General features: G+C 47.1%; 2 protein-coding genes across 3 annotated transcripts; both read left to right on the forward strand.

The window, feature by feature from the left end:
* Positions 1-11043: 11043 nt before the first annotated feature.
* On the forward strand, positions 11044-36796 carry LDLRAP1 (low density lipoprotein receptor adaptor protein 1). Its single transcript, XM_075603738.1, has 9 exons — positions 11044-11582; positions 21032-21174; positions 22796-22908; positions 27900-28014; positions 29059-29131; positions 31424-31516; positions 31799-31923; positions 32443-32477; positions 33881-36796. The coding sequence occupies exons 1-9, from the start codon at positions 11498-11500 to the stop codon at positions 34020-34022; spliced, it is 924 nt and encodes a 307-aa protein (XP_075459853.1). The 5' UTR covers positions 11044-11497; the 3' UTR covers positions 34023-36796.
* A 5682-nt stretch (positions 36797-42478) lies between these two features.
* On the forward strand, positions 42479-103759 carry MAN1C1 (mannosidase alpha class 1C member 1). Of its 2 annotated transcripts, XM_075603740.1 has the most exons (14): positions 42479-43150; positions 43522-43750; positions 51929-52600; positions 57713-57809; positions 61363-61478; positions 74689-74769; positions 76893-76987; positions 80702-80825; positions 84656-84749; positions 87233-87348; positions 91127-91346; positions 92978-93150; positions 98860-98975; positions 102431-103759. In XM_075603740.1, the coding sequence occupies exons 3-14, from the start codon at positions 52064-52066 to the stop codon at positions 102564-102566; spliced, it is 1905 nt and encodes a 634-aa protein (XP_075459855.1). In that variant the 5' UTR covers positions 42479-43150; positions 43522-43750; positions 51929-52063; the 3' UTR covers positions 102567-103759. The 2 variants fall into 2 exon arrangements, with proteins under 2 accessions (XP_075459855.1, XP_075459856.1); XM_075603741.1 differs by lacking the exon at positions 43522-43750 and having other exon boundaries at positions 42480-43150.
* The last annotated feature ends 25777 nt before the right edge of the window (positions 103760-129536 follow it).

Here is a 129536-nt window from a genome sequence, read left to right on the forward strand (position 1 = left end):
CATCATTATTCCCCCTCATCACATCAGGCTGTCCCCCCATCATTATTCCCCCCTCATCACATCAGGCTGTCCCCCCATCATTATTCCCCCTCATCACATCAGGCTGTCCCCCCATCATTATTCCCCCTCATCACATCAGGCTGTCCCCCCATCATTATTCCCCCTCATCACATCAGGCTGTCCCCCCATCATTATTCCCCCTCATCACATCAGGCTGTCCCCCCATCATTATTACCCCCTCATCACATCAGGCTGTCCCCCCATCATTATTCCCCCTCATCACATCAGGCTGTCCCCCCATCATTATTCCCCCTCATCACATCAGGCTGTCCCCCATCACATCAGGCTGTCCCCCCATCATTATTCCCCCTCATCACATCAGGCTGTCCCCCCATCATTATTCCCCCTCATCACATCAGGCTGTCCCCCATCATTATTCCCCCCTCATCACATCAGGCTTGTCCCCCCATCATTATTCCCCCTCATCACATCAGGCTGTCCCCCCATCATTATTCCCCCTCATCACATCAGGCTGCCCCCCATCATTATTCCCCCTCATCGCATCAGGCTGTCCCCCCATCATTATTCCCCCTCATCACATCAGGCTGTCCCCCCATCATTATTCCCCCTCATCGCATCAGGCTGTCCCCCCATCATTATTCCCCCTCATCACATCAGGCTGTCCCCCCATCATCATCAGGCTGTCCCCCCCCATCACATCAGGCTGCCCCCCCATCATTATTCCCCCTCATCTCATCAGGCTGCCCCCCCATCATTATTCCCCCTCATCACATCAGGCTGTCCCCCCATCATTATTCCCCCTCATCACATCAGGCTGTCCCCCAATCATTATTCCCCCTCATCACATCAGGCTGTCCCCCCATCATTATTCCCCCTCATCACATCAGGCTGCCCCCCCATCATTATTCCCCCTCATCACATCAGGCTGTCACCCCCATCATTATTCCCCCTCATCACATCAGGCTGTCCCCCCCATCATTATTCCCCCTCATCACATCAGGCTGCCCCCCATCATTATTCCCCCTCATCGCATCAGGCTGTCCCCCCATCATTATTCCCCCTCATCGCAACAGGCTGCCCCCCAATCATTATTCCCCCTCATCACATCAGGCTGCCCCCCCCATCATTATTCCCCCTCATCACATCAGGCTGTCCCCCCATCATTATTCCCCCTCATCACATCAGGCTGTCCCCCCATCATTATTCCCCCTCATCGCATCAGGCTGTCCCCCCATCATTATTCCCCCTCATCACATCAGGCTGTCCCCCCATCATTATTCCCCCTCATCACATCAGGCTGCCCCCCTCCCCCCCCCAGGGCCGCCAACAGAAATCATGGGGCCCGGGACAAATGAAAGGAGCAGGCCCCCCCCCCCCCCCCACAACCCATAGCGTACCCACCCCACCCCCGAACCCATAGCGCACCTACCACGAAAAAATATATTTTAGAGCGCGCAACTTTTACTTAACTGTTTTCTTATTGTGATACAGAAAAAACATTACAATGCAACCTGTTTATTTTTATATTTTCAACAAAAAACATGTGACTGCCTGTCTGGGTGGGGTGAGTGGGTGGATGACTGGGTGGGTGAATGACAGTTGGGTGAATGACGGTTTGAATGACAGTGGGTGGGTGGATGACAGTGGGTGGGTTGGACAGTGAATGACAGTGGGTGGGTGAATGACAGTGGGTGGGTGAATGGCAGTGGGTGGGTGAATGGCAGTGGGTGGGTGGGTGAATGACGATGGGTGGGTGGGTGAATGACAGTGGGTGGGTGAATGACAGTGGGTGGGTGGGTGAATGGCAGGTGGGTGGGTGGGTGAATGACGGTGGGTGGGTGAATGACAGTTTAATGATAGTGTCTGGGTGGGAGACAGTGACTGGGTGGGAGGGTGACAGTGACTGGGTGGGAGACAGTGACTGGGTGGGAGGGTGACAGTGACTGGGTGGGAGGGTGACAGTGACTGGGTGGGAGGGAGACAGTGACTGGGTGGGAGGGTGACAGTGACTGGGTGGGGAGGGAGACAGTGACTGGGTGGGAGGGTGACAGTGACTGGGTGGGAGGGAGACAGTGACTGGGTGGGAGGGGTGACAGTGACTGGGTGGGAGGGAGACAGTGACTGGGTGGGGAGGGAGACAGTGACTGGGTGGGAGGGAGACAGTGACTGGTGGGAAGGAGACAGTGACTGACAGTGACTGGGTGGGGAGGGTGACAGTGACTGGGTGGGAGGGTGACAGTGACTGGGTGGGAGGGAGACAGTGACTGGGTGGGAGGGGTGACAGTGACTGGGTGGGAGACAGTGACTGGGTGGGGAGGGTGACAGTGACTGGGTGGGAGACAGTGACTGGGTGGGAGGGTGACAGTGACTGGGTGGGAGGGTGACAGTGACTGGGTGGGAGGGTGACAGTGACTGGGTGGGAGGGAGACAGTGACTGGGTGGGAGGGGTGACAGTGACTGGGTGGAGGGAGACAGTGACTGGGTGGGAGGGGTGACAGTGACTGGGTGGGAGGAGACAGTGACTGGGTGGGGAGGGTGACAGTGACTGGGTGGGAGGGAGACAGTGACTGGGTGGGAGGGAGACAGTGACTGGGTGGGAGGGAGACAGTCACTGGGTGGGAGGGAGACAGTGACTGACAGTGACTGGGTGGGAGGGTGACAGTGACTGGGTGGGAGGGTGACAGTGACTGGGTGGGAGGGAGACAGTGACTGGGTGGGAGGGTGACAGAGACTGGGTGGGAGGGAGACAGTGACTGGGTGGGAGGGAGACAGTGACTGGGTGAGTGACAGTGACTGGGTGGGAGGGAGACAGTGACTGGGTGGGAGGGTGACAGTGACTGACAGTGACTGGTGGGAGGATGACAGTGACTGGGTGGGAGGGTGACAGTGACTGGGTGGGAGGGTGACAGTGACTGACAGTGACTGGGTGGGAGGGTGACAGTGACTGACAGTGACTGGGTGGGAGGGTGACAGTGAGTGACAGTGACTGGGTGGGAGGGTGACAGTGACTGACAGTGACTGGGTGGGAGGGGTGACAGTGAGTGACAGTGACTGGGTGGGAGGGTGACAGTGACTGACAGTGACTGGGTGGGAGGGTGACAGTGACTGACAGTGACTGGGTGGGAGGGGTGACAGTGAGTGACAGTGACTGGGTGGGAGGGTGACAGTGACTGACAGTGACTGGGTGGGAGGGTGACAGTGAGTGACAGTGACTGGGTGGGAGGGTGACAGTGACTGACAGTGACTGGGTGGGGAGGGTGACAGTGACTGACAGTGACTGGGTGGGAGGGTGACAGTGACTGGGTGGGAGGGTGGACAGTGACTGGGTGGGAGGGTGACAGTGACTGACAGTGACTGGGTGGGAGGGTGACAGTGAGTGACAGTGACTGGGTGGGAGGGTGACAGTGACTGACAGTGACTGGGTGGGAGGGTGACAGTGACTGACAGTGACTGGGTGGGAGGGTGACAGTGACTGGGGTGGGAGGGTGACAGTGACTGGGTGGGAGGGTGACAGTGACTGACAGTGACTGGGTGGGAGGGTGACAGTGAGTGACAGTGACTGGGTGGGAGGGTGACAGTGACTGGGTGGGAGGGTGACAGTGACTGACAGTGACTGGGGTGGGAGGGTGACAGTGACTGACAGTGACTGGGTGGGAGAGGGTGACAGTGAGTGACAGTGACTGGGTGGGAGGGTGACAGTGAGTGACAGTGACTGGGTGGGAGGGTGACAGTGACTGGGTGGGAGGGTGACAGTGACCGGCCGCAGCAAGAAGAGCAGGACTTGCCCAAAGAGCCGCAAGTGGCTCGCGAGCCGCGGTTTCACGACCTCTGGGCTAGGGCATCTATAGAAATAACGGAGAGAAGGAGGCAACCTCGGCGGGTTACCTCGTTGCAGATGGGAAATGGTTCAGAATCAGTGGCGGATTTCCCCTTCGGCACGGGTCTAAGGGCTGTTCTATGGAGGGCGCGCTTTGCTGCGCCAATGCGAACGCGCGGCAGTTATAGTTGGCTGAGGTTAGTCAGCCTTCCTATAATAGGACTGCGCGCGCACAGGCAGTGAGCGGGGGAACCGGCCGACAGGGGGGAAGACTGGGAAATAAAGATTTTGCGCCGCTACCGCCACTGTAATGTCTGTGTGTGTGTGTGTGTGTGTGTGTGTGTACAATGTTAATAAATAATTTATTCTTACCAACGGTTTTATTTATTATAAACGTATTTATAACACACAATCTAGACACACACACACAAACACACTGTGTCGCTCACAGCATACACGCAAAAAGGCACGCGTACGCGCACGGCCGCACACACTATATTACGGGCAATAGGCGGGTCTGTCCACCCCCCCTATACATTTGTCGCGCTCTCGGGCCTATCTGTCCTGTTGGGGACGGCACTTACATGTGGCGACCGCCTCCATGCTGCCGCCCTCCTTCCGAAATGCAGCGTCAAGTACCGCCGCGGACGTCACCAACGTGACGCAGTGACGCAGTGTTACCATAGCCACGCGGCGCCGTGTGACGTCCCGTTGGTGACGCGGAGATTCGGAAGGAGGAAGGCAGCAGCGAGGAGGTCGCCACGTGTAAGTGCCGAGGGGCGGCGGAGCGTGAAATCAGAATGGATCGTGTTTATTTTAACCCTTGCTACCTGAGATTAATGTACAACGTTAATACCACTAGAGATAGGCGAATTATTATTTTTTCGCGGATTTGGAGCCGCGTCGGATCGGCCTGTTCCTTTTTGTCTGCGGATTTCTGCAAATCTGTCTCAAAAAGGGCGATTCGTCTTTTCTAGATTTTTTTTTTATCACCGACAATCCAAACCGCGGATTCAGCTGCGCTATGTATCGCGGCTACGAGGGCAATGTGCTCATCCCCACAACAATGAAACTGATTGCCGAGGGAGAGAGCGGGGGCCTCCGAGAGAGAGCGGGGGCCTCTGAGAGAGAGCGGGGGCCTCTGAGAGAGAGCGGGGGCCTCCGAGAGAGCGGGGGCCTCCGAGAGAGAGCAAGGGCCTCTGAGAGAGAGCGGGGGCCTCCGAGAGAGAGCAAGGGCCTCTGAGAGAGAGCGGGGGCCTCCGAGAGAGAGCGGGGGCCTCTGAGAGCGGGGGGCCTCCGAGAGAGAGCGGGGGCCTCTGAGAGAGAGCGGGGGCCTCCGAGAGAGAGCAAGGGCCTCTGAGAGAGAGCGGGGGCCTCCCGAGAGAGAGCGGGGGGCCTCCGAGAGAGAGCGGGGGCCTCTGGGAGAGAGCGGCTCTCCTCCATCGACAACGCACCCTCACGTGTTGTCGGCGGGAGGAGGGCCGGCCAGGAATGTGAAATGCCCAGGCCACATTTCACTTTCAACCAGCCTCCGGCCATCACAGGCTTCAGGGGTAGTTAATCCCACATTGTCACTGCCCATTACTGCAAAGAACCCTTTGCTGCTGTGTGATATCTCCTGTCCTCCAAACTAAAGGACAGGACTCCCCAGCTCCCTCCTCCCCTGTCGGGTGGAATTTGGATAGGAGAATGGAGAGGAGGGAGCACAAGGACCCCCCCCCCCCCCCTGAAGGCACGGGGCTTCAGGCAACCGCCTTGCCATAAGGCCGGGCCTGTGATTGCTTAGCAATAAATAAAACTCACTCTCATAACCCTGACCAAGTTACGTAAACAAAATGTGTTTGCTTGAGATGGGAAGGCCGTTGTATTTTCAGGGTTTTTCAATGATTATTTACACTTTAGTAATAGTTTTGTTTTTTTCTTCTCAAGAGCCCACGGAGTACACGCTGTACACACTTCCACATTACGACTGTGACTAGTGCTGAGGTGCAAGTCCTTACCAACTCTCCATGGTTAGGCCACCAAAACCTCACCAAGGAAAAGATCACAGTCTCTTACACTGTACTCCCTTTCTTCCTCTCTCCTCCTCTTCCCTCTGCCCCTCCTCTCTCTTTGTGCTGCCCTCTCCCCGGGGTCACCCTGGGACCCAGTGACAGCCGCCCCCGCAGTGCTCACACATAATGCAGGAGGGGATCAGGCCTTGGAGAGAGTCACGCAACTCAACTTTGAGGGGTCCGCGTGATACTGTGCCCCCCTGAGGTCTTCCCCACGCCCCCGCGGGGCCACTCCCAATCTGTTCACTGGAATTGAAGTTGGTGCATTGTTAACTGTGCATTACACTACTCACTATATTCAATATTAGGCATTAACAGCTATTATCCAATGGTCCACATGTGATTTTTTTATTGACACGCCCACATTGCCATGGCTTTTCTATGATCACACAAAGATGAGCTCTATTTTTCAGTCGAATTTACAATTTCCTATTTTGCAGCATTAACACTTGACTTTAACCCTTCGAGTGTTAAAGGAGCCACAGCACCAGAGTACCACAGCCGCCCCGGGACATCACAATCCCGCCACTGTTTCTCGATGCGGTCCCCTGATCAAGTGAACGGAATCCAAGGCGTCTTCTCTCTGAGCAGACGGCCCTTGGACTGCCTGACTCCAGGATGAGGGGGCCATGTCAAAGAGTTAAACCTTCAGAAAACACCAGCCAAAGAAATTGTGCCCCAATGTTTAATCAATGGTGCAGGGGCCGGACTCGTAACCCCCCCCCCCCCCACGTTCCTACAGTTATAGATACTACAGTGCTGCAGTATCGAGACCTTCCCCACAGAGAGCAGAGACCTCCCCACAGAGAGCAGAGACCTCCCCACAGAAAGCAGAGACCTCCCCACAGAGAACAGAGACCTCCCCACAGAGAACAGAGACGTCCCAACAGAGAGCAGAGACCTCCCCACAGAGAACAGACATCCCTACAGAGAGCAGAGACCTCCCCACAGAGAGCAGAGACCTCCCCACAGAGAACAGAGACCTTCCTACAGAGAGCAGAGACCTCCCCACAGAGAACAGAGGCCTCCCCACAAAGAACAGAAACCTCCCCACAAAGAACAGAAACCTCCCCACAGAGAGCAAGAGACCTCCCCACAGAGAGCAGCAGAGACCTCCCTACTGAGAACAGAAACCTCCCCACAGAGAACAGAGACCTCCCCACAGAGAGCAGAGATGTCCCCACAGAGAACAGGGACGTCCCCACAGAGAACAGAGACCTCCCCACAGAGAGCAGAGACCTCCCCACAGAGAGCAGAGACCTCCCCACAGAGAGCAGAGACCTCCCCACAGAGAGCAGGAGCTCCCCACAGAGAACAGAGACCTCCCCACAGAGAACAGAGACCTCCCCACAGAGAACAGAGACGTCCCCACAGAGAACAGAGACGTCCCCACAGAGAACAGAGACGTCCCCACAGAGAACAGAGACGTCCCCACAGAGAGCAGAGACCTCCCCACAGAGAGCAGAGACCTCCCACAGAGAGCAGAGACCTCCCCACAGAGAACAGAGACGTCACCACAGAGAACAGAGACCTCCCGCAGAGAGCAGAGACCACCCCGCAGAAAGCAGAGACCACCCCGCAGAGAACAGAGACATCCCAGCAGAGAGCACAGACCTCCCCACAGAGAGCAGAGACATCCCCACAGAGAGCAGAGACCTCCCCACAAAGAACAGAGACCTCCCCACAGAGAGCAGAGACATCCACACAGAGAGCAGAGACATCCACACAGAGAACAGAGACATCCCACAGAGAGCAGAGACCTCCCCACAGGGAGCAGAGACCTCCCCACAGAGAGCAGAGACATTCCACAGAGAGCAGAGACCTCCCCACAAAGAACAGAGACCTCCCCACAGAGAGCAGAGACATCCCCACAGAGAGCAGAGACATCCCCACAGAGAGCAGAGACATCCCCACAGAGAGCAGAGACCTCCTCACAGAGAGCAGAGACCTCCCCACAGAGAGCAGAGACCTCCTCACAGAGAGCATAGACGTCCCCACAGAGAGCAGAGACCTCCCCACAGAGAGCAGAGACCTCCCCACAGAGAGCAGAGACCTCCCCACAGAGAACAGAGACCTCCCCACAGAGAACAGAGACCTCCCCACAGAGAGCACATTGTATATGTACTGTATAGGTGTATCAGTGTGTTATTGTATATGTACTGTGTAGGTGTATCAGTGTGTTATTGTATATGTGTATCAGTGTGTTATTGTATATGTACTGTGTAGGTGTATCAGTGTGTTAGTGTATATGTGTATCAGTGTGTTATTGTATATGTACTGTGTAGGTGTATCAGTGCGTTAGTGTATATGTACTGTGTAGGTGTATCAGTGTGCTAGTGTATATGTACTGTGTAGGTGTATCAGTGTGTTAGTGTATATGTACTGTGTAGGTGTATCAGTGTGTTAGTGTATATGTACTGTGTAGGTGTATCAGTGTGCTAGTGTATACGTACTGTGTAGGTGTATCAGTGTGTTGGTGTATATGTACTGTGTAGGTGTATCAGTGTGTTAGTGTATATGTACAGTGTAGGTGTATCAGTGTGTTAGTGTATACGTACTGTGTAGGTGTATCAGTGTGTTCGTGTATATGTACTGTGTAGGTGTATCAGTGTGTTCGTGTATATGTACTGTGTAGGTGTATCAGTGTGTTAGTGTATATGTACTGTGTAGGTGTATCAGTGTATATGTACTGTGTAGGTGTATCAGTGTGTTAGTGTATATGTACTGTGTAGGTGTATCAGTGTATATGTACTGTGTAGGTGTGTCAGTGTGTTAGTGTATATGTACTGTGTAGGTGTATCAGTGTGTTAGTGTATATGTACTGTGTAGGTGTATCAGTGTATATGTATTGTGTAGGTGTATCAGTGTGTTAGTGTACGTAGCCCCCTTTCCCTATGACTAAGGGATACTACGTGTGCTGCTGTGCCTGTTTGCTCACAGGAGGTCGGTGCCTCCGCCACTGGGAGCCTGGGGTGAGCTCTTTCTCCTTATCAGCACAGCGCCTCCACCTATGAGGGATCCCAGCGTTAGCGGGATAACCCCTCCCAGGAACCAATCACAGTAATGAAGGATACACACACAAGGTATATAACTAATCTTTACTGTACACACACTAACATATAATGAACACATATAATAACAGTACCCCTGTACCCACAGTGTGCACTCAATGTCCAAACACTTGGTGATTCCCCCCCCCCCCAAGTACTGAGGGTGCGGTGGCACCAATAACCCTGGTGTCATTCCCAGCCAGTCCCACCCAAGTGTGAGGTAGCGCTACCCCCGTGTGAACCGTTGGTGCACGCGTATACCTGCCTGGGCGCTCCTGCACCCAGGTACCGCTAGTGGAATAAGGATCAGTCAGGTTCCACGCAGCGGGGCCTCCGACACCAGTCCCCTCACTCCTCAGGGTCCTGATCCTCCTCACGAGGTGCGAGATCCAGCTGGAGGGCCTCACACAATGTCTCTATTCCCTGTGACCTGGTCCCGGGCCGCAGGGCACCGCGTGGCCGTCCGGTCACCGGTGCAGAAATACACTAAAGGGGAAAGCGTCCCTATCTGGGGCCTTCCCTGCAACACTCAACTGGCTGTGACTCAGTGCCTAAGGGGGGGACAAACCTAGGCCTAGTCCAGGGGCACTGCTCCCTGGACACTACCTGCTCTCTTTCCGCCCTCCGTCGGACAGCCTCGCGGGGTGTTTGCGCGACAGGCTATCTCCTTCGTCCTGCCTGCGCGACCCCTATTGGTTGGGCTAGTCCCATGTGATATATCCTACCGCTACAGGATTCTGGGACATGTAGTCCCGCGGTCACATGTGCGGAGCTGCCCAAGATGGCCGCCGCACTACCAAAGCACAAGATGGCTGCCCCCGCACTCCCGATCCAGCGCGGAGCTCCGGCGGCACAAAACGCGTCAGGTGAGCGTCTGGCGATGTGAGCGTCTGGTGATGTCCTTTCAATAAAAAGCTACCTTTTTACCAAACTTTTTTGGATCCAGCCACCGTCATTCTTTCTCTCTTCTCCAACAAGCTGTGCACTGTGTGCTTCCCCCTCCTGGGATCTTCCCCCCCTGTGGTTAGAGCATCAGGTGCTGGGATTAGAGTTTAGCAGCTTTAAATGGCAGGTGGCACTATTAACCCCTTCACTTCCATTAACCCATTGCTCTGCAATGCGTTACAGGCCCCTCTGGCAGCAAAAGGGTTAAAGTCTATACTAACAAAATATTTGCCCTGTCTGACTCCCCTGCTTAGCCTCAGGAGCAAATTTGGGACAAACAGCAACACCAGATTTATTAAATACGATTTAAAAAAAACCCATTGTTTTTCCATGCCAGAAAACAACCTTTGGTTAACAATTTAACAATCTAATTGGATTCCTTGAATTAATCTAACCATGCTGGAAGCAAAGATTTGTCTCTTCTTTCATTGTTTTATATATAAATATATATATATATATATATATATATATATATTTACTTGTGAGCACATTCACATAATAGACAGGACTGCAACCCTGTTTTTCGCAATTATTACCTAGCCTAGCAGTGCGCAAAGCGGGGGGCGTGAGATTTTCTGGGTGGGCGGGGCGGTGTTTACAGGCGCCGCGCTCTTCCCCAAGGCATTTAAATGATCAAATCTTGTATAGACCTTATCCTTCGGAAATAAAAAATACAATATAATAAATATTTGAAAAGTGTGTGTATATATATATGTATGTATGTCTTTATTTATATAGCGCCATTAATGTACATAGCGCTTCACAGTAGTAATACACACGTCAATAATATAAATAACAAATAATACAAATAACAGATCATGGGAATAAGTGCTTCAGATATATATATATATATATATATATATATATATATATATATATATATATATATATATATATATATATATATATATATATATATATATATATATATATATATATATATATATATATATATATATAATACTTATAGGTGTAAGGAATAAATCACCCAAATAAACCCTGGCCCTGCCCATGCAGTTAGTAGGTTTGTTGTCCCTTTAATAATAAGGTTGGGATGCAGCTTTGGGGTAGGGGAGTGTCCCAGCAGGGGGAAGAAATGGTCATATTTACATAAATATCACCTCCCTCCCCACAGACGTGATCATTCATCGCCCTCTCTGCCAGTGGGGAGGAGGGAGAGGGGAAAGTTATTAGCAGGACTTGCTGGGAACTTGTTGCAGTGTGAGGGCTGCTTGCAGGGCACAGTGAGGGGGCTGCTTGCAGGGCACAGTGAGGGGGCTGCTTGCAGGGCACAGTGAGGGGGCTGCTTGCAGGGCACAGTGAGGGGGCTGCTTGCAGGGCACAGTGAGGGGGCTGCTTGCAGGGCACAGTGAGGGGGCTGCTTGCAGGGCACAGTGAGGGGGCTGCTTGCAGGGCACAGTGAGGGGGCTGCTTGCAGGGCACAGAGGGGGCTGCTTGCAGGGCACAGTGAGGGCTGCTTGCAGGGCACAGTGAGGGCTGCTTGCAGGGCACAGAGGGGGCTGCTTGCAGGGCACAGTGAGGGCTGCTTGCAGGGCACAGAGGGGGCTGCTTGCAGGGCACAGAGGGGGCTGCTCAGGGGGGGTTAGGGGATGGATGCGTTAAAGTCCGCAGGGAGGGCGATCATCAGGAGCCCCAGCATAGCCAAGCAGTCCTGGGGAGGAGGCCGGCACAAGAGTAAGTGTGTCCTACAAACTGTGCGTGTGTTGTGTGGGTGTACACAAACCTTGGGGTGTGTGTGTGTGTGTAGGGTAGGTAAGGAGTGGGACCACTGTCCTTCCTTCTTCCTTTTTTTTTTTTTTTTTTTTTTTTTTTTTATGGTGTGTGTGTTCCTGTAGTCTGTTGTTAAGGGGGTATTGTAGCCCCACCCTGCTTATAAAGTCTCTTGGTGGTCTTTCTCTTGTTGGGTCCTTCCCTTAGTATGTGGCTCACTTCTGCCATAGTGTGTGTTTGTGTGTTCAAGAACCACCAATGGGCCAGGGGATATCCCTGCTTCAGCACAGGTGGATATCAAAGATTGAGCCACCTGTGCTGAAGCAGTGATATCGCCAATACTTGGCCTAGAATTAACCCCTGGTTAGCTTGTATTTTGTGTACCCCACACTATTCTGAAGAGGCATGTTGCTGTATCCTGCAGCAGCGGAATACTTGAATATTGTCCTGTGTAACATGCACACTGTCTGATATTGTGTGTTACACATTGTCACTTAGTGTCAGTCCTGGAAAAATCACAGTATACACTCATTGGTTAACGTTATGCATAAATATGCCTCGGTTGCTTGTTTTTAATGATGGTCCCCAGTATAATGTGCTTTTCTGTCCATTAATGCCACCTCTTTTTACTGACCGCCCTGTGACATCGGTCTGTCCTTCCTAATAGCCGTGTCCTGTTTAACCCATTGCTTACGGGAATGAAGTGTAGGTGACTGAAACCATATTTTCTTGCACAAGTGTATTTCAAACACTTAAACTTTTTTTTTAATGTCACCCTGGTAATCAAATGCTTTGTTTTTAACGTGTGTTTGCATACAGTACATGCATAAATCTAAACAAAATGTTTCACAGGAAACTAGCATTAAATGTGACTGTGTGGAGTGTTTCATCTTTCTAAAGATACATATATCTTTTTTATTTTTTATTTTTAAATAAATTGGTATCTTTTGACTTATTTTTTTGTAAATTTCTTTAAGAAACACATTCATTTTGTGTGTGTGTGTGTGTATTGACACACTGCATATTGTGACTAGAACATGATGGGGACTGAGCTTGTAATAGGAACTAGGATAGGGGAATATTACCTTATTTTTTATTTAAAGCTCAACTACTTGTTGCACAGCAGCAGTGGGACAACTGCAGTTCTCAAGGGCCACCAACAGGTCCTGGTTTTAAGGGATATCCCTGTTTCAGCACCTGGACACCCCCCCCCCCCTCGCTAAATTGCTTTGATTTGTCATAGTCTGCAAATGTTTTAAAGCCACAGTCCTGGGGGAAATGTACTTCATAAAGGTGGGGGGGGGGGGGGGGGGGGAGGGGCAACCTACGTGGTTAGTTGCTCTGTCCGGGGGCGGCCAACTCCCAGTCGTCAAGGGCTACAAACAGGTCGGGTTTTCAGGATATCCCTGCTTCAGCACGGATAGCTGTCTGTTTGAGCCACCTGTGCTGAAGCAGGGATATCCTTAACCTGACCTGTTGGTTACCCTTGAGGACTGGAGATGGACACCCATGCTCTCTAATCAGAGCTGAAAATATCCCTGTTCAGTTCCGGGGGGCCCCTTGGTTGCAAAACAAAGACGCCTGCGTGTGTGGTTTCTTTGTTTTTAATATACCACTCACTGTTGGTAACGCTGTCGGTGTGCTCAGAGGAAGAAGCCTTGTGCAACCCGGGGACACTGCCGTGTCTGTTACAGATAAGCGCTGCACCGACTCGTTCTGCGGCCAGCCACATTCTTTCCCCCCATCTCCGGGCCTGCTGCTGGGCGTCTGTGACGTGGGGTGGCAGGAAGCCGCATGTCGGCACAGTGTCTGCACACGCAGTGAGGTGGAGGTGTGCACAGGCAGAGGGCCCTACTTATTTACAGCTCTCATCCTATTCACCATCACATGTGCGGTGACACGGGTCTCTCTGGCCAAAGCATGTGCCTTGCATGTGCCTTGCATGTGCCTTGCATGTGCCTTGCATGTGCCTTGCATGTCCTAAATATGTTGAACTGGAAAGATTCCTTTGCTTTCTGACATCAGCCCACACGTTCTGTTCTGTAGTTGCATGTTTTGTTTCTCAATATAACACAGTGGTTAATTGTGTGGATTACAAAGGCTGGCCTCTATACAGTCTGTAATGCCAGGAATTTCAGGCATGCATATGTTTAGTAGCGGTTTAATTTCATGGTGTAGTTATACAAGATTTTTTAGTCTCCCAATATCTTTTTAATGTCCCCAAACAGTGAGAGATGGTATATACTGCATGGGTGGGCAACTCCAAGTCTTAAGGGCCACTAACAGGTCAGGTTTTCAGGATATCCCTGCTTCAGCGCAGGTGGTGCAGTCTTTTACTGAGCCACCTGTGCTGAAGCAGGGATATCCTGAAGACCTGACCTGTTGGTGACCCTTGAGGACGTGTGTGGCGCCTCAGACATAGTGTTATGTGCGCCTGTGCTTGCCGAGATCCGTGGCCTGCAGGTTTTGGTGCCTGTGATGTCACGTGACCGGTTCGCCCTCATTGGCTGAACCGCGCACATCAGCGGGCTGTCGCGCGACAAAGACAAACAAGTCGGGCTGAGTCCCTGCTGGTGCTGGGCGCCGGGTGTCCTGCATGTGCGCGCAGGGGGGGGACATTGCGGGTAGTTGAGCGCGCGGGAAAGTATATCCTGGTTTGTTTTTTTTGTTATCTGAGCGTGGGCCCCCACACACACCGTGAGTGGGGACTTGCGTATGTATCCGCCGCAAGCGCCGTGCGCTAGCAGGGACCCAGCCTTGGTCTCGCCATGCATCAGCCGTGAGCATTGTTCTGCATTTCTCGCAAGGGGCGTCGCTCGCGCCATCGGAACCAGTATGGACGCCACCTTATTATACGTGCTGTATGTACTTTTTTTTTGTTCTCCACCCCCCCCCCAAGCAGATTGTCCCTACCCTGAAGAGCTTACGATCTAATTTTATGGCTTGCCCAATATTACAAGGAAACGGGTTCCAAATGACATGCTCCTACCACTAGCCTTTTATTTATTTTGTGTCCCCATGTTCGATTAATCGCCCCTAAATAATCCCGCATGAAGGGGGTCTCATTATATTTCTTTTTCTTTAAAGCCACAATCCTCATCTGCAACTGCCCCCTTTCCCTTCCCCCCCCCTTTCCCTTCCCCCCCCCTTTCCCTTTTCCCCCCCCTTTTCCCCCCCCTTTTCCCTTCCCCCCCCCCTTTTCCCTTCCCCCCCCCCCTTTTCCCTTTCCCCCCCCCTTTTCCCTTTCCCCCCCCCTTTTCCCTTTCCCCCCCCCCTTTTCCCTTTCCCCCCCCCCTTTTTCCCTTTCCCCCCCCCCCCTTTTTCCCTTTCTCCCCCCCCCCTTTTTCCCTTTCTCCCCCCTTTTTCCCTTTCTCCCCCCCCCCTTTTTCCCTTTCTCCCCCCCTTTTCCCTTTCTCCCCCCCTTTTCCCTTTCTCCCCCCCTTTTCCCTTTCTCCCCCCCTTTTCCCTTTCTCCCCCCCTTTTCCCTTTCTCCCCCCCTTTTCCCTTTCTCCCCCCCTTTTCCCTTTCTCCCCCCCTTTTCCCTTTCTCCCCCCCTTTTCCCTTTCTCCCCCCCTTTTCCCTTTCTCCCCCCCTTTTCCCTTTCTCCCCCCCTTTTCCCTTTCTCCCCCCCTTTTCCCTTTCTCCCCCCCTTTTCCCTTTCTCCCCCCCTTTTCCCTTTCTCCCCCCCTTTTCCCTTTCTCCCCCCCTTTTCCCTTTCTCCCCCCCTTTTCCCTTTCTCCCCCCCTTTTCCCTTTCTCCCCCCCTTTTCCCTTCCCCCTTCCCCCCCCCCCTTTTCCCTTCCCCCTTCCCCCCCTTCCCCTCCTTACCTTGGCTCTGGCATTCTGACGCCAGAAGCAGTCTGAGCCAAGGTAAGTGAAGTTACAGAGGCCTTGGCCGCTCCCCTGGCATTTAATTTAAATGCTTTCAGGAAGCGCGGGGGTCCTCTGTAAACCCCTGCGCTCCCCGCAGAGAATCTCGAACACCCCTGGTTTAAGGGGTCACATCTGGATGATGCCCCCTCTTCTTTATTTATTTTGTTGCCTAAATCTGACACTTTTTTTATAAGTGTGTTCACTTTTGGTTCTTGGCTTAGGAGAGCCAGGACTGACCTGGAAGCCAGGCGGCAACTCTAGGGGTTTGGCAGGGTGCCCCCTCCACTGGGCACCTGCTCCTCTGGCTGGCTGGCTGCCTGTGCGGTGCTCCCCCCCCCCACACCCCCCCTTTCCCATAATCTTTCCATGGCCCTATAACTGGGTTTCCTGGGGGGGCCTCGGATGAATGTCTGACACTACTCTAGATTGTCGGTGTTAAACAAAATTTGCACAGGCAAAGCCTGCCTCTATATTGGCTCCATCATGGGATGGGGGTGGGTGACACTTGATTGGCAAAAGCATTCTGACGCGCAGAGAACTATTTTCGCATATTTGCCAAAGCTTTGCTATTGGCTTGTGTGTCCTGCTTCCCACCTATAAAGGGGGGGGGGGGGGGAGGTTTTCCGGTGACACCCTGTTTCCTGAGACTTGCCTCCCATAGGTGCTGGCGGTAGCATCCCCCCCCAGCACGGTGAGCAATATGGCAGCTTCAATCTCTCTGTATATGAGCCAATAGGAAGGCGTTATGTCGCAGCTTCCGATTGGCCAGTGTGTGGTATTTATATCTCCGTGAGGTACCGGCGGCAGCTCCAGTGGTGTCTCTGATGCAGGGGGTTCTAGGAGCTCAAATGAATGCAGTTTAGATCCAAACAGCTGCCCCCCTCCCTCTTCCCCCCCCCCCCCCCTTTCTATCCACTTGGAGAAGTCTTCAACTTGTTTTTTATTTTTTAAACCTGCATTCGGTGTCTAAAAATAAATAAAAATAACTGTATCTGGTTGTTGCGATGTTTAGAGGCTTTAAGTCTGACTTTATTTATTTTTATTCTGAAAGGCCATTACATTACATTGCCAAGTTCTTGTTGGATGTTAACTGGTATTGCAACTATTTTTCACTTTTCCTCCGTAATAATGTATTTTGTAAATGTTTATTTTTAACACTTGTATTGCTTACTGGATGGAGTCTCCTACATACAGGATCCACCCAGGTAAGAGATCAGCCACATTTCCTATTTAATTCTGTATTTTCATACAAATATTTACGCATGCCCCCATAGTGTTTCCAGAACCTTTAACATGTACAGAACGAGGCATTTTCTCCATGGTTTGGACAGTCTAAATTACTTAACTCCAACTTTGATTGCAGGGCAGAGACGCCTATTTTTATAGGTTGAAAGGAACTGACAACGCTTTTAAACAATTTGGACTGGCATGAATATATTAAATAAAAATATAAACAACGTCTCAGTGGTAAATGCTCTGGTGGGTTTTTACTGTCTTTATCTCCTGTCTTTTGGTGATAACCGTTTTCAAAGAAGCCGTTTACCTGCAGTAGTGCGGAGTGACAAAGTAATTATGTTACGGTTTGATTAATGATGGCAGCGCACGTAGCTAATGTGTATCGTGAATTCAATCAGAAGTGAAATGATCTGGCTGTACCATTATTCTGCTCCAGGTACCCCCATTCCTGAGAGAGGGAGATATACATATCTCAAAGGCGCATAAAAGGTCCCTATAATTGAGGTCGGACAATTCAGTCGCATGAGATATCTGCATTGTAAACTCTCCGAGGCATTTGGCGGTGAAATGAACGTTCTAAAACCTTCATTTAAAAACACCTGACGTGATGGGTAAGGTCGGTCTCCTTTCCCTGCGTTGGGAAGCCCCTGCCCAGCATATTGAATGGGAATGTCCAGTTATTATTGCAGCAGTGATGGTGTGTGCTTTGTGTTGAGCTTGCCTAGCATTGAGATTGAACCAGAACTGCTCTTGGATATAAGTGCAGGAGGAGGGAGTTTGATCTGTTGAAGCTCAGTCAGGAGGACTTAAAATGATTAGGTGGCATTGGGATGAATTTGCATACATGCATAACAGGCTGACTTAAACACACACCTGACTGCTGCTGCACTTGCTCAGACTGACACTTTACTGAGTTTACCCCAAATTTTCGGGAGTCTCCCAGTTATTCTGAGGCCTCTGGACATTTTAAGGCCGATCTGATTCCGCAGCTTACCATGGATTTTTGCCCTGGGTCTCAATCTGTCCAAGCCAGAAACTCAAGAGCCCTATGCAAAAATCCTCCCCTGCATCAATACACTCCTGCTGCCCCTGACCACTTGTTAATGTTAACACGCTGTGTTTTTATTGTTTTTGTCCCTTTAACGAAGTCTCTTGGGAAAGTGATTTCTATTTTTGTCTTTGCCTTTTCCTGTTCTTAAGGCAGGTCATGGTTTCAACATGAACTAGATGTTACTGTGTGGAGGAGGAATCGCAGTCTACTAGCATTTAAAGCCACATTTACATGCTGTTAAGGAATATTTGGCTTTAAAAATGACCTTAATTTAAAAAAATAAAAATGTATTGAACAATCTAAACACGGATCCCTTGCTGAAGAATAAAAAAAACTGTCTTCTGATACCAAAAATGCACTTTTTTATAATAAAATAACAATTTTTTTTTTCTCCCATGGCAGCAGTCCTTCACATACTGTAAACTCAGGATTCTCAGCCTGACTCGTGTAAGATTGTAAGCTGCCTGGGGCAGGGACTGCCTTGCCTCATCTGATTTTGTATGTTCGTTGCACTTATTGAATGGAATCCCTGTAATGTATTGTTCCTCAGTGTACATGTGGTGGTGCAATGGATGTAAACATATCTGCTGCTTGAGCCAATTCCTAGTTTTCGGTCTTTTAAAAAAAAAAACAAATTAAAAAAAACCCCTTCTGTAGCTACATGACTATTACCCAGAATGCACTGGGGTTTGGTTATCAATACAGCGGGTTGCTATGGTAACCTGTAATTCCATTAAACTTTACCGTCACGCCCACATAGCACTTCAATAAGTCCTTTTTTTTTGGCAATTATTGGTGCGTAATTAAATCTCCAGTTATTGACACACACATTAGCGATGCTCAATTTAGGTTCTTCTGTATGCTGTGACGTGTCTTCCCTGTGCTGGAGAAGATTTGTATCCCACTCATTGGAATGTAGCTGATCTCCTCTTCTCCAGGGAGAGGGGAGACTGCGTCTCAGAGGTACCTATTCGATATACTGGGAAGCTGGCTTCCATGTGCTGGCACAGAGCACATCCTTGCTTAAATGAGTGGGACTCCCCGGCTGCCGCCCTGGGAAGCGGTATCTCCGCATGTTGAAGGGTCTCGGCCTTTTTTTCTCCCATCTATCTGGGCACATGGCGTCCCCTTGCAGGGCACGGTGCTATGGCCGATGTCCTGAGCATTGGAAATGAATGTGAGTAACACTAGCCTGGTCCGGGTTGGAAAGGGACATGGCCCAATTGGAACTGGCTGAGTTTTTACACTGAAGACGGCGCACACGGCTAAGTGCTATTGTTTCAATGGGGGGGAGGGGAGACCTTGACTTCAGTGAACGGTGATCACATCTCTCCCTGGATCAATACTGGAGCGCATGCTCTGTCAGCATTTCACCTTGTACCTTTCTAAATATATCCAATCCTTTGCATGCAAAATCACACGGTCATTGAGACTACAGGAAAAGTGCTTTTTAATTGTGCAGCCTTCGGGGAGGGGGGGGGAGAAGAAAGTCCCCTTCCAGGCTCATAAATACTTTCTTGTGGATGTGGGGGAAGGGGGGGGGGGGTTGGGTTCTTGTTAAAAAAAAAAAGCTGTTGTGATCCAGTCTTCAATGTAGATATTGTATCTACCAGAAATCTCTAAAGATAGGAAGTGCCACATTTTTCCTGGCTTTATTATAAAGAACCCTTCCATTGCGGACAGTGACATCGCCTTTTGTCTAATCCCAAAGGATGCAGCGTATGGCCATTGGTGTTAACAATATGTATGGTCAAGTCTCTGGCAGGCCTGGTTCTTCCACACGGGCAAACCAGGCCTCAACACACTAAGACCTCCATGTGAATAAGGTCTCCAGACTGAACCTCTCCCCCCCAGTCCTACATGTAATGCAACTCTCCACTAAAACTCCATGGGTACCGTGAGGGAACTCTAGAAAATATATATACATGTGCCTGTATTTAAGAGCATCAGTAATATGCAGTAAAGTACAACCCTGAATCAGAAGTATTTAGTTGCAAGTCTGACAATATAATCAAATGTGCCCCCCCCCCCCCTCGTTTTCCACACTTTTTTGTATATGTATAACTGTAATGTGAAAATCTACAATAAAATGTATTTTTTTTTTTTTTTCCTTTTCTTCTGTGTACCATACAAAGGACATGCTTGTAAGTAGCTCATATCCACGCTTTGTCCTGGTTTCTCCCCCTCCCCAAGGGAACAATCTGAATTTGCATAGCGCCCTGCAAGTCGGGCCTTCCATCCCAACTTCTCAGAGATGGAGAATGAAATGTTTATTTGGTTGGGGGGGTGGGGGGGGGGAGAGAGCGAGGTCGGCGTGGGTATGTGAACTTTGAAGTTGACATTGGAGCTAAAATATAATTAGATTTTTCTGCCAACGCTCAAAGCGATCTGTAGTTTTAATGGCAAACCCAAATGATCTCGTGCTTTGACAAGCGGGGTGGCTGTTCCAGAACTAACTGTTGCAAAGTCCCTTCCAGATAGCAGCATAAAAATACCCATCTATATGGGGGGAAAAAGGTGTGAACTGGTAATATATCTTGTCTACTCACTGCTTGGAATTGATGGACCTAGAAATTAATTAGGTAATGAATCCTAAAGTTGCCGTTTTGGGGGGGAAAAAAATATATAAATTTATTATACGCTGCAAGTATTTTCTCATAGTACAGAACTGATTCATTAAAATAAAAAATAAATAAAAAATAAAACCTGTAGGATATTGCTAGAACTACAGCTTTAATTGTAGCCACTGACTCATGCCGGATGCAAATCTCTTCTCCACTCCAGCTTCTTCTTTATAATCTGACCGCGCCACAGTCCATGCGCCCATCAAGGTCTTAGTTTCTATGTGCTAGTTGTAGTTTCTGTGTTGCTGCTGAACCCTCAAGACACCCCCCCCGCCCCCTCTAACAGGTTGGGTTTTAAGCTCATTCAACGTCTGACCCACCTGTGCTGAAGCTGGGATATCCATAAAACCTGACCTGTTGCGGTGTCTTGAGGACTCTAGATGAGCACCCCTCTGTTCTAGGGGCCCAGCCTGAATTTTGTACGAACTTGATAAACAGTGACTGTTTCATGACCCTAAATATAATGACCTTACTACCGGTATCCTTGGGAGATATTAAAGATGCTGGGAGTCCTGTTGGCATTGGTGTAAGGACTGGATCTGAAATACCTTTACAGGGCAGATTTATTTAAAGGAAATAACACTTTGTGAACTCTTTTGTCTTTTTTTAATATATATATTTTTGTATTAGAACTGCCAGAGAATTGGACGGACACCAGGGAAACGCTGTTGGAAGGAATGCTATTTCATTTGAAATATTTGGGCATGACCTTGGTGGAACAGCCGAAGGGAGAGGACTTATCTGCAGCTGCTGTGAAGAGGATTGTGGCAACAGTGAGTCTGTTATGGTTTTGTGGGTTCATTTAATAAATAACATTGGCGCTGACGGGTGAGAACCTGCATTCTTATACCCTTGCAACACTCGGGACTCTCCTCCGTAGTGTTGAATGGTATCTTTTTGGCATTTATCGCTGTCAACCTCGCATAAATCACCTGATCTCTTACCCCACTGTGTACACTCACAAATACAATGATGCATACAGATGTACTCATTGATATGCACACAATATACATTAATACTCTGAGGGTCACCCACAGATTTGCACATGTACAGTTAACCAAATAACGCACACCCACATGCCGATATTTAAATGTAAAAAAAACAAAAAAAAACCACAATTTACAAACTTTTCCCTATTCAGAGACACCTAAAATTCAACCACTAATTTTTCCCAAGACCTGAAAGCCGCCACATCTCTGCTGCTTGTTTTGGGGAAGCCAATGACACGATTAGTCATTACAAAAGGGTTGCTCTGGCGGCTACTTTGAACCCAGCCCCCCCCCCCCCCTGCTACGTAGGTGTAGTGTGACCTTTTTAATCGGGCTTGATTGGATGGTTGTGTTGATACTACTTTAGTACTGCTTACTCGGTGCCAATTGCTGGCAGTTGCTGTAAATACACTTCACTCCAAACCAGTGTAGGTCCTGCCAGCCCAACTTCAGGTTACTCTCCTATAGTCCATGTATAATCCTATTCTGATGCTGTATCCCAACATGTCAAACTGACTTGATTTTAACCCCTTTTGGTGCCTGAGCGGTTTGGGATGCATTTCTCTGCAGTGTTGTGTTTCCTGTCCCCTTGGCGGCGGTGGGGTCAGTTGCATGCATAGTTATCGCCTGGGGGCGCGGTCTGGAGCTGGGTGTCCTGTCACAATACAGACACAGCATTGCGATTACAAGGTCCTTCTCTGCATTCCGTTCCACACGGACACGTTGTAACGCTGACGCCCGTTAGGAATGTGGGTGCAGAAAGTGCCACAGCGTGGCCACTGGTTTCTATGCATGATTTGGGGTCGCTGTCCCAACGATGACCAAAGTTAAGTAATGTGTTTTTTAAAGGTGCCGTCCCCTACCAGGCAGATTATACCAACCACTCCTTTTAATTCTTAAACCAATCATTTTTACAGATCATTAAAACTGTTCTCTATAGAAACCAGACACTTCTTGTTACCAGGAAGTGGGTGTTACTTTAGGCACAGTCGTAAATCTACTGTGAGCAAAACACATTCAAACCACACACCCGCTCTTACACACACAATGGAGACTGAAAACAGACAAAATGGAAACAGAACACCGACTTCAATCCTTCTCCAGAGACCCCCCCAACCCCCCACAGTCTATTTCAGTAATATATTCATTTCAACAGTATACTGATTTCAGCAGTATTACTTCATCAACTTCTACCTACTTTAAGAATAAGAGTGCAATAACATGTACCTAAATAAAAGCTATCGATGACCGGTAGCGGTAATGGCGAACTTAACCTTTTAATTAAGAGTAGCCAAATATCCTTACCGTCACAAGTATATTGATCTGAAATGGTGTAAATCTATGCATTTAGCTGCATTGCAAACTGATTTTAACCTGCTTATTTATTCTAATCCCTTAAATAAAGGCCAAAGCCGGTGGAAAGAAACTGCAGAAAGTTCTTCTGAAAGTGTCCCCCAGAGGAATCATTCTGTATGACAGCGGAAGCAATGACCTGATCGAGAACGTTTCCATCTACAGGTACGCGGATTGTGGCGAATACTTTCAGAAGGAATTGATCATTAAAGGTCACATTGTTGATTTTTATCTTGCCCAATTCCATTTGATGTAGATTACCACACTTTTTTTTTTTTTATATCTTCATTGCCGTTCTTTATTACAAATATTAATTAAAAAGGCCATGAACAAATAGTCAAGCACACTAAAAATAAAGTGCATTTAGTTCAGGCACCTGATGAAGGTGCCAGTTTGCACTGATCTGTTAGATGCTACCATGACTTTGTCATTAAATTAGCTTGTGTTGCCTATTGATTTCTCTTTATTTTTGGTGTCTTTGACTCCATGAAAAATATCTCTGCTCCTTGATTGGATTATTTATTTATTTTTTGTTTTTTGGGTTCTTCGCACCCATCCTTGATATTTATGTTAGTTTTAGACCCCTTGCAGGGGCATCCCAAGTGGCTGGACCTGATCCTCTTTCCTCCATTTAAAAAATCCCAAATCCTGCAGTACTCTCATTCACCAATCGACAAAGCTGTTATCCATGCAAACATCCGTGGTTCTGTCCTGATGCGTTCAGAAAATATTCCTCAAGTCTAAAACTAGATTTAAAAAAAAAAAAAAAAAATTGGGGCCTTAGCAGCTATATTTAATTCAGGCTTTAAGATCCCTTTTTAGGGAATAAAATAAGTAGTGAAGAGGTGAAAACAGACAGATGACAATAACACAACTTTAAACAAATAACATCCCTTCTAGAAGTGAGGAACAACCATGTAAGCAGAGTTTGTGCAAGAAGAGAATGCCGTTGTGTCTGGCTGTAGTTTGATTTGCAATTGAATATTCCAGGGATTCAAAACTTTATTTCTTGCAACAACCGTTTCTATTTTCTTCAGGTCCAAATATTTGTAATCCCGTCTGTTAAAGATGAAGCATTGTCTAATGGTGGCAGCGTAACTAGTTTTTGTAGGGTTGTGGTGTGTGGTTTTTTTTTTTTTTTTTTTTTTAACCCATGGTGAATTGTGTAATAAGTGATTATAATGGAGATGCAAGATCATTAACGTCTTGTTGCGTCTGTCTCTTCCCCACTGTTTCAAAGATCCTTATGGCGACAAAATTGATTTGTACTACTTTAACATCTTGTGGTCTCCTGTGCATTGTCCGTGTCGGCACTGTGTGTACAGCAGGGTGGGACTCATGACCGTTTTTTGTTTTGGTGCTGATCTAACACCCATTTCCTCAGGCAACCAAAGGCTACCCTTGCACATTTTTGAAGTAATTTTGGATGTCTTCAGCAGTCTGACTTCTCTGAAGTTTGGCTTCTGAGCTACAGGAAATACACCACGTTCTCCAGGGTCTAATCTTGCATCTGAATTGTTGGAACTGGGAACTGTTCAATGAGAGCTTGGACGCAAGTCTCTGGCGTGTTGGGCACCTGTCCCATTTTCTTGTATGCCTTGGTAAAGATGTCGACTATTGTCTGAGGAATTTTTTGCCTAGAAACCGTACAATATTGTTAGCACACTGAAGTTGGGGTGGTCTTGGTTCTTGATCTGAGTCAGTTGAATTTTTAAATGGCTTGCATCTCTTTGGTAGAGCAGCTTCTTGACGACTGGAAGATGGTTGGGTATTGTAAGTAATCCTAGATGAGCGTGTTGAGGCAATGAGCCAGCCTTGCTTGACTGCCGCCTTGATCTAAAGTGGTCTGATGGACCATTACTGAGAATCACCACTCCTATTGTCATGGAGCAGCCATGGGGACCAATTTTTGTGGGATCCATACTTGAAAAGGGATCTTCATCTGTGTGTCTGGGTTGGTTAAAGGCTTTCGTGACGTCAGAATGCTATGTGGAAGGGCCCGTTTTGATTAGCCCGTTTGATTAGGTACTTGAGCAGATTAGTCCAGCAGTTGTCTCCTACCATAGGTCACATGCGGACATCTTTGTGATCCCAAGAGCAAACCTGGTACCCAGGCTTTGGACATGGCTGTGTTTCTGAAGGCCGTGCTCTGCATGTTTGGTGAAGAGAAGGACTGAGTTGATCTTTCCCACTTATTCCTTACAGATGGTTCTGCTCCAGAAGTTGGTCCCTCCCAACTCTGGCGTTGAGGAGAATAATCACTTCTCTTCCTCCTTTTTGCTTATAACAGGAACTATAATACAAGTGCATCAAACCTACAAGTGATCATAGGCCTGGAGAGCGTAGTCCAAATGACAGACTGTGAGTGGCAGCCGGTGACAGGAGTAAGTGCAGTGGAAGGCAGTGTCTGTCCTTAATGGTGGGTAAGGGCCTCTGTTGGGATAAGTGATCAAGTCCAGGCTATTGGAATGCTTAATTCAAAAGGTGTATTTTCAGGTTTAACTTGCCGTTGGGGAGAGGGGGTGTTTGGTGTGTAGAGTGGGGGGAGATTTAGGAGACACACAACAGTGTGAGCTGAGGCAGTTTTGATGCATTGCACCAGTTCTCAGTGTGCATATGAATAGTGTTTAGTTCACGTTGATACTAAGACTGTGTCATTAACTCTGCAAAAGCTTTCGCACAGAACCAGGATAACGTTACAAGGAGGTAGAACTGGTAAACACTACTGTTGACTGTCTGACCATTTGTAATGATTCTGATAACCCAGATCTCTAGGGGTTAATCCATAAAGGCAATGTTGTTGAAGGCAAAGTAGATTTTGATCCGGTATTTGAAGCCGTGGTAAAACACAGGGTAACGGCCACATTAATCAAAAGAAGACCATGACTTGTGAGCACATTCATGTCTCAGACATGCCCACAAACCTGCCTTTCCCCATTATCTCGGCATACAATGCTTTCAACTGCAGCCAGGGATTCTGGGTAGTGACATGCAAATTAGTACTTCATTTATTTCCTGTATTTATTTATTTATTTTTCTTTTTATATGGATCCCTAGAGCTTCTACTTGCTGGCTTTTTTTTATTTTATTTTTTCCCCAGCGTAGTTGGCAGCACATGCCCAGCAAACTGTGCTCACAGGTCTGCGTCCTTCACATGTCTCCAGTTTGTTTTTTTGTTTTTTTGTGTATGTGTACTAAAATTCATGCAAGACTTGCTATTCATTACAATGTCATTTTAGTCCTATTCATTTATATCAACCGCACCCCTAATCTACAACCATGTTCAATAGTTCACGCCTAATACACTTTCCAAACGTTTGCTTTTCCAAATAGTCTGACTTGCATAGTGTCTTCCTACCGATGGGAATAAAACACCCTCTTGACCTGGATTTACCCCGCAGTCTCCTCCCACCTCTGTACCAGCCGGGACTTTAACATTCCTGTGTTCTATTGCAGTGTCGGCACAAATTGGGGGTTAACAGAACTCACCATGAATGTTACTAGGGTCGGCCAATTTAGTTGCTTGCTAAAGATCTCTTGGCTATTAACCATCACTACACCATTAGAAAGTATAATACAGCATCATGTAACGTGTTACAAATCTAGAGCTCTATAGATGTACACTGTCCTACTCGAACATGCTACAACAAACTACTACTTTTAGTCGCGATGTGACCCTCCTGAGTAAGGAGATGTAGGGCATTGATTGCATTGCATCCTGAAAATAAACATTCCAAATGATTTATTCTTCTAGACGCTGTTACAAGCTTCAGGCAAATGCAGACATGAGGTTAAAAATGGAGAACAGATGTGGGCTATGCTGTTCTGACACACCCTCTCAAACTGGATTCGTATAGTTCTTTCCTAGCTACTAAATTAACCTATTCATGGACTATTGGGCCGTAAAAAGATTAGAAAGTTGAAATCTGCGTATTCTAAGAAATAGAATAAAATCCTGAGTGTGCAGCCGATATTATCTAACCCGTGGATACATGATGTTTACATGTTCCAACTTGTGTTCTGCTGTGTCTCAATCCATGAAATGTTTACCCTAAATGTGCTTGCTCTCACACTCCACAATCCGTTTTGCAAACTAACATTGCAGAGTAGTCTGGGGAACCATGGATTCTAGCAGACAGGATGGATTTTGAATGACATTGAATGGTCCATAGGAGACTGAATCCGAGTCATCATGTGTTTCAATTTAGAAACCACCCCAGCAGAAGGGGTATTTGAATGAATGGGCTCAGATTGGCACAATTGTGAAAAGCAAAACCCAATAATTGAACAAACGCCAAAGGAATGAACATTTTTTTTTTTTTGGAGAAAAGGGATAATATACAGTATTTGAATTATGTTGAGACCACAAGTTATATGTAAAAAAATATAATAATAATAGCATGTTCTTGTATAACGCTGCTAGTTGTACGCAGCACTTTACAGAGACATTTTGCAGGCACAGGTCCCTGCCCCGTGGAGCTCACAATCTATTCTTTGGCGCCTGAGGCACAGGGAGATAAAGTGACTTGCCCAAGGTCACAAGGAGCTGACACCGGGAATTGAACCAGGCTCCCCCGCGTCAAACTCTGTGCCAGTCAGTGTCTTTACTCACTGAGCCACTCCTTAATATGTACCTTTATTTTTAATGGTGTGGTACATGTAAGGTTAATGATTCCCAGAAAGATAGGTGCTGCTGCTCTTGCACTGTCCAATCGGATACAAAATCCCCAGGAACCCTATCCCCCAGCTGACGAAGTCTGGGAGACCCCTAAAATGTTGGTTAGACTCTGGCGGTTGGCTAACTCTTATGGCAGTCTGTGTTCATAACGACTCCCTTTCATGTGTTTCTACCCAAAGAAGCAATGTGAACTTGCCAAACTGCACCTCTTTATTACAGTATTTACTGGTATATAACTTGAAGATGTAGTATTTGTATCTTTAAAGAAATGGTGGTTTTGGTCCCGAAACAAGTCCCCTGGTGGCTCCCAGAATGTCTGTGCAGTTTCCAAACATGCTGCATCAAACCTTTTCCTGGTCTGCGCCATTTCTAATTACTTTAAAATCGCTGCTTTATTAAAATATGTATAATGCGACTTGTGTTTTATTTTTTTCTCTCCCCTGTGTATACACAAACCTTTTCCTTTTTGTGCCTGCAGGATATCCTATTGCACAGCTGACAAGCTGCATGATAAGGTGTTTGCATACATTGCTCAAAGCCAGCAGAATGAGCACCTGGAATGCCATGCGTTTCTCTGTGCAAAACGGAAAGTGGTTAGTAACGCGCCTACGTCTGTGAATAAGTGGAAGCGATTATCTGTGTAAGACGCTCGGGGGGTTCACAATATTTTACTTGTGACAGGTGTAGTAATTCTGCTCCTCGCTATATTAACGTGACCATTTTTATTGTGTCCAATCCCCTTACAGCCAAATGGCAAATCTGAGCAAGCTGTTACGGCTGTAAAATTTAATGTTGACCATTCTGTAGCCTACAGGTATACATTAAAATCCTGGTGTATAGTGGGGTATCTGGCCAGGCTTGGAGTTAAGTGCTGGTATACCCAGGCTTAATATTTGTATACAATGGGGAACACATTGTAGCAGAATAGGCAATGGATGGGTATCAATATACTTCTAAACAAATGTGTTGCCTTCCTTGTCCCTTCCTTGTCCCTTCCTTGTCCCTTCCTTGTCCCTTCCTTGTCCCTTCCTTGTCCCTTCCTTGTCCCTTCCTTGTCCCTTCCTTGTCCCTTCCTTGTCCCTTCCTTGTCCCTTCCTTGTCCCTTCCTTGTCCCTTCCTTGTCCCTTCCTTGTCCCTTCCTTGTCCCTTCCTTGTCCCTTCCTTGTCCCTTCCTTGTCCCTTCCTTGTCCCTTCCTTGTCCCTTCCTTGTCCCTTCCTTGTCCCTTCCTTGTCCCTTCCTTGTCCCTTCCTTGTCCTCTATACACAAAAAAAAAACACACATGGCATTATTAATCAAAGAGAAATGGATGGGGACCCCTGTGTGCCACAGCCCCAGGGAGAAAATCTCAGTGGGTGTGTCCTGTGCTGCCTGGAGGCATTTGAAGGCTGTGTTTGGCGTCTCCTCTCTCAGCCTGGCACAGATCTGCGCTCTCCATACAGCACATGATGCTGAGCAGGTCCATGTTTAAGAGGTGTGGGAGAGGCTGTGTAGCCATAGAGGTATGGAGGAGATGAGCAGTCTGCAGAGCTGTGATGCTGCGAGGCTTTAAACCCTTCAGGGGTTACCCAGCTCAAAAAGGTTGCCTTGTGTCTGTCGCATGTGTGTAATCGTTCTTTATCTTCATTTCTATCTTCAGGCTCAGGCAGTTACATTAACCGTGGCTCAAGCATTCAAGGTAGCATTTGAGTTTTGGCAAGTGTCCAAAGATGGTACGTACTCCTCAGTTGGGAAAACGCTTCAAACTAGTGACTTGTCGGTGCTTGTGTGCTAAGAAATTGTTTTGGTTTTTACATTACACACCTGCATTTCTATGACCTTGGAGTAAGTCTTGGAATGGGTCTCACTGCCTTTTCGAGTCATTGCTTTTTATTCTAGGATCATACGATTTGTGATGGAAACATGTTTTGGTCTTGGTTACGTGCGCTTTCTGTAGCTGAAATTGTGTGTTTTACTTGCAATCGGTGGCTTAAAGTAGTGGTACTGGGCCTGCCTTATTATGGTTGATTTTAACCATTTGCTGCTGGAAGTTCGTTCACCCGAGTGGCAATTGATTTTGACAATTGACTTCTGGTATTTGTATTGGGGAAGCTCCCCTTCCCCAATAACTAAACTGGAGTGTCCAATAGTGGTGAAGCCAATCTGTATCTAGGGAGTGGGGGTTCCGGGACATCTGTAAATGATTTGTAATTGGAAATCTGGTGGGGCAGAGAGGGAACCTGTGTGGTCGCTGGGAGTTGGGATCATACAACAATGGGGAAGGGAAGGGGATGGACACCCTCGCATCAGCCTATAATAAAGTGAAATCAACAACGGTGCAATAAGGGGAGAGAACAGGATAATAACTACAGAACAAAGACCCTCAGGGCAGCACTCGTCGTATGTGATAATGTAATGATGATAAACTTAAAATTACAATGCTTTAATTAGGTTAGTTAAAATAAGTGTCAAAATCGTTGAAATAAATGAACAACTGACAGTGGTAACACAACACACAAAACAGACAAAAATACACAATACTCAAACTGAATTATAATTAGCCGAGGGGAGGAAGGGATACATATAAAGCAGCAGTTACACTTGAATACTCCGGGTAGGGTAATTATAAACACACCGTGCCCCTATCAAATATACCAAGCCCTCGTCAGAGCTTGCGCAGTAAAGTAACGCTGATGTAAGTTACCTGCTGAATTCTGAGCAGGCAGCTAACGACACCACATAAAGTACAGAGTGTCTATTGCATATAGACATTGTATCCCTTCATGCATACATCGGCACTTAGCAGTGCCTCTCACCCTCTGCCCGGCATGTGAACGTCATCACGTGATGACGTCAGTCCTGTAGCCGCCTCCCACCTGACGCACGTTTCGCTGGGGCGCTTTTTCAAAGGTGGGCTAATTATATGTGGTTGCTCACTTTGTTTCTGCTACCTGCTATCGTACTTGCTATAGTGGCACATTTGAATTAGGGGGCCATAACTCGATACGGACGAGATCCGTGCCCCAGAGCTGAATATTACACTTTGTAAGCTCTTGTGCACTTGGCTATCGACAGCCAAGATAACAACTTATTTCTGTGTTTTGCCAAGACATTTATTGTTTTCTGCGTGTTGTGAGGCTTTAATAAACGTGTTTTAGTGGCACATTTGAACTAGGGGGCTATAACTGGATACGGACTAGATCCGTGCCCCAGAGCTAAGTACCACACTTTGTGAGCTCCTGTGCACACTGTCCATTAACACTTGGATTACCATTCTACCTACCTATAGTTAGGCTTGTTTTACCCTTTATTTAGGGATCCTCCACGACCAGAGTCATTTCAACATTTTAGCCTATTGTGGCTGTGCTAAAACATCATTAGTGAGCTCTCACTCTAATGCTGTATATTTTGCATATCATTTTTGGCATATACCTTTGCATGGTCAGTCCACCGTCACCTGTATCTATTTTACAGGCTTTTTAACCCTGTCATTGCTGAACCAGGGGGGTTACTATCCAGTCACTGATCATCACTGCTAATCAGCAGATAGGTAGGATCTCTACCTTCCCCCTAGATTTCAGTTTCAGTATTGTGTATTTTTGTCTGTTTTGTGTGTTGTTTTACCACTGTCAGTTGTTCATTTATTTCAACGATTTTGACACTTATTTTAACTAACCTAATTAAAGCATTGTAATTTTAAGTTTATCATTACATTATCACATACGAGTGCTGCCCTGAGGGTCTTTGTTCTCTAGTTATTATTGAATTGGGATCATACAACGTTGGTACCTACTGTGAAGAGAATGAGAATGTGTGTAGACTTGTGTACCATTTTGTGGTGGACAAGTGACTTTTCCCCTCTCTACTGGTGGTATTTTTCTGTGTGCACTGAATTTCTACTCTACAATGCATGCAGCCGTATGGAAATTGGCTTGAAAGGGTGAGGAATGAGTGACATGAGCATGGAGTAGAATCACTGAGCAATTACTGTACCCGTGACATGCTTGACATTTTTATTATTATAGGTAAAGAAAAGCGAGAGACATCTGGCTCTGATGGAGAAGCGGCTAGTAGTTCTCAATCCGAAGGCTCAACAAGTCTTGTCAGCCTGAAAGGCGGTGAGTCCAGAAATTGTGTCCACTAGCTGGCCACTCTCTGCTGGGAGACGGTTTCATGTACCTACTATCCTTTTAGTGAACTTTGAAATGCAGTAGAAACTATTGGCTGAAATCCAACTCCATGTGGCACTGGATGTATATGCTTCTGTTTATAACTTCTGTATATTGCAAGTAAGACGTCATGGTTTGTTCCAGAAGCCATCAACCGTAATGATGGCGCTTCTTGTAGTGGAAATGAAGCAATGTCACACTTATTCGGCTTTTGTTTCTGGTATCTTGTAGCTACAGGTAACCTATTGGATGTCGATGAAGGCAACGTACATAAAGCTTTGGTAAACACCAATGATACTCCGTTGGAAGACCTATTTAGACAAAATAACTCCACTGAGAACAACAACCTAGTGTGGGTAAGTTGAACTGACCACTATAGATAGAACAGTATTACATATGTATTTTATTCTAGTTTTGTAATGGATATTGCAAGAATATTTTTGATATTCTAAATCCGAATACTACCAAATTATATTTATATCACCACACACCACACACCCACACGTTGTAGAATATTTTGAAGTATACCAAAACATTTCAATGTTCTAGTAGCTACATTAGTCTGAGTTCTTAATAGAAGATTAGCCTCCCAAGCTTTCCAAACCTCATAGGTCTCATCTTCACCTGTCCTATAGCAGCAAATTATGTTCAGATTGGGGTGGTGCTGGATTCTGCAGGGAGTATTCAAGTAAGCATAGAGGAATAACTTTAGGTTATCTAACTGGAGTTGGGTGGTTTGGTGAAGAGATGTGTAGGAGTACAGCAAATTGTCTTGAACCTAATGTATTTAGTTGGCTTAGTGTCTGATATTTGATATGGGGCTTAGTGTCTGATATTTGATATGGGACAATCAATGTTTTCTTTCCTTTAATTAGGAACTGGACGATGGGCTTGACGAAGCATTTTCCAGGTAAGCTTAAATAGACCTTTTTAAGTGAATCCTCAAATCTGCATGTTTACTTTTTTTATATGTACGTGACTTACACTTTAAAATAAATAAAACCTGGCACGTGGTGTTTCTGATGGTTTGCAATGTACGATCGTGCATGTCTGTGGTATTCAGGAAGAATAAGCTATGTATTAAAAATACCACATCTTTGCAGGCGCGAGACCAATGTGTAGTATAGGGCAGAGGTGGTAAACGCAATCCTTTTTCAGGATATCCCAGGTGGCTCAATAAGAGCATTGGTCGAAGACAGCCTCTGAGCCACCTGTGCTGAAACAGGGATATCCTGAACCTGACATGTTTGAAGGGGCTTGAGGACTGCAGTTGAGAACTATTGCTATAGGGCATATTTACATATCTACCTTTTTACCTGTGCTCCATGTGGGGAGACGGGATACCTGAGTAATCTAAAACAGACCTAAAATGTATTTGAATAACATGCCCTTTATATTAAATGTAATGGGTGTTAAGGTAAATGTGCTCACTACCGCAGTCTCACCCAGAGTTTGAGATCCTAATGGGGCAGCTATATCATGAGGCACTCAAGGGGTTAATTGACTTAAATTTCATTTTGCTGGTTGGCTTCTGACTTTTGCATGTGGATTTTTTTTAATGCGAAAAGGACTTGCAGAAAGATGCAAATCAGTGCAGTTTATTAAAGGAAATTGAAGATAAATCATTAGATTTCTAAGGTGCCTATTTAGGTAATTATAAGGCCATTATAAAGTTTAGTATTGGCTGACCCGGTAAAAACGTGTGTTCAGTTTTACCGGTCAATGCCATGAATACTTGCTGTAAATGTTTTATTTTTCTATTTGGATTTGAGACTAATGTTCCACATTTTGAAGCCTTTCACAAAGTGTGTGGACTCTTAAGATTGTGGCTTTTTGTGCTTTGTTACGGGAGTATTAAAAGGACTTGGTTGTAATGTATCTCAAAAGTAACCCTTGTTTCTGTATCAAATGACCTGTTCTTTGTGGGGGATCTTCAGCTGCAATAAAAAATACGTATATACAATCATAAATATAATTAAAAAATAAATAAATCTGAAAGTTCCTACAGGGCTTACCATGTACTCTGAGCTGTGCATAGAACTTTGGCTTAAATCCACAAAAGGGGTGCCAGGCGTCGGTATGCCTCCCAGTCACATTCCTAGGGGCTGCTAAAGCTTGCCACCCTTTTGTGGCTCTGGGCTGACGAGTCCCTAACATCCTTACAATCTCCTCCAAGGTGCGGGATAGGGCAAATTATCCAAGTCACAAGGAGCTGATGCTTTTCCAAAGCTGCTTCTGCCGGGATATGACGAGATCTCCATGCGTGATGCGCACAAACCAGTGTGTTCACACGTCTGCTTTTGTCTGTTTCAGGCTTGCAGAGTCCAGGACGAACCCCCAGGTTCTGGACATCGGTCTAACTGCAAATGATCTGCAGACTGACGAATGCCTCTCCCCTTCCAACTGGGACAAAATGGATCTGACTCCTGCAGAAGATGAGCTGTTTATGTTTTGACTGTGTACATCTTTACCAAAAAAAAATTTTTCCCCATGCATTCACCAGAACAAAGGACTATTGGTATCCAAAACAATCAGTGAAAAGTAATAATTTAACGTGTTAGACAAACGCTATAACATCATACCCATTTTTTATTTTTTTTTCTATATCCTGAAACCACTGACATTACATCTTTCAGATGACCAGTGTTTAACTTTTTGACATTTCACTATCAGCCGGTTTAACTTGCATCATTTTGCCAATGCGAAGGTGCAGCACCGTAACTTTTTTTTTTTTTATTCGGGGAAAACAAAATTCCGTTATCTCTTTGTCGTACTGAAATGGATAAAATCATGTAGCGGTAATAACAAAGCATTGCAGGCCCTCCATGGACAAAATGTCTTTACTGCAAAAAAAAACCGAAATAAATAAGCTAATGACCAAAAACACTTCAGGGAATCTGAGTCACATCGGTGCCCGGGTCTCAAACTGTTTCAACCAGTCATATTCCGATGCTGCAGTTGAGTCCTCTGACGACACCGCATTCATGTGGATGGACATGAACTATCGCACTTCACTGAACACCCCCCCCAAGTTCTAGAGTCGGCAACCAAGCTCCGTTGCAGTACGATGCTGGCTCCTGCTGGGGTTGGTTGCTGGATCTGTTTGGGTTCACTTGGCTGTGGACCTGCCCAATACCTGCACTTATTACTGTATGAGGTTTTATATACGGGAACAGGACCTCTGTGGGACGTTTATATCATATACGGTGGAGGGTTTGCATCACTTTCACTGACCATTTAATTCTCTTTGTGATGACACTATGGTAGCACCAAGTGTGGAAGAGAACCGGTTTCTTGCACTTCAACTCTTAGTGTTTGGGGTTTTATTTTCCCTTCTGTTTGGTTTACACTTTCACTTCTCAAACTCCTCCCTTAGCTTTTTTTGTTTGTGTGTAAAACCAGTGTTCATAGTGTTTCGTTTCTAGGGGCCTGTATAGTATTATAGGAGGTTTAATTAATTATTCCTGCGACCTGTTTAAAACCTTTGCCTCGAGCATGGGTGGGACACTCCCGTCAAGGGCCACCGACAGGTTGGATTGTAAGGCTATCCCAGCTTCAGCACAGGTGGCTCAATCAGAGGCTCTGACTGAGCCTCAGACACCTGTGCTGAAGCGGGGATATCCTTAACCCGTCCTGTTGGTGGCCCTTGAGGACTGGGGTTGCCCACCCCTGGCATACAGCATTACATAGGTTTCTTTTGTCAGTCTGTTTGCACCTGTTCACTGAAATGAACCTTGCATTATGACGTTGTCCTTTTGGTTCGTGTTGCATTGCTGAAACCAAATGGCATGTCCCGAGTGTGGGAATAGTCTCCTTTTGTTATATTAACAAGAATGCAATCACTAAATAAGAAAATGCTTAACGTGTTGTGTAAACTGCAATTACCTTTAACGTATTAAACCTGGGTGGTATTTTATGGTATAAAAAGCAGCATTATTATTTTTTATCACCATCATTGATTGCACGTTCTTGGTGAATAACTTTAGGGTGGAAAACTTGGGTCAGAAGTGCAACAGATGAGCAAATATATTTATATACCGATATATTTTTAAAATCTGCTTTCAAGATGTATTCCTTTTTGTACCGACTCTGTATAATGACACGTGATATTTTCACTGAATATCTATATTAAATGCAAGACAATCATTTCACTAATCAAAGCCCACCTGCATATGTTTCCCGTACATATATTCTGCAAACTGTATGTATTAAATAGTGGCCTAAAGATGTACAGTCGTGGTTTTTACTCCATGTTAATCCCCTTTTTGTTGAACATAACCTGTATTGAAATATATAGATCCATTGTAAGAATTCTGCATATTCATGTTATACAGTATTTTAACTAGCAACGTTGGTTACGTTTAGAAATATCCATTGGTCAACGCATGGTAGAGCTGGACACTTTGTTTGAGGCAAATAGAAAATGCAAATGGTGTTTACAGATTGGCTAGTTGGCAGGAATTTGGGACTTATTAACCTTCGCTGCAGCAAGGTTAAGAAGCCGCGTTGCATTTTGCAGTGTCCAATGGGACTAAATCGTGTAGAGCAGAAAAACAAGGTAGTGAGCTGATCCGTTCTTGCTGACTTGCAAACTCTTCTTCCTGGGCGTATTTAGCACAATATATAGAAAGCGCACTGGCCTTATTCGGGGAGCTGTGATGCTACACGTATAAAATGGAGATGGTCGTTTGACGTAATTTAAAGGCGGGTTAGATCTGTTCCAAAATACGGGCCCAATGCGTTTAAAATTAAAATGTATTGCTGCGTTGGTGCAGCTACTCGCGTTAATGTAACTCATTAGATTCTTGATCCTTACAGTTTTCAGCTGTTTTCCTGCAACCCAAGTACTAAAGCAATATGTTGCAGGAAGAGGTGAGCTGTGAGGGATCCCCCCCTGGCACCCCGACTTCTGCAGCTACAGCACGAACCTGCTTTTTCACTAATCTAAATGAATGTTGCATGGCTCATACCGTGTTCATATACACTTCTTTTTTTTTTTTTTTAAACTGGCTTGATATCTTTAAAAGGTGTAGCTTTTCTTTAGCACTGGTTTAAAGGGCAGACGGCATATTTTGCAATGAATATAAACCCTCCCTTGGCAACTGATTTATCAATTGCTGGGAAGAAATGTAGGATGTGTAAACAGTTCACACACACACCAGTGTCAGCTACTGTGAAGATGCTATTGACCATGTATGAAAACCTGAATTAAAATCTAGGTTTGAAATACCTTGTTTCCAGTGTTGTAGTTTCCTTCAACTGCGGCGTTTGACAACCATACAAATTAGTTTATTTAAAAAAATGTGTGTGTGTTAAATAGACGATACCGTTCTGTGGCTAACGAAATGCTTTTATTTGTGCGAGCTTTCGAGATACACTGATCTGTTCTTCCGGCGATGTTACAATGAATGAAGCAAGCAAAAGGTATACTTATGTAGCCCCCTGTAAACAGCTCAGGCTATACCTATCTTCCTTCTACTGCGGTAAGTCCTGTTAAGATCAGGCGCCAGTAATCATCATGGGTTTTCCCCCTTCATAGCCCTATCCTGAGTGGTAGACGCAGGCCTGGACTCTGCTGCAGGCGTGAGCAAGAGGGGAGGTTCCGCTGACACCAGGAGGGGAGGGGCTAGCTCTATATTTAGCAGCCAACTCCGGTGAGTGAGGAGTTGTTCTTCGTCCTTGATGTGTGCCGTGTTCCTCTGTTATTAATGGTCCTTCAATAGAGAGAGTAGCTTATGAAGAGTTCGAGTGAGCAGTGCTATCCAAAGTCTAGAGCTGCTGAGTATTATGCCGTGAGCCACGAATCCTGCGGAACGGTCCGAGGAGTATCAGGAGGCTACGGGCTCCCCGGTGCAGAGTGCCGGTTGAGAGCGAGAGGAACCAAACCGATCAGCGTCTATAAGTAGAGCTAATAGAATTTTATAGACTGGTGGACCAATGCCCTCACCCCGCTGCCAGGGGTGATAGGGAGAGAATTCAAGACCCACCTCAGGGGTGGGCCTCGGGTATTGCAGCCCTAGCTCAGACCATCCTGTCGGCAGAGTGACTTGGAGAGGAGGAGGAGGTCGTGGGAGTTGAGCAGGTTGTACTTGGCCCTGGCGATTGTATTGCGGTTGCTGGAAGCCATATCGTTGCTCTGTCAAATAAAGAGACTGTTCTGCACCCGTAAAGACTGTGTGTGATTTGGAGAGTATAACCCTGGGACCTGAGGGGTTCTTCTATACCGGTCCTATCCCCTTACCCTTGGAGTATAGAAGATGGAGGCGCTGCACCACTAAGATCTCATGGAGGCTATCACCCCAGAAGCCTGGTCCTGGCTCCCCCACAACATCACGGGAAGCTCAGGCCCTCCTGTTCCTCACAGGTACGCACCACACCGCATGTAACCAGCCCCCATGAACCCCTCACACTCCTGTAGAGACGGGGGGGGGGGGGGGGGGAGAAACAGGGTTACACTTAACATTCCAAGAGACACTGTTTTTATCTGTGCTGGTCCTTCCACCGTGTGTGGATGTGTTTTATGGCTAGAGGTGTCAAAAGGTTCAGGAACCATTTAACACCTCTAGCCATAAATCGCATCCACACACGGTGGAGGGACAAGCACAGATAACAGTCCAAGAGACACTGTTGTTAAGTATACCTTTTGCTTGCGTCATTCATTGTAACATCGCCGGAAGAAGAGATCAGTGTATCTCGAAAGCTCGCACAAATAAAAGCATTTTGTTAGCCACAGAACGGTATCTATTTTTTTTTTTTAATATATATATATTATTTTTTTTTATTTTATTTTTTAAACACCACACTTGGTCTGAAGGGAAAGAGACCTTGTTGGTGGTTCACTGGTTGTTGCACACTTGGAATGATATCAACAGGAGCACTCTTTGTTTTGGTAAAATCGGGAAAGTCCTTGATTGCAAGAAGCTGGCTGTGAAAACCAGACCAACAGTGGAAGTTGGATGCCTGGAAAGTGGCATACTGCAATAGGTTTACAAGGAGCTACAGTTAACTTCTGTTTTTAACATGACACTCCTGTCTTCCATCTAGGCAAGTGTCAATGACCTTTCTTACTAAGCATTGAGAGCTTGGAAACGGCACAGGGTAACCATTACACAATCCAAAGAGGAGGCAGAATCGGTCTGTTTGGGTGGCGGGGGGGGCTGGCAACGTGCGCAGAAGTAAGGTTAAAATGGCATCTCGACACACCGCCTGCAAAACAGCCAAGACCGCGCTAAGGTGCTTACAACTACTCTTAGGAAACCTAACGCAAAGCCAGAGGATCGCAAGTCCGACTTTATATAGAGGTGAATTGCACAATTAAACCGGGCTGCAGATAACTGGTTAAAATAAAATAGTTTTCTGACTGGTAGAACTGATCTACATTTCCCCCAGAATAAAGCTGGAGTATTGCACTACTGGTTACTGCTGTGTCTTCTATTGTGTTTATGTATTGAGGGTTGTCTGCAAATCTAACACTGAGCTGCGTTTGTGCTCAATGAGCCGATGCTGTTCCTGAACGTAGGTTGTCCGCTGATCTATGCGGTTTTACAATTTCCACACCATTGCAAACTTGTTTCTATATTTCATATCTCCTCTTCACACAGTAAATCATACTACACATTGTGCATAATGACTTACTGTATAACTGCCATACCTCAAACCCTGTGAGGTTTGGAAGCTTGTATGCCATAAACCATCATTGCTCCAATAGGGGGTTTGGTACTGCCTACTCCCCCACACCCCTCCCCCCACACATTTCAAACGTAAAATATTAGATCTTAATCGAAAGCCTAATAAAGATAACTTTGGTCAATCATGACACTTTTTCAACAAATTATTCAACATCAATATGTGACAGTGTGAACCTTTTAGATTCAGTACTTGGTGGCGCCCCCTTGTGCAGCAATAATTTCAACTGCGTGTTTCCTGTAACTGCGGGTCAGTCGCTCACATGGATTATGAGGCATTTTAGCCCATTTTGCCTTACAGAACTGCTCCAACTCGGTGGCATTTGAGGGCTTCCGTGAATGGACATCACGCTTCGGGTCCTGCCACAATGTTTCAATGGGGTTTAGGTCCAGACTTTGACTAGGCCGTTCTAAAATGCGTAATTTCTTCTGCGGCCGTTCTTTTGTCGATCTGCTTGTATGTTTAGGATCATTGTCGATGACTCACTTTTGCTTAAGCTCACGAACGGATGGCCTGATATTCTCCTCTAGAATCATCTGATACAATGCAGAATTCATGGTTCTGTTAATGATGGCAAGCTGTCCAGGTCCTGAGGCAGCAAAACAGCCCCAAACCATCACACTCGCCATGCTTGACGGTTAGGATGAGGTTCTTCTGTTCGAACGCAAGTGTTTGGCGAAAACCAAACCACGTTTCTCATTGAGGCCAAAAAGTTGTTTTTGACTCGTCTGGCCAGAGAACATTGTTTCAGAAGTCTTGTGGGTCATCTATGTGCTCTGGCGAACTTAAGGGCAGCAATGTTCTTTTTAGAGAGCAGTGGTTTCCTCCTGGCTATCCTTCCATGAACACCATTCTTGTTGAGTCTTTTTTCTGATGGTTGAGTCATGAACACTCACATTGGCTAAGGTGAGGGTAGCCTGCAGATCCTTGGATTTTACTCTGGAGTTCTTTGTGACTTCCTGGATGACTTGCCATTTGTTGGAGGCATTTTGGCATAATGACTGCTTCTGGGTTGAGTGACTGTGGTTTTGAACTTTCGCCATTTGTCTGGCAGTGGAGTGGTGGGGCGCCAAATGCCCAGTGCAATCCTAAATACAGGCCATCATTTGGCTGTGCCTAATAACCCTATAACTGCTGTGTCAGCACTGGCTGGATCCGGTGTGTGGTACACACATGAGCATCTTCAAGAAATCCCACCAGACTATGCATTTGGTCCCTGTGAAGCATAGTACAGAAAAACACACACGACCCCTGCAAGCTCAGAACCCAAACACACCACACCATATATATTTGTGTCTGACTGAGTGCTACTGGGATGGGGACCTCATGTATACAACCAAAGTACATATAAATGCTGCATTATTTATGCCAGGGGTCCAGTATTGAACCGGACTGTCCTGTATTTAGACACTGTCCAGTAAGAAATGAGAGGTAGTACAGGACATGTACGTGTCTGGTATTACCTCTCTGGACATAGTGACCTCACCAGCTTAAGGGGGCCGCGGGATTTCCCTGAGCGGGGAGAGGGCTGGGCAGCTTCATCCATCCTGATTGGCTGCATTACCCAGCAGCAGCCAATCATGAGGAAGTGTCAGGAGCCAGGAGCCAAGGAGAGGAGGAAACAGCGTAGAGTAGTGAGAGGGGCGTGTGTGTGTTTGTGTCTCAATTGCATTGCACCTTTCACCACTGTGTCCAGTATTTTTTGAGAAGCCACCTGCCAACCCTACGTCTGATCTATTTTTGTCCCTTCTGCCCTTAGTTTGGTTATCCATACAATAATAACTGATATATGTACTGACATTTACCACATCCAATATCTTTCAACATATACTTCATTGCAAATATTGTAGGAAAGGCCGAGGTGAATTACTCCAAAAAAATATGGAACCAAGTTAGGTGGTTTTTATTTACAGTTTTCTGTTCCCTTACAAACATTTCTCACACAAACACTGTAACAAATTACATTCAAAATACTAGTTGGACAGGGTGTGGATTAACTACATAACAATTATACAAAGGAACTGGTGCTAACAAAAGTGACATCAGAAGCACAAAGAATGAATAGTTCAGCGGATACATTGTATCCGGGCCAATTCGGCATTTTGTGGAGTCAGAGGCATTTCTATAGTTATATACCCTTTATGGGATGTATGTGTCAGAAATGTTGGCGATATATTTATGCAGATGTTGTGCTGTTGTGTAAAGCCCCTTAGCTTGCGATTTAAGGATCATCAAAAGCGGGAATTAAGGAAGGTTTATCAAAATCTACGTCGCTTTTTCTCTCATCCGTGTAAAAATAACTCATGAATAAGCACAGCCGGGATATTTTTATTTGAAGGTGTCTTTTTTTTTTTTTTTTTTAATGCATTATTTTAAGTCTTCAACAGAAACTGGCATATAAATAAAATATACATGTGTATACAGCAGATTAACGTGTACATGTTACACAATATATTGATAGAATGAACACATGTGACGTGACTGCTGCACAGTGCAGAAAGACGATTTAACCCTCCTTGGATGGACATTATAATTAAGCGTGACAAAGGGGCCAGGAGGCCTTGAAACGTTGCTCTATTGCGCACATATAACAGTGTGTGCCGGATAACGTGTCCTCCCCCCGTGTGTGCTGATTTTTGCTGTATTGCCGCTTTTTTGATACATTAAAGAAGAAACTTGGTGAGACCAAAAAGCAAAACCTAAGTCCTAAGTATTATTTTGGAGTACTGATCCAGTTTGTTTTTTGTATAGTTGTATGCATCTTGCGGTGTGGATGCGGGATCATAGCACCTCTGGCTGTGTAAGGCTGCGGCTGCACGCGCGCCTGGCGGCGCTTGCAGAGACTACAGCTGCGATCGGCGGTCTGTAGGGGAGCTCGGGGGGGGACGCGGCCATGACGAGGCATATCTGCCCTGCCATTGGCTGCGCGCCGATCACGTGATCGCGTAGCGGCACGGGAAGACAAAGTTCTTGTCTTCCCTGCCAGCGTACGCGTCACAGCGCTTTGCGCGCCCAGACGCACACAGCCACTGGGGGCTGCCCCATAGACGGCTGCGGTGTGTGGCGCGCAGGCCGTAACGCGCACCGCCGTGACCACCGGGGACTCAGCCTTAGACAGGGTGAGTGCTAGTTCATTCTATTATTATTTTTTTAAACATATAATATACATGTTGCTAACAAATAATAGTATGTAAATATCACCTCTAGCAAACCATGAGATTAACATGTATTGCATAACACAGCTCATCCATTGGCTTCCAAAAAACTCCCCAACTCAGCATCTTCAGGCTGCACACAGTTAATGACATGGAACGGACAGCACCAGAGTAACATTAGCATGAGCCTATCACGTTGGCTTTTCCATAAGCCACCCAAGCCTGCTTAAAGCCAACCAATCACAGCCTGCCTTACAGCAAACCTGGAAACCAGGCTTACATTGCCTTTTAAATTGTGGTACCTTTGTGCTGTGCCTGGTACAGAAGAAGCACAGCGACCCAATCTAACGCGTCCTTCAGCTGCGATCCACCAACATGTAACCCCAAATCTCATTTTGGCGACTGTATTCAACATGTTTGAAGTTTTCCATATTCATTGCATGTATAATGCAAAATAAGCCTTTTCACATAGATGCACAAAGCCTGCTGTACAGAGCGAGAGCCAAAAAAACGAATCTTTTCTCCCCCCCCCCCCCCCCCCCCCGATCTTAACGCCGTATTGTGTCACTTGGACTGAAACCTGGATGTAGACAATTATGCTTGACCAGGTTACATCGTCTCTGGGATTTAACAGCAGATCATTAGAAGGAGGTGTGAAGAATTACTCCGGAGAGGAACGGGTGATTCGGATCGGAAAGCAGCGGGCACCGTAATAATAGATGCGAAAGGAATAGGACTCGAGGTAAGCGTGTGAGGTACTGAGGCTCTTTTGCCTGCATGTGCGGTTTGGGGAAAATGAATGGTGTAGATTAGAAAATAACCGTGTTCTCTCTCCTGTTAGAAATCTAGCACCGGGGATCTTTAAACTGGAGATGCTTCTGGCGTCTGCTCTCTATGGCACTAAAAATAAGTCCATTGGATTTCTCATTGTTTTAGCATGAAGTGCATACAAGATAGGAGTTGCCATCCAATGAAAGCACTCACCAGTGCAACCCCTTTTCTCTGCCATTCTTAACAGTTTATAGGTTTGATGAATTACCATATTTTATAACTATGCCGCGTTGGCTGTGTATGAGTATACTATCTCTAAACTATACTATTCTACGTTCACAGATTGCTTTCAGTCTCTTCTAAGGCTCTGAACCACAAAGCTTGCAATCTAGTTTGCGTAAATGAGAAACACAGATCTTGATGCCTTTTCGGTACCATGGAGAGGGTTGACAAGGAGCTGGCACACGGGGATTTCGAACCAGCTTTGCCCACTACAAAGGCAGTCACCTCACCGCATGTATTCCTTCACGGCTACCGAAAATAGGATATTCAACGTACCGTTCTAATTCAGGTTGGAAAAAGATAGCATTTTTGTGTTGACCCTTTTGCTAAATGCAAATACTTATACTATATTTCTATTGATCTAGAAGCACAATATTTGCTATTTGTCTCACAAGGGAAACAAAATCCTTCCTGGCTCCAGTGAATCACCGTCAGATATCTTCCTGGATCAATATTCTGTCTGTGTTTTCCCTGGATCAATATTCTACCTGTTTTATCCTGACCATTTAGATCTCTCTCTGGATCAATATTCCGCCTAGGTTTTATCCTGATCTCTCCCTACATTAAATATGTGCCTGTTTTTAGTTTTCTTTGAATCATTTCCCTATATACCTTTCTTTTTCTTTATATAAAAAAAAATTAATACCCAATCCCTTCTAGTAATATATCTGCCTCCCAGTCCCCAAGTATAGTGCATTCCACATGGTCAGTGCCCCTACTGTAAAGAACCCATTTCCAATTAAATCTTCTTTCCTCTAATCTCAACGGAGAACCCTACGTTAATTGTGCAGCCAATGGGGTGAAAGGTCCCCTCCCGCATTCCTCCTGTTGACCTGGAACGTGTAGTTGTCAGTCTCTACAACAGTCTTAAATTTGCAATCTTTTCCCATAAGCCCTCCTATCTCCATCAGTTCGCTGGTTCTTCTCTGCAATACTTCCCAATCCCGTGAAGTATATTTTTCATAGTACGGTTCCCCAAATTCTACTCCATATTTAAGGTGCAGTGTTACAGATCATTAGAAGGGTGCCAGCCCCCTCTGCTCTCACGCTCTGTGCATGAGCTCACCTGTGCATTTTTACCAAATGTGCAATACATAAAAACATTACGTGGGAACTCGGGAGAAACGTTGCTTAAATTCCACCATTAGTTATTCAGGTGGAGTTTAAAGCCATTCTTTACACGTGTGCCATTGGGCAGCGGTATCTCAACGGTAATATCGCTGCCTTTCAAGCAGGTGAACATGCTCTAAATCCCAGTGCCAGCTCTGTTTGTGACCTTGGCAAGGCCGCGACTATAGTTCGCAAATAAAAGGATGTTCTTCAATGAGGAAGGCCATAGAACGCGCGACTTACCGGTCGCGCTACAGCCCGGGCAGACAAAATAATTCGATTTTGCAGCGTGACGGCTGGGTCACATGAGCGGTTCAGCCAATGAGGGCGAACCGCTCGCGTGATGTCAAGCCTACCCTATACTTACTAATGTAAAAACTTAGTTTCCGTGGGAGTGCTGTTGGGGTCTCTCAAGACCTCGGGTTGCTGTTTGGAAGAGCGCAAGTTCAAACCTCCAGCTCGAATCGGCACCAAGCCTCATTCTAGGGTGTCTCTGGCGAACCCTCGGAGCACAAAGCGTAGTTAGTTTACACGCTAACTCCGGAGAGAACTTTACATCGAACCTAGTACTCTATCTCAGTCTATTAGGGGGGGAGCTGCTGACCAATCACAGTGCAGATGCTACGTGCTGTCCAATCACAGAGCGGGGCCCACCTGTGATGGACCAATCTGGGCCGGTGGGTTGACTGTATGTCTAGGGCAGCACACGGGTGGGCTTAAGGTGAGCGGGAATTTCAAACCAGCCAGTGGGAACAGCGCCTACGGGGCTCGTACCCAACCACAGTTCCCACAGGCGGCCGGAGATCTCCCGCAGGGATAGACATCCCAGTGTCTGGGATGAACAAAGGCTCCGCTCTCTGAGCCAACCTCTCTCCCAGACCTGAGTGTCGCCCATCTCCACTATCACCTTGTCCCCAAGCACTCCGCCCACCCCCACTCCCCTCCCCCCACCCCCACTCCCCTCCCCCACTCCACTCCCCCCCCCTTGTGTAGCACAAACCCAGATTCCTTTGTGTGCAGGCTGGAGAAGTGAATGACCCGCCTGGTACACAAAGGAGACACAGACGCACATGTATCACATTTTGCATTTAATAAAGTGTGACATGCACATGATTACAGTACAGTTTGGTCATTTTAACCAGGATAAAATGGAAATCCTGTGTATCCGTCTAGACGGATAGGGGGCAATGGCTGGGCTTATTAACCTTTGATATGCCAGCCACATTTGGATGAATCCATACAGTTTTGGACACACTGCAATTGCAGAGCAGTAATAATAATGGGGTATATGTATCAAGGCAATTTTAGCGCGAAACCGATGCATTTACACCTTGCCCCCTATGTATCAAAGAAGTCTGCCCCATATGCCCCAGTTTGCACCTTTGGGAGAGTCAGTAGGAGGAGTTGGGGGGAGTTACATGGTGCACAGATTATAATGAGATGTATCACATTCTGCCCCATATGCCCCAGTTTGCACCTTGGGGAGAGTCAGTAGGAGGAGTTGGGAGGAGTTACATGGTGCACAGATTATAATGAGATGTATCACATTCTGCGTCTCTGCCCCAGCTTGCACCTTGGGGAGAGTCAGTAGGAGGAGTTGGGGGGAGTTACATGGTGCACAGATTATAATGAGATGTATCACATTCTGTGTCTCTGTCCCAGTTTGCACCTTGGGGAGAGTCAGTAGGAGGAGTTGGGAGGAGTTACATGGTGCACAGATTATAATGAGATGTATCACATTCTGCGTCTCTGCCCCAGCTTGCACCTTGGGGAGAGTCAGTAGGAGGAGTTGGGGGGAGTTACATGGCGCACAGATTATAATGAGATGTATCACATTCTGCGTCTCTGTCCCAGTTTGCACCTTGGGGAGAGTCAGTAGGAGGAGTTGGGGAAGAGTTACATGGTGCACAGATTATAATGAGATGTGTCACATTCTGCGTCTCTGCCCCAGTTTGCCCCTTGGGGAGAGTCAGTAGGAGGAGTTGGGGAGGAGTTACATGGTGCACAGATTATAATGAGATGTATCACATTCTGCGTCTCTGCCCCAGCTTGCCCCTTGGGGAGAGTCAGTAGGAGGAGTTGGGGAGGAGTTACATGATGCACAGATTATAATGAGATGTATCACATTCTGCGTCTGCCTCAGCTTGCACCTTGGGGAGAGTCAGTAGGAGGAGTTGGGGGGAGTTACATGGTGCACAGATTATAATGGGATGTATCACATTCTGCGTCCCTGCCCCAGCTTGCACCTTGGGGAGAGTCAGTAGGAGGAGTTGGGGGGAGTTACATGGTGCACAGATTATAATGAGATGTATCACATTCTGCGTCTGCCTCAGCTTGCACCTTGGGGAGAGTCAGTAGGAGGAGGTGGGAGGAGTTACATGGTGCACAGATTATAATGAGATGTATCACATTCTGCGTCTGCCTCAACTTGCACCTTGGGGAGAGTCAGTAGGAGGAGTTGGGGGGAGTTACATGGTGCACAGATTATAATGGGATGTATCACATTCTGCGTCCCTGCCCCAGCTTGCACCTTGGGGAGAGTCAGTAGGAGGAGTTGGAGGGAGTTACATGGTGGACAGATTATAATGGGATGTATCACATTCTGTGTCTCTGTCCTAGTTTGCGCCTTGGGGAGAGTCGGTAGGAGGAGTTGGGAAGGAGTTACATGGTGCACAGATTATAATGAGATGTATCACATTCTGCGTCTGCCTCAGTTTGCACCTTGGGGAGAGTCAGTAGGAGGAGGTGGGAGGAGTTACATGGTGCACAGATTATAATGAGATGTATCACATTCTGCGTCCCTGCCCCAGCTTGCACCTTGGGGAGAGTCAGTAGGAGGAGTTGGGAGGAGTTAGATGGCGCACAGATTATAATGAGATGTATCACATACTGCGTCTCTGCCCCAGCTTGCACCTTGGGGAGAGTCAGTAGGAGGAGTTGGGAGGAGTTACATGGTGCACAGATTATAATGAGATGTATTACATTCTGCCCCATATGCCCCAGTTTGCACCTTGGGGGGAGTCGGTAGGAGGAGTTGGGGAGGAGTTACATGGTGCACAGATTATAATGAGATGTATCATATTCTGCGTCTTTGCCCCAGCTTGCACCTTGGGGAGAGTCAGTAGGAGGAGTTGGGGGGGGGGGGGGAGTTACATGGTGCACAGATTATAATGAGATGTATCACATTCTGCCCCATATGCCCCAGTTTGCACCTTGGGGAGAGTCAGTAGGAGGAGTTGGGGGGGAGTTACATGGTGCACAGATTATAATGAGATGTATCACATTCTGCGTCCCTGCCCCAACTTGCACCTTGGGGAGAGTCAGTAGAAGGAGTTGGGAGGAGTTAGATGGCGCACAGATTATAATGAGATGTATCACATTCTGCGTCCCTGCCCCAACTTGCACCTTGGGGAGAGTCAGTAGGAGGAGTTAGATGGCGCACAGATTATAATGAGATGTATCACATTCTGCGTCTCTGCCCCAGCTTGCACCTTGGGGAGAGTCACTAGGAGGAGTTGAAAGGAGTTACATGGTGCACAGATTATAATGAGATGTATCATATTCTGCGTCTTTGCCCCAGCTTGCACCTTGGGGAGAGTCAGTAGGAGGAGTTGGGGGGGGGAAGGTTACATGGTGCACAGATTATAATGAGATGTATCACAGTCTGCATCTATGCCCCAGTTTGCACCTTGGGGAGAGTCAGTAGGAGGAGTTGGGAGGAGTTACATGGTGTACAGGTTATAATGAGATGTATCACATTCTGCGTCCCTGCCCCAGCTTGCACCTTGGGGAGAGTCAGTAGGAGGAGTTGGGGGGGAGTTACATGGTGCACAGATTATAATGAGATGTATCACATTCTGCGTCTCTGCCCCAGCTTGCACCTTGGGGAGAGTCAGTAGGAGGAGTTGGAAGGTGTTACATGGTGCACAGATTATAATGAGATGTATCACATTCTGCGTCTCTGTCTCAGCTTGCACCTTGGGGAGAGTCAGTAAGAGGAGTTGGGGAGGAGTTACATGGTGCACAGATTATAATGAGATGTATCACATTCTGCGTCTCTGCCCCAGCTTGCACCTTGGGGAGAGTCAGTAGGAGGAGTTGGGGGGGGGGTGTTACATGGTGCACAGATTATAATGAGATGTATCACATTCTGCGTCTCTGTCTCAGCTTGCACCTTGGGGAGAGTCAGTAGGAGGAGTTGGGGGGAGTTACATGGTGCACAGATTATAATGAGATGTATCACATTCTGCGTCTCTGTCTCAGCTTGCACCTTGGGGAGAGTCAGTAGGAGGAGTTGGGAGGAGTTACATGGTGCACAGATTATAATGAGATGTATCACATTCTGCGTCTCTGTCCCAGCTTGCACCTTGGGGAGAGTCAGTAGGAGGAGTTGGGGGGGAGTTACATGGTGCACAGATTATAATGAGATGTATCACATTCTGCGTCTCTGCCCCAGCTTGCACCTTGGGGAGAGTCAGTAGGAGGAGTTGGGGGGAGTTACATGGTGCACAGATTATAATGAGATGTATTACATTCTGCGTCTCTGTCCCAGCTTGCACCTTGGGGAGAGTCAGTAGGAGGAGTTGGGGGGGAGTTACATGGTGCACAGATTATAATGAGATGTATCACATTCTGCATCCCTGTCCCAGCTTGCACCTTGGGGAGAGTCAGTAGGAGGAGTTGGGGGGGAGTTACATGGTGCACAGATTATAATGAGATGTATTACATTCTGCCCCATATGCCCCATCTTGCACCTTGGGGAGAGTCAGTAGGAGGAGTTGGGGGGGAGTTACATGGTGCACAGATTATAATGAGATGTATCACATTCTGTGTCTCTGCCCCAGCTTGCACCTTGGGGAGAGTCGGTAGGAGGAGGTGGGGAGAGTTACATGGTGCACAGATTATAATGAGATGTATCACATTCTGCGTCTCTGTCCCAGCTTGCACCTTGGGGAGAGTCAGTAGGAGGAGTTGGGGGGAGTTACATGGTGCACAGGTTATAATGAGATGTATCACATTCTGCGTCTCTGCCCCAGCTTGCACCTTGGGGAGAGTCAGTAGGAGGAGTTGGGGGGAGTTACATGGTGCACAGATTATAATGGGATGTATCACATTCTGTGTCTCTGTCCCAGCTTGCACCTTGGGGAGAGTCGGTAGGAGGAGTTGGGGGGAGTTACATGGTGCACAGGTTATAATGAGATGTATCACATTCTGCGTCTCTGTCCCAGCTTGCACCTTGGGGAGAGTCAGTAGGAGGAGTTGGGGGGAGTTACATGGTGCACAGATTATAATGGGATGTATCACATTCTGTGTCTCTGTCCCAGCTTGCACCTTGGGGAGAGTCGGTAGGAGGAGGTGGGGAGGAGCAACGTGCAAAACCATGATTGTTCTACAATAAGCAAAAGGTGAATGGGCATCACAAAATGCGAATAAGACCAAATGAAAAAAAACATCCTTTAATTAACACAATGAACGCATTTTACGTTATATGTATTTCAATGTAAAAACTGATATGATTACGGTGAAACGGTATAACACGGATTACGTTTTCCCGTGTCTGAAAGAATTCAGCGCAGTTCAGTTTTGATTTAACATTGTTATTTTTTTCGAATTGGGAGCGTAATTCAGTATAATCCAAGCGGCCAATCCTTTGGCGTATATAGTGAGTGAACCCGCGGAAGTGAGAAATCTGTGGGGGGGTGGAGAATCTCGACTGTATATAGGGACATGTATTATATTAAATGCATCTGTACTCTATATACAGGGCCATGTATTATATTAACTGCATCTGCACTCTTTATATACAGGGCCATGTATTATATTAACTAAATCTGTCCTCTATATTCAGGGCCATGTATTATATTAATTAAATCTGTACTCTTTATATACAGGGCCATGTATTATATTAACTGCATCTGTCCTCTATATACAGGGCCATGTATTATATTAACTAACGACTGGGGTTGTGTAATCGGGCGCTCTTAAATCATGTGCAATAAAAGTGAAATAAACACAATTAGTAACGAATGTGATTAAATTACTATGGATAAATCATGTGACAGTGTTAAGAATAGTGAAAACATTATTTTTTATAAAAGTGAACTAAGTAAACAATCAATATAAAATGAGTGATAATACAAATTGTGATTTATATATATATATATATATATATATAAAACAACACCAACTGAAAATAATAAATTGATTGAAAAGCAGTTCAACAAAACCCTTTATAGATTGTTCTCGAGTCCGTCTTCCAGTAATCTTCCAACGTAACGGGAGCGCAAGGTGTTCACAGCGTTTCTCATGAAAAAGATACAAGAGAAAACAACATCGGGGAACCAGTATTCAGACCAGTGGGATATAATAAACTGGAGGTCAATTTAACTCACACTTTGTCCCAAGGAATAGCGCACAACAGAGACTCTATCTCTCTCTGAAGGGAGCAAATTGCAGTTGTAGACCACGATACAGATCACAGTGTGTTTCACACCTGTGAGGAATCGTCCTCCTCAGATCGATACCATACAGGGAAAGAAAGGAGCTAATATAGGGTACTATATCTTGAAAATTGTAATCAAAAGTAACAGCATGAACAATAAAATTCACTCACATTTTGTATTAAAAGAAGAATTGTACAAAATCCCAATCACCTAGAAGAGGGGCTGCAGCACACGTTGGATTTACAGAGAGGTTGATTGGAGGACAGTCTTCTCCTGTTGATTTGGACATTTCTTTGCCTTAGCATTTATTTTGTGTACATATTATTGCTAGCTGATCTCATTTGGGTTTATCATTGTACTTGGGGCACAGGGTATAGGAAAGTACCTTTGGTCCTCTTGACCTTAGGGAACGGGCCCGAGGAAGGGGTTATTACCCCAAAACGTTGCCCCCCTATTTTCCCTTTTTCCTTCCCCCTCCCCCTGTAGTGCTTTCTTGTCCTTCCCCCCCCCCCTGTGTTTTTTCCCCCTTAAACCTAGAAAGTATTGACCACTGTTGTCAGTTTGCTGCTCACGTGTATGACACTGTTCCAAAGTTTTGTTCTTGTGCTTTCATGATTAAATAAGTCGATTTTGGCATATTCCTAGCTTTCTGATCATCTTTGTATGGTCGGTGAGTGCTTGGAAACACCCCCCCCCCCCCCTTTTTCCTTGATATCTTGGAGGAATAATTTTCCTCCCTGTTCCCTTGAGAACCCTGGATCCAGCTTCAAGTATATTTTGAGTGCTGTCTATCTCCAGATTTGTTTATATATTGATGTACACGTATTTTACATTGTTCAATTTCCAGGTCGAAAATGCTAATTGTTTTACTGCGCTAGTTATAAATTCTGTTTGCTTTTCTTTATGTTTTACAGCTGGAACAAACTAATTAAGAAAGAAGAAATAAAAGAGGCTTTGAATGAAAGGGAAATCTCTATGCAATGACGAAACGTTTAAAACGTACAGGAACGCACATACTTGGATCAAGTCGTTAAAACGGCGCTATAATAATGTTCCTACGGAAGATATCTGGGATATTTCCAGCCGGTTTCGGTCTACGTCTTTCTCAAAAATTTGTATTCCTCTTATTTTTATCTGGATTTATTACACTTTGCTTTGGCACGCTGTTCCTTTTGCCAGATACATCGAAATTCAAACGGATTTTTTTATCCGGTACACAGAGACATCCTGCGGAAAGGACGCACAGTTACGCTGGAAAGAAAATTAACAAGACAACAGTCGGAGGTCAGAAGTCTTTCTTGCGGAGCACAAACCATGACAGGGGCGAATCCAAAGATACATTTGAAACGGGTGTAGAATCTTTGGGATTTAAAAGCAACAAGGGTGATGGACGTGTGTTCGGCGAAAAAATAGACGCGCCGCATACCAAAAATAAGGAAAACGACGTAGCCACGGCTGGGAAACACCAACTTGAGTTTGTGTTTAATTATGAAGCTTTCCGAAAAACTCTTAAATATCCACCGCTGGGTAATAGGCCTGAACCGAGAGATACTGAAACACTGGAAAAAAGGAATAAAGTCAAAGAGGTATCTCTTTATTTCAATGTCACTGATATTTTGTGTTATATGGTCAGTTTAATTTGGGGAATCTTGAGCAATTGTCCATTAAAAATGTCGCCCTGAAACACGTTGTGTTGGATGACATGTTGGGTTTAGATCGCCTTGTGGTATGCCGGGGGTGGCCGACGCCAGTGCTCAAGGGCCACCAACAGCTCAGGTTTTTAAAGGACGTCCCTGGTTCAGCACAGGTGGCTCAATCAGTTGTTGACTGAGTCACTGATTGAGCCACCTGTGCTGAATCAGGGATATCCTTCAAACCTGACCTGATGGTGGCTTTTGAGGACTGGAGTTGGCCACCCCTGGCCTACCTGTATATGGATGCTTCATGAAGGGCATGTTATCATCTCACTGATAGTATGAAGGTGGAATGTACTGTATTATAACATGATATAAGGACGCTTACAACATGTATGGACATGTCACTTTATGGAAGGGGCAAGAACAGAAGAGCAGAGACCAAGTCATCATTGTCATTGTCATCGTCATCATCATGTTGCTATTGTGTATCATCAGGAATTTCCTATTAGATTGATAATGCAGAACCATTCATTATTAAGCCCACCGTCGTCGTCATCATCATCTTCATAATCACGTTTCTATCATGTTTATCAAGCAATGGCCTATGGTCATTTGGTGCCAATAATAACAGTCAATGTCGATATTTCTAGCAGTTTGTGGCATAGGAACTATTAGAAATAAACCTCAGTGGATTGGTATCGATAACAAATAAAGGCGAATTGCAGTCCATGAACACAGCGAGATGTTTTGGTGATGGTTTTTTTTTATTCTCGTATGCACTTATGGAAGGCTAATGCCAACATTGTGGGACAATTACAGGTCATTCGGTCCTAGATTTACTAAGATGGACACAAGACACTGAACGCACAAGACACCACACAGTGAAATAAGGAACCTTATGGTCAATTAACATGGATCGGCCGTACGGTATATTATGGCGCTGTAATGTGTATACAGCTTAGCACCACATTATATATATGTGCCTCTGTATACCACCCCTGCACAGCATATACATATGCTTCTGTATACCAGCCGCGTACATCATATATATGTGCCTCTATACTACCCCTGGCCCCATACATCAAATATATATGCCTCTGTATACCACCTCAGGTGGCTCAATCAGTAGCTCAGTTGTTGACTGAGCCATCTCTGCTGAAGCAGGGATATCCTGAAAACCTGACCTGCTAGTGGCCCTTGAGGACTGGAGTTGGCTGCCTCTGATGCACACGTACCTCTGCATACCAACCACATACAGCACATACATGTGCAGAGGGAAGATAATTAGTTATCCACATTGTTCACAAATGGCTTTGTTCTCCTGGCGTCGCAGTGCTGCAGAGCCACAAAGTCCTCTCAATCTTGGTCAACTTCCATGTTTTTCCATTTTTTTTATTATTACAAATACATCAGACGAGCAGGAAAAGCCGTAAGAATAGCCCCCAATCTCAGGCGCTACCCTAAACGGCAAAGAATTCCCACCGCCCAGAAAGGTGTGATATACACACATTGTTATAGTGACGGTAAGCTGTAATTGTAATTGATGCAATAAAACTCATTTTAAAAGTGATCAAAAATAAAGATCTAGATGTCCCGCCCAGATATCACCAGAGTCTTATCATAATAGGAGTGGCAGCCAATCAAAGAGAAGGAGCGGCTCAGCGAGTAAAGACACTGACTGGCACTGAGTTTGAAGCGACCTTGGGTGAGTCACTTTATCTCCCTGTGCCTCAGGCAGCAAAAAACATAGAGTGCAAGCTCCACGGAGCAGGGACTTGTGCCTGCAAAATGTCTCTGTAAAGCGCTACGTAAAACTAGCAGCACTATACAAGAACATGCTATTGTTATTATTATACCAATTCTGAATACTGGGTAGATTAACATGTATAAAATCACTAATAGGTCCATTATAAGAGACATAGGTATTACATGTACCACACAATATGTTTTTGTTCCCCATGGCTGCTAAATGGTTAAGTGTTTCCTTTTCCCTTGACTCACACCCTCTAATAACTTGTCTGGATGGGAGCAGACAGAATTGCTAATTATTGTAAGTAATTATAGTCTGAAAGGATAACAAAAACAGTTATCAAGTTAACGTGTCTGTTTCTCACTGAGCTACTATAATTACTACTTTGAAAAAGTGTAACACTTTGCTTTTTATTGTAAGGCCAACAGAACCATACAGAACCATACAGAACCATACAGAACCATACAGAACCATACAGAACCATACAGAAGCACACAGAAGCACACAGAACCACACAGAAGCACACAGAACCAGCTCCTATTGTAATGTCACTAGAAATTAGCACTTAGGCTTTGGAAATGGTTAAATCACTGGTATAAAGCTAATGATATTCTGCTCAGACACAAGTCAATATGAAATACGATCCCATTATTTATATATATATATATATATATATATATATATATCAAATGGAAATATTACTGTGTGCTCATTTGCATGTCTTAGACAGGACTGCAACCCTGCCTTTCACCAATATCACCCAGTACTTCCACTGCAGCAAGGGATTCTGGGAAATGACATGCAAATGAGCATAACTTAACTGTGTGTGTGTGTATATATAAGGTTTCATTTCTTCTTCTACTCTGTAGTAGCATAATAATATTTATTAATATATACCGTTGATACCAAAGAGCTTACAATCTAATGTTGGCATATAAGGCACAGAGAGGCAGTGATTTTCCCAGAGTTATAAAGAAACCGGGCATATCCCGAAATAATAACAGTTGCAGATACGGGGAATGAAGTCAACACCTCAGTGTTATTGGCACCACCGAATAACCTACTGATCTTAACAGCACAAGCATCGTCCGGAGTCCTACACAACGACATCAGCCAGGTTTCTGGGGAGTTAGCATCACGCGTCAGACACAAGATCTTTCTTACTTTGAATTACAGAATACACGGCACCATATATCATTACTTATTTCCTCTTAGGGGGTCCGTGTCATTTGTCCGCAAACCATGGGCGGGGGCTTCTCCTGCGGCCCCCAATCGCTGGCCACACCAGAAGCCCCCTCTCTCCCCAGTGCAGAGGGAGCGGTGATGTTGCTGGTGTTGGATCATAGCTTCTCCTCCCCTCCCCTAGCAGCTTAATGGGGTTAGGGCGCTGAGCAATACTGGGCCGCTTCTCTCCTGCGATAATCACTAGCTCCCTGTGTAAGGAAAGGAGCAGGGCAGTCTCACCAGCATATAAAGCTCCCTCCCACATCTGCAATGTCCCTTCTGCCTGTGTAACACACACACACACACACACACACACACACGATAAGAAAACAGCAAGCACTCCAAGATTGTAATCCAAAGAAACCTGGTGCTAATCCCATAAAGAATGTCAAGAGCACATGTGTCTGTTCTAATACATTATTCTTGCACACTCACTTCTGAGTGCTGCCTCTTTTTGCAGTTCTGCTGCCCTGCTGGATGGTAATGTAATATATATATATATATATATATATATATATATATATATATATATATACACAGTGGTCGACAAATCACCCAAAAATCTACTCGCCGAACAAAAAAATCTACTCGCCACCTAGTACCACACGTGTGCTGCTTGGGCCAATAAGAGCTCGCCACGATGTTAAATCCACTCGCCCGGGACGAGCAAATGTATAGGTTTGTCGAACACTGAATATATATATATATACAGTATGTTGCAGTGCATTATGTTGCCTACCACTGCTCTATGAAGTGAGGCAAACTTGTATCAGGATCTTCGTGGCAGTGATGCCCGATATGCGTCAGCTTGTGACTTAGAACAGGGGTGCGCAAAGTTTTCTCCCTGCGCCCCCATGCCTGCTCTCTTCCCCTGCTCATGACACGCCCTGCTCGGCTCCGGTGTCACAGGACCCCGCGGCGTCATTTGGCACCGGGTTACCATGGCGACGCGTCGCCCGAAGACCAGGTAGGAGAAGTTACAGAGGCCTCACGCGGTCCCCCCGGCATTTCATTTAAATGCCTTGGGCACGGGTGTGGGACCTCTGTAACCGCCGCGCCCCCCACCAGAAAATCTCGCGCGCCCCCCCCAGTTTGCGCACCCCCAATGACTCATTCGCATTTCATTATCACTCTCGTCTCTTTGAGTTAATGCTCTGCTCTTTACAGGAGGGGAAAAGGCTGCACATGATAGTATTGTCTTTAGCAAATACAGAGTTACTACTAACATGATGTTACACATAGGCTAAAGTCAATTATAAATGGCTGAATGGAGTTTAGTAAATGTGGGCCATAGACGCCTCCATTTTTCCCAATAGAGATCTTCTCTGTTATACAGTGTTATATAGAGTTATACAGTGTTATATAGAGTTATTCAGTGTTATATAGTTATACAGTGTTATATAGTTATACAGTGTTATATAGTTATACAGTGTTATATAGTTATACAGTGTTATAGAGTTATACAGTGTTATATAGTTATACAGTGTTATATAGTTATACAGTGTTATAGAGTTATACAGTGTTATATAGTTATACAGTGTTATATAGTGTCATGTTGTACAGTAATACAGTGTATAGTTTTATACAATGTTTTACCAGGAAGTAATACATTGAGAGTTACGTCTCATTTTCAAGAATATCCTGGGCTCAGAGTTATGATGACAAATATACAGCTACATTAAATGAACAGAGGTTATATATTATATTTAAAGACATTGCATGCACAGTCAGAGATGATATATATTATAGGCTATGTAACAGTTACAGACCAGAATAAAATGTGAGACAGCCTTAGTTTTGAAAGAACTTAAGCTGGTGTTGGATGTGAGAGTCTGGTAGGTTGTTCCAGTTTTGGGGGGCACGGTAAGAGAAGGAGGAGCGTCCGGATACTTTGCTGAACTTTGGGACCATGAACAGTGTTTTGGAGTCTGATCTGAGATGATAAATGCTGCATGTGGTAGGGGTGAGGAGCTTTTTCAGACAGCTGGGTAGCTTGCCCAGAAGGACAAGACGGGGAAAATGTACTTTGCGCCTTATATAGTGTTATACAGTGTTATATAGGGTTTCTTGTCTCTGTTCCATTGCAGATGATGAAGTTTGCTTGGGATAGTTACAAGCAATATGCGTGGGGTAAAAATGAACTGCATCCACTGACCAAGAATGGACATTTCGGAAGTTTGTTTGGTAAGTTGCATAAAAAAACCTTTCGCTTCCAGAGTGGCCCGTGATACGTTGCAGAGCTATACGTTGCAGAGCTATACGTCGCAGAGCTATACGTTGCTGGCCCCATAGGCAGCTAGAAGAGTGAAATAACGTTCTGTAACCTGGAACGTTAAGAGCCTACATACAGATGTAGTCAATTAATATAAGCATGGACTGGTTAGAAGTTCACAGATAACACGACCCCCCCCCGCGTTCCCTCCCTCCCCCCCCCCGCGTTCCCTCCCTCCCCCCCCCCACGTTCCCTCCCTCCCCCCCCCGCGTTCCCTCCCTCCCCCCCCGCGTTCCCTCCCTCCCCCCCCGCGTTCCCTCCCTCCCCCCTCCGCGTTCCCTCCCTCCCCCCTCCGCGTTCCCTCCCTCCCCCCTCCGCGTTCCCTCCCTCCCCCCTCCGCGTTCCCTCCCTCCCCCCCCCCGCGTTCCCTCCCTCCCCCCCCCGCGTTCCCTCCCTCCCCCCCCCGCGTTCCCTCCCTCCCCCTCCGCGTTCCCTCCCTCCCCCCCCGCGTTCCCTCCCTCCCCCCCTGCGTTCCCTCCCTCCCCCCCATGTTTCCTCCCTCCCCCCCCCCGCGTTCCCTCCCTCCCCCCCCCGCCCCGCATTCCCTCCCTCCCCCCCGCGTTCCCTCCCCCCCCGCATTCCCTCCCTCCCCCCCGCGTTCCCTCCCTCCCCCCTCCCGCCCCCTCCCTCCCCCCTCCCGCCCCCTCCCTCCCCCCCCGCGTTCCCTCCCTCCCCCCCCGCGTTCCCTCCCTCCCCCATCCCGCCCCGCATTCCCTCCCCCCCCACGTTCCCTCCCTCCCCGCCCCGCATTCCCTCCCTCCCCCCCCCGCGTTCCCTCTTTCCCCCCCGCGTTCCCTCCCTCCCCCCCCGCGTTCCCTCCCTCCCCCCCCGCGTTCCCTCCCTCCCCCCTCCCGCCCCGCATTCCCTCCCTCCCCCCCCCACGTTCCCTCCCTCCCCCCCACGTTCCCTCCCTCCCCCCCCGCGTACCCTCCCTCCCCCCCCGCGTTCCCTCCCTCCCCCCCCGCGTTCCCTCCCTCCCCCCTCCGCGTTCCCTCCCTCCCCCGCGTTCCCTCCCTCCCCCCCCGCGTTCCCTCCCTCCCCCTCCGCGTTCCCTCCCTCCCCCCCCCGCGTTCCCTCCCTCCCCCCCCGCGTTCCCTCCCTCCCCCCCGCGTTCCCTCCCTCCCCCCCACGTTCCCTCCCTCCCCCCCCCGCGTTCCCTCCCTCCCCCCCCGCGTTCCCTCCCTCCCCCCTCCGCGTTCCCTCCCTCCCCCCCCGCGTTCCCTCCCTCCCCCCCCGCGTTCCCTCCCTCCCCCTCCGCGTTCCCTCCCTCCCCCCCGCGTTCCCTCCCTCCCCCCCCGCGTTCCCTCCCTCCCCCCCCGCGTTCCCTCCCTCCCCCCCCACGTTCCCTCCCTCCCCCCCCGCGTTCCCTCCCTCCCCCCTCCGCGTTCCCTCCCTCCCCCCTCCGCGTTCCCTCCCTCCCCCCCCCGCATTCCATCCCTCCCCCCCCCGCATTCCCTCCCTCCCCCCCCCTCCCCCATGGCTTTTGGTGCACGTTACGGTTATTTGAATGGAGCAGCTTCGAAATCTCGCGTTGTGGATTTCCCGACACGCTAGAAGTTATAATAACAGGCGCCACATATCTGTGACAAGGAAAATGTGGTGCGATTCTTTCGGGAAACCATACAACTTCTCAGAAAAGACTAAAGTACCTCAACAGCTTGGAAAAGGGGATATCACTTTCAAATATATAAAGGGTTTCCACGAGGTGCAGGAGGGGGAAGCATATTTCAGAGAAAGCGATGTGCTAGAACGAGAGGTCACGCTCTGGCGCTGGATACTAAGGGTGGTGGATACATGGCAGAGCTTCCCAGCAGAGGTGGTAGAGGCTAATCCACTAAGGCAGGGCTGCGCAAACTTTTCCCCCTGTGCCCCCCTGCTTGCTCTCCCCCCCTGCTCGCGCCCCCCTCCTTACCTTTGTCTTCGGTGTCAAATGAAGCCGCGGGGTCACGTGACATCACAGGGCCATGGCGACGCGTCGCTGAAGACAAGGTAACGGACGTTGCAGAGGCCTCACGCGATCCCCCGGCATTTAATTTGAATGCCTTGGGGAAGAGCGCGGGGCTTCTGCAACCGCCGCGCTCCCCCCCTGGAAAATCTTACCCCCCCCCCCAGTGTGCGCTCCCCTGTACTAAGGGAATACAAAGTGCTTGAGATACAAATAAGGCTATCCTAAATAGTTACGAACGCAGAGGATCAAAGAGGGTGGAAGGTTTCACAGCACACAGGAACATGGGGAGACGGTGGGTAACGTGGTTCCTATCTGCTGTTAAATTCTATGTTTCTGTGTTTTAAAATATGATAAGGGGCTCGGTTTCTTGTAGATGTGTTACAGACTTTCCAAATGCAACTTAAAGAGTTTCATAAAGTGTAATGTAAAATAACATACTATGGCCCAGAGCCACCAAAGGGAGCTAAGGTTTAACATTCACGTAAATTGGGCGTAAAGGCGAGTTAAAGCTTAGCACTGTTTAGTGGATCTGTGCCTGTGTATGGATATTTGGAACTTTCCAACGATGTGTTTCAATGTGTTCTATTCAGTTCTTGGAAATATATATGAACCCTATTCTTTATGAATGAGTAAATGGTCCAGTGGAAGCTCCTATGAAATGTGGGGTCTCTCATCTCTTTATACTCCAACATGCACGTAGCTCCTCGCCATAGGGATAAAGGTAGATGTGACAGCTCTCCAGGATTTTCTAGGCGTCTTATTGACGTGGAATTAATCTCACTTGATTTTTAGCCTCAGCAGTGTCATCTAATTAGAAATAACATTAAATATTTTTTTTACATTGGTAAACATGGTAACTTAAAACATGGAAGTGGTTGGGTTTCCTTCTGGGTGATTTTACTGTGTGTTGAGTGGGACCATGAATAGGAAAAGTGTCCACTCTGACTATACCCTCCTTCCAATTACAACGTTGGCAAAGAGTAGAGCGGGGATGGTCCACTCCAGTTCCCAACAGTCCAGTCCCTTGAGGGCGTGAGCTGGCCACCCCTGGGGTAGGGGGTTGATTGACACGCACACTTTACTAGGAGTCCCCATTAAAACGTTTCTTCATTTCCCACAAAAGCCAAAAGAGACCATTTTTTTCCATTACATTTATTGAGAAAACCAATTCTATTCTGCAAGCAGGATGGATAAACTCAGATAGCGATGAGACCTTGAGATGTTCTTATTATTGACTGCATAGCGACAGATGCTGGATAATGTAGCTTTGAAGTGAAGTATTTATTAGTAGCACGAACGAGAGGTTATGGTGGTATTAATACTAGGGGGCATGGAGTATTCATTTAATTTAGAGTTGAATGCAGACACATTGTATGGTTTTAGCCATCATTCATGAAACAGCACAACTATGTGACTGTAACCATAATCTCTATATATCTTTATTGTTCAACTTTGTCTGATGCTCCATCTATTCTGTAACATGGTGATCAGTCTTAACACAGGCGTCTCACACACAGGCGGACTTCAAGGAGCTACAATTGTAGATGCCTTGGACACACTTTTCATCATGGATTTAAAGGAGGAGTTTGAAGCTGCACAGATATGGGTCGAAAACAGCCTTGATCTGAACGTGGTAAGATAATGACTAAGGCAGGGGTACTCAACTCCAGTCCTCAAAAACAACAGGTCAGGTTTTCAGATTTCAGGATATCCCAGCTTCAGCACAGGTGGCTCAATCGGAGGTGGTGAAGCTGGGACTGATTCAGCCACCTGTGCTGAAGCAGGGACTTATTGAGCCACCTGTGGTGAAGCTGGAATATCCTGAAAACCTGTCCTGTTGAGGGTGGGGGGACTTGAGGACTGGAGTTGAGCACGCCTGGTCTAAGACACAGCTTGCGTGTGTGAGCATCAGCTCTACGTGAATAACGTCACTGAGGGATATAATTCATCGTGCATTGGCCCTGCCAATCTGTAAGCGGAATAGAGTCTAGGATTAACTGTGGGCCCATTTGAGGGGCAGTGCCAGAGGACAAGCAGTAAAAAACATAGAGCACTGCAACAAAGAGAACCGGAGGCAGGATGAAATGGGAAAAAATACAAAAGTTTTATTAGCAAAAATTGCCCAATGGGAGCTAAAAAGACCCTCTGCCTCTATCGTACCCTTCAATGCGATTGGACTGCAAGATTTCCTGGAGTACCACATGGAGATTCTTTTCTCCTATGTAGTTAGAGGACAAGCAGTAGAGGGTGGGGGGCTGAACTGTGTAAATAGTTGTGAAACATGAAAAGAGGAGGAACGACGCTGTTTTTGCATCATTGTTTGATTTATTAATAATGGTCAAAAACATGCATATTGAAAAATGGAAACAATCATTTATATACATTTTATACAATGAAGAATATCACTTGTGAGCACATTCACATGTCTTAGACAGGTCTGCAACCCTGCCTTTCAACCATTATCACCTAGCATACAGTGCTTTTACCACTGCAGTGGGAGCACTGTATGCTAGGTGATAATGGTTGAAAGGCAGGGTTGCAGACCTGTCTAAGACATGTGAATGTAAGAGAGAGAGAAGAGAGAGAAGAGAGAGAAGAGAGAGAAGAGAGAGAAGAGAGAGGAGAGAGAGGAGAGAGAGGAGAGAGAGAGAGATGTTAGCCAAGCTTAATAATCAAAAATGAATAGACGATACCTTTCTGTGGCTAACGAAATGCTTTTATTTGTGCGAGCTTTCGAGATACACTGATCTGTTCTTCCTGCGGAGTGTATCTCGAAAGCTCGCACAAATAAAAGCATTTCGTTAGCCACAGAAAGGTATCGTCTATTCATTTTTGATTATGTGTGTGTATCTATCTATCTAACCACACACATACAAAGTATATATAATACACATAGTATATATAATATAGTGCACAAACATATTTATATGTAAATATGATGTAATAGTAGTACAAACATATATAAAACATGATATTGTGTATATTATACACTGTAGTAGTGAAAACGAGGAAAGATGGTGGTTGGTGCACAATATAAAGAGATGCTGGTGTGCAAATAAAATCTGAAAAAACTATTTATTCAGCACATGTCCATGGCAAGATGACGGGAGCACCGTTAGGAGAGCTAAGCCTCTGTATATTCTATATATAGCAGTGCACACATCTTTATGGGAAGCTAACTCCTGCATCAGCTGCATCCTCCAGCGCTCTGTCTCACTGCTTCACAAAGCTCATTCTTCCCAGTTGATTTTTGTCTATAAATACTCCTCTCACATTTCACATCCTGCAGCTTGTAGGAGAAGCAGCCACAGTCCTCCCCTCCTCCTTATCTGGCACTCTGCATAGGGTGGGCCGCTCTCTGCATAGGGTGGGCCGCTCTCTGCATAGGGTGGGCCGCTCTCTGCACAAATGTGCTTATTCCCAAGCAAAAGGGAATTGGATTTGCTTTCTGCTTCCCAACAAAATTACTGTAGGTTGTGAACCCTGCACCACGGAGGCTTTGCGTAGCATTCATACAGAGCCCGGGAGCTGAGCAGCTCTGCGTAGCATTCATACAGAGCCCGGGAGCTGAGCAGCTCTGCGTAGCATTCATACAGAGCCCGGGAGCTGAGCAGCTCTGCGTAGCATTCATACAGAGCCCGGGAGCTGAGCAGCTCTGCGTAGCATTCATACAGAACCCGGGAGCTGAGCGGCTCTACGTAGCATTCATACAGAGCCCGGGAGCTGAGCAGCTCTGCGTAGCATTCATACAGAGCCCGGGAGCTGAGCAGCTCTGCGTAGCATTCATACAGAACCCGGGAGCTGAGCGGCTCTGCGTAGCATTCATACAGAGCCCGGGAGCTGAGCAGCTCTGCGTAGCATTCATACAGAGCCCGGGAGCTGAGCAGCTCTGCGTAGTATTCATACAGAGCCCGGGAGCTGAGCAGCTCTGCGTAGCATTCATACAGAGCCCAGGAGCTGAGCGGCTCTGCGTAGCATTCATACAGAGCCCGGGAGCTGAACGGCTCTGCGTAGCATTCATACAGAGCCCAGGAGCTGAGCGGCTCTGCGTAGCATTCATACAGAGCCCGGGAGCTGAGCGGCTCTGCGTAGCATTCATACAGAGCCCGGGAGCTGAGCAGCTCTGCGTAGCATTCATACAAAGCCCGGGAGCTGAGCAGCTCTGCGTAGCATTCATACAGAGCCCGGGAGCTGAGCCGCTCTGCATAGCATTCATACAGAGCTCGGGAGCTGTGCGGCTCTGCGTAGCATTCATACAGTGCCCGGGAGCTGAGCAGCTCTGCGTAGCATTCATACAGAGCCCGGGAGCTGAGCGGCTCTGCGTAGCATTCATACAGAGCCCAGGAGCTGAGCGGCTCTGCGTAGCATTCATACAGAGCCCGGGAGCTGAGCAGCTCTGCGTAGCATTCATACAGAGCCCGGGAGCTGTGCGGCTCTGCGTAGCATTCATACAGAGCCCAGGAGCTGAGCGGCTCTGCGTAGCATTCATACAGAGCACGGGAGCTGAGAGGCTCTGCGTAGCATTCATACAGAGCCCGGGAGCTGAGAGGCTCTGCGTAGCATTCATACAGAGCCCAGGAGCTGAGCGGCTCTGCGTAGCATTCATACAGAGCCCAGGAGCTGAGCAGCTCTGCGTAGCATTCATACAGAGCCCGGTAGCTGAGCAGCTCTGCGTAGCATTCATACAGAGCCCGGGAGCTGAGCAGCTCTGCGTAGCATTCATACAGAGCCCAGGAGCTGAGCGGCTCTGCGTAGCATTCATACAGACCCCAGGAGCTGAGCGGCTCTGCGTAGCATTCATACAGAGCCCGGGAGCTGAGCGGCTCTGCGTAGCATTCATACAGAGCCCGGGAGCTGAGCCGCTCTGCATAGCATTCATACAGAGCTCGGGAGCTGTGCGGCTCTGCGTAGCATTCATACAGAGCCCGGGAGCTGAGCGGCTCTGCGTAGCATTCATACAGAGCCCAGGAGCTGAGCGGCTCTGCGTAGCATTCATACAGAGCCCGGGAGCTGAGCGGCTCTGCGTAGCATTCATACAGAGCCCAGGAGCTGAGCAGCTCTGCGTAGCATTCATACAGAGCCCGGGAGCTGAGCAGCTCTGCGTAGCATTCATACAGAGCCCGGGAGCTGTGCGGCTCTGCGTAGCATTCATACAGAGCCCAGGAGCTGAGCGGCTCTGCGTAGCATTCATACAGAGCCCGGGAGCTGAGAGGCTCTGCGTAGCATTCATACAGAGCCCGGGAGCTGAGAGGCTCTGCGTAGCATTCATACAGAGCCCGGGAGCTGAGAGGCTCTGCGTAGCATTCATACAGAGCCCGGGAGCTGAGCGGCTCTGCGTAGCATTCATACAGAGGCCGGGAGCTGTGCGGCTCTGCGTAGCATTCATACAGAGCCCGGGAGCTGAGCAGCTCTGCATAGCATTCATACAGAGCCCGGGAGCTGAGCAGCTCTGCGTAGCATTCATACAGAGCCCGGGAGCTGAGCAGCTCTGCTTAGCATTCATACAGAGCCCGGGAGCTGAGCGGCTCTGCGTAGCATTCATACAGAGCCCGGGAGCTGAGCGGCTCTGCGTAGCATTCATACAGAGCCCGGGAGCTGAGCAGCTCTGCGTAGCATTCATACAGAGCCCGGGAGCTGAGCAGCTCTGCTTAGCATTCATACAGAGCCCGGGAGCTGAGCGGCTCTGCGTAGCATTCATACAGAGCCCGGGAGCTGAGCGGCTCTGCGTAGCATTCATACAGAGCCCGGGAGCTGAGCAGCTCTGCGTAGCATTCATACAGAGCCCGGGAGCTGAGCAGCTCTGCGTAGCATTCATACAGAGCCCGGGAGCTGAACGGCTCTGCATAGCATTCATACAGAGCCCAGGAGCTGAGCAGCTCTACGTAGCATTCATACAGAGCCCGAGAGCTGAGTGGCTCTGTGTAGCATTCATACAGAGCCCGGGAGCTGAGCGGCTCTGCGTAGCATTCATACAGAGCCCGGGAGCTGAACGGCTTTGCGTAGCATTCATACAGAGCCCAGGAGCTGAGCAGCTCTGCGTAGCATTCATACAGAGCCCGGGAGCTGAACAGCTCTGCGTAGCATTCATACAGAGCCCAGGAGCTGAGCGGCTCTGCGTAGCATTCATACAGAGCCCGGGAGCTGAGCAGCTCTGCGTAGCATTCATACAGAGCCCGGGAGCTGAGCGGCTCTGCGTAGCATTCATACAGAGCCCGGGAGCTGAACGGCTCTGCGTAGCATTCATACAGAGCCCGGGAGCTGAACGGCTCTGCGTAGCATTCATACAGAGCCCAGGAGCTGAGCGGCTCTGCGTAGCATTCATACAGAGCCCGGGAGCTGTGCGGCTCTGCGTAGCATTCATACAGAGCCCGGGAGCTGAGCGGCTCTGCGTAGCATTCATAAAAAGCCCAGGAGCTGTGCGGCTCTGCATAGCATTCATACAGAGCATTCATACAGAGCCCAGGAGCTGAGCGGCTCTGCGTAGCATTCATACAGAGCCCGGGAGCTGAGCAGCTCTGCGTAGCATTCATACAGAGCCCAGGAGCTGAGCAGCTCTGCGTAGCATTCATACAGAGCCCGGGAGCTGAGCAGCTCTGCGTAGCATTCATACAGAGCCCGGGAGCTGTGCGGCTCTGCGTAGCATTCATACAGAGCCCAGGAGCTGAGCGGCTCTGCGTAGCATTCATACAGAGCCCGGGAGCTGAGAGGCTCTGCGTAGCATTCATACAGAGCCCAGGAGCTGAGCGGCTCTGCGTAGCATTCATACAGAGCCCAGGAGCTGAGCAGCTCTGCGTAGCATTCATACAGAGCCCGGTAGCTGAGCAGCTCTGCGTAGCATTCATACAGAGCCCGGGAGCTGAGCAGCTCTGCGTAGCATTCATACAGAGCCCAGGAGCTGAGCGGCTCTGCGTAGCATTCATACAGACCCCAGGAGCTGAGCAGCTCTGCGTAGCATTCATACAGAGCCCGGGAGCTGAGCGGCTCTGCGTAGCATTCATACAGAGCCCGGGAGCAGAGCGGCTCTGCGTAGCATTCATACAGAGCCCGGGAGCTGAGCGGCTCTGCGTAGCATTCATACAGAGCCCAGGAGCTGTGCGGCTCTGCGTAGCATTCATACAGAGCCCAGGAGCTGAGCGGCTCTGCGTAGCATTCATACAGAGCCCGGGAGCTGAGCGGCTCTGCGTAGCATTCATACAGAGCCCGGGAGCTGAGCGGCTCTGCGTAGCATTCATACAGAGGCCGGGAGCTGTGCGGCTCTGCGTAGCATTCATACAGAGCCTGGGAGCTGAGCGGCTCTGCGTAGCATTCATACAGAGCCCGGGAGCTGAGCGGCTCTGCGTAGCATTCATACAGAGCCCGGGAGCTGAGCGGCTCTGCGTAGCATTCATACAGAGCCCGGGAGCTGTGCGGCTCTGCGTAGCATTCATACAGAGCCCGGGAGCTGAGAGGCTCTGCGTAGCATTCATACAGAGCCCGGGAGCTGAGTGGCTCTGCGTAGCATTCATACAGAGCCCGGGAGCTGAGTGGTTCTGCGTAGCATTCATACAGAGCCCGGGAGCTGTGCGGCTCTGCGTAGCATTCATACAGAGCCCGGGAGCTGAGCGGCTCTGCGTAGCATTCATACAGAGCCCGGGAGCTGAGCAGCTCTGCGTAGCATTCATACAGAGCCCAGGAGCTGAGCAGCTCTGCGTAGCATTCATACAGAGCCCGGGAGCTGAGCAGCTCTGCGTAGCATTCATACAGAGCCCAGGAGCTGAGCAGCTCTGCGTAACATTCATACAGAGCCCGGGAGCTGAGCAGCTCTGCGTAGCATTCATACAGAGCCCGGGAGCTGTGCGGCTCTGCGTAGCATTCATACAGAGCCCAGGAGCTGAGCGGCTCTGCGTAGCATTCATTCAGAGCCCGGGAGCTGAGAGGCTCTGCGTAGCATTCATACAGAGCCCAGGAGCTGAGCGGCTCTGCGTAGCATTCATACAGAGCCCAGGAGCTGAGCAGCTCTGCGTAGCATTCATACAGAGCCCGGTAGCTGAGCAGCTCTGCGTAGCATTCATACAGAGCCCGGGAGCTGAGCAGCTCTGCGTAGCATTCATACAGAGACCAGGAGCTGAGCGGCTCTGCGTAGCATTCATACAGACCCCAGGAGCTGAGCAGCTCTGCGTAGCATTCATACAGAGCCCGGGAGCTGAGCGGCTCTGCGTAGCATTCATACAGAGCCCGGGAGCAGAGCGGCTCTGCGTAGCATTCATACAGAGCCCGGGAGCTGAGCGGCTCTGCGTAGCATTCATACAGAGCCCAGGAGCTGTGCGGCTCTGCGTAGCATTCATACAGAGCCCAGGAGCTGAGCGGCTCTGCGTAGCATTCATACAGAGCCCGGGAGCTGAGCGGCTCTGCGTAGCATTCATACAGAGCCCGGGAGCTGAGCGGCTCTGCGTAGCATTCATACAGAGGCCGGGAGCTGTGCGGCTCTGCGTAGCATTCATACAGAGCCCGGGAGCTGAGCGGCTCTGCGTAGCATTCATACAGAGCCCGGGAGCTGAGAGGCTCTGCGTAGCATTCATACAGAGCCCGGGAGCTGAGTGGCTCTGCGTAGCATTCATACAGAGCCCGGGAGCTGAGTGGTTCTGCGTAGCATTCACACAGAGCCCGGGAGCTGTGCGGCTCTGCGTAGCATTCATACAGAGCCCGGGAGCTCAGCGGCTCTGCGTAGCATTCATACAGAACCCAGGAGCTGAACGGCTATGCGTAGCATTCATACAGAGCCCGGGAGCTGAGCGGCTCTGCGTAGCATTCATACAGAGCCCGGGAGCTGAGCAGCTCTGCGTAGCATTCATACAGAGCCCGGGAGCTGAGCAGCTCTGCGTAGCATTCATACAGAGCCCAGGAGCTGAGCGGCTCTGCGTAGCATTCATACAGAGCCCGGGAGCTGAGCGGCTCTGCGTAGCATTCATACAGAGCCCAGGAGCTGAGCAGCTCTGCGTAGCATTCATACAGAGCCCGGGAGCTGAGCAGCTCTGTGTAGCATTCATACAGAGCCCGGGAGCTGTGCGGCTCTGCGTAGCATTCATACAGAGCCCGGGAGCTGAGCGGCTCTGCGTAGCATTCATACAGAGCCCGGGAGCTGAGCGGCTCTGCGTAGCATTCATACAGAGCCCAGGAGCTGAGTGGCTCTGCGTAGCATTCATACAGAGCCCAGGAGCTGAGAGGCTCTGCGTAGCATTCATACAGAGCCCGGGAGCTGAGAGGCTCTGCATAGCATTCATACAGAGCCCGGGAGCTGAGAGGCTCTGCGTAGCATTCATACAGAGCCCGGGAACTGAGCAGCTCTGCGTAGCATTCATACAGAGCCAAGGAGCTGAACGGCTCTGCGTAGCATTCATACAGAGCCAAGGAGCTGAACGGCTCTGCGTAGCATTCATACAGAGCCCGGGAGCTGAGCGGCTCTGCGTAGCATTCATACAGAGCCCGGGAGCTGAGCGGCTCTGCGTAGCATTCATACAGAGCCTGGGAGCTGAGCGGCTCTGCGTAGTATTCATACAGAGCCCGGGAGCTGAGCAGCTCTGCGTAGCATTCATACAGAGCCACGGAGCTGAACGGCTCTGCGTAGCATTCATACAGAGCCAAGGAGCTGAACGGCTCTGCGTAGCATTCATACAGAGCCCGGGAGCTGAGCGGCTCTGCGTAGCATTCATACAGAGCCCAGGAGCTGAGCCGCTCTGCGTAGCATTCATACAGAGCCCGGGAGCTGAGTGGCTCTGCGTAGCATTCATAGAGAGCCCAGGAGCTGAGAGGCTCTGCGTAGCATTGATACAGAGCACGGGAGCTGAGAGGCTCTGCGTAGCATTCATACAGAGCCCGGGAGCTGAGAGGCTCTGCGTAGCATTCATACAGAGCCCGCGAACTGAGCAGCTCTGAGTAGCATTCATACAGAGCCAAGGAGCTGAACGGCTCTGCGTAGCATTCATACAGAGCCAAGGAGCTGAACGGCTCTGTGTAGCATTCATACAGAGCCCGGGAGCTGAGCGGCTCTGCGTAGCATTCATACAGAGCCCGGGAGCTGAGCGGCTCTGCGTAGCATTCATACAGAGCCCGGGAGCTGAGCGGCTCTGCGTAGCATTCATACAGAGCCCGGGAGCTGAGCGACTCTGCGTAGCATTCATACAGAGCCCGGGAGCTGAGCGGCTCTGCGTAGCATTCATACAGAGCCAAAGAGCTGAGCAGCTCTGCGTAGCATTCATACAGAGCCCGGGAGCTGAGCGGCTCTGCGTAGCATTCATACAGAGCCAAGGAGCTGAACGGCTCTGCGTAGCATTCATACAGAGCCAAGGAGCTGAACGGCTCTGCGTAGCATTCATACAGAGCCCGGGAGCTGAACGGCTCTGCGTAGCATTCATACAGAGCCCGGGAGCTGAGAGGCTCTGCGTAGCATTCATACAGAGCCCGGGAACTGAGCAGCTCTGCGTAGCATTCATACAGAGCCAAAGAGCTGAACGGCTCTTCGTAGCATTCATACAGAGCCAAGGAGCTGAACGGCTCTGCGTAGCATTCATACAGAGCCCGGGAGCTGAGCGGCTCTGCGTAGCATTCATACAGAGCCCAGGAGCTGAGCGGCTCTGCGTAGCATTCATACAGAGCCCAGGAGCTGAGCGGCTCTGCGTAGCATTCATACAGAGCCCAGGAGCTGAGAGGCTCTGCGTAGCATTCATACAGAGCCCGGGAGCTGAGCAGCTCTGCGTTGCATTCATACAGAGGCCGGGAGCTGAGCGGCTCTGCGTAGCATTCATACAGAGCCCGGGAGCTGTGCGGCTCTGCGTAGCATTCATACAGAGCCCGGGAGCTGAGCGGCTCTGCGTAGCATTCATACAGAGCCCGGGAGCTGAACGGCTCTGCATAGCATTCATACAGAACCCGGGAGCTGAGCGGCTCTGCGTAGCATTCATACAGAGCCCAGGAGCTGAGCGGCTCTGCGTAGCATTCATACAGAGCCCAGGAGCTGAGAGGCTCTGCGTAGCATTCATACAGAGCCCGGGAGCTGAGCAACTCTGCGTAGCATTCATACAGAGCCCGGGAGCTGAGCGGCTCTGCGTAGCATTTATACAGAGCCTGGGAGCTGAACGACTCTGCGTAGCATTCATACAGAGCCCGGGAGCTGAGCGGCTCTGCGTAGCATTCATACAGAGCCCGGGAGCTGAGCGGCTCTGCGTAGCAGTCATACAGAGCCAAGGAGCTGAGCGGCTCTGCGTAGCATTCATACAGAGCCCGGGAGCTGAGCGGCTCTGCGTAGCATTCATACAGAGCCAAGGAGCTGAGAGGCTCTGCGTAGCATTCATACAGAGCCCAGGAGCTGAGCGGCTCTGCGTAGCATTCATACAGAGCCCGGGAGCTGAGCGGCTCTGCGTAGCATTCATACAGAGCCCGGGAGCTGTGCGGCTCTGCGTAGCATTCATACAGAGCCCGGGAGCTGTGCGGCTCTGCGTAGCATTCATACAGAGCCCGGGAGCTGAGCGGCTCTGCGTAGCATTCATACAGAGCCCGAGAGCTGAGCGGCTCTGCGTAGCATTCATACAGAGCCCGGGAGCTGAGCGGCTCTGCGTAGCATTCATACAGAGCCCAGGAGCTGAGTGGCTCTGCGTAGCATTCATACAGAGCCCAGGAGCTGAGAGGCTCTGCGTAGCATTCATACAGAGCCCGGGAGCTGAGAGGCTCTGCATAGCATTCATACAGAGCCCGGGAGCTGAGAGGCTCTGCGTAGCATTCATACAGAGCCCGGGAACTGAGCAGCTCTGCGTAGCATTCATACAGAGCCAAGGAGCTGAACGGCTCTGCGTAGCATTCATACAGAGCCAAGGAGCTGAACGGCTCTGCGTAGCATTCATACAGAGCCCGGGAGTTGAGCGGCTCTGCGTAGCATTCATACAGAGCCCAGGAGCTGAGCGGCTCTGCGTAGCATTCATACAGAGCCCAGGAGCTGAGAGGCTCTGCGTAGCATTCATACAGAGCCCGGGAGCTGAGCAGCTCTGCGTAGCATTCATACAGAGCCCGGGAGCTGAGCGGCTCTGTGTAGCATTCATACAGAGCCAAGGAGCTGAACGGCTCTGCGTAGCATTCATACAGAGCCAAGGAGCTGAACGGCTCTGCGTAGCATTCATACAGAGCCCGGGAGTTGAGCGGCTCTGCGTAGCATTCATACAGAGCCCAGGAGCTGAGCGGCTCTGCGTAGCATTCATACAGAGCCCAGGAGCTGAGAGGCTCTGCGTAGCATTCATACAGAGCCCGGGAGCTGAGCAGCTCTGCGTAGCATTCATACAGAGCCCGGGAGCTGAGCGGCTCTGTGTAGCATTCATACAGAGCCCGGGAGCTGTGCGGCTCTGCGTAGCATTCATACAGAGCCCGGGAGCTGAGCGGCTCTGCGTAGCATTCATACAGAGCCCGGGAGCTGAACGGCTCTGCGTAGCATTCATACAGAACCCGGGAGCTGAGCGGCTCTGCGTAGCATTCATACAGAGCCCAGGAGCTGAGCGGCTCTGCGTAGCATTCATACAGAGCCCAGGAGCTGAGCGGCTCTGCGTAGCATTCATACAGAGCCAAGGAGCTGAGAGGCTCTGCGTAGCATTCATACAGAGCCCAGGAGCTGAGCAACTCTGCGTAGCATTCATACAGAGCCCGGGAGCTGAGCGGCTCTGCGTAGCATTTATACAGAGCCTGGGAGCTGAACGACTCTGCGTAGAATTCATACAGAGCCCGGGAGCTGAGCGGCTCTGCGTAGCATTCATACAGAGCCCGGGAGCTGAGCGGCTCTGCGTAGCATTCATACAGAGCCCAGGAGCTGAGCGGCTCTGCGTAGCATTCATACAGAGCCCGGGAGCTGAGTGGCTCTGCGTAGCATTCATACAGAGCCCAGGAGCTGAGAGGCTCTGCGTAGCATTCATACAGAGCCCGGGAGCTGCGAGGCTCTGCGTAGCATTCATACAGAGCCCGGGAGCTGAGAGGCTCTGCGTAGCATTCATACAGAGCCCGGGAACTGAGCAGCTCTGCGTAGCATTCATACAGAGCCAAGGAGCTGAACGGCTCTGCGTAGCATTCATACAGAGCCAAGGAGCTGAACGGCTCTGCGTAGCATTCATACAGAGCCCGGGAGCTGAGCGGCTCTGCGTAGCATTCATACAGAGCCCAGGAGCTGAGCGGCTCTGCGTAGCATTCATACAGAGCCCGGGAGCTGAGCGGCTCTGCGTAGCATTCATACAGAGCCCGGGAGCTGAGCGGCTCTGCGTAGCATTCATACAGAGCCCGGGAGCTGAGCGGCTCTGCGTAGCATTCATACAGAGCCCGGGAGCTGAGCAGCTCTGCGTAGCATTCATACAGAGCCCGGGAGCTGAGCGGCTCTGCGTAGCATTCATACAGAGCCAAGGAGCTGAACGGCTCTGCGTAGCATTCATACAGAGCCCGGGAGCTGAACGGCTCTGTGTAGCATTCATACAGAGCCCGGGAGCTGAGCGGCTCTGCGTAGCATTCATACAGAGCCCGGGAGCTGAGTGGCTCTGCGTAGCATTCATACAGAGCCCAGGAGCTGAGAGGCTCTGCGTAGCATTCATACAGAGCCCGGGAGCTGAGAGGCTCTGCGTAGCATTCATACAGAGCCCGGGAGCTGAGAGGCTCTGTGTAGCATTCATACAGAGCCCGGGAACTGAGCAGCTCTGCGTAGCATTCATACAGAGCCAAGGAACTGAACGGCTCTGCGTAGCATTCATACAGAGCCAAGGAGCTGAACGGCTCTGCGTAGCATTCATACAGAGCCCGGGAGCTGAGCGGCTCTGCGTAGCATTCATACAGAGCCCAGGAGCTGAGCGGCTCTGCGTAGCATTCATACAGAGCCCAGGAGCTGAGCGGCTCTGCGTAGCATTCATACAGAGCCCAGGAGCTGAGAGGCTCTGCGTAGCATGCATACAGAGCCCGGGAGCTGAGCAGCTCTGCGTAGCATTCATACAGAGCCCGGGAGCTGAGCGGCTCTGCGTAGCATTCATACAGAACCCGGGAGCTGAACGGCTCTGCGTAGCATTCATACAGAACCCGGGAGCTGAGCGGCTCTGCGTAGCATTCATACAGAGCCCAGGAGCTGAGCGGCTCTGCGTAGCATTCATACAGAGCCAAGGAGCTGAGAGGCTCTGCGTAGCATTCATACAGAGCCCGGGAGCTGAGCAAGTCTGCGTAGCATTCATACAGAGCCCGGGAGCTGAGCGGCTCTGCGTAGCATTCATACAGAGCCCGGGAGCTGAGCGGCTCTGCGTAGCATTCATACAGAGCCCGGGAGCTGAGCGGCTTTGCGTAGCATTCATACAGAGCCCGGGAGCTGAGCAGCTCTGCGTAGCATTCATACAGAGCCCAGGAGCTGAGCGGCTCTGCGTAGCATTCATACAGAGCCCAGGAGCTGAGCGGCTCCGCGTAGCATTCATACAGAGCCCGGGAGCTGAGCAGCTCTGCGTAGCATTCATACAGAGCTCAGGAGCTGTGCGGCTCTGTGTAGCATTCATACAGAGCCCAGGAGCTGTGCGGCTCTGCGTAGCATTCATACAGAGCCCGGGAGCTGAGCAGCTCTGCGTAGCATTCATACAGAGCCCAGGAGCTGTGCGGCTCTGCGTAGCATTCATACAGAACCAAGAAGAGAGATCATTATAATGATATACACACAAACAAAAGATTTGTAAATACACAAAAAAAATATCTATATATACAGTATATATATATCAAAAGTAGCTACATATTTGCTCTGTGCCTAATTAAATTGTACAGTACAGTTCTCAATATTAAAATGTCTCACGCTGAACCATCATTCTTGTGTTTGCTGTTAGAATGGAGAAGCCTCTTTGTTCGAGGTGAACATCCGTTACATAGGAGGGCTGCTGTCCGCTTACTACTTATCAGGGAGAGAGGTACGGTCTGCAATGTGTGCGCCAATCATTTTCTAATGCTCTGCACATATTCTATTCATTCAAACGTCTCGCTTGTGCAATACTCGTGCAATGGTTAAAGGGTCAATCCCTCCTAGGACCAAAGTTGTGCAAATGGCAGTCGCAGGTTTAATACGTTCAAATAATTAACACCTTTTAAAATCAAATAAGTATTTTAGTTATATATATTTTACTTTTTACCAGAGACTTTGCGATTTTTACCTAATATCTTTTGTGATAATGCTATACGTAATTTAAGGTGTATATATACAGACAAATTGTTCAAATTGTTGAGATATAGGGGAAGAACAATAAGTGCCAGATGGTGTTAGAGTTACACAAACCCAGTGAAGATAGAAACCTACTGTATACATTTTTACACAGTAAACAAATAAGTGAAAATGTACTTTTTGGCGGCCCGAATCTAGCAAATTATATTCATACGATGTTTAAAAAAAAAAAAAAAAAACTTTGTTTGCCTGCTAAGTGCGACTGACCCTTAAATGGCCAATAATCTTTAAAGAATATTGAAGTGTACAGTTTACTGGGATTTCCCCAAGACACAGAATGAATTAGTACAAACTAGAGGACAGATACTTTATCCTATATTTGTATTTACAGTATTTTGATCCAGTGGAAGGCAAATAAAAAACCCCAGTGACATATCATCCAATGCTTATGTGTCATAAAGGGAAAAATTAATTCCTTCTTGACTCTAAATAAAGGCAATCAGATGAATCCCTGGATCAACATACTTCCCATGTTTACTTATTTGCTATATCCCTGTATAACTTTCCTTTCTATAAAGATGCACAACCTTTTATATGAAGATATCTATTGTATCTGCCATCACAGTCTCCATGGGTAATGAATTCCACATTGTAACTGCCCTTACTGTACAGAACCCTTTCCTTTGCTGCTGGTGAAATCTCCTTAAGGGATGACCCTGAGCCCTTTGTACTGCCGGTGGGATGAATAGTTCTTTTGAAAGCTCCTTGTATTGTCCCCGAATATATTTATATATAGTTATCATGTATGTATGTATGTCTTTATTTCTATAGCACCGACAGTGTACTCAGCTCTTCACAAAGACAATACAGTGCAGGGAATTATAATAATACAATAAGCGCAGCAAATTCAAACAATAGGAAAGGAAATCCCTGCCCCGGAGAGCTTACAATCTAAGTGCTATGTTGGGAGATTTACAGAGACAGCAGGTGAGGGAGTAAGTGCTGTAGATGGCAGTGCTTGGCCACAATGGTTGGTAGGAGTGACTGTGGGACAGTAACCATGAGTGCAGGCTATTGGGAGGCTTCTTTTGAGGCCTGTGTTTTAAGGTTGGTTGATATTAAATTAGATAGGTTAACACCATTAGCAGGGAGAGAGGTGTCAGGGCAGCGTGGGAGAGAGCAGGTGTGTCTATAGATGGGTTCAGGATTAGGAGAGAGATGAGAGAGATGAGAGAGAGGGAGTATTTATTTATTTGTGGGGGTGATTTTTAATGAGGGGTGTAGAAGTGGTTGGAAAAGAGGTGTGTAAATAGTGGTGCAATGTATGGGCACAAGTATAGGTGATGGGGAGATGCAGAAATATGGATAGGAGGGTGTGGGGAGACCAGAAATATTTACAAAAGGAGTAAGGAAGCAGCTAACAGAAAAAGCAATAGGGAGGCATAATGAGATGCAGGGATAGAGAGGTAGGAAGAGAGAGTTCCCAGGTATTGGAGATGAGGAGTAGGAGTTGAAAGAGCGGATGTATAAATCAGGCCTGGGAGGGCAGCACAGTGGCTTAAAGAGCAGCTTAGAAAGTGAGTCTATAAATATATACAAATTGCCAGAGCGTTTAGAAAGCCAAGTTCTCGCAATCGCAGGAGTGTTCATGAAGGACCGAGTCTTCACCTCCAAATCAACTCTAATTTCAACTCAGTAGACACTTTATATGTGACACTTAAGATGTCACACCGCCATATCATATCCCCTCTTAGATGCCTCTTTTTCTTCTGCAAACAAATCTAAATTAGCTTGCCTCTCACACCACTAAGCCCAACGAAGAGTTTTCCACACTGATTTGCATACAGTACCTGAATTCTCTACCATTGGTTTCAGGTTTTCAGAGAAAAAGCTCTAGCACTTGGACAGAAACTGTTGCCAGCCTTCAGCACTCCGACCGGGATCCCGAGAGGGATCATCAATCTGGGGAAGTAAGAACCCTGCGTTTCTAATTAGGAGAGCCTGGTTATTTCCCATTAGGGAAACGCTGAGTAGGACAACCCAGGTGTCCCTCCTTATTTAAACCTGTGAACACTGTGCAAAGAGTCGTTATGTTATCGTAGCACGACATTGGAAACGTTAACCTCTTCTCTGCCATCAGCATCTGTAGCACAATCAGCAGACTGCCCCTTATCGAGGTTGAAGAATGTTCTCTTGCGTCAGTTCGAATCCTGCATCAAATGTACTTCAGTTATAGAGGTTTTCACATCTGATGCGGATCTCTTGAGCGTAGTATTTTACGACACTTAGGACTTAGTGGATTTAACTGATGCAAAGACAAACTGCAGTATTTACATATATATATATATTTTAAAAACATCCCACCATAACACTGTTCTGCACATCTTCTCCCCTAACTCCCCAAATCGCTCACTGATGCACGTAGAGCAAAGCGTCAGCTTCTCATCGTACTACCCATCACCTCTTATACACCTTAAAGTCACCAGAATGCAGCACTTTGCAAGCATCCTGTTGTCGTTTGTAAGCTCTCCGCTGTGCTATGTTACTGCCTTTTAGAATGTCCAACATTGAGTTGGTGGTGTATAAAGGGACAAGTGCATTTTTTGTCATTGATGCTTAGAAAGGGACTTCCACCTTTGCCTTTAAAGAGACAATCCATCCTAGGACCAAAGTGTACTAATGGCAGTGACATGTTTAAAGGGCCACATCTCTGTGATTGACACCTTTTTGTACCTAAATCTGACACCCATGGATATTTCCCAACGATATTTTTTGGCACCTTTTAAGTGTCACTGTATAGAGCTCCTAAGAATTACGCCAACTTACAATTTCAGAGGGGGTGATAGAAACAGTTACATGATGCCCACATTACAATGGGATGTATGGAATTCTACATTAACTTCTGTCCCTTTTATCTGCATTGAAAATCCCCGCCAAGTCCGACTTTGAGTAAACTGAAACTAGTGATATTTAGAGGCTCTCGGCTGATCGAAAAGGGATATATACACCCGAAAAATATTAGGCACGTTTTTGTCCCATTCTTAAAGTAATATTGATGCTCTTTAACCTTCAGAGGGATAGTGTTGCATTCACTGAACATCCCGCAGGCTTATGCCCTGTTGGTCCTTATGCTAGTCAGTGAATTTTGTCTTGCATCTAGTAACAAATCTGCAGTTGCCACCAGAATGGGACAGGTGGATATCTTAGTCCATTCCTTTTGGCTGGGCAGGGTGGTAAGTGGGCACCGTGAGATTGCCTGGAGCCACAGAAGCCATCGAGTGGTCTTGATGCCACAATGCCTTTTGCACAGCCATCCGAGCATCAAAACAGCCTCAGTGCCTTCTACACTTGTTCGGCTACGTTTACAGTAGCGCGCACGGGCGAAGGAGTGCATGACGCCGCGCGCACCTTTCGCCTGAGCGATGTGTGCACTTTTAGATGGAAGCGTGGCGGACGCGTCACTAGGCTGTTTCACCCTCATGGGCTGAACCACTCACGTGGCACGGCCGTGACGTGGCCGCAGCACAGAAAAAACGAAATGATTTGTAAAATCTACCGCTCGGTCGCTCTTCATGTCGCCCGCGCTGGCGCACATTAAGGCCGGCCCGGTGCACTTTGTTTGCACAGCGTGCGAAATCGCCCACGCCGTCGCGTTCACTATAATCGCGGCCTTCACCTGCTTGTCGCTCAGCAAAAGGGTTACATTTTGTTACTGCCGTTCGAAAAATGCTTCAACTGGTTTCATTTGGCTGCGTGTGTCACATTGCTGCGTGTGTCACATTGCTGCGCGTGTCACATTGCTGCGCGTGTCACATTGCTGCGCGTGTCACATTGCTGCGCGTGTCACATTGCTGCGCGTGTCACATTGCTGCGCGTGTCACATTGCTGCGCGTGTCACATTGCTGCGTGTCACATTGCTGCGCGTGTCACATTGCTGCGCGTGTCACATTGCTGCGCGTGTCACATTGCTGCGCGTGTCACATTGCTGCGCGTGTCACATTGCTGCGCGTCACATTGCTGCGCGTCACATTGCTGCGCGTCACATTGCTGCGTGTCACATTGCTGCGTGTCACATTGCTGCGCGTGTCACATTGCTGCGCGTGTCACATTGCTGCGCGTGTCACATTGCTGCGTGTCACATTGCTGCGTGTCACATTGCTGCGCGTGTCACATTGCTGCGCGTGTCACATTGCTGCGCGTGTCACATTGCTGCGCGTGTCACATTGCTGCGTGTCACATTGCTGCGCGTGTCACATTGCTGCGCGTGTCACATTGCTGCGCGTGTCACATTGCTGCGCGTGTCACATTGCTGCGCGTGTCACATTGCTGCGCGTGTCACATTGCTGCGCGTGTCACATTGCTGCGCGTGTCACATTGCTGCGCGTGTCACATTGCTGCGCGTGTCACATTGCTGCGCGTGTCACATTGCTGCGTGTCACATTGCTGCGCGTGTCACATTGCTGCGTGTCACATTGCTGCGCGTGTCACATTGCTGCGCGTGTCACATTGCTGCGTGTCACATTGCTGCGTGTCACATTGCTGCGTGTCACATTGCTGCGTGTCACATTGCTGCGCGTGTCACATTGCTGCGCGTGTCACATTGCTGCGCGTGTCACATTGCTGCGCGTGTCACATTGCTGCGCGTGTCACATTGCTGCGCGTGTCACATTGCTGCGCGTGTCACATTGCTGCGCGTGTCACATTGCTGCGCGTGTCACATTGCTGCGCGTGTCACATTGCTGCGCGTGTCACATTGCTGCGCGTGTCACATTGCTGCTCGCGTGTCACATTGCTGCGCGTGTCACATTGCTGCGCGTGTCACATTGCTGCGCGTGTCACATTGCTGCACGTGTCACATTGCTGCTCGCGTGTCACATTGCTGCGCGTGTCACATTGCTGCGCGTGTCACATTGCTGCGCGTGTCACATTGCTGCGCGTGTCACATTGCTGCGCGTGTCACATTGCTGCGCGTGTCACATTGCTGCGTGTCACATTGCTGCGTGTGTCACATTGCTGCGCGTGTCACATTGCTGCTCGCGTGTCACATTGCTGCTCGCGTGTCACATTGCTGCGTGTGTCACATTGCTGCGCGTGTCACATTGCTGCGCGTGTCACATTGCTGCGTGTCACATTGCTGCGTGTGTCACATTGCTGCGCGTGTCACATTGCTGCGTGTCACATTGCTGCGTGTCACATTGCTGCGTGTGTCACATTGCTGCGTGTGTCACATTGCTGCGCGTGTCACATTGCTGCGCGTGTCACATTGCTGCGTGTCACATTGCTGCGCGTGTCACATTGCTGCGCGTGTCACATTGCTGCGCGTCACATTGCTGCGTGTGTCACATTGCTGCTCGCGTGTCACATTGCTGCGCGTGTCACATTGCTGCGCGTGTCACATTGCTGCGCGTGTCACATTGCTGCGTGTCACATTGCTGCGCGTGTCACATTGCTGCGCGTGTCACATTGCTGCGCGTGTCACATTGCTGCGCGTGTCACATTGCTGCGCGTGTCACATTGCTGCTCGTGTGTCACATTGCTGCGCGTGTCACATTGCTGCGCGTGTCACATTGCTGCGCGTGTCACATTGCTGCGTGTCACATTGCTGCGCGTGTCACATTGCTGCGCGCGTCACATTGCTGCGCGCGTCACATTGCTGCGCGTGTGACCTCTGACTTCTCTTTCAGCGGGCTGAACTGGAGCTGGGGCTGGGCGTCGGCCGGGAGCAGCATTCTGGCAGAATTTGGTACCTTGCACTTAGAATTTTTACAGCTCAGTGAACTATCTGGGAATTTGGTGTTTACTGAAAAGGCAAGTGCTGTATATAATTGTGTAGGATTAAATACATCATCAGTGTCGGTGTCATTCCTTTTCTTATTTATTCGTAAAGCAGCAGCATAATTTGGACCACAATACAGTGATATAAAATGACAATTTAAAGCTGTATAACATGAAAGCTCATGTATATATATATATATATATATATATATATATATATAATCAAAAAATAAATAGATGATACCGTTCTGTGGCTAACGAAATGCTTTTATTTGTGCGAGCTTTCGAGATACACTGATCTCTTCTTCCGGCGATGTTACAATGAATGAAGCAAAAGGTATACTTAAAAACAGTGTCTCTTGGAATGTTATCTGTGCTGGTCCTTCCCCCGGTGTGGATGTGTTTTATGGCTAGAGGTGTCAAAGGGTAACTGAAAGCAAGTGAAGAAAGAGTGTGTATGTGTATCAGTGTGAATAAAAATGAATGGAGAGCCCACAGTATATACAGTGCTTTACACAAGGTGTGTGTGGAGTGGGAGTGGATATAAATGGTGTGGGTGGGTGTGGAAATGTGAGAGTTTGTAGCACAACTAAAAGTGTGTGTGGATACTTAGTGGTCCCTATTGGTGTATAGGGATGGAAAAACAAGGAGTATTAGGCCTCGGTCCCGCTGCGCTCGTTGGCGCGGGCGGCAATGTAGCGAGTTCCCCACCAGCAGGGGAATCCTCGCGAGCCGGTCCCGGTCCCCCCTGGCGGCACAGCTGACTACACGCTGTGGCGCGTCAGCCGCTAGGAGACACAACAGAATGGTGTTTCCTAGCGTTGACGCGTGACGTGTGTGGCTGTGAGCCAATGGGGAGGGGAGGCTTCGGGAGGAGGAGAGGCTTCGGGGAGCGGGGAGGAGTGTGGAGTGAAAGCAGGTGAGTGCCTGTCTGTGTCTGAGTGCGTGCGTGCCTGTCTGTGTGTGTATGTGTGTGCCCGAGTGCGTGAGTGCCTGCCTCTGTCTGTGTGTGTGTGTGTGTGTATGAGTGCGTGAGTGCCTGCCTGTGTGTGCGCGCGTGTGTGTGTATGAGTGCGTGAGTGCCTGCCTGTGTGTGTGTGTGCGTGTGCGTGTGCGTGTGCGTGTATGAATGAGTGCCTGCGTGTGTGTGTTTAAACTTACTTTCCAGCTCCAGCCCGAGTCCGTGGAGGAGAGTAGCGGGTCCCTCCGCTCAAGCCACGCCCTCCCTCCCTGTCAAACCGCCCACCACCCGCCCACCTCCCGCTCCGGCTCCCGCTCCCTACAGACCGCATATCGCGGTCTGTGTATCTCAGCGCACCGCCTGTCAGCAGTGCGGGTGCGCTGACTCTGGGAGCGGGGCCTTAGCCTTAGTATGTGTGAGAGACAGCTGTGTGTGCATACATATAGCACAGTATGTACAGACATGGCCTTTAGCGCTTATGGGACGAGAGTTCACTACTGTCAGTAATGACTCATAAAATTTCGATCTCTGTTTAGGCCACTGCTAAGTGTCCCGAACAGTTGCATAAATTTGTATTCATGCAACCGTCTCTCTTTCGGTGTTTTAAGATTACTTTTGAGTATGGCCACCCTCAGATCGTTCATCTTATGGCCAGAGTCAGAGAAATGTTCGCCAACAGGCAACTGTTCGGGACACTTAGCAGTGGCCTAAACAGAGATCGAAATTTTATGAGTCATTACTGACAGTAGTGAACTCTCGTCCCATAAGCGCTAAAGGCCATGTCTGTACAAACTGTGCTATATGTATGCACACACAGCTGTTTCTCACACATACTAATACTCCTTGTTTTTCCATCCCTATACACCAATAGGGACCACTAAGTATCCACACACACTTTTAGTTGTGCTACAAACTCTCACATTTCCACACCCACCCACACCATTTATATCCACTCCCACTCCACACACACCTTGTGTAAAGCACTGTATATACTGTGGGCTCTCCATTCATTTTTATTCACACTGATACACATACACACTCTTTCTTCACTTGCTTTCAGTAACCTTTTGACACCTCTAGCCATAAAACACATCCACACCGGGGGAAGGAACAGCACAGATAACATTCCAAGAGACACTGTTTTTAAGTATACCTTTTGCTTCATTCATTGTAACATCGCCGGAAGAAGAGATCAGTGTATCTCGAAAGCTCGCACAAATAAAAGCATTTCGTTAGCCACAGAACGGTATCATCTATTTATTTTTTGATTATATATATATATATATAAAATCAGTTCTGTAGTATTAGATAATAGTGGGTTTTGTTTTCTTTTTAATTCAACTCTTAATGTCACTTTTAATTCGTTTTAATATACTGCGCTTCCTTTTATTTCTTTATTTCTATAGCAGGTTTTATCCCACCTCCCCAGCAGTGCAAGATCTTTGTAACACTTTCCTGTTTGTGATAATTTGTTGCTAATGTTCCCAGCAGTTTGAGCTGCAAACTGTAACAATAGTTAATGTCACCTTAGTAATATCAGGATACATTGTAGCTGCTGAGTTACACTGACTGAATGATTGAACTTGAAAGGCGGCCATTTCGTTAGGCGCACAATCAGGATTTTGCCAGATTAATAACAGGAGAACCAAACAATTGCCAGTTTAGGAAAGAATGTAGAATTATACATTGTCACATTGTTTACATATACAAATAACAAAAAAAGGGGGGGAATGAAGTATTCCTACGGTAAGCCCCCACCCCCCTACTCTCACCAAATGGTCTCTGTTACAGGCAGAACTATAAATGATATCATAAGAGGTGAGAGTCAGACGGCAGAGAGACGCAGAACACTGAACATGGCGGCACGCAGAGGGGGGGAACCATAGTTCATTACTTTTTACCTGTAGTATAGCATCTCTAAAGTATGCTTGAGTCATAATGATTTTAAATGTATAACCCCTCATTGATTATTCATATGGATGCAAAGTAAATATAGCGTAAATATATTTAATGGCGCGTTCGTATTATTCAGTATTTTACGTGTGGCTCGGTGCGCTAGGCTGAATTTTTGGGGGCACAAAATGTTTTACTGTTATTATAAACTCACTGAAATCTTAGCTATTGCTTCTGAGCATATACACTATCTATTGTAACAAGCCCTTCATCAATAAAATGCCCATTTAGGCCGGGATTCAGCGAGCCGCGATGCAGGATGTCGCAACCCGATCCAGCAGTCACTGCCATTCAGGTCAACAGCAGTTACTTCTGGATCGTGGCCCGATAGCTTGGTCAATCCCAACCTTTGTGCTGTGTTCATTGATTAAACTAGTGTGACCATTGCCATTACACCTCTTAATCCCATTTAGAATGACCAGGTTTTGCAGTGATTCCCCCAACTTAACCTTCCCAAATTCAGTTCATCATATTCAGCACTGGAGAAGTGCAGCACGTTCTCACGGGGTCGCAAACCGCGCATTCATAACGCGATTTCTCGATGACCGCTAGATTTGCTTGTGGAATTCTCTAACATCGCTAGTCGCTTAATGCTGAGATGTTAAATAGGGCTCAAACGCCATGTTTTGCTCACTGTCTGGCGGTATATTGAGCTCAATTCGCAGTAATTTGGCGACATTGTCCGCCCCTTTAAGGTGTGGCAAAACTTTTCAGAGGGAATCAAACATGGGGGAAGACACCAAAAATGTTGCGAGTGCATTTTGCACCATTTTGCACCTTCGTATTCAGTACATTTGTGCGTCTGTCATTCTAATGTCGTCTTCAACATATACAGAAAATAACATTATCAGTATTATTGGTGGATATTAAACGTAATAGCTTGATTGCTATTTATAATATCTGTGGTATTGTTGCTTTTTGATACAAAGTTTGCCTCTGTTTTCTACAGGTAAATAACATCCGGAAAGTTTTAAACAGCATTGAGAAACCTCATGGCCTGTATCCTAATTTTTTCAGCCCTGTTAGCGGGAACTGGGTTCAACGTATGTATAGAAATATGCTTTTCCTGTATGATTGTTCAAATATATATATCGCCCTACATTCCCCATTCAATCTTCTGTAAAGCCAACTTCCAGCGATCCGCAAAGCTCCGATTACGGGTATTGGAGTTCAGTCAGTGTTAACTGTCATTCAACTCAATGCCGGTTAAAGCAGCAGAACCTGAAAAATCCTCTGTTTTTTTCAAAATAAATCAGTTCTGTAGTCTTAGACAATACTGTCTGCATTTTTTTTTTTTTTTACTCCTTTTGACATTTTGTATAATTTTTTGGAATGTACTGATCATCCTTTGTTTGCTGCAGCAACCATTTAGAAAGTCACATTCTCTTCCTCTTTTGAAACAGGATGTCACATACATCTTTTTTTAGCTCTGCCCTTTGGCAACAAAGTATCACACACAGATCTGTGGCTGTGTTCCAGACAGCAGATTGGCTATTGCTCTGAAAGCTGTAACAATGATGTGTTACAGTTGGTCATATATATGAGCTGCAGCATTTCACAGACTGCAGCACAAAGTTAGAAGGCGGCCATTTCGTTAGGCACACAATCAGGATTTTGACAGATTTATAACAGGAGCCCCAAACGATTGTCATCATAGGTAAGGATGTAGAATTATACATCGTCACATACTTTACATATACAAATAAGAAAAGGGGAATGCAGTATGTCTGCTTTAATGGTGATCGAGCTCCGATACCAGTTGTCGGAGCCTTGCAAATCCCCCATTACACCCTTATTGAAGATGGCTTCACAGCATAGCGAATAGCAATTGACGTTGGTAGAGATGATATCCGCTGCGTCAAGAGGTGTTTGCTGCATTACCTCTTTGTGGTATTCATCTGACAAAAAAATGTTACGTTATTCTGATGTTGTGCAGGGTTGTGCTCAGTACTAATCTAATATTTGGGAGACAACACTCAAGATAAATAACGAATGTCACAGGATATGACAGAGCAAGAAAGGAGAATATAGTGCAATGAAATAACCCCACTATAATAATCACAGCAGCGATAACAGGAATCCCTGACATTGCTGTTTCCACTTCTCTATTACAGGAGCAAACGGCTTGACCGCATTGTGGAAAGAGCTTATTGTTTTTAATACTAATAATGTAGAATTGCTATTTATATTTTCCAATATATTATCCCAGTCTCTGAAACATTATAAACATTCTTTTATATTAGCTGATTTTTTTTTTTTTTTTACACTTAATGTATTTTTCTTTTACCTTATTTGAAACCATGAGATTTTTTTGCCCTGGTAAATCCTCAGTTCTGCAGGTGGGATTTTGGCTAAATATCTTTCTGTAGAGACAACTCCATTTGATGTGGATTCAATGGGACATTTAAACCCCAGATTGTAGAATAGCCATTAAGCATTAGATTAGATAGTTTTAACATTGTGTTCCAAATATTTTCATGGCTATTTTGACTCCATGTAAAAAAAAAAACCATTGTTTTGGGGGTGTCATTGAACTTGTTCTTTGTGATACGTACATTGTGGGTCAGAAAGAATCAGTCAGCTGTAACATTGACAATATAACAAGTCATATATCCATCAAGGTCAACCTTTGTTAGATTGTAATTGGGCGAGACACTCCTCCTATGTTTCAATCTATTGATCCAGAGGAAGGTAATCAAATTCTGATGTAATCAATGACAACTTTGTCTCACTCGTACTGAACTTGTTTATTAGCACGTTTTATTGCCTTAGCTAACATTTTATTCTGATCCAACAATGTTACAATAAAAACTAAATAACTAGTATCTTAAAGCAGCAGCTGCCGCACCTAACTAACGCCCCTGCATTACATCATGGAGAATGGGGGTATCCTACGGGGTGTAACTTGGGCTCCTATCAGCTCCTGGAGGGAGCACAGAGGCGGATAACTGCACCCGCTGAGTATTTCGGGAGCCGCTAGTCGGCAGTGCGGAAGATATAGCGGTTCACCCTTGGAGGACTCCCTGTTTCCCATGATGGCAATTAAAATAAAAAACAACAACTCCATATTAAAAAGAAAACTCATCCCAGTGACGCTGCTGCTAAAAATGATTAAATTAGGGGTGGCCAACTCCAGTCCTCAAGGGCCACCAACAGGCCAGGTTCTCAGGATATCCCTGCTTCAGCCCAGGTGGCTCAATCAGAGGCTCAGTCTTCAACTGAGCCACTGATTAAATCAGGGGTGAATAACTCCAATCAGAGAGCAACCAACAGGCCAGGTTCTAAGGGTATCCCTGCTTCAGCACAGGTGGCTCAATCAGTGGCTCCGAAGCTGAAGCTGGGATATCCTGAAAACCTGACCTGTTGGTAGCCCTTGAGGACTGGAGTTGGCTACCCCTGATTTAAATGCATCCCGTGAAGATTTGCAAGCAGTATATTTACCAGAGGCAGCCGCCTTAATGCGAGACCGGATTACAGTAATTGCCATCTTTATCACAGAAATGGCTTGTCACTTCTTCCTTTGCAGACCACGTGTCCCTAGGAGGACTCGGTGACAGCTTTTATGAATACTTAATCAAATCTTGGCTGATGTCTGCAAGACAAGATAATGAAGCGAAGGAAATGTACTATGAAGCTTTAAAGGTATGAAGCATATTTGTCGCAAGGTAATATTTATCTTTTATTGTCTTCCAGCGAAGCGCGTGTGCTGGCAATTACTTGACGCTTAATGCTGCTCTTGTGATAAAATAAAGATGTTTTACGGCTTTATTTAAAATGGGATTACAAATTGTGATATAGCACTTTATCTCACTTTAAAAGCTGAGGTTCTATCACGTTCAGTTTGTGTTAGAGATGTTCCAAACGTTTACGTTGAGTTTGCAAAACGAATGGATGTTGATCTTTTAGCTGCATGCAAAATGGCGAAGATTTGCCAAAATATGTGTAAGCGTTGGAAATCCCGCTCACTGCCATCCCAGAAAAGGCCAATCGTTGAATTCCTGAACTATAAACTTGTTAGAATCTGTGACATTCATTTTGCACCCATTTGCGCGAAGCACTTGGAAAGAGATTTGAACATGTCTAGTTAGGATAACATTGTTCTGCATGGGACGAAAACATTTTGGGGTGAGGGAAATGGGTACTTTAATCCACAAAACCAGCTTTTTTTGGTGTTCCTTTGAGGAGGTAATTGTTCTCTGATGCAATGCTCGGACCATATTTACTAAGACGTGACACTCCATAAGATATCTTTGTGGCAGTAAGGGCAGCCTGGCACGCATATTAAAGGTTTAGCTCGCTGGTTGCCCCTACCCATCAAGGTGGCAGCTTATGTTTATAGGCTCATATGGCCATCTTATTGTAGCCAGAATGGCTGACCCAGTGTATATTGTGTAACCCCCCCCATGTAGGCAGTTGATTCTGCTTGTGTACTTTGGAAGACTCCATTGTGTGGTAGGCTGGTAATTCATTCAGCCCAGCCAGCACACAATGAAGACTTGGGCTGTGATTTAATTTGGGTTTGGTGAAGTGCTTGGGCAACACTGGGTATGTGGGGAAGGTGTGGACTCAGGTCAGGGGAACATGTATTCCTAAAGCGGAGCCATTGTTCACCCCTAACTCTAGGGTGCCTATCTACAGGAGATATCAGCCTGAAACTGGAAACTCGATTCCCATTGGCCAGTTTGAATTTCCCACTCTCCTTAAGCCCGCCTCTGTGGGCTGTCCTAAAGCACTGTTACTTCCCATGGCCCTAATTCGTCCATCTCAGATGAGCCCTTGCTCTCTGATTGGCCAGCGAAGACAATCACTTCGCTGATTGGTCAGCACTCTGTCTTCCATGGTTTCAGATGAAGGCCGGGAAAGTATGTAAACCGATTCTGATTAGAGCTCCACAGATTATTCTGGCTTCATAGCTAGACAGTGTCAGAGACTAGCGGGATATTTGAACCTGTAAAGCCCCGCTCACACAGCGCGCTACACAACGTGTGCGCGCGCGTTCGTCACAGACTCCTGGCGGCCAATGGTAGTGTTCAGTATTGAAACTACCATTGGCTGCAAAGTACGGCGTCGACGCTGCTGCTGTCGCGGGAGTCTTTTCAAGCTGCGATCTCCGGCTGCAGCAGCGTGACGTCAGTTTAAGCAGCCGATCAATGATCACGCGCTTCGGTAAAGGAGGTTCCCTGAGTTGCAATGTGTGTGGGTTCTTCCCCTGCAGCAGCGGGGCTCGCTCATTGGAGCAGGAGAGGCTCATACAAAATGTTTATAGTGAATTATAGCAAAGTAGGGTTGTGTGTTTGAGCCCCCGGCCGTCCCTGCTGAAAGGGGGAGGGAGGGGGGGACAGGCACCTATACAGGCGACGCGCGGACACTCACCGCAGAGGGGGGATTCTACCCGACTCTCCCAGCTGCTGCATGTGTGGGTCCCTTGGTGGTTTCGGGGTTACAAAGTGCACAGGAGGATGGCACTTATATGATGTTGCCTTGTGTCGGATCGTTCCGTCTGCTGAGGATGATCACACATCGCCCAGCAGATGGAGGCGCGCACACGCGGACGTGCGCACGCAGTGTCGCGAAGCCCCAAGTGAACGCGGCCTAAGGGAGCGGCTATGATCCCAAGGTACTGGAATACTCTGAGGCGGATGACTCATTGAAGACATCCTGGGTAAGCCAGCATACGACTGGGTTCAGCACCTAGTGAGTTAGGATTCCCCCGTTTTGGAGAGTTAATCCTGTTGTCGTGCATTTGTGTTACACCTGTTGGCTCTGGCCGAAATAAGATCCATTTATTTAACTCCTTTGGTCTGTCTGGTGCATACGACCCGAATGTAATCGCCTAGTCTCCCATGACAACCATCCATGGTGGATAATGTCAAATGAATGGTCCTCACGAGGCGATACTTACCCAGCGGTATCATTCCACAGGACGCCTTCCATGGTAGGAGACACCCTACATCCCTTCATTTGAATGGGCCATACAGAGCGCCATATTTATGAAGCTGTGCTAGAAAGTATTTTATGGATTAGTACTGCTTAGTAAATATGGCCCTCGGTCATTTCAACCCTCCTAGTATGTAGTTATATAATTAAGGATTAGCATATGTTTGTGTGAAGATATCATAGTAAATACTTACATTTGCTAGTCAGGGTAATTTTGTACTGAGTAGGGAAACAGGACCGCCTAATGGGCAAAACTCTGCCACCAATTTGTATGCTTAGATGTTGGACCATTGCCAGGTCAAACAACCCGAGCTTTCTTCTACCGACTGCATGCACATTTCTGACTAGCTGCTGGTGGTCAGGATTTTGATGGTTAAGTCAGCAGTCCTTTATGTTGACACCCCCTTTTTGGGGGTATGTGCTGATGAACCTGGGATGTGCAGTAAAAGTCCTACACCCAGAAAACACCCCACTTCCGAAGAAGGCAGGTCATACCCCCAATGAGGGAAACTGCAATTGGAATGTTTTCATGTAAGATAATAACTGTGTGCCTAATATATTAAGAAAGGTATCAATAACCAATGGGAGAAGGAGCGGCTCAGTGAGTATAAACACTGACTGACACTGAGATTGCTGCAGGGGAGCCTGGTTCAATTCCCGGTGTTGGCTCCTTGTGACCTTGGGCGAGTCACTTTATCTCCCTGTGCCTCAGGCACCTAAAACATAGATTGTAAGCTCTACGGGGCAGGGACCTGAAATGTCTCTGTAAAGTGCTGCGTACAATTAGCAGCGCTATACAAGAACATAATATTATTATTATTATTAATGTAAATCCTCGCAAGTGATGGACGTCCCGGGTTCCCTCTGTGCGCCGCCATGTTCAGCGTTCTGCGTCTCTGCTGTCCAGCTGTCCCCTCCTTGATGCCATTTCATGGCTCTGTGTTTGACAGGCAACGTTTCATTACAGGAGGGTAGTTATATCACCGTGATTTTAATATAAAAGTGAGATTTTAAATTGATCTTATTTATCAGCGACGTATCATCAGGGCTGGATGTATCTATGCTGGAAGATAATTTAGCAACATTGTATCTTTCTGTTTATCGAGAGATAACGGTTGTCACATTACCATACATACCATGGTATCTGGGACTTCCTGCACTGTAGATGACATCATCAAATACACATCTTGGTGGCTTCGTGGTCTACTTTTCCTTTAATTTAACATTTACAACTTCAATAGGCTTTTAAAAAATATTTAAAATACAAACAATAAACAATGAGAACGAGGGAAGATAAAAGAAGAACGAGAGCATCATTTTTGAGGTGTAGCTTTCGTTTTAAGAAGAGCGCCGCTTAAAATATGTCAGCTACACAGTTTCCTGCCTCTGAACCAATAAGGGGCATTGACCTGCTAGGATGCTACACTGATGCAAAGTGACTCGTGCTACATGATCAATAAACCAGGTTCCTACCATGTTACAGGCAATAGAAACGCACCTTATAAGAAGGTCTGGTGGAGGCCTCACATACATCGCTGAATGGAGAGGTGGGATTCTGGACCATAAAATGGGACATCTGACCTGCTTTGCTGCAGGAATGATAGCCCTAGGAGCACAAGAAGCCCCACCAGAGAAGAAAGAGCATTATATGGAGCTAGCAGCAGATATTGCCAACACGTGCCATGAATCATATGCTCGCACAGGTAAGAAAGCTGCCGGGGGTAATATTTCAGAGAAAGAGAAGTGCTAGAACAAGAGGACCATGCTTTGAAATTGGAGGGTGCAAAGCTCATGGGGGAAAAAAAACACTTGTGTGCACATTCTCATGCACCCCTGCCTTTCCCCATAGTCACTCAGCATACAGTGCTTCCACTGCAGCAAGGGATTCTGGGTTAGTCATGTAAATGATCACTTACTTCATAAGGTTTGTCACCTTTTGCTTCTTAGGCTAGGTCCCCAGTGGCCACGGCTGCGCGCGCGACGGCGTGAGCGCCTCACACAAGGTACAGCCCTCTATGGGGGCAGGGCCCAGTCAGCGTGTGGGCATGGCCAAAAGACAAGATTTTTGTATTTTGGCGCGGCGGCCGAGCATTCGCCACGTCATGGCGGCCGTTCAGCCAATGAGGGCGAACCAGCCGCGTAATGTCATGGCCGCGCCACCACCATGCCCCTCTCGTCGGATCCCCTGCGGTCGCAGCTGAAACAGGTGCACGTACCGCCATACTCCCCGGCGCGCGTGCAGCTGTGACCAGTGGAGCTGAAGCCATATCCATTTTCACATGGCTCCCAAAAAGCTTATGCCTGCCGCATTACACAGATGTCCTTCTTCAGACCCCTTTCCCTTGTGTTGCAGTGTGTTATCATTTTTAACTCAATCCCTATGGAGTAATTCAACATTTAAACAAATATTCATAAAGTACTTATACTTGCCTTAGCTTAACTTTAAAGTGCCAATCATGTGTATTTAACATCATGGCACACACCACTGCCATTAGCTCACTGTGGTCCTAGGGAGCGACCGACCCTTATAAGGCCCTTGTTCAATATGCTGTGAATCTGATCTCAGTACTGAAGAGATCAGCAACATTCAAATGCATGGGGCTCAAATCTTCTCCAACACAGGAACGCAGCTTCATAGCAAATTTTTATTTATAAAATGTTTTACCAGGAAGTAATACATTGAGAATTACCTCTCGTTTTCAAGTATGTCCTGGGCATAGAGTTAAAAGACAAATAATACAGGCATACCCCGGTTTAAGGACACTCACTTTAAGGACACTCGCGAGTAAGTACGTATCGCCCAATAGGCAAACGGCAGCTCACGCATACACCTGTCATCACGTCCTGAACAGCAATACCGGCTCCCTACCTGTACCGAAGCTGTGCGCAAGCGGGGAGACTATAGAGCCTGTTACAAATGCGTTATTTATATCAGTTATACACGTATATGGAGATTGCAGTACAGTACATGCATCGATAAGTGGGAAAAAGGTAGTGCTTCACTTTAAGTACATTTTCACTTTACATACATGCTTCGGTCCCATTGAGTACGCTAATGCGGGGTATGCCTGTACATGGTTACAAATACAGTTACATAAATGAACAGGGTATACATGACATACAATACATTGCATGCACAGTTAGAGAAGATGTATATTATAGGCTTACGTATGTAATAAGTTGCCAGTCTTCTTACAAACTCGTGACCCCCCTACATGCAGGGCAATACATTCCTGTCCTCTCCTCGGGCACCAAACAGGTGAAGTTTTCCTCAGCATCATTGATTGATAGCAATGTATCTATATTATTATTTTCTATTGTGTTTTCTTTCTAGACACAAAGCTTGGTCCTGAGATTTTCCGGTTTGACCCTGGAGCTGAAGCCACATCAACGCGATTAAGTGAAAGATATTACCTGTTGCGCCCAGAAGTGGTGGAAAGTTATGTGTATATGTGGAGATTAACGCACAACTCCAAATACAGGGACTGGGGCTGGGAGATTGTGCAGGTAAGAAAGTATTCCAAGTGTTAATGCCAAAGTGGCAGAGGTGGCATCGAGGGGTCGGTGGCTGCAGAAAGTAGTGGGACTGTGTCTGATTGAAAGAAATTCTTAACCTTCTTAGGCCTCGTCCCCACTGTTCGCGGCCACGCACGCTATGGCGTGCATGGCGGGAATAAGATACGGCCCATATTGGGCCGCACCCAGTCACTACCTGCGCACGCCCGCAGAAAGCGCGATGCGCGACCACCCTTCCCAAAAGTCAAGATTTTTGTCTTTTGGCGCGGCGGCCGAGCGATGGCCACGTCACGGCGGCGGTTCAGCCAATGAGGGCGAACCAGCTGCGTGATGTCAGGACCGCCCCTCCCGCCGCCAAAAATCGTGTCTTTGCTCCCCCTGCACTTCTCTGGACGCGGGTCCCATCGCGACCCTAGGACCGCAGATCGCGGCTGAAACTGGTGCACGTGCCACCAGGTGCTCCGACGCACGCGTGCACGCATTAACTGGGGCCATATCCTTAGGCTGTGCTTATACAGCCGGAGACGCGACCGATAACGTCACCCGTCGCCGTGAGTTGTATTTGAAGTTTAGGCGACGCCGCTGGCTGACGTCATAAAAGGGGAGGGCAGAGGGACGGAGAAGCTCCCGATTGGCCGCAAAGGGGAGACCGTCGCTGAAAAAATCAAATATCAGTGACTACCAGATTTCTGGTACCACTGTTGCTCCGTCACCGACAATGCATTTGTTTTGGCGCGACGGCGATGTCGCCAGCACTATAAGCGCAGCGTTAGGCCTCTGAATAGGGCAGTGTTTGTAAATCAAGTGTTTATTCAGCCTCTAGACCACCCTGTCTCTGTGAGAGCCGATAAAGATAAGGAGGGAGAGAGGGGAGGGAGAGAGGGGAGGGAGAGAGGGGAGAGAGGGGGGGAGGGGAGAGAGGGGGGGAGGGGAGAGAGGGGGGGAGGGGAGAGAGGGGGGGAGGGGAGAGAGGGGGGGAGGGGAGAGAGGGGGGGAGGGGAGAGAGGGGGGGAGGGGAGAGAGGGGGGGAGGGGAGAGAGGGGGGAGGGGAGAGAGGGGGGGAGGGGGGCTCTCAGAACACACAGAGTATCTGACAGAATGGAGCAGCCAGAGGAAATGAAACCCCACCCAAGTCTCCGCTCATTAGGTATACAAACTAACGTTAAAAAGTGATCTCCAATAAAACCACTTAGAAATGTCTGATTTTTGACACTCACCTAGATATCACTTTTTTATTATGCCACTGCCTTTGGTTAGTTTTGGTCTTAGAAGAGACTGCACCTGTAAATATTAGGCCATGGTTCATACAATATTTTGACGACAAAACAGAAGAAGGGCCCATATTTACTAAGCAGTGCTATTTCATAAGACACCTTGTAATACCAGGAGATGTGTCTTGTGCCAGTGGTGAGCAACCTCCTTGTGGGGGTCGTTGATCAAATTACTGGGGGGGAGTTGCCATAACTGTGCAGGATTAACTCTGCTGGGGTCCCTGCTTCTGAATGGGATGTCCGCAGCATTAATCTTCTGAATGAAACTACAGTAACTAACTTGCACTAGAGCAGCAGCCCTTCTCTCTCCCTCTCCTCAGCAGAAGCAGGGCAGCACTCTCCTGCTCCTTCAGTGCCTGGATGATGTCATAGATGCCCAAATATGGGCATATTCATATTTGTTAGATGAAGAGAGGTTTCCGCTCTGCTAGTAAATGGGAGTGGTGCATTGGGAATCAGAGATACAATATGAATATGTGAAGACGTATTCCCTAGGATCATGCACTCTACCTCTAATGTAGTGTAGGGACTTAACTGTGAATCACTGGAAAGAGATGGTTTCCCATCTCCACTAATATAATATTTATTTATTAAACAAGAAAGTTGTAGTTAAAACCTAACTCTAATTAGCGCTACTGATCAGACATGCATTAGATTATGCACTGTCAAGAATGCGGTATCCCTATATAGTAGCTGGTGATGAGGATAGGTTAATCGGTTATATCCTCATGAAAAAGTATCATTGATAATCGCTGAACACAGTGATAAATAAAGTGCAAGGTAAGTGTACAAATACAGGAAACCCTATATAGCGTGATATATGCAGTGATACTAAATGTAAACTATAAACATAATTTATAGCGACACAATGATGAATTACTCATGAGAGCACAGCCTCTTAATATAGTACAGAGATATTGACCCTAAACAAACACATCAGGGATACTGTTATAATTCACAGTATATAGTATTACTCTATGATGTTTGATTACATAGTCGCCTTATACTGAATACAGCCTAGTATTCAATGTATCAAGCAGTGTATAATCACACTGCACTAGGTCAGACACTCAGTACTTATACACTTTTAAAACCAGAGTATTGTAGCTGTGACCTTATGCTATGTTACAATTTGCTTTAACAGCAGGAACCTACTGATACTTTAAAACTAAGGTCAGAGGAGTGTTAACATTGAGGTCATACATCTACACTAACATCTAAGGTTATATTTATACTATGGATGGGTTATATTCAATCATCCATAAGTATTGATAACCATTGATGTATCTTTATTGACCTCTAGATTGCTGTGTTCAGCAATCATTTAAGTGGCATTTGCAAACATCACAGTAAAGGGTTAATACTCACCTCAGCAGCCTAGCCATCAGAGTGCCAACAAGATATAGGCGATTCACATGTATCTTATCACTATTACTGACGTGATATTTCCTACATCAGTATTACACTCTGTGTATAAGGCGACTATGTAATCAAACATCATAGAGTAATACTATATACTGTGAATTATAACAGTATCCCTGATGTGTTTGTTTGGGGTCAATATCTCTGTACTATATTAAGAGGCTGTGCTCTCATGAGTAATTCATCATTGTGTCGCTATAAATTATGTTTATAGTTTACATTTAGTATCACTGCATATATCACGCTATATAGGGTTTCCTGTATTTGTACACTTACCTTGCACTTTATTTATCACTGTGTTCAGCGATTATCAATGATACTTTTTCATGAGGATATAACCGATTAACCTATCCTCATCACCAGCTACTATATAGGGATACAGCATTCTTGACAGTGCATAATCTAATGCATGTCTGATCAGTAGCGCTAATTAGAGTTAGGTTTTAACTACAACTTTCTTGTTTAATAAATAAATATTATATTAGTGGAGATGGGAAACCATCTCTTTCCAGTGATTCACAGTTAAGTCCCTACACTACATTAGAGGTAGAGTGCATGATCATAGGGAATACGTCTTCACATATTCATATTTTTGGCATACCAATATTTGGGCATGTACAACGTCATTCAGGCTCCGAATGTAGTTTCAGTCGACGATTAGCACTACGGGGGTCCCATTCAAAAGCAGAGTTAATCCTTCCTGTTTTCGGGGGCCCGTGGGTGTGGGGGTTCACGTTGTGGGCATTTAAATGTAGGGGTCGCGGCTAAAAAAAGGTTGCACACCACCAGTGTCTTATGCAATAGTGCCGCTTATTAAACACAGCAGGAAATCTCTCTGGAATCAACACCCTTTTCTTTAAAAAGAAAGTGGAGCTGTGTGTACACAGCAGGTGGTACAGAGTACCCACCGGCAGATTTCAAGATCCGCCCGCCCATAGGCACTTGCATGTCGCGGCCGCCACTTGCTGCCGCCCTCCCGAATCGCAGCACATCACCAACGTGACGTCGCGATGCCATGGTAACGCGACGTCATTACGTCGCAACGAGACGCCATGTGACGTCACGTTGATGACGCCCGTGGCGTCATTTCACGCTGCGATTCGGAAGGAGGAGGGCGGCAGGTAAGGAGGCGGCCGCCACGTGTACGTGCCTTCCCATCAGGCCGGATAGACCTGGCAGCGCGGCACCTGTATATGGGGGTGGAAATCCCCCTCTGAGAGTACCCCTCATTTGTAACATCACATTTGAACCACTGGTTGCTTTGTACATTACCTACAGATAAACTGTATTACCTACAGATAAACTGTTACCTACAGATAAACTGTGTTACCTACAGATAAACTGTATTACCTACAGATAAACTGTGTTACCTACAGATAAACTGTATTACCTACAGATAAACTGTTACCTACAGATAAACTGTGTTACCTACAGATAAACTGTGTTACCTACAGATAAACTGTGTTACCTACAGATAAACTGTATTACCTACAGATAAACTGTATTACCTACAGATAAACTGTATTACCTACAGATAAACTGTGTTACCTACAGATAAACTGTATTACCTACAGATAAACTGTATTACCTACAGATAAACTGTGTTACCTACAGATAAACTGTGTTACCTACAGATAAACGGTGTTACCTACAGATAAACGGTGTTACCTACAGATAAACTGTGTTACCTACAGATAAACTGTGTTACCTACAGATAAACTGCATCGTTAAATTTGGCCCTATAGGCCAAGAAAATACTTTACCCCTTTTAATTCTTTTTGAAACTTGGTTTTCCTGCTTCGATACTCTGGGTTTATCTTATAAAAAATATTTTATCTCCCTGCTGCAAAACCGGGGTAAAAAAACTGCACCAGGTGTTATTTTTCTGGTTTAGTGTTTTTTGCACCAGTTTTGCATCCGTGTAAATGACCCACCTAAGTTTGCACTGCTTCTTCATACCAGCGTGTTTTACCTTTTAGTGCCCAGCAGTTGTGGAAAGTTACATGTATATGTAGAGATTAGCGCCACAAGCAGAATAGGTTACTCAGTTATTCTTTATAACACTCACATTACCTGTCCCACGTACCTATCCTACTTCTGGAAGAAAAGGGACAAAATAAGGTTATATTTTGTAGGAAAAGTTACTCTATGACGCTAGCAGCAATCTAACCCATTTGACCACCCTTTTTTTTACAACTGACAGGAATTCGCGTGGTCCCCTGAGCTGAACCGCTGGAGGACACTGAGCAGCAGCATTCCCCCCCCCTTTCTTTTTAAATTATTTGTATATCTAAAGCGTGTGACAAAGTATCATTCTACATTCTTACCTAAGCTGGCAATCGTTTGGTGCTCCTGTTAGAAATCTGTGAATGTCCTGACTGTGTGCCTAACATAATGGCCGCTTCAGTCAGTGTACCTCAGCAGATACAATGTAATCTTATATCACTAAGGTAACATTATCTATTGTTACAGTTTGCAGCTGAAACTGCTGGGAATATTGGGAACACATTATCACAAAGATCTTGCACTGCTTGGGAGGTGGGTTAAAACCTGCTGTAGACATCAAAGGATGCTTTAAAACGCATTAAAATGACATTAAGAGCTGAATTAAAAATAAAATTAAAAAGGCAGTAAGTATTATCTAATACTACGGACCTGATCTATTAAAAAAAAAACAAAAAAAGAAACATAAGATTTCCCGTTTCGCTGCTTTACGGGGTCCCTGGAGCTGCAGATAATGAGTTTTTTCTCCCGCGACGCCCATCCTTAAAAACAAATAACGACAAAGGCCGGTCAAGAAATAAGCCACCTTCTGTGTTAATACTTGTGACCGTTCCTCTCATACATGTTGAATGCCGTATTTTGCCAAGAGCCCCTAGATCTCACTGACTTCTGTCCTTAAAGTGCTACATTGTAGTGATGTGCATAGTACAATGTGACTAACAACTCTTTTCTCTGCCGTTTGTAACCTAATTCAACATGAGCATCTATGTCATTCTTTAACCAGGCTCTGGATAAGTATTGCAGGCTAGAAACGGGATTTTCTGGCATCAGAGATGTTTACACAACAACTCCCAACCATGATAACGTGCAGCAAAGCTTTTTCATGTCAGAGACATTGAAGTAAGTATACAAAGGTATTCAACAAGATCTCTTTATATTACCGTGAAACCAGATACTCCATGTATGACTCCTGGGCTGTTCAAATTTCCCCGGCTGTAAACCTGGTGCAAAAAAGCACCCCAGCGTATTCCCCAGAAATAACACAATTGAGAATAATGAATGCTGGAAATGAAGGTGAAAGAATAATTAAAATTTAATACACTAATAGACAGCACTCTAGAATGTAAAGAAACTCATACAGTACAGGGTGCACGGCACGAAGTGGGCCCAAACAACCCCACTAAAGATCATAGAAACCCAAATAAGCTGTGCTGGAGCTTATTTGGGTTTCAATAATTAGAATTTAGTGTGGGCTGTTAAGAGGGGCAGTTCCTTTTTTTTTTTTTTTTACAGGGGTGAGAAGCAGGGGAGAGCCCAGTAACTAAAGCTAGTTTCAGCCCTGGGTTCTGAGATACACCCAGTGCCGCTGGTACTCCGCGCCTGTTTAAATCCCTGCCTCCCATGGGCCAATAGAAAGCCGCGATGTCATCAATGCACATTGTCGTCTGAACGCGGCCCAAACTGCCGCTTCAGTGAAATTAACCCTTTGTGCTCTGCCTCCAACAACTTTATAATGACATGTAAACAAATGCAAATGAAACAAAGGGGTCGGGAGGGTTTAATGCAAATTGGGTGACCCATAAAGATGGGTGACCCTCCCTCCCCCCTTTCGCACCAATTAAGTGTAGTGTCTGCTCTCACTGATTTTATGTCAGTCTCACTGGTTTTTAGTAGAAATGGTCTCAATGGAGCCACTATTATTTTAAAAAATCAACACTTTTCCATTAACCCTTTCAGTGCCATGTTGACATAGTGTACGTCAATAAAAGTGCAACATCTTGCTAGTTTTTTAGGGGCTGTACTCAGTCAGTGCTATGTCGCGTATCACACTGAAGGCACCACCCCCCCCCTCTCCTCCCAATTGCCAATATAATTGTTTGTTTGTTTTTAAATTAGTTTTGCCAGAACTTGCAAGGCATAAAATGATGGCTGCTGGGTTGCCCAGTGGGAAGCTGCAATGCAATCTCCGGATGATGTCACACCTTTCCATTGGCCGCCAGACTGAGGCTGACCCCAGGGGCCATATTGTTTCTTGCGGACAAGAATTCTTGTGCAGGAATTTCAAAATGTCATGTCTCAGGTATCAGGTTTACCGCTCGAGGGAGCTCTTGTTTCAAACAAAGTAAACAAAACAAGTAAAACAAATTTATATATAACTATATATATATATATATATATATATATATATATATATATATATATATATATATATATATTGTGACAAACGACTTACTCCGGGGCTCCGCCGTCTGTCCGGGACTGTTAGAACACGGTCTTTTAGGGTAGGTTAAATGATGAGACGTCACGTACTGTTCCTTTAAACAGGCTATGCCTGGTTTATTTTGTCCCAGGCACTGAGACTGCCACAGTGAAAACAGAAAACAAAGCCAAACAAAAAGCTGCTCATCTGAGCGATAACTTAAACTTAGATATCCCTGACTCAGGGTTGGAAGTGGCTTTTCCACTTCCAACAACAAAACAAGGTCCTTTTGCAGTCTTAGACAAATGAACACAATGATTGAACCTGTTTGGGGAAGAGGCTTCTCCCCTCTGTAGTTCAGCAGCCTTCCAGCCTCCAGGCTCTTGGAGAGAGGGAAGAGCAAACAGGAAATCAGTCTTACATACCTGATTTCTAATTAGCATGACAGGTGACAGAAATCAGGCAGCAGACAAACTCTGGTCTGGATCCCTCATCCCTCAGTTCCAGCGCTTGCCAAACTGTGGGATGGAGTGCATGCATTCTGAGGCTGCACTCCCAGGCCAAACAGGATAGAAACTGTTCAGTATCCTGGGAGCCCTATATACGGAATTTATTACCATCCCCTGGTTTCTGTCACAATATATACTTACACACACACCGTGCTCAGGAAAAAGGGAGCCCTTTAGTTTTTCATCATATCTTATATATTTCTCGCTCATTCCCCGTGACAATTTGCACAATTGTAGCTCTGTTATGTTGATTAACACTATATAAGAAGCACAATGTACACCATCAACTGATGTTAACTAAATGGATGTCCCTGTATTATGTCAACAAGTACCAGATACACTGTGGTATGATCATGTACATTAAACGAGAAATAGGCAGTTTTTCCTTCGTAGCTCGTAAATGTGTTATGCTGTTGTAATCTAATCTGAAACACTAAAATTACCCCAAAAGTATGTTTCAAAGTGTGTGTTCAAAATGGCCTCCTTCTGCTGAAATGCACACACTATAATAAGACCTCCACTATCTGCATAATCGATAGCGCGCTGATCCTGCTGCTCCCAATCCTGAACGATACAAATTCGTTTTATCAGGAGACCTTTTACAGTATGTAAACGTTTTTGGACCACAATTCTTGCTCTGTCTCAAGCACTTTATAACGGGCTTATCTTCTTCGCTGGACAGGAAAATGTTGTCCATTTTTCTGCACGATATGACGTAGAATAAAAGTAGTCGCGTTTTTCCCGCACACAGTGGCCCTTATTCTGTAAGGTGGGGCAAGTGCAGACGGTGTGCTATCGCAGGGAAAGCCCCCCTTAAAACATATATAAAGGGGCGCATAAGAGAAGAAACAAAAGACAATTTAGTCAATTGAACCACAATTTATAAGTACACTAGGAACATGTACAACCTGCATAAAATTATGAGGTGGATCACAGTGATCCCAAATGTCCACGATATCCCTGAGGAGGGGCCCAGATTCTCTGAAACCCCTCGGCAAAGTCACAGTGTTTAAAAGGAAAACAGCCTCCGTGATGGATATAAGAAGCCGGATCAACTCTCAATGGCGTCCTCGTGGGTATACGCGACTGCGTGGTATGTCATCACGAGGCGCACGTCGCTGCTTGTGACCTCACCGCTACGCGTTTCGTGTCTGAAGCGACACTTCTTCAGGGAGTTGGTCCTAAAATTCCCAGGCACTGATTAAGTACCCTAGCTGAATTTCTTTTCAGCCAATAGAAATCACACCCTGCTAAGTAGCTACCTTTATATATGTTTACGTTTGGATATTCCCCGCTGATCACGGGAGACGGAGAGCTGCAGGGAGAAGTACATAGACCAGGAAGAGATAGAAATTAAGGACAGCTCGCACTACAGCTTTTAAAGCCCCCATTAAAGTCAATAGGGATTTCCATGTGATAGCACATCATCTGCACTTATCACACCTTACAAGTGTGTGTGTGTGTGTGTGTGTGTGTGTGTGTGTGTATTGCTTTAAAATGCCATTTTTCTGAAAAAACATGGAATTTGGGGAGCTTGCTGCTTTGAAATCTAAATGACATTGCGTTGTGTTTCCTGACTTACTGTAGTGCTATGCGTTAGTTTATAAATAATGTATTGTTCTTCTTCTATTCCACCTTGTATACAGATACCTTTATCTGCTATTTTCGGAAGACGATCTGCTGTCCTTAGAAGACTGGGTATTTAATACAGAAGCACACCCACTACCAATAACGCGTGTAAAATCCATTTTAAGCACAAGGAAACAATACACAACTATTTAGTGTTTTTAGCCAAAGCTGAAGTTTTCATACTAAAAAAAAAAAACAACTATATTTTATCAGATAATTTGAGATACCAGTACTTAAATAAAAATGCAGACAATGTCAGCGTTGTGTTACTTTTTAAATTTAGCACTAAAAGAAATGGTGGCCTTTTGCAGAAAATTCTGCCCTTTCTTTTTTTAGGGAGAAATGCGTAAAAATCACACAGTTGGTAAATATCTGTGGTCTTCATTTGTTCTGCTTTTGTATGCACTATAGCTGGGTTGTTTTATTACCGTTGCAAACACTTTTTTGCATGATGTTTTTTGTTGTTGTCCAGTTTAAACCTCGGTTGATCATTTTACGGTTAGAATTAATGCGGTCCCCGTTTTGCAAATATGGGTTGCTTAGCTATGTGAAATTGCTGCACTCTATACAGATATCATCCCCTCTACTCAGAAATAAAATATATCCCTTACCCTTTTAAAGTTTGTACCTCCACACTCTTCATGGCTCATCCTTCATTTCATTAAGAGCATTCAAAGTGGGAGAAAACCCCCTTCTAAAAATCACTTCTGCAAGGTATAGAACAGGGGTAGCCAACTCCAGTCCTCAAGAACCACCAACAGGCCAGGTTTTTGAAAACCTGACCAGTTAGTAGTTTTTGAGGACTGGAGTTGGCTACCCCTGGCATAGAACAATATGACTGATAAAATGAGATACAGCCTTAATACCATTCTCCTGATGTCACTACCCTAACTTGGGAGAGCCAATACACTGTGGACAAGACAAGCAGAGGATTCTGGGAAAGAACCAGTGTCTCCCACATATAGTGACAATCCGTAAAACTAAAATTGGGCATGTCAGTGGATTTTGAGATATTTTTGGACAGAAATGAGGGGAGTATTTTGATTTTGGCTAAGTTTGCACCTTTATCTGCCCTTAAGTATCTGTTTCCATTTAAGTATTGCTTTCAGTATTTTAACAAACGTTTCAGCATGTGAGAATCAGAAAGTGCCATTTATCATAATAATATTCTTTCTTTCTTCATTGTGTGTTTTTATTCTATGCAGAATTTGAAAGAACTTTCACTCATTTGTATTTACTATTTATTTTGCATTACAAAAATGAAACATGTAATGTATTGTGATAAACTTACTGTTATTTAATGCAAAAAAAAAAAAAAAAACCCCATTAAAACATTTTGAAATGTGTTATTATTAACTATTGGTGTTTAGTTACCTTTGTTTAGCAGTAGTTCTGCATGCTAACCCTCATAATTGGTAGGAAACAACAATTGAAATGATTATTAAAAGTAAACTCCCATTCTGTATGTTTTTTTTTAATGGTTATGCACACTTTTGGGTACTGTATTAGGGGAAAGTGGGCTTGGTAGGAAGTCGTAACTCACGGCCCCTTCTTCAGCTGCAGCGACATTCACCACAGCAATGTGTTACACAACTTACTCGCGGGAACTAACTGTAAACAGAAACACAAACAGGGCAGAGGAAGAGCGCTTCTTGGCCTCGGATATAGTGGGCGAGCGCGTACGCGACGGGGCGCATGACGTCGCGCGCGCCTGTTGCCCGAGCGATCTTTGGACTGAGATCACTCGCGACGGGGAGGCAGGGGCGTGACGTCACGAGGCTGGTTCGCCCACATGACACAACCGTCGCACGACAATTTTTTAAAAAAAATTGCCGTCTCAAAATTCTGCTGCGCAGTCGCGCGCTCTATGGCCTGCTTCATAGAGGTGCGGCCTGTTGTTCGAGCGCGTGGTCGCTCGCACTATGGACGTGGCCTAAGAAGACACACATTCAGTCTGCATGTTGCAGTGCCTTCTATGCAGTATGCAGTTGCTGAAGCATCCCACAACAGGACAGGGTCACAGAGTACACAGGACAGCGAGACACAGGAAAGAGACAGACAGAGAATCACAGGAGAGGCAGAGGGTCACAGGGCGAGAGACAGACAGAAGGTCACAGGTGTCGGAAGGAGAAGAGAGTCAGAGGGGAGCAGGGCCACAGAAAACACACACACATGCAACAACAACGTGACAGAACAAATACACACAGGACAGACACCACACACAGCCTCACCCCTCTCCGGTCCATGCAGCTTCCTCCTCTTCCTGGCCTCACACTGCAGGCTCCTCCTTATTGTCTGCTGCTGGGTAATGTAGCCAATCAGGATGGAGGAAATATCAGGTTTGGTGGTGTGTCCACAAGGAGAGTCAATGAAAGTCTTAATATTGTTGCGAGATTTATCAGAGGTAAATGCCTGGAATCCGGATCAGCGGCGCAGATGGTAGACGGAGTCCCAAGGAGCAGGCGGCAGTGTTAGTAGTCTAGAAACAAGCAGAGGTCCAGGGCAGGCAGCAAAGGTACAAAGTCTGGTCACAGGCAGAGGTACATCACATGCTGCAGTTAGAACAGCTGTTAGCTGAGAGATTATAGACCAAGAAGCACACCTTACTAGTTGAGCCCTAACAGTAACCCCCCGCTACAGGGAAAGGCACGAGTAGGTTTCTCTGGATACCTGGCATGAAATTGTTTGATCAAGCGTGAGACATGCACTTGGGTGGCAGGTTCCCAGAACCTTGTTCCAGCCCGTAACCCTACCAGTCCACCAAGTAGAATAACCACCTGTCAATTCTCTTGGCATTGCATATTGCTTGTACCTCAAATTCAGGTTGTCCCTGGATCTGCATAGGAGTTGGGGGGCTATGAACTCGATTTGGAAAATGAGTTAAGAAACATGGGTTTGAGCAATGAAACATGGAATACTGTGTGTATTCTCCAGAAAGCCAGTAGTTGGAGACGATACGCCACAGGGTTGATCTTCTTAGTGACCAGAAATGATCTTAAAAACTTAGGAGAAAATGTATTTGGAGTGTTTCTCAACGGAAGATCCCAAGTAGATAGCCACACTTGATCTCCCAGTTGGTACACAGGTGTGGGTGTCCGAAGACAATCCACAAATGTCTTGTAATTGACTTTAGCTTGACGCAAGTGTTTTGCCAATGTCAGGTGAACTTTCTGGAGAGAAGACACCAAAGAAGAGAGTGTGGGTACTGGAGACCATTCCTGTTCAGGGGGTAAAATCTTTGGACGATATATGAAGGTGGCAAAGAAAGGACTACGGTTAAAAGATGCATGTTGGGAATTGCTGTATGAGAATTCAGCAGTTGCAAGGAAGGTGGTACAATACATTGGTGTGTATTAGTCAAACCCCAAATATACTGCTCCAAGGTTTGGTTCAGACATTCCGTTTGGCCGTTAGACTGTGGGTGATAGCCAGATGGCAGTGCTTTTTGGATATGCAGTAATGAACACATTTCATACCAAAAATGGGAGATGAATTGAGATCCTCGGTCCAAAATAATCTTACTTTGGAGTCCATGTAAACTATATACTTCTTTGAAGAATACTTGGGCCAGCCCTTGAGCAGTGGGCAAACAAAGAAGTGAGCAAGTTTAGAAATGAGTTGATGATTGTGAGGATTACTGTAGAACCCTCAGAGGGAGGTAATTCTACGATAAAGTCCATAGAGATACAGGTCCAAGGTTGAGGACAGTCAATCAGCTGTAGTAATCCTGCTGGTTTTGGTCGCGTTTGTTTCATGCGTGCACAAGTTTCATAGGAACGAATAAATTGAGCAGTATTGTAGGATGTCTTGGACACCAAAAATGTCTTCGGAACAACTCAATGGTCTTTGTGACTCGCTTGTGCCCGGCAGTGGGTAGGTCATGTTACCATTGAAGAACATGTAGAGGTAATGCGATGGTGAGAACATAAAGTCTATTCTTAAACCATAGACACTTACTCTGAATTCTGAAGTTATGGTGTCGGCTACATACAACTTTTTTTTTTTAGCAAAAGTGTCCCTTTCAGTAGCTCGTCTTACACGGAGAAGAAAATTGTCACATATTTGCACTGCAGCTAATACATGTGTAGGAGGTAGAACGAACTCTGAAATCTGAAATAAATGGGAGAGTCGAAGGGGGATCTTTACATGAAAGATCGTCTACCTTTGTATTATTCTTTCCAGGTCTGTAAGTTACTTTGAATCGGAAGCGAGAAAAGTATAAGGCCCAGCGAGCCAGACGTTGATTTGTACAGCGGGCAGTCTGTAAATGTGTCAATTCTTATGATCAGTCCGTACTTCCACCTCATGTTCTGCCCCCTCCAAAAGATGACTCCAGTCTAAGAACTCCACTCGGATCGCCAACAGTTCTTTCTTCATAATTGTATAGTTGATTTCGGCATTAGACAACTTTCATGACAGAAAGGTGAACGAATTGATGAAGGAATCCAAAGCACATTGTTGAGACAGAACTGTTCTAAGGGCAAAATCTGAGGCCTCTGCTTCCACAATGAATGGTTGCGGAGGATCGGGGTGCATTAAAATGGGTGCAGTGAAGAATTTTTTCTTTAAATCAAGAAGGGCAGCTTCGGCAGGAGTTCCCCAACAGAAGGAAACATGTTTTCTAAAAAGAGTCGTTAGTGGAAGTACCATAAGCAAATATGTCTGAATAAAGCAACGGTAAAAATGAACAAATCCTAAAAATCTCTGCAAGGATTTCACATCTGTGTGGGGTGGCCACTCCCGTATGGCCTTAACTTTTAGTTCATCCGTAGCTATTCTAGAGGCCGAGATCATATACCCCAGACATTTGATTTGTGATTGATCAAACAAGCATTTTTAATGTTTGGCGTAAAATTGAAAATACTGTAAGAGTGTCACGCCTGTATGCCCGCAGACCTGGCTAGACCCCAGTACTGAGGTGGGAACGGTATGATACCACACACCCACAGCAGTGGGAGCAAGCCCGGAGTGTGGTATAGCGTTGCTGGGCCTGTAGAAAGAGTGTTAGTAGATACTTGCAACGCTTGGGGATGTCCGTAAAAATAGCCGTGTCCGTGTGCCAATGTTCAGGAGTCCAGAGGGTAGAATCGTCAGAGTATAAGCCAGGTCCTAGGAAGCCAGAGGTAAGCGTAGTAGTATGCGTAGCAGGGTTCAAAGGGATACCAGAGAGCAGAGTAGTCCAGGACAAGCAGGGGTCAAAGCCAGGGAAATCCAAGATAACACAGGAGCAGGAAATAGCAGGAACACAGAGGGAGCACAGCATAGGTCAGGTACACACAGGGAAACAGGAACTATGCAGAGCGGGGAAGAAGTGGACAGACAGGGGTTATAAAGGAGGGCATACCAATAGGAGAGAGTGGAGGAGTAGAGAGAGAAGTGGGAGACGACAGGGAGAGAAGAGGAGGAGACAAAAGGGGCAGTCAGGGGAATGGCCTGTAGGGCTTGGGAGGCGGAGACATGGGGAACAGGATAAGAAGCATGTGCGCGTGCCCTCTGTAAGCTGGGGATGCGCGCACAGGTTGCAATACAGAGGCGGCCCGCACAGAGCAAGGGAAGGACACAGGAGGGGCACGGAGCCCAGAGGGGAACGCGCGCGTGACCTGCGACCGCGAGACAGTATGCAGAGGCAGAGAGGAGGGAACAGGTGGGTCAGGGAGACCAGCGGAGGAGCGTGTGCGCGCGCCCTCCGTGGGCTGAGGGAGCGCACGCACCGGACGCGTAAACAGGCGCGTGGAACACCGTGCCGCGGGCACCACGCAGGGTGGAGGCAACGGGACGGACGCCACCACAGGGGAAGGTAATGCGGGCACTGCGGGAGAGAGGGAGCGGGGAGGATCATAGCAAGGACTCCGGGACCGCGTGGGTATGCGAGACCTGCAGGGAACGCGCTGCGGCAAAAGGAGAGAGGTGGAAGGCAAAGGAGAGGAGTGGGAAGGAGTAGAAGGGGCAACAGGAGATGGGAGAGAGGGACAAGGAGGGGAAGGAATCTCCTGAGTCATCACAGTATCCCCCCCTTGAGGATCAATCTCCGAGTGATCCAACCACGACTTGAGGGGAAATTTCTGATGAAATAGAGAAAGTAGCCTTGGGGCGTGGATGTGATGTGCAGGTACCCAGGAACGTTCCTCAGGCCCTTAGCCCTTCCAGTGTACCAAAAACTGAAGTCTATTTTTAGACAAACGAGAGTCGATGAGAGACTGTATTTCGTACTCCTGTTGGCCCAGGGTGGACACTGGATTGGGTCTCCGAGAGGGATCCGGGAAATGAGGACTGGGAATAAATTTTTTAAGGAGGGAAACATGGAACACGGACGGAACCTTCATTGTGGGGGTAAGATCGAGACGATAGGCTACTGGATTAACCTTCTCTAAGATTTTGAATGGTCCCAAGAATCTAGGGGACAGTTTGGGTGAAGGGGTTTTGAGCCTAATATTTTTGGAAGACAGCCACACCAGATCACCAGGTTTGAAGGTAGGACCCCTTTGACGGTGGCGATCTGCCTTGGTCTTTTGTTTGGCAACCGCAGACTGTAAGGACTTGAGGATTTTTTTCCAGGATTCTTGTAAGTTGGTCATATGAGAGTCGGCTGCAGGAACACCAGAAGGAGAAGGTGAGAGAGGGAGACTACTGGGGTGGAAACCACAGTTGATAAATAAAGGAGACTCCTGAGTAGACTCGTTCCTCAATGAATTTATGGCAAATTCGGCCCATGGTAAAAGATCCACAGAGTTATCTTGTGAGTCTGAAATGAAGCATCTTCGATACTGTTCAAGAGTTTGGTTCATCCTTTCAGTTTGACTGTTGGTTTGTGGATGGTATCCAGAGGAAAACAAGAGAGATACCCAATCTTTGGGAGAAGGCCCGCCATAATTTTGAGATGAACTGAGACCCACGATCCGAGACAATAGAAATGGGGACGCCATGCAACCTGAAGATCTCTTTGGAGAAAACGTCCACCAAGGTGGCAGAGTTGGGAAGACCCTTGAGGGGAATAAAGTGTGCCTGCTTCGAAAACCTGTAAACCACGACCAAAATAGTGTTCATCCCCTTAGAAATAGGCAGTTCAACAATAAAGTCTATCGAAATGTGTTTCCAGGGTTGTTCAGGGATGGGAAGTGGTAGAAGAAGTCCAGAAGGTTTATGGTGGAGAGTTTTACTCTGGCCACATACAGGACAGGCGGAGGTAAATTCGAGAATGTCTTGATTCATCTTAGGCCACCAAAAAGTCCATTTAATGAGATCTGCCGTCCTTTTGAAGCCTGGATGACCAACTGCTCTAGAGGAATGACCCCAAAGTAACACTTTATGGCGAAAACGTGAAGCAGCGTAGAGACCTCCTTCTGGTACCCTGAAACTGCTGGGAATATGCGCTTGTGCCTTGTTGATCTCATCCAACACATCGAAGTTGTTAGCAGAAATTATGCACTTGGCCGGGAGAATAGGTTCCGAGATTTCTTTAGCTTCAGTCTCAGAGGCAAACTGACGAGAAAGGGCATCCGCTTTAACATTTTTGGTCCCAGGAATATATGAGATGGTGTAGTTGAAGCGGGAATAGAAGAGTGACCAGCGAGCTTGACGGGAGCCTAAGCGACGAGCCCCCTCAATATATAACAAATTTTTGTGGTCAGTGAGAATAGTGATTGGTTCTTTGGAACCCTCCAAAAGATGTCTCCATTCTTGAAGAGCCAACTTAATGGCCCAAAGTTCGCGATTACCGACATCATAATTCCTTTCTGCTGCAGAGAATTTCCGTGAAAAAAAACCCACAAGGATGGAGTTTCTCTTGGGGAGAAGTCCTCTGGGAAAGAACTGCGCCAGCTCCTACGTCTGAGGATTCAACCTCCAAAGTAAAGGGGAGGGAGGTATCCGGATGACGAAGGATGGGGGCAGACACGAACGCCTTCTTGAGAATCTCAAAGGCTGAAATGGCCTCAGGTGACCAGGATGAGACGTCGGCGCCCTTTTTGGTCAAGGCGGTGATGAGAAGAGCTATAGAAGATTTTTTTTTGATAAACTTCCTGTAATTATTGGCAAAGCCAAGAAAACATTGCACAGCTTTGAGCGAATTAGGGACTGGCCAGTCGAGAACCGCCTTCAGCTTCTCTGGGTCCATGGAAATACCTTGGCTGGAGATGATATAGCCTAGGAAGGCCGTGGAAGCCTGGTGAAACAGACATTTCTCCATCTTGGCGTAAAGACGGTTAGAACGAAGCCTGGAGAGCACAAGTTTGGTATGTTGAATGTGTTCCTCCAGATTTTTAGAAAAAATAAGAATGTCGTCTAGATAGACAATGACAAAAGTTCCCAATACATCACGGAAGATGTCGTTAATAAATTCCTGAAATACGGCCGGGGCGTAACACAGCTCAAAAGGCATAACAAGATATTCATAATGTCCAGAACGTGTGTTAAACGCTGTTTTCCACTCGTCTCCTTCCCTTATACGAATGAGATTATAGGCATCCCTTAAGTCAAGTTTTGAGAAGATAGAGACCCCTTGGAGACGGTCGAACAGTTCAGAAATGAGCGCAAGAGGATACCGTTTTTTCACCGTGATCTTATTGAGTCCGCGGAAGTCGATGCATGGCCTCAGTGATCCAGCCTTCTTCACAAAGAAGAAGCCAGCCCCGGCAGGAGAGGTAGAGTTGCGGATGAATCCCTTTTCCAGGTTTTCCTGAATATAAGTAGTCATGGCCTCGGTCTCCGGGATGGAGAGTGGATAAGATTTAGACTTCGGCAGGACAGTCCCAGGGATGAGGTCGACAGGGAAATCGTACGGACGGTGAGGAGGGAGAACCTCTGCTTGTACCTTGTTGAACACGTCCAAGTACTCATGGTACACAGCAGGCAGGGACAAACGATCAGCAGGTACGGAGTCCAGACCGGCAACCACGACCACGGGAGGATCCGCTGACACAGCATCTGCGGACGAGGGCCACTGGATAGGCAGAGTACCGGACCAATCAATGCACGGATTGTGGAGTTGAAGCCAAGGCAATCCTAAAATAATTTGCACGGAAGGGGATTGGAAAACGTCAAAGACAATTACCTCCTTGTGACCATCAGCCAGGGTCAAGGTAAGAGGAATAGACTCCCAAATGATGAAGGCCGGCTGGAGCGGTCGTCCATCTATGGCCTCAAGGCCAACAGGGCTATTCCTTCTGACCATGGGAATTTGATTCCCCAATGCGAACTGCTGGTCCACGAAATTACCGCCCGATCCTGAATCGATGAACGCTTCAACCTTTACGAGAAGGTTGGGACCCTCCAACGTGGCTGGAAGCATAAACTTCTTTGGGAGAGCTTCGGAAGGAGAGGGGTTAGGAGAGACAGTACCCAGTAGAAGCCCCTCTACCTTTACTGGGTGTGCCCGTTTCCAGGCTTCAGGGGACAATTCTGGAGACGATGTTCCGAGGAAGCACAGTAGAAACACAGCCTGTTCTGGCGACGCCGCGCTCTCTCGGTTGCCTGGAGCTGTTGACTGCCGACCTGCATAGGTTCCGGTGCCTCCATGGCCAGGAGAGGAGTAGTGGACGACCTGTGAGACACAACAGAGGGAGAAGAACGGGAACAGTGTCTCTCGTGCCGTCGCTCCTGCGTACGCTGATCCATGCGTACGCTCAGGGTGATTAGTTCCTCCATCTGTAACTACCACTCCCTCCCCCCCTTGCTTCAATTAAGTTCATAAAGGCTTAACCTTTTTGAGAAACAAATCACCATCTGAGAATCTCATCAGACGTAAAAGATCATAATTAAAGGAAAGAAATAACATTCTAACATCCGTCATTGGAACAAACTGACGCACATGAAATTCGTGTATCCATCTCTGCCAGTGTGTAAGAGCAGAGGAGAGCTCCATTCTTTGGCCGCGTCCATGCTGCCTGCTCGCGAGCTCGAGCGCTTGCTTGCAGCAGAGGTGATTCCTGGACTGAGCTGTTGCGTGCGGGCGGGGGCATGTCGGGGGCCTTTTGGGGTGGGGGGGGGGAGGGTATGGTTGTGATTTCGCGGAACTGGTTCACCCTTTGTGGGCGAACCGCTCCCGTGACCCAGCCGTCGCGCCGCAGATACAAAATTATTTGTCTCGGCAAGCAGTTCTCCAGCCAACGCTCACGTGCAAGTGCTCGCGTGTGCACCATACACGGTCACATTACCCCAATGTGATTCATCACGCAGCTCTCTCTCGCGCAAGCAAGCACATGGACAAGGCCTTTGTCTCCTATACTCTTGGTTTAGACTCAGAACCTTGTGCTAATCAGCAGACAACTACTAAAGCTTATTATCAGAGGAATGTTATCATTACTCCTCTTGTGTATAGAATTATAGGCTAAAACTCTGATAATTCCTTCAGCTGTGAAAGCTAATTTCCGGGCATTATTCACATTATTATCAGTAATGCCAGGAAATTTCCTGACCCATGTTTTGCTCCTGCACTTATTTTGTTAACCTTTTGGGTGCCCCAGCTACTATGTAATGGGGTCTGGCAGTCTAGGTGCCCCGTGATGTATTTGCTCATTTTCTAGGGGTGATTGCGTTATGATCTGACCTGCTGTGGAACGTAAGATGTAGATACTCCAGAGAAGCACACGTGATTGTGAAGTGCCAGAGGGGCTGTGGTGCTGCGGCCCCTCCGGTACACAATGCGTTAAACAAACTGCCTCAATGAGCTGCACCTCCTACCTCCCCACTTTGTTATTGCCTTCCCACTTTTTGGTGCTCTCTCCTCTCTTTCACCTTCTGGTGAGGGTAGCAGGCTGGGCCATCTCCTCCCGGTGGAGCTTCCAATCTGTCCCCTCTCCCTGCAGACCCAGCTGAATTTACCATCACAGCCCTCAGACACCCTACAAACTAAATAGGACAGTGCTTATAAACAGCAGGCTTAGCAATAGTGCTCAATGTCAGGCAGTAGCTGAAAAGGCTACCAGGATATTATCTTGCATAAAACAAGGTAAGGATGGAAGGGAAGACAGAATCATTGTACTACTTAATAAATCCGTAGTAAGACCATACCCTGGATATGGAGTACAGTTTTAGGCTCAATATCAAAGTCATTATGGAACGCGTAGGGTGGTCCCTGGTATCACTGTGCGTTCCAACAGCTAATCTGTTCCCCGCAAACCGTGTTGTGCAGCTCCTTCACTGGAGTACTTTTGAATTTGCCGCCATTAGCTCCCCTCTTCACCGCGAGGAGCTAGTGTTATTGCGGTATACTTCCTCTGACGCCGAGCGCTTCTGCGCATGCCCACACCACGGAAGACAGAGGGAAGGCGCCTAAACCGCTTGCTCTGCCCCTGTGAAGCTTGGACAGCCGTTACATCCACTGACTCTCTGGATTCCAGACGATTACACGTGACAGATGCCTAAGGGATGGACAGGAGCTGTACTAGTGTCGTATGAGAGGGGATTGTAGACAGACGTTCACAGAGGTACACAATTTGGAGACGTTTATAATGTGAAATTATAATAGGCTTTATTGTGTCTTTTCCTTTTCATCAGGAAATTATCCAAACACAGGGGGGGGGGAACAAAGCTTCCATTCACTTGAGAGTATTTCTAGTGAAATCCTTGCAATTAGTTCACATCTCCATTAGTTAAGCTTCTCCCAGCCCAAACACCTAACATGAAAATAAGCAGATATAAGCAGTCTCTTAATAATGAAAGTCTTATCTGTTTAGTTGCTGTAGAGTAAGCTTCTCTGCTCTCCTGGAACCGCACCCGTCACTCTTTTGACAAAGGCCTTCCAGGCCGAAACGCGTCAAGAGGACTCGCTTGCACCTTGTGCAAATAAAGCTCATTTTTATCCCACATCAGCCTTCATCTATTTTTTATGCTGTGCGACGCATCTTTCTCTCCTTGAGAAGTTTTCCCGCACCCGTGCGTGCACAGAAAAATATCAGCGTCCAGGTTTAGAAGTCTTATTTGGTGTCTTGCAATCAGCTCTGCTGTGTGGCTGGCAGAGCTCAAGACTGGTCAGCTCCAGAGATCTGGGTTTCTTTTGGTCAGTCTCTCCTGGGACTCAAGAACCTCTGCTCTGTCTCTCCAAAGGTCAGCTCTCAGTCAGAGCTAAAGAGAGTCACTTCCTGTCTCAAAGGCAGGCTTTTTGTAAACAATCTAATCAGGCAGGTGGTGTTTAGTAATTAACTACCACACTGCTAGATTAAAGGAACATTACTGAACAGGGATAAGTCCCCTGTTACATACCTCCCCTGTTTGTGGGAAGCTCGGGCTTACCACGGCCAAAGCCCATCCTTCCACTCTCATTCTAGATATCTCTGTGACTTGAATGAGAGTGGATGGAGGAAGAGAACCCTCTGTCCCGCTGGGATTGGAGCCCTTTCTCCAGTTTATTTTTGTCTCCTCCCGAAGATGCTAGAGATCAGCACTCCTCAGTCGCTCGAGGAGGACTTTTTCCACGTAAAATCTTTTTATCGCGTGCGCGGTCTTGAGATTTGTTGCGTCGGGCACTCCTCTTTTTGTAGACAAAGTATATGGCAGCAGTTGTAGAGCAGTTCGGACTAGCCCTTAGAGTTTTCTGCTCTTGAAGTGGTCTTTCTGCAGCTTCTCCACACCACGGAGTCGCCAGTTCAGCTTCTTCAGCTAAGAATTCTTCTGGCTTTGATTCTGCACTCCTACCTCTGTTTGTTGCCTGTTGGGCAGCTGTAGGTTTGGCTAGTGCTTTCTTTGGTGGTTCAAACTTCGTAATTTTGTTTTGAAGTTGCGTGGAGTCCCCAACTCTCACTGTACCCTTGTCCTTACGGGCATTAGTAACTGTGGGATACTGGTGCTTGGGCAGAGCCAACACCTTTTTCCGTATTGGAGGAATCTGTATCAGAGTCTCCTTCATATTCTGGAGCTCTGTAATTTTTGTCGTCAAGGTTGTCGCTGCGTCTGTTTTCTCCAGCTCTTGCTCCAGTTTCTGAGCCTTCTCACGCTCCCTCTCATACAGAGTCACCTGGTATCGATGCTCCGCTTCCAACGATACTCTGAAGACATGCAGCGTGGCCTTTAGCTCCTCATACTGCTCTGTGGGGACGTACTGGGTATTCAGACGTTCCTGCAGCGCTTGTACCTCTTTAGCAGCCTGCAGTTTTTCTTCCTGTAGCGTTTGCTGCTTCTCCTCAGCATACTGGTGGTGTGTACGCAGACCTTGCAGTTGGTTCTGCAGTCGGTGCTCTGCGTCAAACTTTTCCTTGATTTCTTCTGTTAACTGAAAATTTTCTTCTTTCAGTTTTAAGTTCTCTCTTTTTAATCTTGAACTTTCTCCTTTTTCAGTCTCTTTATTCTTCAGGGCTTCTTTGCAGTCCTCCTTCCATTTACGCACATCTGCTTTGAGAATGACAATCTCCTGGCGTGAGACTTCCTTCTCTAGGTTGAAGGTCTGAAGCTCCTTCTGAGAGACTTTGAGAACTGTACCAATATTACCAATAGTTTCTTTAGCAATGTCCAGCTCCTCAGTGAGACTGTGTAGTTACTTTCTGGAAACTTCCAGGTCTGTGCGGCAGCTGTCGGTCTCATGATGTGAGGCATCAAGCTCTATACGAAGAGTGTGAACCTCTTGCTGGAAGACTGTCACCTGCTTCAGTGCTTCCTCATACTTCCGCTTTAGCGTAGCCACCATTTTATCAGATTGGCTCTGCTTTTCATCCATGGCGGAGATAGTAGCCTTTGCAGTATCTAGCTCAGTCTTGAGATCCTCCAATTCGGTCTTGGCTGCAGAGTAAATTGCGAGCACAGTCTTCTGTAGCTCAGCATTATTTTTTCTCTCTCTTCCTAATTCTTCACAGAGCAGATCACAGTCATGCCTGGCAATTTTCAGGGCGTCTTCAGGGCTGGTCAAGGGATCGTCACTCACTGGTTCCGGATCCGCTTCCCTGGGATGACTAGTTGAGGGTTCCTCACTGTTGGCACCGGACAGACACTTCTTTGGGGTACACGACTTCTGCCTTGGGCCCTCTGGATATTCGGTTAACCGTGGGCCGAATTCTCCATTTTCTCTAGGCTGCAGGGCAACTCGGTCCCCCTTTTCCTCCACAGGATCTGCGGACGTGTCTGTTCCTTCCACGGTAAGTGAAGAACTGCTTTTCTTTTTCCGCCTTTTTGATTTGGATGACACCGTCCCTTCAGGGATATTGGGGTCTCCATCTTCATTTGAAATTTTAGCAGCTTCATTATATACGCCAGGCTTTTCTTGCAGTTGCTTTAGCTGACAGAAATATTGGGTGATCTGCTGCTCCCGCTCTGTCTCCTGTTGATCATATTCGTCATCAAAGGGAGCGGTCTTTTCTGTTCGTGCCGAGTTCAGGCACCCCCACCATTCTTGTGGTGTTTTGTGGGTGTGACTCGGTTCGGGTTCCCCGTAAGAGATGTCTTCCTCTTTATTGGACTGGAAGGGCCACTCTTCCGTGGGGTAGGGTTCATTACAGGAACGCTGCATCTTGTCCTCCATTTTTAGGCTATCAGGTGTAATTTTCTTCCTGACCTCAGGAGGCGCTATTGCAGCTGTTGCCACTGTATTTGCTAGAACCCCCAATTGTGGTAGTCCTACAGATGGGCATATTTTGCTTGTAGAGGTCGTAGCTCTCACAGGCATCTCTGTAGACTTTTCTTTCTTGGATAAAAAATTTTTTTTTTTTAAATATCAGCAGTATTGTGCATGCATTTTCTTTTATCAGGTATACAAGATGTGCAGTTGCTAGGTAAAAAAAAGTCTATTTGCTTTACACCATTTTCTTACAGGGTGCAATCTCTCCGCTTCAGCAACAGAATTTGGTTTTCTGCCTGAGTTCAGTAATTTTCAGTCTCATCTTTGGGTATTATGGCATTCACACTTCACGTGTCTGTTTTTGCTCCCAAGATATATATAGGCAGACTTTTTTTACTTGCAGAAAAAAACATTCTTTCATTCCCGGCAGGGTGACGCAACATTCAGCAATTGGTTTTGAAAAAACCTTTTACACAGATCAGAAATCACTTTTTCCCCCATAGGGCAATTTTACACTCAGCATTGTTTTGCTAAAAATTCCCCTGCTTCAGCACAGTCTTGTATCAATTTTCACACTTCTGCATATACTCCATTCACAGCTGGTAGTCCTATGCGGTGTGGCAACCTTTATATGCAAAATCAGTACCACTCGTGGGTCACCATTTGTATTCACTGCTTCAGCGAAACTTTTGAAAACAACAAACACCTATCCCTTTCCAAGGGCTGACTCACTTCTTGAACCCTGACTATGGCTGAAAGGCAAAGACCCCTATTTCAATGACCATATTACACTTTGTGATAGGCAAAATAAGGTTTAGCTACTTCAGCAGTCTCTTCTGGGTTTTTGTAAGTTTCAGTGGTGTGTATCCCTTTAATTCCAATCTCTGCTGCATGAGTTTTTTTTGGGTTTTTTTTTCAGACTGTTTGTAGGCAAAAAGCATAAAAAAAAAATTCACATAAAAATCTCCGGTACTTTTAAACTACAAAGACACCTCTTGTCCCACCTCGGACACCAAATGTAGATGGACGTTCACAGAGGTACACAATTTGGAGACGTTTATAATGTGAAATTATAATAGGCTTTATTGTGCCTTTTCCTTTTCATCAGGAAATTATCCAAACACAGGGTGGGGAACAAAGCTTCCATTCACTTGGGAGTATTTCTAGTGAAATCCTTGCAATTAGTTCACATCTCCATTAGTTAAGCTTCTCCCAGCCCAAACACCTAACATGAAAATAAGCAGATATAAGCAGTCTCTTAATAATGAAAGTCTTATCTGTTTAGTTGCTGTAGAGTAAGCTTCTCTGCTCTCCTGGAACCGCACCCGCGCGTGCACAGAAAAATATCAGCATCCAGGTTTAGAAGTCTTATTTGGTGTCTTGCAATCAGCTCTGCTGTGTGGCTGGCAGAGCTCAAGACTGGTCAGCTCCAGAGATCTGGGTTTCTTTTGGTCAGTCTCTCCTGGGACTCAAGAACCTCTGCTCTGTCTCTCCAAAGGTCAGCTCTCAGTCAGAGCTAAAGAGAGTCACTTCCTGTCTCAAAGGCAGGCTTTTTGTAAACAATCTAATCAGGCAGGTGGTGTTTAGTAATTAACTACCACACTGCTAGATTAAAGGAACATTACTGAACAGGGATAAGTCCCCTGTTACAGGGATACTCTCCAATTATCCACTGCCTGTTACCAGCTAGGCTCCGGTAAGCGGGCACTTCAGCTAGCTACAGGATACCATAGGGACTTTTTTTCATTGTCTGTTTTTAGTTGTACTGAACTATCAGTTATTGTATTAAATGCCTTTTTTTACTTTTCAGTCATCTGTTTGTCTCAGCATTTGTCAGTTTTAAGTGTTTGTCAGTGGTGTCATATGTTTTAGTGTTTAATGTGATTTAATGTATTACACTATGTTTGTTTTTTATTCTTTTTCATGATTTGACCGCCTACACGAGGAGCGCTCTAGTGGACACCTACTTCCATCTGGATGCTTATATCCTTTTATTTAGTGTGACTTGGGGCCAAGCGCCATAGATATAACATACTCTTTCCATTATGGAACTGGTAACATTAAAGAGAAGAGCAACCAAGTTAATAAAGGGGATGAAAAGTCTGACTTATGAGGAAAGGCGAGCTAAACTAGGTTTGTTTACACGAGAAAAATGCATCTAAGATTGGATTTGATAACGAACTACAAATAAAGTAATTACAAGGCCCTTTTGAGGGAACTTTTCATCCCAAGTACAGTGGAAATGACACATGGTCATTCCTTTTGATTACAGGAAAGGAGATTTCACCAGCAGCAAAGGAAAGGGTTCTTTACAGTATGAGTTGTGACAATGTGGAATGTACTACCCATGGATTCTGTGATGGCAGATTGTAAGGATCGTCATCCGCGCCCTTCCCAGCGCGCTCCCAGCTTACCCAGATCCATGATCAGGTGTCCTGCCTCTGCTGCCTCCTGCAGCGCACCTCACGAGCCAGCTAACATCAGCGTTCCTCCTAGGAGCGCGCCGAACTCACTCGGCACTAAATGCCGTGCCCGCTGGTCCCGCCTCCAGGCTTCGCTCGCACGGTGACGTCACCGTAGCGCAGTGCGCACACGCTATGCGCGGCACCTGCGCATGCGCGGTGAGACTCATTCACTACGCTGCTCTATAGGATTCACCTGTTCTGTTTTCAGCAGCCAACCACAGTCTGGTATACTTGGGAGTAAGCTCTCCTCTCATTGGACCCTCTTTCCTATATATGCTCAGCTTGCCCTCTGGCACATTGGCTGAGCATAACCTTGCGTATGTGCGCTGCGTTCACTATAGTCCTGCCTGTGCCTAACCTGTCTTGTCCAGTGTTCCTGACCTTGCTTGCTTTTCTATTCCGTACCTCTAAACTCCTGACCCCGGCTTACCCACGACGATCCGCACCTCTCCAATCCGACCTTGGCTAAGTACCCGCAACGATTCGTACCTCTCCAATCCAGACCTCAGCAAGTATCATTGACCATCCTGACTTCTCCTACCCCGACCCGGCTACCTCGACCAATCTACACTCCAGACGGGCCCCAGAGGCCGTGGGTTGGTGTTTACCTAATCCCCACCTCGGCCTCGTGGTCATGCCTTGTTTGTGGTGAGCACACCGTTACACTCACCACTCAAACCACTCACAGACATGTTTCAACCTAATCCCATGCTGTGCTTAAAAGCTGTGTGAACAGCATTGCATTTGTTTATATGGGCTCCATGTAAATGGTCTTTCAGGCAAAAGGTGACACATTGTGTGCTCATTTGCATGTCGTTTCCCAGAATCCCTTGCCGCAGTGGAAGAACTGTATGCTAGGTGATAATGGTTGAAAGGCAGGGTTGCAGACCTGTCTAAGACATGTGGCTGTGCTCAGAAGTGATATTCTTTATTATATATATATATTACAGTGGTCGACAAATCACCAAAAAAATCGCCGAACAAAAAAAGCTACTCGCCACCTAGTACCAAACGTGTGCTGCTTGGGCCAATAGGCGCTCGCCACGATGTTAAATCCACTCGCCCGGGGCTTGCAAATGTATAGGTTTGTCGAACACTGTATATATATATATATATATATATATATATATATATATATATATATATATATATATATATAATATATATATATATTGTGACAAACGCCCCTCTTTTGTAGTGCTGACGTCTGTCTGGGTTCTTCCCGACACAGTCTTCTAGGGTTATTTAATACAAAAACAGGATCATGCAAAGTATTAAGCTGCTTAACTCAGGCTTCTGCCTGCTTTATTTTCATCCAAGTAAGGTACTGCAGCTTTAACATGTGTAGGTTAGAGGTACTCAGATACTTTCATTCAGCAGTTCACTCATTTCATTGTTACAGTATTTCCCACACTGTTATTTCAAGTAAAAAGAAACCAAATTATATAAACAAAATCCTATCCCTTTCAGGGATCTAACTACACATAGAATCAGTCTCTCTAACAGCTGCTGGCCAACTAACCTGGTTCCCCAGCTTAAAACAATGCTCTCTCATTTAGGGTCACTTAGATACAGCACAGTCTTTTAGCAACAGCAGTAAACATTTGTTTGGTCTTATCTGTTCGTGGTGGGAACTCGGTCCCGTGTCCAGGCAAATCCTCTGGTACTGTGATACTTGGAGGGGCCGTCAACCCCGATACTGGATGCAGGGGAGCAGCGATACCCCCAGCCTCCAGGCTCCAAGGAGAGAGAGAGAGAAATGCAAAAACCTCTCTGCTCTAAATACCTGTGCATGTGATTAGAAGAGCAGGTGAGGGAGAACTAGAGCCATGGTAATCTGTGGTCTGGATTTTCCATCCAGCTGCCTGAGTTAATGGGAAGCTGTGGAACGGATCATTTGTAACTATTCCTGCACTTTCTGCTCTAAAATGGGGCAGAAAGCTGCCTAACATCTTTGGACTATGTCACATATCCCCCTCCCCAGCTCACACCTACTGGGGTGAGCGGCCATGGACCTCACTGGGGTGAGCGTCCTACCTGAAATACTTGAGCTAACTCCTCAGTACAACATTAAGTATTCACATGACACGAATATGAACTTTTTCCACGGCAATTATGGACAATAGGTTTCGTCATAAGAGACTATACTTGGCAAACATATTTTTTTTTTTTTTGTTGCTCTCTATTAGGGAACTATTTTGAAAAATAAATGTCTAGCACACATTCTTGCAACCCAGGATCTGCTAAATATATTCACAAAACCAGACAATTTCTATTACCTCCCTGGGTTTTTCTACTCTAGAATATGAACCTCATTATAAATTTACCAACCGAAAAGGGCATTTTTTTTTTTTTTTTTTTTTTTTTTTTCCATATTGTAAGCAACCAATATTTTTTTTTTTCCTTATACTACAGCCTTGTAATCTTAAGGGTCATCAACCCTGTATATTAATTTGTAGTTTAGCTACATTTTCAACACAGAGAACCAATATAACATTGTAATATTGACCAAATGCTTATTTGCAAAGTTAAGTGTCCGTGACATAGTCCACACGTGTAATAAAAAAAAAAAAATCGGTCAGTTCCCCCAAACATTTTTTTTTTTTTTTTTTTTTTGACTTCCAGTCTATTGCATCCTTTGACTTTATTTCATAGCCCGCTGCAACCTGCAAATGACTGGACTGTTTCTTTAGCTTCTGATGAGACCCTTGGACCAGATTCTCCTTGGCTCCACAGTGTGGTCCAGATTGGTGAGATATGGAACTATTCAGGCGCCGTGTTAACCTTCGTTGTTTTTTCTTTTCAATCTTTGATTTCCCTTTTGTGGCCATTACCAGGCCTTTGGGTTTTGGAGACCTAGTTGCCTCTGTACAAACGTAGTCCATATTAACCATGTCATCAGGATCTGTCAACAAGTTTGTTTTTTCAGGAACTGCCACCCACTTGGATAAAACATCTTCTGTGTTGTCCTGGGTGTGTCCACTAGTTTGATAATCTTCTGGACAACGTAAATGAAATTGAGGATCTGGATTTTTGAATTCCAGATCAGGGAGAATATTCTCAGGAGGGTGCCTATCTGTTTCTGGAATAACAGCAGCACAATCAAAGTCAATTCTTTCTCCTTCCTCTTTGTCATCAGTGAGGGCATTGAGTTTACTTTCCCTGGTCTCCTTTTGTGACCGTGTCTCTTTTAGCCTTGGAATCTCTTTCTCCAACTTCATCTTTATAGCAAATCGTAATATTGCAACAGCATTGAAGATACACGTATAGGAACGTACAGCTTGCTTGGTTAGGAGGTAGGATTGATAGCCCGACTGAACCACTTTAGCCGCTTCTCCCATGTCCGTCATCTGTTTCAGAGCGAGGTTTAACTCTGTTTCATTTTCTCTATTCTTGACCTGCAGCTGCAGGTGCTCCTTCCGGGTCTTGTCCAGCTCCAGCTGCAGCCGGGCCCCCTCATTTGCCGTGTGGTCCAGCTGCTTGTAGATATCGGCCATCTCGCTTTTATAGCGCAGTGTCAGGCAAACCACCTGACGGACGGACACCTCCTCTCTCTTGGCGCACTGTATCTCGCGCTCAGCCATCTGCTTCTGCAGCTCTTCAACCTGATCGTGCCAGACCTCCCTCAGGGTCTTCACCTCTTTCTGGTGCTTGCTCTGGGTTTGCATCAGCGCCTCCATTTTTTGGAGCTCTGCAGTTTGTGTCGCCTGGATCGCCGCTGATTCTGTATTCTGCAGTGCTTCCTGCATTTCTAACTTTTCCTGGATCAATTGCTTCTCCACTTTTTCTGCTTGGTGAAGCTTCTCATCACCTTCACTGATCTGGTCAGTCAAGTCTGAATTTTTCTGTGTCAGACTTACATTCTCTCTTTTTACAGTCTCTAAATTACTCAGGGTATTCTCATAGGTTTTCTTCAATGTACACAGCTCTGTGCTGCGAGCGTAGACCTCATGGCGTGAGAGTTCCAGCTCTGCTTTAAGCGCGCTAGCCTCTTGCCGAGAACCCCCCAACTCTGTGATGAAGTTTTGCACATCTTTCTGGGACATCTCATAGCATAGTTTCCAGTCAGTTCTTGTTTTCTTTGATTCGCTTGGCTCTCTGCCTATGATGGTAGCAGTAGCCTTTGTCATCTCTAGGCGTGTCGTCATTCCTGGGACGATTGCGCCAGGCCCTATGGGCTGTTGCTCATCTCGGCGCCTTTCTGACGCATGTCCTGACAGTGCAGGTTCAAGTGGCTCGGTCACTTCCCCTGTGACTTGAGGAACAGTTTTCTTTCTTTTTGCTTTATTAGCTCCAGAGATATCAGTGGTACTGGGCACACACTCACTGGTATCAGCTTCCACATCTTGCTTGCACTCACAGGGCGTTGCTTGCTTTTGCAGCTGTTTGTCTTTGAAAATTTTGGGGCACACATCTTCCATGTGACCTACTTCACGACAGGCCCAGCATACTAAATTCATCTGTGGGTACGGCTCTCCTCCAGGGTCGTGATCATAGTATGGCCTGAAGGGACACTGTTTTGTATGGTTACGTACATTACACAACAAACATTTCACGTCGGCCATTTTAGAAACCCGGCAGGGACAATTTGCTAGCTGCAATTTCACTTACTTCAGCAGCTTACATACAGCACTTGCTAGCTGCAAATTCACTAACTTCAGCAAAAGGCATAAGCTTTACAAACAGCACTTGCTAGATGCAAAAAAATTTTTTTTTTTTTTTCTCTTCAGCAAAACATTTTGGTTTTCTGTTTGGGTTCAGGGTGCTATTGCATCCACACTTCGCACATTCTCTGTGTATGCTAGAAGCACAACTGATATACACAGCGGGACAGACTTCACTCATAGCATCTGTACTTTAGTTCAGCTGGGCGGCCATTTTAACCCCCCGCATTTATTTGCAAACCCACAGACTTTTTAGTGTCTGCCCGCATTCTCCACCATATGTGACAAACGCCCCTCTTTTGTAGTGCTGACGTCTGTCTGGGTTCTTCCCGACACAGTCTTCTAGGGTTATTTAATACAAAAACAGGATCATGCAAAGTATTAAGCTGCTTAACTCAGGCTTCTGCCTGCTTTATTTTCATCCAAGTAAGGTACTGCAGCTTTAACATGTGTAGGTTAGAGGTACTCAGATACTTTCATTCAGCAGTTCACTCATTTCATTGTTACAGTATTTCCCACACTGTTATTTCAAGTAAAAAGAAACCAAATTATATAAACAAAATCCTATCCCTTTCAGGGATCTAACTACACATAGAATCAGTCTCTCTAACAGCTGCTGGCCAACTAACCTGGTTCCCCAGCTTAAAACAATGCTCTCTCATTTAGGGTCACTTAGATACAGCACAGTCTTTTAGCAACAGCAGTAAACATTTGTTTGGTCTTATCTGTTCGTGGTGGGAACTCGGTCCCGTGTCCAGGCAAATCCTCTGGTACTGTGATACTTGGAGGGGCCGTCAACCCCGATACTGGATGCAGGGGAGCAGCGATACCCCCAGCCTCCAGGCTCCAAGGAGAGAGAGAGAGAAATGCAAAAACCTCTCTGCTCTAAATACCTGTGCATGTGATTAGAAGAGCAGGTGAGGGAGAACTAGAGCCATGGTAATCTGTGGTCTGGATTTTCCATCCAGCTGCCTGAGTTAATGGGAAGCTGTGGAACGGATCATTTGTAACTATTCCTGCACTTTCTGCTCTAAAATGGGGCAGAAAGCTGCCTAACATCTTTGGACTATGTCACAATATATATATATATATATATATATATATACACAGTGTTCGACAAATCACCCAAAAATCTACTCTCCCAACCAAAAAAATCTACTCGCCACCTAGTCCCGCCCCCAACCCTAGTCCCGCCCCCAACCCCGCTTTAAAATAAAATATATTAATTAAATACATTTAATAAATTCCTAGTCAGAACATTCGTTTTTGACATAAATGTATTTATTGTATTACATTATACTACAATTAGTCCTTGTTACGTGTGTGTGTGTGTATGTGTGTGTGTGTAAATGTCGGATCTAGAAATAAAAGCCAGGTGTGAATGACTAGTTTCCTGAACCCCTTAACCAGTGTCTGGACGTCCCCGCTTCACAATATCTAAAGCAGCAATCCCGCCTGGGATCTTACCTGGTCCGCAGTCCCTCAATGTCCAGGTACCCTCATTCACGCAATGTTATACATTGGAGGGGATGTGTTCCCTACCTGTCTTCAGGGTTAGGGGGGATTCCGATGTCTTCCGTGTGAAGCTTGAGTCAGATCTGGAAGAAAGTAGTATAGGTTATTTCGGTGTAGTATAGGGCAGTTAAGATATATATATATTGTATTAGTAACCATGTATTATTTGTTTTACTCTGTGCCCAGGACATACTTGAAAACGAGAGGTAACTCTCAATGTATTACTTCCTGGTAAAATATTTTATAAATAAATAAATAAATAATATAGGGTAAATAAGATATCCAGATCGAGAGAGTGAGAGAGAGAGTGTGAGAGAGTGTTTGTGAGAGAGAGAGAGAGAGAGAGAGTGTGTGAGAGAGAGAGAGAGAGTGTGTGTGTGTGTGAGAGAGAGAGAGTGTGGGAGAGAGAGAGTGGGAGAGAGAGAGTGGGAGAGAGAGTGTGGGAGAGAGAGAGAGAGAGAGAGTGTGGGAGAGAGAGAGAGTGGGAGAGAGAGAGTGTGTGGGAGAGAGAGAGAGAGTGTGTGGGAGAGAGAGTGTGGGAGAGAGAGAGTGTGTGGGAGAGAGAGTGGGGGAGAGAGAGAGAGTGGGGGAGAGAGAGAGAGAGTGGGGGAGAGAGAGAGTGTGGAGGAGAGAGAGAGAGTGTGGGGGAGAGAGAGAGAGAGAGAGTGTGGGGGAGAGAGAGAGTGTGGGGGAGAGAGAGAGAGTGTGGGGGAGAGAGAGAGTGTGGGGGAGAGAGAGAGTGTGGGGGGGGAGAGAGAGAGTGTGGGGAGGAGAGAGAAAGAGAGTGTGGGGGGGAGAGAGAGAGTGTGGGAGAGAGAGAGTGTGGGAGAGACACAGAGGGGAGAGAGGGTGGGTGACACACACACACACACACAGAGGGTGGGTGATACACACAGAGAGAGAGAGAGAGGGTGGCTGGCTGACTGGGTGGCTGGCTGACTGGGTGGCTGGCTGACTGGGTGGCTGGCTGACGGTAAGTGACTGACGGTGAGTGAGTGACTGGGTGAGTGGGTGACTGACTGGGTTACTGACTGACTGGGTGAGTGGGTGACTGACTGGGTGAGTGGGTGAGTGGATGAGTGACTGGGTGAGTGACTGGGTTACTGACTGACTGGGTGTGTGAGTTACTGGGTGACTGGCTGACTGGGTGACTGGCTGGGTTACTGAGTGACTGACTGGGTTACTGAGTGACTGACTGGGTTACTGAGTGACTGACTGGGTTACTGAGTGACTGACTGGGGTGGGTGACTGACTGAGTGTAGAATGGGACAAATACATTAGGAAGAACTGTTGACAGCATAAAAAATTGTTACGGCAGGGTGGGGGGGAGGCACACTCTCCCATGCACACAGACACACAGACACACACACACACACACACATGCATACACACACCCATGCATGCATACACACACACACACACACACACACACACGACAGGGGGAAGAAGAGGAAAGGCCGCGCGACCGAGCACCATCAGTGCCCCGCCCGCCCCCCCGTGACCATCTCCTGCCCCGCGCGGGGATCGGCGGGAAGCCGAGGTAAGCGGGGACAGGGAGAGAATGGGGAAACCCCCACTACCATCTCCTGCCCCGCGCGGGGATCGGCGGGAAGCTGGGGTAAGCGGGGACTGGGAGAGAAGGGGGGGAACACCCCCACTACCATCTCCTGCCCCGCGCGGGGATCGGCGGGAAGCCGGGGTAAGCGGGGACAGGGAGAGAAGGGGGGGAACACCCGACTACCATCTCCTGCCCCGCGCGGGGATCGGCGGGAAGTCGGGGTAAGCGGGGACAGGGAGAGAAGGGGGGAACACCCCCACTACCATATCCTGCCCCGCGTGGGGAGCGGCGGGAAGTCGGGGTAAGCGGGGACAGGGAGAGAAGGGGGGGAACACCCCCACTACCATCTCCTGCCCCGCGCGGGAAGCGGGGAGTAAGGGGGCTTGCAGGGAAGGAGCAGAGAGGCCGCAAGATGGAGGATTGGAGAGTACTTACTCTCCAACAGATCTCCGGCCTGAAAGAATGGCCGCTCGCCCACAAAGCCTGGGAGCGCGCGCCAATCAGCAATCAGGTAACAGGGGAGTTTTTTTTTTTTCAGCGCGAGCAGGGAAAATTTCAGAAAAGTAAAAAAAAAAAAAAACACGTGTTGGGCCAATATTTACTCGCCCGCAGGTTAAATCCTCTCGCCCCGGGCGTGTAAATGTATAGCATTGTCGAACACTGTATATATATATCTGAGAAAAAACTAACAGAAAACAGGCGCACTCATAGTGTAGTAAAGTTACAAAATTTATATAGGACTGGCAAAAAATATAAAATGCGCAAACGGATCAGGAACAAAAGCATGTATGAAGATATATTCTCAAACGCCAACAATAACAGCAGGATTCCAGCAGACATTCTGAAGCAGGTTTGGGGCCTCTCTCACTGCACTGACGGGACCAGAGATGTGTTCAACCTTCCGTGTACTGGATGTAGTGGGTGCGCACCGTGCACTTCCCTACTCCGGCCCCTCCACTCACAGATGTTGTCCTCCGGCTCTCTGATTGCTTGAAACGTCATACAGCTCTCGGAGAGCTTGCAACGTCTCATAGCGGGGAGTCACTGCTTGGGCTGCCTTCACAACCAATGGCTTTGCGTTCCAGTCTGTCCGATCGTGCATCCAGTATATTAAAAAGTAGCAGTACTTGCGCTTGCACTCCAAAACACACCCTACGCGTTTCGTCTCTTAGCCCAATGCTACATCCAATATGACAAAAATACACAGTAAAATACTTATATATTCTCTTAAAAAAGGGTCATTTAGATTAACCGGTCTACTGGATATAGATCCAATGTTGGTCTTTCTCCCTCCTAATAGAGGTAAATGAGAATTGTAATCCTAATAGAGGTATGTTAGTATTTTATCTGGTAGTGTTAGGACCTGCGAACTGCGTCTGCCTCGTCATGGCTCGCAGGCTTACAATGCTTTGACCAAAGGGTTAAACTAAATTACCCTTTTTCAAGAGAATATATAAGTATTTTACTGTGTATTTTTGTCATATTGGATGTAGCATTGGGCTTCTCTGTTGCTTGTTGTATACATTTGCCACGCTCAATAGCTCTCCTTTTTGACACTTATATTCATATATATTTTGTTGGGGGCTCATGGGTGTCAAGAGAGAGAGAGGATTTGGCCCGAGATTAAAGGGGTTACACCCCATTTGGCCACCCTCTACTCTCACCTGGGAAGCAAGGGGTTAACTGGACTGGGGCCCAGTAATGTGGTTTTTACCTTGCTTCAGTATCCAACTGTTTATTCCCCTGTATAAATGTATTGCTTCTGTGACAGTGTCTGCACCACACACACACTGGGGCTTAAGGGGTTAATGAGCTACAGTTTAGGAAAATACAAATGTGGTGTGTCTTTTCAGAAATATCTGGGCTTCAAAAGGCTTGATTGAAGTTGGGTGTGAAAAGTACAGAGGGGGTTTGGTGTATGTTAACACATCTTGCTGGTAGACCCAGCTAGGCCCTTGTCTGGGGCATTGGGTGTGAAATCTAGCACCTGTGACAAATGTTCTCTACACACGAGTCCCTGCTTCAAAGGATTTATTGACCAGGGATTATGGGGGCCAGGGGTGCGGCTACCCAAGGAGATATCAGAATGAGTGACCTTATTAAATATAAGAATATTATGAGATGTCCTCGGCTGAACGTGCTAAAAGCTACATATGTGTATTCTTGGGACTGATTCGCATATAAGAATTACAGACACATGATGTCTAGCAGGTACTAAGAGACAGATATTAATATCTCTCTTAATTTTAATATTACACAGTAATATTTAGTCTTATTGGGAGCGTCATGCGTGCCGGAATGTATTAATATGTCTCGCGTGCCAGTAAGTACTGCTGAACTGAAGTTATGAAGTTATTTAGATAGGAAAAGCAGTTTTTAAACGTCCTTGGGTGGGAGGAGTTTTACTCTGAGGAAAACTGTCAACCTTTGATTTATGAGAGG

Source organism: Ascaphus truei, chromosome 6 (assembly GCF_040206685.1).
Source record: "Ascaphus truei isolate aAscTru1 chromosome 6, aAscTru1.hap1, whole genome shotgun sequence".
Lineage (NCBI taxonomy): Eukaryota > Metazoa > Chordata > Amphibia > Anura > Ascaphidae > Ascaphus > Ascaphus truei.

What these genes read in the sequence shown, in the direction of transcription:
- MAN1C1 (XM_075603740.1), top strand. Translation starts at nt 52,064, where the DNA reads ATGTTCCTACGGAAGATATCTGGGATATTTCCAGCCGGTTTCGGTCTA. An exon ending in ACATTTCGGAAGTTTGTTTG is followed by an intron (nt 57,810 to 61,362) that starts GTAAGTTGCATA and finishes TCTCACACACAG; the next exon opens with GCGGACTTCAAGGAGCTACA. An exon ending in ATTTGGTGTTTACTGAAAAG is followed by an intron (nt 80,826 to 84,655) that starts GCAAGTGCTGTA and finishes TGTTTTCTACAG; the next exon opens with GTAAATAACATCCGGAAAGT.
- LDLRAP1 (XM_075603738.1), top strand. Translation starts at nt 11,498, where the DNA reads ATGGATGCGTTAAAGTCCGCAGGGAGGGCGATCATCAGGAGCCCCAGC. An exon ending in TCTGTGCAAAACGGAAAGTG is followed by an intron (nt 28,015 to 29,058) that starts GTTAGTAACGCG and finishes TTCTATCTTCAG; the next exon opens with GCTCAGGCAGTTACATTAAC. An exon ending in AGAACAACAACCTAGTGTGG is followed by an intron (nt 31,924 to 32,442) that starts GTAAGTTGAACT and finishes TCCTTTAATTAG; the next exon opens with GAACTGGACGATGGGCTTGA.